Below are 102,871 nucleotides of genomic sequence, written 5' to 3'. Positions count from 1 at the left end.
CTGCTATGAACATCGATGTGGCAGTATCCCTGTAGTACGCTCTTTTAAGGTCTTCAGGGAATAGTCCGAGAAGGGCAATAGCTGGGTCAAATAGTGGTTCCATTCCCAGCTTTCCCAGGAATCTCCATACTGCTTTCCAAATTGGCCGCACCAATTTGCAGTCCCACCAGCAATGTACAAGTGTACCCCTTTCCCCACATCCTCGCCAGCACTTGTTGTTTGACTTCATAATGACTGCTAATCTTACTGGAGTGAGATGTTATCTTAGGGTGGTTTTGATTTGCATTTCTCTGACTGCTAGAGATGGTGAGCATTTTTTCATGTACTTGTTGATTGATTGTATGTCCTCCTCTGAGAAGTGTCTGTTCAGGTCTTTAGCCCATTTGTTGATTGGGTTATTTGTTTTCTTATTGTTTAATTTTTTGAGTTCGTTGTATACTCTGGATATTAGGGCTCTATCTGAAGTGTGAGGAGTAAAAATTTGTTCCCATGATGTAGGCTCCCTATTTACCTCTCTTATTGTTTCTCTTGCTGAGAAAAAAACTTTTTAGTTTGAGTAAGTCCCATTTGTTGATTCTAGTTATTAACTCTTGTGCTATGGGCATCCTATTAAGGAATTTGGAGCACGACCCCACAATATGTAGACCGGAGCCAAATTTTTCTTCTATCAGACGCAGAGTCTCTGATTTGATATCAAGCTCTTTGATCCATTTTGAGTTAAATTTTGTGCATGGCGAGAGAAAGGGATTCAGTTTCATTTTGTTGCATATGGATTTCCAGTTTTCCCAGCACCATTTGTTGAAGATGCTATCCTTCCTCCATTGCATGCTTTTAGCCCCTTTATCAAATATAAGATAGTTGTAATTTTGTGGATTGGTCTCTGTGTCCTCTATTCTGTACCATTGGTCCACCCGCCTGTTTTGGTACCAGCACCATGCTGTTTTTGTTACTATTGCTCTGTAATATAGTTTGAAATCTGGAATCGCTATACCGCCTGATTCACACTTCCTGCTTAGAATTGCTTTTGCTATTCTGGGTCTTTTGTTTTTCCATATGAATTTCATGATTGCTTTCTCTATTTCTACAAGAAATGCCGTTGGGATTTTGATTGGCATTGCATTAAACTATAGAGAACTTTGGGTAATATTGCCATTTTGATGATGTTAGTTCTTCCTCTCCATGAACAGGGTATATTTTTCCATTTTCTAAGGTCTTCTTCTATTTCTCTCTTTAGGGTTCTGTAGTTTTCATTGTATAAATCTTTCACCTCTTTTGTTAGGGTGATTCCCAAGTATTTTATTTTTTTGAGGATATTGTGAATGGGGTGGTTGTCCTCATTTCCATTTCAGAAGATTTGTCACTGATATACAGGAATGCCTTTGATTTATGCATGTTGATTTTATATCCTGCCACTTTGCTGAATTCATTTATTAGCTCTAGTAGTTTCTTTGTAGACCCTTTTGGGTCTGTTAGATATAGTATCATATCATCCACAAATAGTGATAATTTAAGTTCTTATTTTCCTATTTTTATGCCTTTAATTTCTTTCGTCTGTCTAATTGCTCTGGCCAGTGTTTCGAGAACTATGTTGAACAGAAGTGGAGAGAGAGGGCATCCCTGTCTTGTTCCAGTTTTTAAAGGGAATGCCTTCAGTTTTTCTCCATTCAGAATGATGCTAGCCTGAGGCTTAGCATATATAGCTTTTACAATGTTGAGGTAAGTTCCTGTTATCCCTATTTTTTCTAGTGCTTTGAACATAAAGGGATGCTGTACTTTGTCGAATGCTTTTTCTGCATCTATCAAGATGATCATGTGGTTCTTATCTTTAGTCTATTGATGTGGTGAATAACATTTATTGATTTCCGTATATTGAACCAGCCTTGCATCCCAGGGATGAATCCTACTTGATCATGGTGCACAATTTTTTTGATATGCTTTTGTATTCGATTCGCCAGGATTTTATTGAGGATTTTTGCATCTAAGTTCATTAGAGATATTGGTCTGTAGTTTTCTTTCTTTGAAGTGTTTTTGTCTGGTTTCGGGATCAGGGTGATGTTGGCCTCATAGAATGAATTTGGAAGAGCTCCTTCTTTTTCTATTTCTTGAAATAACTTGAAAAGTATTGGTGTTAATTCTTCTTTGAAGGTTTTGTAAAACTACGCTGTATATCCATCCGGTCCGGGGCTTTTCTTGGTTGGTAGTCTTTTGATGGCTTCTTCTATTTCCTCCTTTGTTATTGGTCTGTTTAAATTGTGTGTATCTTCCTGACTCAATCTGGGCAAATCATATGACTTAAGAAATTTATCAATATCTTCACTATCTTCTATTTTATTGGTATATAGGGTTTCAAAATAATTCCTAATTATCTTCTGTATTTCTGTAGTATCCATTGTGATATTGCCGTTTTCATCCCGTATGTTAGTAATTTGAATTCTCTCTCTTCTTCTCTTCATTAGCATGGCTAAGGGTCTGTCGATCTTATTTATTTTTTTGAAGAACCAACTTTTAGTTTTATCAATTTTTTCACTGGTTTTTGTTTTGTTTTGTTTTCATTTCATTGATTTCCGCTTTGATTTTAATTATTTCTTGCCTTCTACTACCTTTGCTGTTGTTTTGCTCTTCCTTTTCTAGGGTTTTGAGATGAAGTGTGAGTTCATTTATTTGATGGTTTTTTCTTTTTTTGAGGAATGAACTCCAGGCAATGAATTTCCCTCTTAAAACTGCTTTCATTGTGTCCCATAGATTCCGATATGTTGTGTCTGTATTTTCATTTATCTCTAAGAATTTTTTGATTTCCTCCTTTATGTCTTCTGTAACCCATTGTTCATTTAGTAACATATTGTTCATTTTCCAGGTGATGCAGGATTTTTCCTTCCTTCTTTTATCATTGATTTCCAGTTTCATTCCTTTATGATCAGATAAGATGCATGGTATTATCTCCACACCTTTATATTTACTAAGAGTTGCCCTATGGCATAATATATGGTCTATCTTTGAGAAGCATCCATGTGCTACTGAGAAGAACGTGTATCCACTTGATGATGGTTGATATATTCTATATATGTCCGTTAAGTCTAGGTTATTGATTGTGTTATTGAGTTCTATAGTTTCTTTATTCAGCTTTTGTCTGGAGAATCTGTCCAATGGAGAGAGCGGTGTGTTGAAGTCACCCATAATTATTGTGTTGTGGTCTATTTGACTCTTGAACTTGAGGAGAGTTTGTTTTATGAACGTTGCAGCACCATTGTTTGGTGCATACATATTGATAATTGTTATGTCTTGTTGGTTGATGGTTCCTTTTAACAGTATATAGTGTCCTTCTTTATCCCTTTTGATTAACTTAGGTGTGAAGTTGATTTTATTCGATATGAGTATGGCCACTCCTGCTTGCTTCATCATATGAGTCTCCTGAAGGCAGCATATTGTTGGATTTGTTTTTTTAATCCAGGTTACTAGCCTATGTCTCTTGATTGGTGAATTTAAGCCATTAACGTTTAAGGTTACTATTGATATATGGTTTGTACTTCCAGTCATGCTTATTTATTTATTATTTATTTTAATATGGCTAGTTTTTCCTTTTTGGTTATTTTTTTTTCTTCCCTTTACTGAGTTACCTCCCACTGTTAGTTTGGGGTGCTGTTTTTCAATTCCTCTTCTTGTAGTGTTTTGCTCAAAATGCCTTGCTGTGCTGGTTTTCTGGCTGCGACTTCTTTTCATTTTGTTTATCGTGAAATATTTTAATTTCATTGTCAAATCTGAAGCTTAATTTTGCTGGATACAGTATTCTTGGTTGGAATCCATTATTTTTCAGCGTTTGAAATACGTTGTTCCAGGATCTTCTCGCTTTCAACGTCTGTGATGAAAAATCAGCCGTTAACCTAATTGGTTTACCCCTGAATGTAATCTGCCTCCTTTCTCTCGTAGCTTTTAATATTCTCTCCTTGTTCTGTATGTTGGATATCTTCATAATTATGTGTCTTGGGGTTGGTCTATTACGGTTTTGAATGTTTGGGGTCCTGTAGGCTTCCAGGATTTGGCAATCCATTCCATCTTTCATATCTGGGAAGTTTTCTAAGATTATTTCATTCAATAGATTGTTCATTCCTTTGGTTTGAACCTCTACACCTTCTTCTATCCCAATGACTCTCAAGTTTGGTTTTTTTATGACATCCCATATCTCTTAGATGGATTGCTCGTGATTTCTTAGGATCCTTTCTGTTTTGACTATCTATATTCTTTTCAAGTTGATAAACTTTGTCTTCATTATCTGATGTTCTGACATCTATTTGATCTAGTCTATTTGTTATATTCTCGTTTGAGTTTTTAATTTGGTTTATGGTTTCCTGCATTTCTGGGATTACTGTTTGATTTTTTTAAAAAATCTCTATCTCCTGGTAGAGCTCATTCTTTGCCATTTGAATTTGCTTCTGTAATTCGTTTTCAAAGTATACTTTCAGTGTTTGGACTTGCTGTCTAATGTCTTCTCTAAGATTCCATTCCATCTGAGTTAGGTATGCCTTGAGTTCTTTCTCTGTCCATTTTTCTGATGCCTCTTGGTTCTCCTGTGAATTTGATTTGTCCTGCATTGTTTGTAATCCTTTTTTCCCTTGTTTTTTCATGGTGCTCACGTTACTTTCCAACTCTGTTTGACTGCTGTGTTTCTGTTTTCTCCTTTAAATTTGTTTTGGTTTTTATAGTTCCGCTATCTCTCCTTTGTGTTGGGAGACAATGTTTAGAGATGTTGGATTTAATTGTAATTTAAGGTAAATTCATTAGTTTCATTAAAGGCCTACAGATTTTGATGGCATATAGAGAATTAAGGTTTGAACTTAGGATTTTATGTTGAAGTTGGGCGATTTGATGGTATGGAGGTTAGTATATGTTAGCTTCTTTGGGGGGTTGCTCAAATGCAGGCAGATGTTAACAAGAAAATAGACAGGAGTACTTGGGGGTAGTTAAGGGCTTAGGAGGACTATAGACCAATTCATAGTATTCATCTATTTGCATTTAGTAAGTTGTACGTAATCTGGGTGGTCATGCTTAAGAGGAAAGATGGGGAAAAGGTAAGGAAGTAAACCAAGAAAGAGGGAGAGAGGAAAGAAAGAGAAAAGAATAGAAAAGAAAAAGAAATGATAAAAAATAATAAAATGCAGTAAAATAAAAATTACAATAAAAAATAATTAAAAAAATTAAAATTAAAAAAAAGAAAGGAAAAAAAAAAAGGGCACTGTTAGGCTTCTATTTTCTTTGCTTCCAGTAGGTGGTACTGTGCCTTCCAGGCCAAGATTTTGCCCTCCAGCTATAGGAAACAATCCGTGTGAAGCAGCTCTCTCCTCCCCCCCCTGGTGTCTCTCAAAACCTGTTAGCTTAGGTTTATTCCTGGTTTCTAGTCACCTCGCTTCTCCTGCCATCAGGCCTTTCCCAGTGTGATACCTCTCGGCAGTTCAAGCTACACTCTGGGCCTGCAGTTTCCTGGATGTGTAGCGCGGCTATTGGGAACCGGCCCCTATTGTTTTGATTCCCTCCGCTAGCCCCTCCTCTGAGAGCTGGCGAGACAGGTTTCGTTTTCGCCGCTGGTGGGAGAGGGGAGTTGGAGGTCAGGTGCCTTTACCTTTCCCCACACCTCTATTCACGCTCACTCTATTAATCACGCCCCCAGAAAGCCGGGGAGAGATTTTATGCGATTTCCCCGCTGTATGGGAGATGGTCTAAATGACACACACCTGTTCTATCGCTGAGCGTGCTGCAATCTGGCGATGGTGATGTCAGCTCTCCAAGATGGTGGCCGCTGGCTTCCTTGGTGGGCTGTCCAGTGTGGAGGACAGAACTTGACCGCTTCCTTCCCCTGTCTCAAACCCAGAACTCAGCCCGGAGCACAGTGAGGGCACAGCAGGTGGGACCCCACAGAATCTGCAGCACCGTTCCTCTGCGTTGCTGGCACACCGTTTCCGGTGTGCCGCAGTCTCTAGCAGCCGGGTGGGCTGCCAATCAAACAGCCTGAATCTCCGGGTACACGGTTCACTCGCAGTTGAGCCCCAGTAACCGATCCTCGGGTGATGGAAATCCTTCCTCTAGGTTTCGGTGCACCCAATTTTGCTGGAAATTCCTAACAAGATAGCTTTTGGCCGTTCTAACTCGTTATTCACCTGCGCAGTGATGCGATACACGGGGGTGATGCACTCTATTCACCACCATCTTCCTTCCTCCTGGCCTTATTTTAGAAACTGTAATTTAAAACATTATATCTGTATAAGGAATATAAGATAAAATGCTTATAGTGAAACTGGAGAAGGGGGAGTTAAGTAATTAAAGTAAATTTTTTTTAAAAAACTCATTTACTAAAGAGACATGGTTATGAGCAGTAAAGATACACACACACCCTTTCTAGAGACAGCATTTGGGAAATCCTCATTAGGCTTATTTTCTCATCCCATGGGCAGAATTAAATTCCATGCCCACTCCTAAGCCAACCTCTGTTTAAGGGGAAAGGTTAAGAGAAACCCATGACTGTGTGTGTGAAAAGGCTGTAGGCAGATATGATAAGGCAGCCAACAACTTAGTAGGCAATTAACTGACAGAATAATCTATCTTATCCTCCCTGAAACATTTGCTTTTTCAAAGAGCCAGTTTTGTTGTAATCAGTTATGTTTTAGCAGTGGATTTTCAGGCCACTTGAGTTAAATTGGTGGTTGGAAAAGAATGGAACAGAGTGCCTTTCCCAGGACACCAGAATTTTCCTAGCTATCTGATTTTCTTTCAAGTCAATGATGTATATACTACCCAGGAACACATGGGAAGTTTCAATCACAATGGATTTTTTTATGGACTTCTGGGTGGAATTGAATGCTGGCCTCTAGAATTTGTCTTGTTATATAGGATCTTTCAATACTTAAAGCTACATTGGTAATCTCTCATCATTTATTCAATAATGTTAATGATAACTGGATTAAAATACAGTATTGTTTGCAGCACATTCCCACTTATCAAGTTAACTGAAATGAACAGATATGAGTTCAGAAATCTGTTTTTCTAGCTGCTTTTAAATATCATGAGAGGAATTTTAATCTAATCCCAATTTATGATAGTCAGCTAGTCATTTAAACCTTGTGCATGGTCTGCTGATGAATCAGCTTAAGGTCAGGGAGGGTAGACCTTGTATCTTTGTGGGAGAGTTCCATATCCCTTTAGTCACCTCACCTAGCTCATGTAAAATAACATGAACAGCAAAGGGAACATCATCAAAAGCTCTCAGTTTTCCACAGTTTATAGCATGACATTTCAATTTAGCTTTTATAAACATTTTTCGCTTCTTTATGCTTCAATAAATTCATTTTAAACCAAAACATCCAAGGAGCCCCTGAAAGCAGAATCCCAGGCAGTGGAGTACTGTGCCTTTACTGTAATGCTTTTTGTAGGACAGTGCCCTTTGAGGCAAATGAGACACCCATCCTTCTCATGCTGGGCCTTCTTCCTTCATCATTTGTCTTCATCTTCATCATCTCCATAAAATGCAAAGTTGCCAGATTGTACCCATGCTGAACACTGCCCAGGAGGCATAGCCGACGGCTTGGGGAGAACTTAAGTGAAGCAATTAGATATATTAACAATGCCTGGCCAGAAATTCCTGTGGTTTTGAATCATGCTAAATTAAATGTGTCATTGATAACATTTGTTTCCTCCAGTGACCTTTCTGGAAACTTCACATTATGTATTCTTTCAATGCCACATGACCTTGGGGACAAGTTATTTGTGCCCTAAAATGCACATGTGTGTGGCCTAGAGGGAAATGAGGGCTTTGATTTAATCCTGTGCAGGTGGTGAAAGTCAGCCAGGGCCATAGGCTAGAGGCTTCTGTAATGCTGTCTCCCTGCCCCCACAATGGTATAACCACCCTCCCTACAATGTCTGCCTGCTTTCAGAACTTTAATTCCTAGCATCCCATCATTTATTCTTTAAACCACCTATAATAGCTTTCTGAAGAGATTATAGTTTTAATCCAGAAGAATTCTAGGCCTGTCAGAGGACATCTAGACTTACTGAATAGTAAGGGAGGAGACGTGTATCAGCCTTCACTCTACCCCTGAAACTTTAAGGCTAAGGAACTCCATTAGGTTTCTTCCTCATAACTAAACTGAATCTTATGCCCAGAGAGTCAGTAGGAGGCTGGGCACCTTTACCAGAGCTTCCTCTCTTTCTCTGCTTTTATTTCTCCTTATTTCCTGTCCCAAGGTCCATGTGATAGGAATTCATACACCTGGAAGTACTGCAGTCTGAGGGAAACCTCACACCTGATGCATGGGAGAAAGGGGCAGATTATGGGGGCAAAACCCAGCCATGCTCTACTTACTGGGCAACATACCCTGTTCCAGGGGCCATATTTGCTTTTTTTCCCTTCTGCACAAAGGAAATACTCCATATGTCCTGCTATGAAAGGGAAAGATTTTCCCTAATTGCGTGCTTTAGGTTAATGAATGCCTTAGGTTGGTGAAAAGGGAACTGCAGTTTGGAAAATTCATCACTTTTCTGTCTTGTGGCAGTGATGATGAAATAAACTTGGATACTGAGCAAGAAAGGAATCTTTAATCAGTCTGGCCATATTGGGAAGGCAGAGTGAGATCCAGCATTTCACCCCTGTCTTCGGAGTCCTTACAGGAGCTTTAGTTTTAAATAGAGGAAGATTGATGCAGGGAGTAATGCATAATTAACAATCCTGGTTAAACTGTCTCCTGGTTGAACATTATTTTCCAGTCTGGTGTTGCAAGGTAGCTCCAGAGAGATCGTCATTGCTCAAAGGAGCAATTTCTACCTGATGCTCGGGATGTCTGCGTCTTGGACATGTGGTCCTGGAAGGGCACGATGACTGGAGACTTCTAGGCAACACTGCAGATGTCTGATGTTATAAACGCTCACAGTCTAATGTCCTTACAAATCTGACCTCCGTTTGGAAGGGGATGAGTTGGAATAGGTACATTTAGAGCTCATAAACTTTGAACTACCAATTTTTAGTCAACATTCCTTAAATGATTAACATGCCTATATGCAGAGCTGAACAAGGTTGTGACCCAAAGTTTTAGGTAGTAAAGGAGATAGACGGAAAATGAAGGCAGAGATGCCAAACTTCATCCTGTTTTTAGCTACCCATAGGGCATCTGCAGGCCTAAGAGTCACTGCTTTAGCAAAAGCAGCCTGACATCCTGTTATAATGCCTCATTAATCCTTTACATAAACATGTCATTTGTTACAAATGCATCTAATTAATTTTCTTATAGTTGAGTTTGATTAGACTAGTGGATTTCACTAACATAAGCTTCACCTTGATATGGGGCATTGGTCTGATTATAAAATGCAGTTCTTCACAATTTTTTTAAATATATAGGGGAAGAAAAGAGTCTTTTTAGCCCTGACATTGTAGTATGACTAACATATTTCTTTTTATTTATATATGACAGTGGAATGCATTACAATGGTTATTACACATATGAAAAATAATTTTTCATATCTCTGGTTGTATACAAAGTATATTCACACCAATTTGTGTCTTTATACATGTACTTTGGATAATAATGATCATCACATTCCACCATCATTTCTTCTTTCCCTTCCCCTCCAACCCCTCTGCCCTATCTAGAGTTTCTCTATTCCTCCTATGCTATTCTCCCTTTCTCACTATGAATCATCCTCCTTATATCAAAGAAAACATTTGGCATTTGCTTATTTGGGATTGGCTAACTTCTCTTAGCATTGTCTTCTCTAACTCCATCCATTTACCTGCAAATGTCATGATTTTATTCTCTCTTATTGCTGAGTAATATTCCACTGTGTATAAATGCCACATTTTGTTTATCCATTCATCTATTGAAGGGCATCTAGGTTGGTTCCACAGTTTAGCTATTGTGAATTGTGTGCTGTGTTGATGTGGCTGTGTCCCTGTAGTATGCTGTTTTTAAGTCCTTTGAGTATAGACCAAGGAGAGGGATAGCTGGGTCAAATGGTGGTTCCATTCCCAATTTTCGAAGAAATCTCCATAATGCTTTCCATATCAGCTGCACCAGTTTGCAGTCCTACCAGCAGTGTATGAGTGTACCTTTTTCCCCACATCCTTGCCAACACTTATTGTTAGAATGGTTTTGATTTGCATTTCTCTAATTGCTAGTGATGATGAACATTTTTTCATATATTTGTTGATTGATTGTATCTCATCATCTGAGAAGTGTCTGTTCAAGTCGTTGGCCCATTTATTGATTGGGTTATTTGTTTTTTTGGTGTTTAACTTTTTGAGTTTTTATATACCCGAGAGATTAGTGCTCTCTCTGATGTGTGAGGGTTAAAAATTTGCTCTCAAGATGTAGGCACTTTAGTCACCTCACAGATTGTTTCTTTTGCTAAGAAGAAACTTTTTAGATTGAGCTCACCCCATTTATTATTCTTGATTTTAATTCTTGTGCCAAAGGACTCGTATTAAGGAAGTTGGGGCCTAATCCCACATGATGGAGATTAAAGCCTACTTTTTCTTCTATTAGACACAGCGTCTCTGGTTTTATTCCTAAATCTGATCCATTTTGAGTTGAGTTTTGTGCACGGTGAGAGATAGGGGCTTAATTTCATTTTGTTGCATATGGATTTCCAGTTTTCCCAGTACCGTTTGTTGAAGAAGCTATCTTTTCTCCAATGCATGTTTTTGGTGCCTTTGTCTTATATAAGATAATTGTAATTTTGTGGGTTATGCTCTGTGTCCTCTATTCTGTACAATTGGTCTACCAGTCTGTTTTGGTGCCAATACTATGCTGTTTTTGTTACTATTGCTCTGTATTATAGTTTAAGGTCTGGTATAGTGATGCCACCTGCTTCGCTCTTCCTGCTAAGGGTCTCTTATTTTTCCAGATGAATTTCATGATTGCTTTTTCTATTTCTATGAGGAATGTCATTGGGATTTTGATGAGAATTGCATTAAATCTGCTTTTGGAAGTATGGTCATTTTGATAATTAATTCTGCCTGTCCAAGAGCAAGGTAGGTCTTTCCATCTTCTAAAGTCTTCACTGACTTCTTTCTTTAGGGTTCTGTAATTTTCATTGTATAGATCTTTCTCCTTTTTCGTTAAGTTGATTCCAAAATTTTGTTGTTGTTGTTGTTTTCAGGCTATTGTAAATAGGGTAGTTTTCCTTGTTTCCCTTTGTGAGGATTTGTCACTGATATACTGAAATGCCTTTGATTTATGGGTGTCGATTTTATATCCTGCTACTTTGCTGAGTTCATTTACTAGTTCTAGAAGTTTTCTGGTGGAACTTTTAGGGTCTTCTAGGTATAGAATCCTATCGTCAGCAAATAGTGCCATTATGAGTTCTTATTTTCCTATGTGTATCCCTTTAATTTCTTTTGTCTGTCTCATTGCTCTGGCCAGTGTTTCAAGAACTGTGTTAATTAGAAGTAGTAAAAGATGGCATCCCTGTCTTGTTCCAGTTTTTAGAGGGAATGCCTTCAATTTTTCTCCATTTAGAATGAGGTTGGCCTGGGGCTTAGCATGGATAGCCTTTATGATGTTGAGATATGTTCCTGTTATCCCTAGTTTTTCTAGTGTTTTGAACATGAAGGGGTGCTGTATTTTGTCAAATGCTTTTTCTGCATCTATTGAGATGATCATATGATTCTTATGTTTAAGTCTATTGATGTGATGAATTACATTTATTGATTTTCGTATGTTGAACCAACCTTGCATCCCTGGGATGAATCCCACTTGATCATAATGCACGATTATTTTGATATGTTTTTGTATTCAGTTTGCCATAATTTTATTGAGAATTTTTGTATCTGTCTTCATTAGAGGTATTGGTCTGAAGTTTTCTTTTTTTGATGTGTCTTTGCCTGGTTTTGGAATCAGAGTGATATTGGCCTCATAGAATGAGTTTAGAATTGCTGCCTCTTTTTTCTATTTCATGAAATAAATTGAAGAGTATTGGTATTAGTTCTTCTTTAAAGGTCTTATAGAACTCGGCTGTGTATCCATCTGGTCCTGGATTTTTCTTGGTTGGTAGGCTTCTAATTGCATCTTCTATTTTATAGTCACTTGAAATTGATCTGTATGGGAGGCCACTCTGATTCTTATTCTCTTTCCCTGAGCAGAGAGGCTTTGACTGTCACTGCATCTCATAGTGACCTGGACATTGCCCCGGTCCCGGAAGTTTGAGGACGCGTTTTCAGATATAGGCGTGTTGCCCCATGGATTGAGCTATACTCAGATGCTCCTTTGTGATATTACCCCCTTTGCCCTGTTTGGGGTAGAATGTTCCATGGAAACACTTTGTGTGTCCCCTTCTTTTGCTCTGCCTTTGGGTGTGGCCTTCCTAGATGTCAGTCAACCTACTGGCAGCAGACATCAGGAAGCTAGACTCAACCCGCTGAAACCTGACCCCTTGCCTCATTTGAATAGATTCTACCCAATAAAAGGGTTCAGCACATGCTCTCTCTCTCTCTTTCTTTCCGTGGACCCTTAAGGTCAGAGGAGCCGTCATAAGACCCCAAAGAAAAAAAGGTATCTCTGTCTCTTTTGTGGTTATTTCGTGCAGCCCCATTTACCTGGAGGGACCCTGAGTGTTTTAGTCACAAAGAACACGACAGATCTGTTTAAATTTTGTATATCATTCTTATTCAGATTGGGCAAATTAGAAATTTGTTGATGCCTTTGATATTTTCTATTTTATTGGAATACAAGTTTTCAAAATAATTTATAATTAACTTCTGTATTTCTGCAGTGACTGTTGTGATGTTTCCTTTTTCATCATGTTAGTGATTTGAGTTTTCTCTCTCCTTCTGTTCATTAGCATGGCTAAGGGCTTGTCAATTTTATTTATTTTTTCAAAGAACCAACTTTTTTTCTGTCAATTTTTTCATTTGTTTTGTTTCAATTTCATTCATTTCAGTTCCGATTTTAATTGTTTTCTGTCTTCTGCTGCTTCTGGTGTTGATTTGTTTTTCTTTTCCTAGGGCTTTGAGGTGTAATGTTAAGTCATTTATTTGTTGACTTTTTCTTGTTTTAAGGAATGAACTCCATGCAATGAACTTTCCTCTTAGAATTGCTTTCATAGTGTCATAGAGATTTCGATATGTTGTATCTGTGTTCTCATTCACCTCTAAACACCTTTTAATCTCCTCCTTGATGTCTTCTGTAACCCATTGTTCATTCATTAGCATATTATTTAGTCTCCAGGTGTTGGAGTGGATTTTATTTCTTATTTTATCATTGATTTCTAATTTCATCCCATTATGATCTGATAGAATGTAGGATAGTATCTCTACTTTTTTATATTTGCTATTTTGTGGTGCAGTATATGGTCTATTTTAGAGAAGGTTCCATGTGCTACTGAGAAGAAAGTGTACTCTCTTGTTGAAGGATGTAATATTCTATATATGTCAGTTAAGTCTAAGTTATTCATTGTATTATTGAGTTCTATAGTTTCTTTATTTAGATTTTGTTTGGAAGGTCTGTCTAGTGATGAAAGAGGTGTGTGAAAGTCACCCACAATTATTGTGTTATGCTCTATTTGACTCTTGAACTTGAGAAGAGTTTGTTTGATGATTGTAGATGCTCCATTGTTTGGGGCATATATATTTATAATTGTTAAGTGTTGTTGGTGTATGGTTCCCTTGAGCAGTATGTAGTGTCCGTCTTTATCCTTTTTGATTGACTTTAGTTTGAAGTCTACTTTATTTGATATGAGGATGGAAACCCCTGCTTGCTTCCACAGCCAATGTGAGTGAAATGATTTTTCCCAAACCTTCACCTTCAGTCTGTGGATGTCTTTTCCTATGAGATGAGTCTCTTGGAGACTCCATATTTTTGGCTCTTTTTTTTTTTTAAATGCAATCTGCTAGTCTATGTCTTTTGATTAGTGAGTTTAGGCCATTAACATTCAGGGTTACTATTGAGACATAATTTGTATTCCCAGACATTTTTGTTTATTTTTTGTATTTAACATGACTTGGTTTCTCCTCTGATTAGATTTTCCTTTAGTGTAATATCTCCCTCTGCTGGTTTTCGTTATTGTTTTTCATTTCCTCTTCTTGGAATATTTTGCTGAGGATGTTCTGTAGTGCAGGTTTCTCGTTGTAAACTTTTTAAACTTTTGTTTATCATGGAAGGTTTTTATTTCATCATCATATATCTAAAGCTTAGTTTTTCTGGATATAAGATTCTTGGTTGGCATCATTTTCTTTCAGAGCTTGGTATATGTTGTTCCACAATTTCCTGGCTTTGAGGGTCTGGGTTGAAAACTCTGCTGAGATACGGACTGGTCTCCCCCTATGTGTGATCTGATTCCTCTCTCTTGTGGCTTTTAAGATTCTATCCTTATCTGTATGCTAGGCATTTTCATTTTAATTTGCCTTGGTATAGATCTGTTGTAATTTTGCACATTTGGTGTCCTGTAAGCCTCTTGTATTTGGTTTTCCAATTCATTCTTCATGCTTGGGAAATTTTCTGATATTATCTCATTGAAGAGATTGTGCATTTCTTTGGTTTGAAACTCTGTGCCTTCCTCTATCCCAATAACTCTTACATTTGGTCTTTTGATGCTGTCCCATAATTCTTGTATGTTCTGTTCATGGTTTCTTACTGTCTTCACTGTGTGATCAACTTTGTTTTCCAGATTGTATACTTTGTCTTCATTATCTGACATTCTTTCTTCTAAGTGATCTAGTCTGTTGGTTATGCGTTCTATTGAGTTTTTTATTTGATTTATTGTATCCTTCATTTCAAGGATTTCTGACTTTTTTTTTCAGAGTCTCTCTCTAGAAATAATCTTTTGCTACCTGTATTTGTTCTCATTATCTCTTTTTTGGAGTGATCAATTTTTGTCTGTATTTGCTCATTTAGGACATTCTTTAACTCACAGATCATTTTAATTAAGAACCTCCTGAACTCCTCTGACATTTCATAAACTTCGCTGTCCATGGGTTCTGTTATTATAGTGTCCTGGTTTGTTTGGGGTACTTTCCTCCCCGCACCTTTTTTTTTTCCCATGATGTCTATGTGTCTTCCTTTCTTGAAGTGTAGATCTGAGATACTACAGTTTCTTCTCTATATTCTTGTAGTACCATGCAGATTGTCTGTACCTCACCTTGATGTTGGGCTTCTAGACCCTGCTGGTGTCCCTCAGTGTATGCTACTGCATCTAAGGTTGATGGCGACAATAGCAGAGGTAACTCAAGATAATAGTTAAGGTGCCCCAAGATGGAAGCAATGTCTTACAGAGATGGGGCTGCAAGAGTGGGCCTCACACTGTTTTGGGGATGCCTGCTCTGAGATGCAGCTGCTTGTAGGCCCTGTTATCAAAAAGTTAGGCACTACCGAGTGGAGAAGGCTATGGCAATGACTGCCCAAGATGGAAGGGGTTAGGTTTAGGCTCCCAGGCTGGAGAGTGGGGGTGGGGGGGTTGGGACCTATCCTGGACCTGGGTCCTGCACAAGTCAGTGTGGAGAGATCTGGGCCCGGCCTGACTCCTGCAGTAGTCTGCTGGACCGAAGTGGCGATCCTGTGCCACAGGTTAGGCTCTGGCAGGTTTCTGCCTCAGCGGTGGAGGGGTGGACCAGGGCCTACTGTGAGCCTGGGTCCCTTGCGGGCTGGTGTTGGCCAACTAATAGATTTTTAACATCTTAAATATATGGATCACCAAAAGATAAATCAAATTTCCAAACCATCCTTTTTATTTGAGGTGATGTTTTCCCTCAGAATTCTTATCAACTGTGGTTTCTATAGCCTCTCATTCCAATCAGAATGTCATTTTCCAAAGTATTTTTGGTCAGTAAATAGGAATTTTAATATCAGTAACTCAAATTATGTTTGTAATAAGCCAAGAATAAATTGGCTTTATATTAAATTCCTAGAACGTTATAGGCTATATATGAAAATGAGAGAAGAGAATTCAAAAAAAATGTTTTGACTTGAAAAGCAGTTGTAAAAAGGGAGGCTTCCTTCTCTCCAATCTCCACCCATCATTCATTTATAGACCCAATACTAGACTCTTTAATTCTTGGCTTTTGTGGTCTTATTTCCCAGTTTTATGTCACCTTTAATATTCTTATTGTTCTGCTTTAATCTCCTTTCTTATTTTGCATCTGTGATGAACTCTTAAACATGGCCTGATCTCATTAAATAAACCAAATCCTTATCCCTGCTGTTGAAAGGGCCTTTCAGTCCAGCATTTAGGATCACCTCCAGTTTATCATTCTTACCTCTTGAATTTCATCACCTTTGTATTCCTGGAAGCCATTCCAAAGGGAAGACAGTTAACGTTTGCCTGCATCCTTCTTTCTGTGCCTTCAGATACCTCAAGAGTTCCCCTGACAAGGAAAGGTCTTGTAAAATATATCAGTAACCTGCCCATGTACATATGTGTACCCACTACTTCAAGGTCCAAAAATTGAAGGAGGCCTTGAATACAGAATAATACCCCATCGTTTAGAGCAAAAAATGCTGCCAAATTGCTCACTTGTAGGACATTCTCAGTCTGGGTTCTAGGTGAACACCTAGAACATCTTGGGTTTGAAGCACATTTGTGCACTCTGCATGCAACTCTAATTCAATCCTCATGATACCAAAATGAGTACTCCATAAAATATCAAGAAAAATTAAAAAGAATGAAATCAGGCTGATTAGCACAATATGATGATTTATAATTATGGAAATGTTAAATTTAACCTAGACAACAAACTTTATAATACAGTCCATTGTTGAAACTAATCTGTTTGCTGCCAAGGGTAAACACCTTTGATAAAGGGCTTTAGAACTGAGTTTGGGGGGTGAAGCTCACTAACAGTGCACTTGCCTAACATGCACAAGGTCTTGTAAAATATATCAGTAATATCAGTAAAATATATTAGATTTTGAATCCCCGTCTCTGCAACAAAAAGAAAAATTATGTTTGAAGGTTGGGCAGACACATGATCTTATTTTCTCAAATGAATGAGCAGGCCTAATACTTTTGCTGGGAATTAGGATTTAAATTTCAATGCTGGACCTTGTATTTCACTCCAGAGAGATTGTTCTTATTTAGGATTCTTTAACCTACATATAACAGGAATTCTGTTATATGATTCCAATAACAGGGAAAATTATTAATATAAATAAATCCAAAGGGATTCTCATTTCTCACTGCACATTAGAATCACTTGGGGAATTTTAAAGCAATGCAGGCAACAGAAGAACTGAATCAGAATTTCAAGATGGGGCCCAGGCATTATTAATTGTTCAGTTTCATCAGGTTATTTAAATGTGTTATTGAGATTTAAAACCGATGATTTAGAAGCTCATCAATACCTTCAAGGAACCATGTTCTTGCTGTTTTTCTGTCCTGCTCTGCACAGATCAGGCCTCTCCCCAGGTTGTATACAAGACATTTACAACAACTGTAAGCACCATATACATTCACCAACATCCAGAGGAGAAAGGTCCCTTTTCTCCCTATGTCTTCCCTGGGCATCCTCTTAAAATAGGGTTGCCAGGTAGAATACAAGATACCCAGTTACATTTCGGGTAAAAAGGTACTTTTAGTACCATGGAACATTTGAGACATACTTAACACTAAAAATTATAGTTTATCTCAAATTTAAATGTATGTCCTATGTTTTTTATTCCTAAATATAGCAACCTTATATTAAAGACAAAAGATTTTTAAGAACCATTCAAAGTCTTCCCTTTGTCTCATTGGCCAAGATTCCTAAAACTATCAATGGAAGACATAATGCTATTACCCTTAAATCCATCAAGCTCTAGCCCTTGCCCTACAGCTGTGGATTGGATGAGGTTCACCCCAAGAGGAGATGTATGGCTGCAGGGCCTCTTTGGGAAGGAAGACACAGGGAACATTACCATTACCATTAACTGCTAGAGAGCCAGAATTCATGTGGCCACTTTTGTTCAGTTAACTCTGAGAGCTACTATGGGTCTAGACTAAAGCTTGTCTGCAGTTACCTTTGTGGAAAAAATATAAATCTGGTTGTCAGGTATATAGTCATCTTGAGATGAACAGTCATCTTCAGAATAGTCAGTTTTAAGCATGGTTATAAAACCACAGGGCTCATGGGATTAACTGATGTGATTCTGCAATCTGTGTATGGGGTGAAGGTGGGAGTTCATAACCCACTTGAATCAAAGTGTGGAATATGATATGTCAAGAAATTTGTAATGTTTTGAACAACCCACAATAAAAAATTAAAAAAAAAATTAGCCAAAAAAAAAAAAACAAGGTAAGAATTTAATAATAGCTTGTGAATTACTGTGAAGTGGTGGAAAGAGTTATTCTGAATCTAGGGTATATGCCTGTAAGCATGTAGGAATTTTTTGTATTCTTGTGTTCAATTACATGCAGTTTTTTGTGGTCCCCTAGCATTTCTTAAGGATAAAATGGTACATAAAGCAAACATGAAGTTCAAATTATCTCAGTTTTTCCTAATACATCATTCTCATTGTCCACACAAGCATTGCAACAGAATTGACTATACAGAGTTGCATGCAGCTTCTGAATTTGGTATGTTGGAGGTGTGAGAATATAGAAATAGTATATGTTGTATAATTGTTTGTCCTCATTTCAGTAAACAGTAGGCTCATGTTAATTAAGAATTTTAGAGGAAACCCATTTTATAATGGCCACATCCATCCAATGCTCACTGAGTATGTCTGCCTCCATTTCTCCCTCCCCATCAGAATTCTGCAAGGTCCCTTTTCTCCCTAGAATAAACTCTTCAGTTTTGAAGTGTGGCCATAGGACCCTGGGTGATCTTTTCCTGTCAAGCCTCATTATCATCCTCCCTCTAGCTACTCCCAGCACTTCAGGAATATGCAGCTGATTAGTTGCCTCAAACCAAATGTGCTCTCATAGTTGTGTGTTGTTTTCCTCCACTGTCTGTCCTGATCCAAATGATTCTTGTGGCTACAAAACTCAAGGGTTCCTTCCAGTCTCAGCCCAACCACCTTCCCATCTCCCATCTGAAAGCTTTCAGTGCTGTCAGTAGGTAGTAGGGGCTCTAGATAGGCTGCAGATTCCAGATCCTTCCCAACCTAGAGAGACAGCATCTGGAGGTGGAGGGTGCTCTGCTTAGCCTGCAGATGCTACAGATGCTACCCCTGCTTCCTGTGGCAGAGATTTCTTGTACTCACCCATGAACCTCTTGCATGCACTAGTCTCTCTCACTGGTGTTCATTGAACATTTAGGAATAAATAAGTAACGTTTCAAGTTTATGTGTTGTACACATGTCCAGCTGTATCAGGCCTTACTCTGGTGTTCTCTAGGGCAAGTGGCATTTCCAACCATTTATAAAATCTGGAATTGTTGCTACTTAGAGATGGGGTTTCTATATATTAGTTTAAGGGATGAACTAAGAAAAGTATGATTTTTGCATGTGAATAAGCCAGATAATTCTCCTTCTCACCTGATTTTTTTTCTTTCAAGAAGTCTCAGAATTGGTATTTATGTTAAAAATAAGAAATATTAAGGCTATTTCAGCACTTGTTTCCTGTACCAAATTGTAAAGTATTTCTTAAACCTTGCTTGATTCTCCACTTGGATTTGCTGCAAGATATGGTTTTTTGTTTACCTTTATTATATTATGGGGGGATGTTATGGGGTTATTTAGTTCGGAGAACAATGGTACAAGTGTCACATGTCAACCTCACATAAATCAATTAGCTTGGCCAAGGCCCTACTATCAGAGTCTAGTATTGTGCAGACACCTACTTTTGGTGGCAGGAACAGCAAAGGAGAATTCACAAATGGTTTTGCTCAGCCAGCAACATATGAGAAACTTAACCAGAGGCCCTGGAGCTGGCTATGTGGGTTTCATCCAATGGTCTGATTATGTGTGAGTGGTGAGGAGGAAAAGGCCTAGTGAATAGAGTCACATCTGTGCTAATTGGCTTAGGGAGGATAGATACGTGGATCTACAAGCTTGATCAGGTCACCGAGTTATAAAAATACAACACAGATGACAACCTGACAGTCCAAAAAATAGGAACATTTCTCCACCATTGCCATTTAGACTCTGATATAAGGGTCTTCCTTGGAGAGCCCTTTTTTCCCAGATAAAATGTTCAAAAGACAGGAAATTGCCTTAACTGTGCTTAACATTTTCATACCTCTTAATTTTTGTAGGGCAAAGAATACCAAGATATACCATGTGCATATAATTATTTATTTTAAACCAGTTTTAGGGCTTTTACAAATAATAACATTTGTAATTATGTAAGTGAGGTGTTATTCTTTCATCATACTCATGTAAGGTTGATCCTAGTTAAAGATTTAATTTCAATTTCTAGTATGTTTATTATAGGATTGTAAGTTTATTCAGTTTACTTTTGAATTTGTAGCACATGATTCTATTTTCTGGCACTTATTTTGTCTTCTCTGTTTATTCTGTTTTTTGTTAAGCAACTTTTGTAAAGGCAAAGTTAGATTAAAATAGCTCACAATGTTGAATGGCAAGGGATATAAAAGCATATGTTTTTAAAGCTAAAAGTTCTTACACTTTTTTTTTATAAAAATATCTTCAGAATCCAGGCATGGTAGTGTACGCCTGTAATCCCGAGGCTGAGGCAGGAGGATCACAAGTTCAAAGCCAGCTTCAGCAGTTTACCAAGTCCCTGAACAACTTAGCAAGATCCTATCTCAAAATAAAATAAATAAAAGGGCTAGGGATGTAGCTCAGTGTTAAAGTGCCTAAAAATCAGGAATGAATTTACCATAAAGTATGGACATGCTGTACAATTTACTTTTCATTGCACTCATGTTTGAGAAGCGTCTTTTATTCTCTGATACTTACACACAGCCTCTGTTTATCAAAAATTACAAAAGATATTTTGTATTTCACTTGTGTTTTATAATAATTTATAAGTACTTGTGCTTACAGTAGAGTAAGTTGAGGCCTAATGATCCAAGAATTAGCTCTGAATTGTGTTCTATGAACTAGCTCTGTTGCATCCACAGAGATCTTGTTAGAAATGCAGAATCCCAGGCCTACCCAAGATCTACTAAAATAGACCCCACATTTTAACACCCAGGCAATTTTGTGCATATTAAAGATTGAAAAGAATTATTCCAAGATCAATTGACTATCAAATCAGAAATGAGATTTTCTCATATAAAGCAAGCATGTTTTTGTAGAAGACAGCTAAGTGCTGAGGGTTTATAGAGTGCTTTCCTTGTGTTCTTTTCATTCTGAGAATTTAATATGCATTGGTTTCTTTAGTCCTCCAGGGACATTGTAAGGTAAGTCTGTAATTACTGCCCATCTTACAGATGAGAGAGAACAGAGGCACAGAGAGACTATGTTAAGTTCTGTCTATAAAAAAAAAGTCATTTGTCATAATTGGGCACTAGGAAGTTTGTGCTTTATCAGGTAGAGCCAAAGAATAAAGTAAGGTAAGAAACTAGGATTTTCATTTTATTTTTTACTGTCTCAAGAAAAATTATGAGAGGCAGCTGAATAAAAAAGGAATTTTTTGTCAATTTTGTAAACCTAACATTCTATTTTTAAAATACTTAGAATCCATCTCTGTTGGGGGACTGGAGTCTATTTTCCCTCTGCTTTCATGCTACAGTCAACACAACAGACTTCTGTGTCCTCAAAAGGTGTGACAAGTCCTCCCCATTGGCAGGCAAGCCAGCAGTTCTCCAGCTCAGTTCTGATACTATTTACCTGGGGACAGCATCAGATCCCACAGGTGAGGGCTCATTCCCCAAGGCTGCCCATCCTAGATGCCAGTTTTATATAGCTCAAGTTTCCTGACCCCCTCTCCTTGGGTTTAATTAAGTTGGTCAAGCAGCCTGCAGAACTTATTTAATTTTCCTAATTTATTACAAAGGATGTTGTAAAGGACACAGATGAAGAGATGTAAAGAGCAAAGTATAGAAGAAAGGGCATGGAGCCCCTAGAGATCCTGCATGTATCCAGCTTCCTGGAAGCTCTCTGAATCCTGCCCTTTTGGGTTTGAGTGGAGATTTCATTGCATACCTAATGCTAATAGACTGGGAACCCCAGGATAACCTGCAAGTTTCAGCAGCATTCTTGTTGGCCCCTGTGCAGCAGAACTTTAGTGTTGCTGTAACCTGCACTGAAAAAGAGAAATTCTGATTTCCATGGCCTACCTTGGGGAGGGAGTTGCGAGCCATAAACCATGTATGAAAACCAAAATACATATATCAGAATATAAAAATATCCCCTATGTTCAACCCATGGCAAGCATGTGATATGCATTAATTATTTTAACCTGCCAATACCTGGCTTCAAAAAGAGATTTGGAACTCTTTCACGTGTAAACCAGTGAAGAGAATGTAGATTTGATTTATATAATTGGTCAACTCGTAAGTCAGGTTGTAGTTTGATAGACAAATTTAGAAACCTTAGAGGTTTCTCCACATACTTCTCATTGTAGACCTGCCCTGCCATTTTTGTTGCACCATAGTAGAGAGGGAGTGAGGATGGTCACCATCCTCTGTGGCCAGCTGAAGCAACAGGATCAGAGAGGTGCTGGACTGGCAAAATCCTTAACCAGGCCTTACCTAACCACCCCAGTTTCTAAGGCAGGCACTTTTAACCTTTACCTGTTGTGAGGCAATATTCTTTTTGTATGATGTACATTTTAATTATGCAAAGTAGTGAATTTCACATGGCATATTTCTACATGAAAATAACATACTTTGGTCATATGCACCCCTATAGCTCTCCCCTTGTCTCCCCTTCTTCTCTAATAGTCCCCCTCAACTTTGGGGGTTTTTTTCTTCCTAGATTCCACAAGAGGGAAAACATGTGATGCTTAATCTTTTTGAGTCTGTTTTTTTAATTTTGTTTAATATTAGATCTCTACTTCCATCTATTTTCAGGCAGATAACATAATTTCAGTCTTCTTTATGGCTGAATAATACTCCACTGTGTATATATACCATGTTTTCTTTATCTATTGATCTGTCAACAGGCACCCAGGCACCCATTCCATGACTTAGCTCTCATGAATTATGAAGGAGACAGTACTCTTCAGTAGTTTATTTTCAGTTTGCTGAAAGAAACTAAAAGAGTGAAAACTCATAAAAGATACTATTATATTTGGTTTTGGTGTCTTTGCTGTGGGCCAGCATGGGCAGGAAGGAGCAGCATGATCATTACAGCAGATCATAGGTGGAAAGAGGGCCTCAATGGCTGTCATGAAAACCCATCCTCTCCAGACAATTCCAGTGTCCCTGGTAGTGCTTGTCTCAGGGTGGACTCCACAGTGCCTCAGTGGTTGAAAAAAAAAAAAAGAAGAAGGAAGCCTACTAGAGTGAGTTCTGCTGTTTACTAGCTTCCTGACCATATATATATATATATATATATGTGTGTGTGTGTGTGTGTGTGTGTGTGTGTGTGTGTGTGTGTGTATGGGTGTACATACATACATATATGTATATGTTTTATATATATATTTTATATGCTTTCTGTATTTTCTATGCATTTGTTATTTTGTTTGAAATGGGGTCTCATTCTGTTGCCTGGGCTGGCCTTGAACTCCTAGTCTCAGTTGATCCTCCTACCTCAGCCTCCTGAACAGCTGGAACCAAAGACACTGCATCACCATACCCACTTACCTAGCCACATTAAAGTTGCTCTATTAATTAAAATAAGTTGAAATAAATGATCTCTAAAGGTATTTCCAACTTTGAAATGATGGTTTTACAGCATAAATTTCACATCTTGAGCTTAGAATTTCAGTTCTAAATTCCTAAGGCCATTTTCATTCGTATTTAACATGTTTGTTTTCATCCTTGTGAAAACGGGAACTTTTACTTGAAATTTTGGTAAGCATCTGTTTTGTAAGTACATTAAAGAATCACACTATACAGCCTATAAAGAATAATGTCCAGGCTGGGGATGAGGCTCAAGTGGTAGCGCGCTCGCCTGGCATGCGTGCGGCGTGGGTTCAATCCTCAGCACCACATACAAACAAAGATGTTGTGTCCGCCAAAAACTAAAAAATAAACATTAAAAATTAAAAAAAAAAAAAAGAATAATGTCCATTTACATCTGTGCTTCAGTTGTGTAGAAAGAATCCCTTTACCCAAAAAGTGTTACTTCAGGTTTACACATTGCACAAAACATTATAAATATTTACTTTTTTCACAAGTTACTTCACTTATGTTTTCTTGCTATTTAGTGTTGTTTAGAAAATAGAGTTGTTTAGAGTTTGACTTGGAGTTGATTTTGGTCATTTTAAAATATAAACATCTTTTTTTTTCTTATTGATTATCACCTTTTAAAGTTTTTTCTCTATTATGTTATTTGCATACTAATTTGGTTTTTTATAAAATATCCAATTTCATTGTGGAAAATCCAGGGGGAGAAAAGCAAAAAGAAAGGAAAAATACACCTGTAATCCTACCGTTTGACAAATAATCAGTAATTGATAGTTTTTGTACACTTTTTTTTTTCAAAATCAGAATACTCTTTACTACTTCTTTGCACCCTGTTTTCCCAATTAGTATATATTATTGTTAAATGTTCTACAAGAACATTTTTAAAGATTACATAGCATTCTATTTATGGATTTACCACAGTTTACCTAAGTTACTCTGATTAGACACTTAGGATTTATATGGGGTCCACATGTGTGTGTGTGTGCTACCCTTGCATGTGTGATGAATATCCTAGGAGTTATGTTTTTACATGCATCTGTAATTCATTAGATTAACTTTCTAGTATTATATTCCTAATCTGACAACAAAAAAATTAACCTTTATAAAGTTTTTACTGTGTGTAGTACTGTGCACAGCCTTTCAGCTGGAAAAGTTCATGTAATTCAATCCCCCAACAATCATATGAAGCAGAAACAATTATTATCACTATCTCATAGGCAGGCTTAAAGAGCTTTGCTGTCTGGTCTAGGTTGCAGAGATGGTAAATAGCAGGCCTGGTATACTGATTCTAGGGCATGTGATTCATGTAACAGCTTGTTCTCCAGCCCTGCTGTGCTGCTTTACACACCCATGCCACTTATTTTTATATTCCTTAAAAAGTCTTATTTGTGCTCCTCTTCCGTTTTTTCTGATGGTGCCTTCCTCTGCCGTTACCATATGCTTTTGGCTTGGGTTTCATTCACTCCGTGTGTGTTTTGCCCTTGTGTACACCACAGCTTCCTCAGAACATCCGTGGCCTTCCTCCTTCTCCTCAAGACTTTCCGTTTCCTTCACTTCCCACTTCTTGTTCACCCATCTGCTCAAGAAAGACTGGATGTCTTTCCTGTCTTCTGGCTGCTATTCTTAGCCTGCTCCTGCCGCCTGTATCAGTGTTGGTTCCCTCGTATGCTTCTCCTGTGATCTGAGGACACTCACTTAAGAAGCTGAGCAGAACTGCACTCCAAAAGAGAAATTCTGATTTCTGTGTCCCCACCCTATCCATAGAGTTAGAATTAGCCTAGAGACAGAAACATTGCTACTGCAAGAATAATCATCTGTAAGCATGGTGTATGTGTTTACACACCAACCCCCACTGCATGTCAAACCCTGACCCCTAAAATGTAATCATCTGAAGGAAAAAATGCAGTAGGGAAGGGAGGCCTTTCTGCCAAACCTCAGCTCCTGCTGATCCGTGTGTGCCAGCTCAACTCCATACTTGTCTTTGCCCACATACCACACTTTGCTGCCTATATTCTTTAATGTACCAGGCAGCTTCTTCCTACAATATCCTTTCTTATTATTTCTTCTAACATAAGTTCTCCTGTTATCAGAGTCCAAGGCCAGAGGCCTGACTCCAGGGGCCCCAACCAATAAGGTCTAGCCATTTACCCCAAAAATCAACCAGAAAGAGCATGGTGAAAAGTAGGAAAAGAACTTTAATCAGTATAGCTACTTTGGGAAGGCAAAGTGAGATCTAACATCCCATCCCTATCTTCAGGTTGCTGATTGGAGCTTTAGTTTTAAATAGAGAAAAAACTGGGGTAAATTAGCAGTCTTGGTCAAACTGTGTTCTGGTTGATCATTGCCTCAGATCTGGTTCTTCAAGGTGGCTCCAGAGAGGTTCTTATTGCTTGAGGGGGAAATTTCCAATTTCTGCTCAGAATGTTTATCTGTCAGACCAGTGGCCCTGGAAAGGGACAGTTCAGTTTCCATGAGATGGTTACTCTTCATGGGGTGGTATGTCTGCCACCTGCTCTTCCTAAAAGGTATAGAACAAGGGCTAAAGGTTTCTAGGCACCACTCCAGGTGTCTGAAACACAATGCTGCAAATCTTGCCTCAAACTTAAACGGGGACAAGATAGGCTAAGTAAATTTAGGACTAAAAACCTTGTATTCCTAGACTTCAGATGAACTCTCCTGAAATTATTAACCTGCTTATATGCAGAGCTGAGTGGAGACCTGACCCAAAGTTTAAGGTAATAAAGGAGACCGAAAGTGAAGGCAGAGATGCCAAGCTTTATCCTGCTTTCACTTATCCCTCAGACATCTGCAGACCTAACTGAAGAGTCACTGCTTTTAGCAAAGGCAACTACTCCTGTGACACTCTCCTTTAAGACCCCTCAAAAAGGTGGCCTCTTCCAGAAAAATGTGCTCTTCATTTCCACATCTAGAATTGGAAGTTGTCTTCTCTTCCCAGACTTAAGAAGGGCCTTCTCTTCATCTCTTACATAGAATGATCTTTTTTGTTTGTTTGTTTGTTCTAATTAGTATACATGTTAGTAGAATGTATTTTGACATACATATAAAGAGTATAACTTCTCATTCTTCTGGTTGTACATGATGTAGAATTGCATTGGTCATGTAATCACATATGCCTGTAGGACAGTAATGTCTGAGTCATTCAACTCTTTTTCCTCCCTTCTTCGCTTTATTTACAGACTATACCTTCCTCTAAACTTGTAGAAGTCAGAGTACCATGTCTCATTCATTATTGTATTTTCCACAAGGGCTAACACAATGCAAATGAATACATTTGTTGAATAAATTGATGAATAAGTGAACAAGTAATAAAATACAAAAACTTACTCTATTTTAACCAAAAAATAGCAGAAAGATGTTAAAGCATTTAATAAAATCAACATATACAATCTATATAATAAAGAACTGAGTTGTATAATAATTTAAGAAGTATATGGCACATCATCTGTTTGGGAGGAAATGGTAGAAACACTACTTTTTAAAAGCAAATTTGAAAAGCCATTTCTTCCAATTATTTAGTCAAAATTAAAATCATTCTATAAACAACAAAACCGTAGAGCCAATTATACTGAATGATTTTGAAGGAAAACAATTTAGTAAGCAATTTGAGGTTAGTACTCTCCATTACAATTCGTGAATCTCTGTTAAAGAAAACTGAGATATGTGGTCATTCATTGGGAGGCCCATGCTGAGATAAGAAAGAGTGTGTATACTAGGAAGTGGTGGGAGTAGTGGGCCATGTGACTTGGTTCTCAAATAGCTGTCTAAACCTTACCATGCACTTCCAGAGAATATGACGGAGAAGCAGGCCATGTTTCATGGAAGAGATAAAAAATCTACCTCATAGGTTTGTTGTGAGGATTAAATGTATTAGAACATGCAAACCCAGTGCCTGGCCATTAAAATCACTATAGCAGGGCTGGGGGCCAGCTGTTCTCTCTATGGTACAGGAGCCCTCATGCTCTGATCCTTTCATACAGGGCTTCCAAGTTGGTGATGTTGCACAGCACAGTCTGCTTGTGGCCCGACTTCCTAAGTCTCTGTCAGTTTCTTGCCTCACATGTTAATTTGCTAGTATTCAGAACCCAGACAGTACTTGCTCTTAAGCCCTTATTGATCTTCTGGACTAAACAATGTAAAAGGCTTCAAACCAGAAACCAATGTTTTCCAACAGCGAATCATAAAACTTTGTACTTAGTCATTTTACTGGTTTAACCTAACTTTAAAAAATTTTACAGAATTATTTTATAGAGTGCTTCCTCTGTGCTAGACAATGTATTCTCCTTTCACTTTCCTTCCAATCCTGCCAGATGGGAGTGAAGGGACCAAGAAACTAAGGAATTTAGCCAAAATTATGCAGCTAATAACTGGCAAAAATTAAGATTGGAGCCAAGTGTGTCTACTCAGAATTCCCTCATGCCCTACCACTCCCCTGCCTGTGATAGAAGCAGAACATGGGTGCAGAAGGAATATAATAAACATCTCTCAAGTCTCTTGTTTACTCATAAGCAAGTAAAACTAGTACAACATTAACTAGTTGATTTCATAAAACCTCAAGGCAGTTAGCCAGACATTTATTTTTGATGACAGAGGATCAGCTTAACAGAAACAAATTACTAAAGTGTCCTAAGTATTAGTTGGAAGGAGTGTGGAGCCTAAGAAGTTAAGATAGAAAGGTAAACCTGTTTCCCAAGATTTTAGAAGCTTGATTCTTGGCTCTTTCTTTTATCTGTAATCATATAATATAGTCAAGAATAAATGACAAGCCACTCTTTTGCCTACAAAGTGGTTCCATTTCTATTAATAAAGTTTGAGTGGTAGCGGAAGGACTGAGTAATGTTCTAAGATTAAGCAACGCCTAGAGGGATAACACTGGATTCCAAACTTCCAGAAGAGGTTCCTGGGTCCTCCACCTGCTTCAACCAGAGCAGCTGTATTCTCTCAGATATAATATCAGGCTTTTTGCATAAACTTTCCTTTGAAAAAGAAGATGTAAATGAATAAAAGACCTCTTTTTCTACCATATTCATATCAAGCCAAATATTTTGTCTATGTTTGAGTCATTTGGATTTTTAGGAGTGCAAGATGCTCTTCGTTTGCTGCCACCAGAGACCTAAGCAAAAATGGAAACTTGGAAATTTATGTTTCTATATCCCCACATCTTCACCCACCAAGTACCATGGGCTGCTCTGCTCTCAGGACTTCTACACACATGTGTAAATCCTGCATTGCCCAATTTAGAGGGCCCTGTTCTTGTCACAGTCTTTATTACAATAGTGTTCCTGCTCAAGCAACAAAGTATTTTTAGGAAGAGGCCCCTGGAGCTACAGACTTCCTCTAGCTAGCCAGTGCCTCTCACAGCAGGCTTGGCCCATCTCCTCTAAAATGTGTCCTCTGAAATTCTTTCCTCCCCACTATTGAGAAGAAAGCCAACAAAACAGAATCGATCCCTTCAGGTAGGAATGACTCCTGGGAATTCCAGCTCCCAAGGGCTTTCTATCTTGAAAGAAACACTTGTGAAACCAAATTAAACTAAAAACCTAGATTAAACAGAGTTCAGTCAGGAAGCACTGCATTCTTAGTGACCCTTCTCCACTCTGGGCTGTCAGCACCCAGTTGCTACTTACCAGATAAAAGGAGAAACTCAGGTTGCATCTGGGCCCTCTTTTAAAAGATTGCCAAACCCTATCCTTCATACAGTTCTAGACTCATCCAGTTGAGTTTGTATCTGTAACAAACAAAGATGACTTACTCTGTAGAAAGACAAGAGACTGGGATCAGGATTCCCAAAGTGATATTTCTTATTTCAGTGTAAGACCTTCATAGACTCTCTCTCACCCTCCAATAGTTTATATAACTTTATTTTTCCAACTACCAGTTGGTAAGATCCTTGGGAGCAAATCCCCTCTGATTTGCACATCTTCCAGAGCACTGAAATTTGGCCACAGCAAGGAGAGGGTTACTGAAGATCACATGTCTCGTTGATGGCAGGATCAGGAATAGAACTTAAATTTCTTCATGCCATGTCCCAATTTAGTCCCAATCTATTCTACCACTGTTTCGGTTATCTATTTCTGCATAATAAGCTGTTCCAAAATGTAGTACCTAAAAACAACCCTACCCTTGTTTCTCATAGACCTGTTGGTCAGGAATTTGGACCAGGTTCTGGTAGGCCAATCATCTGTTCCATGTGATATTGACTGGGGCACTCACCTGCCTGGCTTTAGCTGGGTTGACATAAAAGGCCCAAAAAAACTTCATTCACAGTCTAGAGCCTTAGTGCTTCTCTTGTAGCCCCTTTCTCTCCAAGTAATCCCTTTTCTCTTTTGTATTCTCTTCTGAACTTCTTTACAGCATGGTAGCTATCTTCTCTAGGAAAAGCAGAAGTTAGCAGTCCTCTTAAACTTGCCCAAAATTGGCACAGTTTGACTTCTTCTGCAGTCTCTTGATCAAGCAAAGTCACGAGACCAATCCCACATTCAAGGGGGAAAGGGTGTGAAGGGAGCTTCATACCACCTCCCAATGATGGAGCCTCCACACTCAGGAAAGGAATTGATGGTTACCTTCTGCCATTAGGTACAACCATAGTTAACCAGTAGACACAGCCTTCTTTTTCTAATTCTCATAGTTCCTGATAGAACAGGGAAATTCAAGCCTATACAAAAACATTTTCTCTGTATGACCCAGCTGAAGAGTTAGGAGGGTGGTACTACCCACCCCATCCACAGTCCCCTTTGGCTGATCTGCTTCTGGTGGCATTTGTCCTTATTTAAGGACAGGAGGAGAGACTGCTGCACTTTGTAGAATATATAAAAAAAACATGGTTAGTGCTTTGTTGCATAATCCTACAGTGGACAGTTCACACAAGTTTTTTTTTGAAGCTACTGTTAGGTCTGTTTTTTGTGTCAGGCATTTCAGCGCATACTCCTGAGGGCTGATTCTTCAGGCAGCAGTTGAAAACAGTACTTTTCAGTGCTGCATATGTATATTGTTAAAATGGAATACACCTACAAGTCACCTTTTCAACTATTAATTTCCATGTACAGATCATTCTACAGATCAGATTAGTTAAAAAAAATACACTGCCATGGATTTTTTCTTCCGTTCTTATTAACAACACAAAGGATTTTTATGTGAAAGGACAAGCATCCAAGACTGGAAAATCAATTTTCTAGCCTGTTCCAGCCCTGGCAACATCCTTTCTTTGTATTCTAGCTAACTTAGCTTAGAATATCCCAAATGATGAGGATTATACTCTGTTTCTGAGAAAAACTCCCATAATCTTCTAAATTTCCTTGGGAAAATTTTTGCATGTGTTATTTTTTCTTAAAAAAAAAAAAAAAAAAGACTATTCTTTTGTTACAGTTAAACTGTCCTTTACCACTTAGATAATTACTTGCCCCAGAATACTTCTTCCTAGAAACCAACAAATAAAATGCTCTTGTGTGGTGTCAAGAGAGGAAACAAGAACAGCTATTTATGGGCTTCTGGGGCAACTTTTCAAGTGCTTTGGGAAATTTCAAATTTTTAAGATTATCATTGTCTAGAAAATTATGAGATTCATCTTATAAAATGGAAATCTTGGTTTCCCAAATGTGTGTGAGGAAAAAAATGGACTGTTTCTGTACCATCTGTGTAGGAACTGTGGTTCAATGAAATCTATGTTACCCTCTTAATGTGTGTTGCTAAATATTTATTGAAGATATTTTGTGTACTTTTTTTTACACAAGTTGTATGTGTAAACATTTGCACTTGGCACAGAACTAGAATCAATTAGGGATAGCCTAGATTTTTTTATTTTTCATTATTTCATGGATGCATTATTGTTATACATATTGATGGCCTAGATTTTTTAAAATCTCCATTTTGCTGTTTCTGATTTGGTGATGGCAGTGGTGAGTTTTCATTTGCTCTTTTATTTTGTTTTATGTTTGAAAGGAGATTGGGTCTCTTTAAAATAGTCCAGATCATTTAGAAAACCTTGGAGATTTTATTTGAATGTCTTTAAATTTCCATATCTCTACTCCTTTCATTTTAGGAAGAAGAATTAGAAGCCCAGATTTCCTTCCTTCAAGGGCAGTTGAATGACCTGGATGCCATGTGCAAATACTGTGCAAAGGTGATGGACACTCATCTTGGTGAGTGAACTGTTGGCCAAGGGAACAATGACAGTTGTAACAATAGTAGCTACTTGCATTACTATGTATTAGGTACTATATTAAGTTCTTGACATTGAATTTTTTCGTTTAATCCTTATAACAGCCCATAGTAGTACTGCTACTATCTACATTATACAGAAGCACCAAAAGTAAAGACATGTCACAAGATTAAAGTGAAATGAAGATTTTGAAATGAAATCAAAATCAATATCAAGCAATATGACTGTAGATTTCAACCCTTTTTTTTCACATCTTTAGATTTCAACTCTTAACTACTATACTGACTTTGTCTATCTCAAACCAAAGTCAAATATTGAGGTTTCAAAATCAATCAGCTGTATTGCTATGGTAGTCTGTCTGCTATAATCAATAACATCGTTTTGATGATGCCTCCTTTTTTTGTTTGTTATTTTTGTGGTACTGAGAATTGAACTTGGGGCTTCAGGCATGCCAGTTCTAGCATTGAGCTACATTCCCAGACATTATTATTTTTATCTAGAAACAGGGTATCACTAAATTATCCAGGCTGGCCTTGAATTTGCCATCCTCCTGCCTCAGCCTCCTGGGTAGGCTAGGATTTTAGGTGTGTACCTCTGAAGACTCAGCTGTTTGGTTTTTTAAAGACAGGTTTTTTGACCACCTGCCATAAGAACAATAAGACCTTTTCTTCCTTCTGTCCGCTTATACTCCAAGAAATGTCCAAGTTTTAAGTTCAGTTTATGGGTTAGTCATACATATGTCACATTAGAAAGTCTTCAGGCACTGCTCTAGCTCTCTAAATGTTCTGTGTTTTGTATTAGAAATGGTCTCTGCTGAATTGTGTTTATACTGCTTTGAAAATTCCTTGCTGCTTGCAAAAACTTTTGTCATGCCCATTATTATGATTTCTCAGTACACTGTGGGCATCCTTTTTTCTTCTCCCAGTGTAATGCATTCTCTAGTGTAATGCATCTATAGTTTGACAACAAATTAGGAAGATAAGACATGTACTCTTACGAGCAGGCCATTGTGCATTTCATTTCATGGCAGTTCCAGGTACTGTAAGAAATCAAGATGCATCCCTCCTCTGAGGAGAAACTAGATAGAATCCAGCAAGACCTTTTATAGTGGTGGGATGCTGAAATTGACCTATCTTTGCTAGGGGTGAACCCTCTGTCGTCAGACTCCATCAAGTAATCTGTAAGCCCATTAAGTCATGAGTTCATTGCAAGTGACAAAAATAGCTATCATTTCGGCGTAACCTTTTAAACCATATTTGTGTTAAGCAAGTAATAAACGTACTCTTACGGGTTTGAAAAGGCGCTGCTCTAAGTGGCTGGCTGGGCCCTATTCTACCTTCAGCCTTATTTGAGCTCTATCAACCACTCCTTCAAGGATAGAGGGCCCAAGAGGTGAAAACAGGAATAACCTAGTGGACGATTAACAGAGAAGAATCTCTCATCTCAGCAAGAAGTGATTCCTCTGTCACATGTGACTCCACTCCCTTCTGAATTGTTTATATATTGCTTAATGATCATTCTAAAAATTCATACAGAGCTACATTTATATAAGTCTCATATTCTTTAGTAGGACCACATTTTAAAATGCCTAAAAAAGAGGTAATTTTAAAGAGATAGTTTACATATAAATAATATATTTTATATCATCATTTGGGCTAAATGTAATTTTAATGTTAAAGTGTGTGTGTTTTCTGCTTTTTTGGCTGTTTGAGTGACCTTTGCTTTACTTAATTTTGGTTTTGACTGAAGTAGAAAAGCAAAGAAATGATTGGGAGAAAGATTTACTGAAACTCGAGAAAATCTTGCTGTTTGGTGTACACAGCAGCTTTTAAAGCAGCTTTACTTTAGCTCAGAATTTTCAAGCAGCTTTTGCTCTGATTTTGGTCTTTCAGCACTAAAAGAGCAGGTTCTTATTGCCTGGTGAGGGGAAACACTTTAAGAAAAGGCCATACCAGCTATAAATTTTCAATTAACCTTAAAACTAGGTTTGTTTTTGTGCATACGTTTGAATCCCTTCAAATAGCTAACAATATCTTTTCCCCCATATGAATAGCATGGTTGCATTTTTAAAGTGGCATTGTGGGGTGCTAGAAAGAATTCCTGATCTTGATACCTACATATGCATTTCAGTTTATCTGTAAATGAAGTAGTGATTTATTAAAGGATGCTTCTGTGTTGTGGGCAACTTTGATTCTAAAGAAAACTTTGATGGAAACAAAAAGATTGACTCAGGTAAACTAATTTCAACAACTGAGATGTCCATCAGTAGGGATTGAATATAACAAAGTAATTCAATCTTTATAAAGATTAAAGTACTTTTTTATCATTAACGTAAGGAGCTGTTCATGATAGATTAAGTCAAAAAAGCAGGTGGCCAAATAGAATATATTTGATATGAAAATAACTGTTAATAGCAGTTGACTAGATGAAAGGAAGCTTACAGGACGTTCCTTGGAACCTAATCTTCTGTGCTTAGGAGAAATGTAAGACGTTCATGAAAATCTTTGGACAGCTTAAGTGCATGTAACCAGCACTCAGTATTTGAAGCATGCAGGAGGCAGTAGTAAAAATGGTAGAATGGTGTCTGAGGAGAGACAACCTCATGTGGGATCAGTCAGATCTAGGGTTACTCCAGGCTCTGTCAGTTAGCTCAGCCTGCTTACAAGTATGTCCTCATACATGAAATTGAGAAAAGAATATCTGTCTTGCTAGTTTATTGCCCAAATATATTTTTAGACCATAGCACAGGACATGGCCCATAGGGGATATTCCACAGGAATCAACTCTTTCCCCCAACTGACTCTTCACAGGGAAGAACCTGAGAGTCCTTCAGCCATAGAGCTGAGTAGTGATCCATCCAAGGCCTCACAACTAGTTAGTTGAAGAGCTTGGACCAGTACTACAGTTCTCAATACCCAACTGAACATTTCCTTAGGAAATGATTTTTTTTTAAATGCTGGAATTGAGATATGTTGCTCTAATATTAGGTGTGTGAGCAGTAGCTTAATCAGAACTTAATGATGCATCTGCACTTTGTCTTGAGGACTGCTGTGCTAGGCTACCAAGTTGGCTGTGAGAACTGTCTCAGAGATATTTCTCTGGATCCTTTGCTAATATTAATTAATTTTCTCTTAAGTTGTTCATCTCAAGAGAATTCCTTATCCTTTGTTTTTATCAGACATGCAATAAATATCTTAAAATGTCAAGTACTATTCAAGGCTGTTTTTGTAACTGATAGCAGAACAAATATAAAGAAAAGCCTCTCAGAAAAATTACATGATGGCATTTGTTCAAATGGCCTTCTGGCTGTTGGGGCAATACAGTTGACAGGTTAGTGGTATTTCCTCTTGGTTCTGGAACCCAAAACTGAAAGAGTTATTTGTTTTGTCAAAACTCTAATAAAATTATTTCTATATAATTGAAATAATCCAAAGATTAGAGACAGGAATTAAAAATATGAGTTTTACTAAATCTAAACTTTTCTTGTCAACTTCAGAATACTTTTTTTAATGTGTTCATTTTTCCGTTGCCATAGTTACTCCCCTTCTTGTCATCCTGACAGTTGAGTTGAAAGCCATTGACAGTATTAACCTCTGCACTGAGCTCACGCTATTTTTAGATTTGCTGAACTTCACACATAATTGCACGTGGGTGAGCAGCCTACATTAGTCTGATCCATGAGCAGCTGGGCCCAGCTACCAACTGTTTACAGTGAATATATAAGCAGCTCACCCTGCTGGGCTCCAAAGCCCACACCACCCCCTTCCCTGCTCCTGCTCCTGCTCTACATAGAGGTGTTTCCATTCAGTTGTTTGGTATTTAGACATTGGTTTCCATCAGCTTCTTTTTTCATTGTTGGTCCATACATACAATAGAAGGATTAAATGCAGTGATTTAATTAAAGGAAATTAAATTTCCCGTGCTTTCCTTGGGAGTACTGCAGCTCAGAGGACATTAGAACATCCTAGAAGCCATATCAGTTGCTCTTTATTTCACAGATGAGGAAACTAAGGCCAGGGAAAGATGACTGACCCATCTAGCTAGCAGGAAGAGTCCAACCCAAGCCCACTGATGCTTCTGCTGAGGCCACACTTGAATCAGTAATTGGATTTCAGATCCTCTCCTATTTTATTACACACATCTTTACTGATTTTGTACATGTCATAATATTGATGCAAGAATTACTAAAAGAGAGGAGGCCAGTTTTGAAAATTGGTTTATTTGCCTCTGTCAGAACTTTAAGTCTTATAGTTTTCAATGGATGTTTTTGGAAATGTTCAGTAAGGCAATTAACTAAATGACATTTGAAAAAGTGAGAAGGAAAACATGATCACCAGACAGCTCTTTGTCAATTACACTCTGATAAAAGCTTTTCATAATCATTTTAAGAATTCTAAACACTGCATTTAATTGTGGGTAGCAGAGTACTCTAGAAGAGAAAGACACACTCCTCCTGAGGATCTCATTAAACATGTTATCCTGATTCATTAGTTCTGATGTAGGGCCTGAACTTCTACATTTCTAATAGGCTCCCAGGTCACCTGATATTACTGCTCATGGTAGATGTTGAGAAGTAAGAAACCAGAGAACTTAAAATTATTTGGGCACAGTTCAGTTAACATATTCATAACTTTGTTAATATATTCATGACCCCACACTTTAGGCTTATATGCAACTAAACTCTGTAAGCAGAGGGCCCACTGCCTCCTCTGGCATTCCAATGCATGTAGCCTACCATTCTTGGAAAGTCATAAGTTCATTTTCAACCTCTCTGAACTTGTTCTATCCTAATTGAAGTTTTCCCCCAATAAGACATGAAAACAGTTGGTCAACAATTTCCTTGTACCAACCTAAAACCTACTTAGAAAAACTTGCCAAACTATACTCCTGCAGATAGATCCCTCCCTAGGTCAGGATGCCTCCACTCAATATACTGTTTTCGAAAAATGACAGAGGCATTTTTCCACATGCTTTCCCGTAGAAAGGACCCAAACTAAATATCATATACTTTCATTTAAAAAAAATAAAGTATCCAACTCATTCATTAAACTTACCTGTATTCAGAGTGTATCAGCCTTTTTGTCCCCCACTCCACCTTCCAGAAGTGGTTATTACAAGCTGTCTTACATGGTGACCACAGGGCCTCATTGTGGCTCCTTGGCATGGTAGCATTCCTACTCAGGAAGCATCCCCAACAGGGGCTGTCCTCACTGAGACTCCAGCCATTTTAGTGATGTCTTTATCCTTCCAGTTAGTTAGGAAGAGACTTCTCTGGTGGGTAGTGATCTTACTGGGTTTAATAACTAAATAGATTTTAAGAAGATATATGAAGTCTCTTTCCTTGGTTGACTTTAAGGGGGCAGCCATATCTTATATATTTGCCTAGTTTCACCACAGGATTTTCTCAAGTAATGTTCCTCTCTCAGTGCTGAGATTAGGGTCTTCAGCCATTCTAGCAGCAGGACACAAAATAGGATCCTTGATTGTATTTTCTGCACAATCTGCTTTTTACTTTTTTTTAGAAATTTCTGAATGTGAAGTGTCTGACTCTTTCTGAATGTGAAGTATTTGACTCCTATTAGACCATCAGTGAATGTTATTTCTCCTCTCTTGCCCCTACCACTTGTCAGCTCAGGGTCTGTTTAACCATATTAATATCCCTTAATTTTGATCTGGGAAACATCTCACCTACATTGTTGATCAGAAAATGAGAATGGGCCTTCATGCTAGCAGAAAAGCCCATAGCTCACATTGCTCATGCCACCAGTGTTCTATTTGATGACAAATAGATTGGGGGAAAAGTGATGAGGGAGTTTAAGCTAAACTTGAGTTCAGTATGTATGGAAGAAGGACTTCAGAGAGAGCAGGAGAGAATATATACCTTTTCAGAAATACCTGTGGTGACATACAGCTTCACATGGAGCAAACCACAGTCCGCCCCAGAGCATCAGTGATCTTAGCAAACTGGCAAAGAGAGCTGGGGCTCTTCAGAACCAGGAGACATGGGCCTAGAATTTGCCTTGTAGAACGGTGCAATTTCTAGAAACTTCCATCATCAAATTCTGAGAGAGAGAGAGAGAGAGAGAGAGAGAGATGAAGTAGGGAGAGCCCCACAACTGGGTGCTTTCAGAGGGAAGACTAATAATAAGGAACCAGTGCCTGGACATGGTGAATTTTGAGGTGGACTTTGAAAAAAAGGCAGGATGCAGTGTTATACAGAGGATGGGAGGACCTTCTAGAAAAGGGAAGGGCATTCACAGGGATGCACAGTATACATACCAAGTGTTGGAACTCTGTGATGAAATGGATGCCTACATCTTCTCCAAGTCCCAGTTTCTCCCAAAGTCTGGACAACTGTGGAATATACTCAATGCACAAAAATCCCTTTGCCAATGTGCAGTCAAAGCCAGCAGTGACCAGTGACCTTGACTGTGTGCTACCTTTCCTCCATTGTTCCCCCACCTATTTTGTAACAATCTGTATGGTTCCTCTTTAAAATCTGGGCAGTGTTATATATAGACTGTCAAAGGTCAGAGTAATTAAATTTGTATCTGAAGATGTCCTCACAAAGCAGAATCTAGTTATCTGGGTATTTAAGATAACAGGGAGGGAAAAAACATTCCAAGCAATAATAATAATTGTGAGGCAGCATGCTACAAGTAGGGCAATTTGATTATCTCGTCCAAGCCCCACAATAACTCTGTAAAAGTTATTACTTCAATCTTATTGAAAGGATTAGTGATACGCAGGTCACAGTTCAGGGTCTTCAAAGTTCAAGATGTTTGGTGCCATTGTCGGTGTTCGAAAAATGGGTCTCTAGTAAAAATGATCGTGTGGTCTGTTTTGCATGTAGGCGACTTCCTGTTGCTGGGTGGCCTCACTTAAGTCAGTTCACTTTGAAAAAATGGCACTACATCTCGGTCAGTTGAGTCAGTGCCCAAATCCTAGCTTCTGCCTCTTCATATCTTTGGTCCCAACATCAGTTCCATTGTGATAGGGCTCAGAGTTTGAAAGATCTGAAATCTAACCCTACCTCCATCATTTTTCTGTTGTGAGACTTCAAGATACAGAATTGGCACTTCTAGGTCTGTCTCCCTTTTCTGAAACGAGATGGTTCTCATCTGGAGGGTTGTTGAGATAGTCAGTGAGGCACGTAGCCATGTAGAAATGAAAGCAGCCGGACTATAAGCTTCTGCAGCAGATAGGTGCTGGGCCAGCATTCAACCTGGGCTGTCTCATTTATTCTTCACAGCCCTCATGTGAGGAGGGCACTTGTAACTAGGCAGGCATGAGGAAGCTCAGTATCTTCCCAGTTTCACCCCCATCATAGGTGGATTTAAGTTCTGTTTTTGTCCACTTTCCACTACCCCTGAATAAATGTACACAAGCCACTTAAAACATTTAGATGAAAACAAGTTTATTCTAGCATTGAAAACAGTAAAGTTTTTAAGAAATTGAAGAAGTAGTTTGTGTGCAATTTCTAAAACCCTTAGAGTTAGAAATCTATTTTTATGGTATTGACATTTCATTAAAAATAGATTGTTATGTGATAAGATTTCTGTAATTTCTACAGAAGTAGCTAGTTATGTGGCATTTTTCCCTTAGTTTCAGTGCCCCAACAATTATAAGATATAATACTTTAATATCTACTGATAATGAAGAATGTAATTTTTCTTCTCCACATTATAACATATTCTGCCTTTTGCCATGAGGAAAATTACGCATTACATTGGAAATTTTAACATTTTCACATTTCTCCTTTAATATTTTAAGGCATGAAAAGACATTGTTACAGCTTAGATCTGGAAAGTCTCCCAAGAACTCATATGTTGAAGTCTTCATCCCAATGCAGAAATGTCCAGAAGTGGGGCTTTGAGGAAATAAATTGATCATGAGGGCTTTAACCTCATTAGTGGATTAATCCATTAAGTGGATTAATAATTTGAATGAACTATTGGAGGTCATGGAAACTTTAGGCAGATGGGGCACAATTGGAGGAGGCCAGTCCCAGGGGAACATGTCCTTAGGAACTATATCTTGTCCTTGGCCCTGTCTCTCTCACCCTCTCCCCTCTCTGCTTCCTGGCTGCCATGAGCGAGCAGCTTTCCTCAGACATACCCTTCTGCCAGAATGTTCTGCCTCACCTCAGTCCCAAAGGGAGACTACCAACTATAGACTGAAACCATGAGCCAAAATAAGCTTTTCCTCCTCTAAGTTGTTCTTGTCAGGTATTTTGGTCATGGTGATGAAGAGCTGACACACACATCATGGTGCTCTTCTGTTTTTACATGCAGGTTCAACTTACTTGAAACTGAATACTTGTTTACAAGAGGTTTTATGTTAGTAGAATGTTCATAAATACTACCTTAATATATAGTAGAAATGGCTAAGGAAAAGATTTACATGGTTAGTACTCTTAGCAAAATAAAAATTCTTGTATTCAAAATATTAGCAGCCTCTATAAAGGGGCTCTACTGTTTTAATTTGGATTTCTATAACCTGGATTTCTTAAAGTAAGCCTAGACAGCTTATTTGATTCAAACAAGAGTTCATGCTTGAAACTAAATGAAGGTTTCATGTATATTTGGGTTTTCAGGGGGAAAGACAGGTCATGCTATCACTAAGATCCTAAAGGGAGATCCTTAACCTCATCAAAAAAAAAAATAAGTCTAAAGAACTTGGGAGTGATGTTTCACTACTGATAAAACTAAGGCCCTGTACCTTTCTCCCTCCCTGGTGCACCCATTCTGCATTGGATCCTGGCCAGCTACGCTGCACATTAGGACAGAGTCAGAATGATTCTTCCCTAGAATCTTCTGAGAGACCACGGCCCTCTTGCACTTCTACCCTCTAGAACTAAGAGAATACATTGCTGTTGTTTTAAGACTCCCAGTGTGAGGTACTTTGTTCCAGAGCCTTAGGAAACTAATGCAGCTGCTAATAATATAAGCCTGAAAAAGTAAATAAATCAGGTTGCTTTGTTTTTGTTTGCCCCTCAAGTAATTAAGAAGCCCAGAGATTGGCAGTCCATGCAGGTATGTCAGCTCCATGAGTTACCCTAGGATCCTCCTCAAACTGTGATCTTCAACCAAATGCTTGGAAGGCAACTTTTGGAGCTCCTACAAGCATTTCTGGCAGGCAAAGTTGGGGGGAAGTGAAAGTCCAAAAGGCCTGAGCTGAGTCATTGGCCAGGAGGAGCTTTCCCAGAAACTCCACCCAGGAACTTCTCTACATTTCATTGGCCAGAGTTGTGTCACATGACCAACCTCAGCTGAAGGACAGGTGCCCAGTGCTGCCCTTTAAAATCAGTTGTACTGGTGCAAATGGAGTGGAGGGTGGAGTTGGGCCAGCCTTCTGACAACTCTACCACCTCCTCAGGCCTCCAGGCTCCCTGGCTGCTTGTGCTCTTTCCAAGAGAGCTTTACAACAAGGAGCACTCAGACCTGCTATGAAAGACAAAAAGATTTCTATCATTTTATCTTCCCAACCTACCCCTGTAAGTGTCACTATTGCCAATCTTGAGTATATGATTTGTGGGAGGTTCACAGCAAAACAGAGCATTCAAGAGAGGCTGGCTAGGACCTCCTGATTCATAGTCCCAGGCAATATGACCAGTATGGTCAGGCAATGTAACCAATAAGATTTTAGAAGGTCTCACATAGATACTTCTATAATGAGATTGTAAATCTGTGTAAACTCAGGTGTACAAAATTTTGCCATAAAGTTCCATTCTCACCAGTGGCAGTCCAAGGGCTTAAACTTGCCAGTTGAAGACAATTCAGTCTTTTACAAGTTAGGCGTTTCATCTAAGCCAGTGCCCACTGTTCATTTTTTCTTCTCCCTGCCACGATAGTGCCAGGGTTCTGGGATGGACTCACATGTTTCTTTGGTGTTTAAGGAATGGCCTCTGAATGCCTAGAAGGTCTTTGCTGGCCTCTAAGGAGAGCTCTGTCCCTGCATATTTGGGGGCTCTATCAATCTTCTAAAATGCCTGCAGAACTGTTCTTGTCAATTTTTTGCAGTTGGTTGCTGTTAATATCTTGTGGATTGTTTTGTTTTTTTATTGAGAGAACAATTTGTCACAGGCTTTTAAGAAAACCAAAAAACATTTGCTCTCTAATTAGAGAGCAAATAATAATATGTCTATTATTTCATTCAACTTGCTTTCTTGTTGTAGAGCAAGACTTTCTATTAGCCAAGAACTACAGTCAAGTTTTCCCAATAAATAAAAGCTGCTTTTCTCTGGAGTATGTAAGAGGACTTGTCAGCATGTTATAGATTCATTCTTACTGAAGATTCTAGTAAATTGTCAGGCTGGAAGCATGTTGATGGAATCAGTTTGCTTTGCCCCTTACTGGGAATATTTTTTGGAAATATTTAGAATGCCAGTGTTTTTTTTTTTTTTTTAATGTTTCTATTAGTGCATTACAATTATACGTAATAGTGGAATTCATTGTGACGTATTCATATATGCACAAGATTTGTTCCAGTTCATTCCTTTTCCTTTTACTTCTCCTTTCCCCTGCTCCCCACTTCTTCTGTTCTTCCAGTCTTTCTTCTATTTATTTATATGTATTTTTTCCTTGGCTCATTATAAAAGTGGTACATTGTGGTACATTCATGCATGCACATAGCATAATTTGGTCTACTTCCTTTGCCCTAGTTCCTCCCCTTTCCCTCTTTTCTCCCCTTCCTCGATCCCCTATCTCTACAGCTCTCTCTCTCTCCTGTTTTCATGAGGTTATCCCCACCAGTGTTTTTTATTTTTTTTTTTCTCTCTGGCTCCTAAATATGAGGAAAAACATTCAACCCTTGAATCTGGCTTACTTCACTTAGAAGACTGTTCTAATAATCTTCTAAGAATTTATAATAATTTTCAAATAATAGTGTCTTGAAATGTATGTTCCAAGAGTGTTCATTCTCTCATCCATTCAGTGAATTCTTATTGTGTACCTGTAATGCCTCAGGCATCATTTTGTGCTTGCCCTGAGCAAGCATGTCTTGGAAGTTCTGTCCTCTTGGGGGAGAAGGCAGCACCTACAGGCAATGATGCCAGAGAGGACTAAATAGGTGGTGTGGCAGAACTAGACTTGGACTTGGGTCAACTTTGGTTTGCTCTGAGGATACAGTGCCAAAGCAGAAAGTTGAACAATAAGAGGGGGCTAGTCTGCACAGACTTGGAGGCAGAGTCTTCAGTACAAGTGTGCTGGCTCTGCCTCTGGACACTGAGCAAGCAAGGGTGATATATTAGCTATGGTGGCTGTAGGGACAGGCATGGAACCTAGGAGTTTCAGGTAGAGACTGGGACAGCGTTGTTGAATAAGAGTATATCATGTAAGACTTTGTAACTGGGGCTGTTTTTTAAGGCCACAGGAAATACAAAAGCAGTATGAATGTAAATCTTAGTGTAGCAATTTTCAAATTGGTGTCCTTATTGGTCTCTTTATTACACAGTTTTAATTGTGCCTTCCAGCCCCCACCACATTCTCCTGTGAATTCCCAGAAGGAGGGGGCTTTCACTCAACCCACTGAGCTCCCCTAAGAATCCCACCTCATTAAGCCACAGTCTGTCAAAAGGCTGTGTGCATCCTTCAGGGGTGTGGAGCACCAGGGCCACTGCATGTGTGGGTAACTGGATGTGATGCTGATTCTGAGGATCAGAAGCTGGCTAGATGTGTCCCTCAGGTCAGGTCTGGGAAAAAGTCTCTTCATGTGGCTCTGAACCTCCTAGAGGATGAAGAAACAGCTCCTGTGAAGATGCTGGCTGAAGGCGTGCTGACTTTGTAAGCATCGCCACCTAAGCACAGCCCCTAGTGCCATGAGTTTGTCCTCTTATTTTTGAAATGAAATGGCAATGAGGTTAATAAATCCTTAGAGACATTGTATTAATTTTAGTCACCTGGGGATAACTCCTCTTTAGTGAGAAAGGTAATACCAAGGAACTCCAGCAGCCTAGGAAACTAAAGCTAAAATGTTTCCTCTTAGAGACTGGATGAATGCTTCAGGCCGCTGGCCATGTAGTACATCAAGAAATGCCCTGGACTTTTAGGAAGTAAAGATAACAGCTGCCATTATCAGAGCACATTGATGGAACACTGGAGAGAAGGCTCCATACCAGGCTGTGCATGCAGGCCTAGTGCTGTCCTCTCTGCTCCCCACCTACAGTATGCAGAGCATCCCTGGTGGGAACAATTGCTCTGAAAGTTGGCAGAAAAACTCCCAGGCTTGTCTAAAGTTACAAGGTAGCAATATGTAAATTATACTCAAAGCATTAGTCATAAAATGTCATTCTTCTATTTTCAGTAAATATTCAAGATGTGATATTACAAGAAAATTTGGAAAAAGAAGATCAAATTCTGGTTTCCCTGGCAGGATTAAAACAGGTATTTGCAGTACTCTGATACTATTTGTGTCACACAGGCCACCCATTTGGTGCCTGCTCTGGGGAGGGCACCTTAGAACATGGAATGCCATGATATTAGAGCCAGTATCTCCGTAACCCTAATATCCCCCCCTTACTCCTTCTAGTGATTATGTCTGACAAGCTGGCAGCTCAGAGGTGGTTCACTGGAGCTAGGTGTGCAGGCAAATGGTGCTTCCTGCTTAGGACATGACATACATATCTGACCCTGTGAGAATCTGACCATTAACACCACAAAATTTTCCCTGGTCATTGCTAAGTTTAAAGGGTTGATAAAGTTGAATTTTTCCCCTATTTCTTTTAGTAAAATGTTAACATTCATACTATAGTAGTCACCCCTTAACCTCCAGGGCAATACTGTGATCCCAGGGGATGTCTGAAACTATAGATGTGCTGCATGTAAGGTTCAGCACTATGTTTTCCTAAATTCAGAATACCTAGAATGAGATTTAATTTATAAAATAGGATAATTTATACTATAATCCCAGTAATTTGAAAGTGTTCTCTCAAAATATTTTATTTGCCCTTCTTGTGAGAAGAGACAGCACCTATGTGAATGAGTAGGCATGCTGGATACTCCTACGTAAGGGTGACTTGAACACAGGTGCTCTAATACTGTGACAGCTGATGTGATAGGACCGTGCATGATTTTGCTGTACAGATGATTTACATTCTAGGTTGTTTGAAGGGGCAGCAAGAGACTTCACCACACTGCTCAGAACAGTCAACAATGTTTATTTTTTCTAGAATTTTCCCTTTAATATTTTCGGACTCCTGTTGACCACAGGTAACTGAAGTCACAGATGAGGGGAAACTGCTGTATAAAAAGGTCAATGACAAGTCTAAACATAGGAGATGTAACCAGCACTCTAAATACAAACTCATTCATCTTTTTTATTTTATTCTTTGAAAATAGATCAAAGACATTCTAAAAGGTTCCCTGCGTTTCAACCAGAGCCAACTGGAAGCTGAAGAAAATGAGCAGATTACCATCGCAGATGACCACTACTGCTCCAGTGGCCAGGGCCAGAACGAACAAGTTCCTGGATCCACCAAGCAGGTACAATGCTGTTATGTGAATGGGCTGACATTGAGTAGAAATTCTTCAACGTTATGAATAAGAAAAATCCTACCAAAGTGTTTCAGATTACCACATGTGAAGTTTAAATAAAACACCACACGTAGCCCCAGCCAGGGATGCTGTGTACAGGTTGTACACTCCAGAGGTGGTGCCATTAACAAGGGTAATGATGAACTAGAGTTCTGCAGTGCTCAACCTGAAAAAACCCACATGTGGCAGCAAGAGCTGCTCTTATTCTGTGAGAAGAGAAGACAGCTATCTTAATTGCCTCCATTCTGTTAGCACAGGAAGTACTATCCCTGCTTTCCTAATGCTTTCACTTGGCTAGAACTTGTTCTGCCAAAATTACTTCATCTGTCTTCATGGGGAAGAACTTCATTAAGACAGGAGTCAGCAAACTTTTTTTGGAAAGGGCCAGACAGTAAAACATTAGGATTGGCCTACCACATATTCTAACAACCCTTTAAAAATGCATTCTGTGGATGAGGCCTGGAAGCCAGACGTGACCATAGTTTGCTGCTCTTGGGTCTCAGTATTATGTAGATTTGTTCTAACCTAGAATCCAGTTAGAGAGGATCTTAGCACTTCCTTGCATGCTTTATCCCGCCTCTTCCTCTTGCAATGAGAAGGCCCCCAGCTCACCAGGTATTATTTTCAGATTCCCTGCCCGCATCAGTAAGTTTTAGCTCACTGTACTTTATTTCCCTCCTATATCTGAAATAACAGTTTAGATATCTCATCCTGAATGTAAGCAAAAGATTTATCTGAAACTGGCATCCAGAAGCTTAGGAGATATGCCTTAAGAAAGAACTCTGCATAACCTTGTAAAAGCTATTTGTCATGGAGCAGTTCTAGCTACTTAGTGCAGGTTTCAATTTGATTAGTTCCTTCCCTGCACAGCTGTTTTACTTTTCAAATAGAGCACAGACCCACCATTCTTAATAAGAAATTTGGGGATTTTTGAGACAAGGTCTCAATGAACTGGCTATGATTATGGGAATGTACCACCATGCCAAACTTAACATATTATTTTTAGGTGAATGTGTAAAAATACTACAGACCCTCACCCCCCCCCCCAAAAAAAAAACCTTTACAAACACTAATGAATTTACTAAATTTAAAATGTCTTTATTATATTAAGCCAGGAACGGTCATTCCTGGTTCTGGTATTTATAAGGACCTGTAATGGACACAATGAGTTCCCCCGTTGGTAAATGCAGAGCCCAAAAGCATAAACAGGAGATAAGGAGAGTATCAGGGGTGACACCCACAACAGAGGCTCTCCTAACAAAGGAAGCAAGGGAGTTTTATTGTGGAGATTATGCCTATTCATACCAGAGAGACTTGTAGAGGCGGGCATATTCCTGTGCATGTGCAATTAGAGATCATACTTCTTCATAGAGTCCATGTTTAAATGGCAGGCAGGAACCCCTCCAGGGATGAGAATTTAGCATTATAAGGAACAAAGTTTACTTTGGCTGGTTTAAGCCAATTCCTTGTGGAAAGCCTTATTGAGAGAGACACTCTGAAGGGTATTAGCAGTTGTCATTTTTGGACTCTCCTGCAAACACAGGTGCTGGACTTTGTGTAACAGCTAACAAAACTTCCCCACCCATACCTTTTACTCCTTGTTGATGAAGAGTTGGGAGAGGGAAATCATTTTGTGGAACACCTTCCTCCTGAGTTAGATGAGTGAACTTCACTTGATGTCAAAGGAAGGAACAAAATCAGTAAAACCATAGCTGAAGTATCCTGTGCAATTGTTTTACTGCAGCATTTTGAAGCACATCTGACATAAATAAGATCAGTAAAATGGACATTCCTAATTTGATTAGCCCAGAAAATACAGACTTAACACCCTGCAGGATCCAGGAAAGCAATTCTGAGAACCAGTCATTTATTCCTTGTGCTTCCGGGAATATTTGTTGAAGCCAGGATGCCTGTTTCACAGTGTTCTCAAGGTACGTTTCAACATCAGGAGTGTTACTATAAGAACAACAAGAAAGTACCCATGCTCGTACAAACTCCTTTCTCAGATACAGTTCAAAGCTAAGGTAGTGCCTGGTAACCAGATTACTAAGGATTCTATTCCTTTTTGCTATGTGGAGATGGCCCAGACATGATTAACACCCTGGAAAGAATACCTAATAAGTTTATGGGCTCCTACCTCCACCAGGGCAAGAAGATTCTACTGAATGTATACCAGAATCCATCTTCCTGGTTGTGTTAGTTTTCAGTACCTGAGGAGAAGAAAGATTTGTTTTGGTTCGTGATTTCAATCCAAGGTGGAGAAAAACTGCTCCCTTCAGCTATGTATATGCTCACTGGGGCTCCTTCAGATCCCCCCCCCCAAACAAGCAGGTATCCTGTCAGCATATGGGATTCCCAATCAATTGTTTAAACTGAGCTCTGAGTCCCAGGGCAAGGTCTCCAGAATTGGCTTAAACCAGGGTTATGTAACTGGTGGCCCTTGGTCAGTGTTCTGTTTGTTGGGAGCCAAGGTAAGAGTCTGGAGTTATTGAACAACCCTCTAGAGATTTATGTTAGGAGGTTGTGGACTCTGAGTGTTCCAGATATTGAGTCTCAGGTAGTCCATACAAAGGGAAAGGTTTCTGTTACTTCCTTGGCAGGCTCAATCCAGGTATTCCCAGAAAGCCAGAGCCTCATATTGTTGGCTTTCCCTTACAGATAATCTAACTGAGCTGTTATTGGGAAATATGTTAAATAATTCAGTGACTACAGCAGTATTGATGGGCTCAGGACAGTTTATAGCCTCAGGGTATATTGCAGAACTCAAACCCAAGGGAGGATATGTGGAGTTTCGGGTGGTTACCCTTACTTGGTGCATTACTTTAATGGGTCTTTCATCATAGTACACAGTTAAGTTAAGAACCATGGAAAAGTTGGTCACAGGTAAAACAGAGGAGTCAGGGTGGTCAAAAGGGTTTTGGGTAACATATCCAAGAGTCCATTAAATTCCTGCCTTATCCAGGATTGGGGAGATTGTTTTTCTGCCCTTGTGTTCACATGGAAAGAACTATACACTGAAATCATAACAGTTAGTTTGCTGGGGTTTGGCAAAATGTAGCCAAGAACAGACAATTATGTCAATAATAACATGAAGGAAATCATGTATAGAGTGTCTGCCTAACTATTTTAGAAGACAAACTCTCCAACAAGAAAAGTAGAAAGTAAAGCCTAACAACAAATGATCTTATTTGTTTGATCTTCATTTCCATGGGTCCCAGCCTATAGGAGGGGCATTTCCAGGCTCATCCAAAGTCTTCCAGTTCCAGGATGCTCTTTAGTCTTGTGTGAAGAATCCAGGGAATTACACCTTACAATTTAAGAGAAGAGTGAGTAGTGAATAAAATTAACACCCAGTACAAGTTGTGTTCACTGGGTCTTCAGGGAATCCTGACTTATATCCAACCCCCTAATTCATAGGGATGGAAGTATATTTTGGTAAGAGGAAGATTGAGGTTTATCTATCTATGAAAGGTAGCCATCACCTGCCCCAAGTTCATTGTATCTTATTGCCAATTCTGGTTCCACATCAGAACCACTGGCTCCTGGAAAGGATTTCCATTCCACATCTCAAAGAGGCTGAGCTTCCCTTTAGGAATAGCTTCCAGGAACTGTACTCGGAAACAGCTTCCAGGAACTGTACTCGTTTTGGAGTTTTGGGGGTTTTTTTTGTTGGTGGTGGTTTGGTTTTGGTACCAGGGATTGAACTCAGGGACACTCAACCACTGAGCCACATTCCTAGCCCTGTTTTGTATTTCATTTAGATACAGGGTCTCATTGAGTTGCTTAACACCTCATTGTTGCTGAGGCTGACTGTGAACTCACAATCCTCCTGCCTCCCAAGCCACTGGGATTACAGGTGTACACCTGGCTTTTACTCAGTTTTCTTGCAATTGGTCCTTTCCATGCCTATCTCCATTGTATTCCAAGCATCTGGGAAACACCAGCACTATCTTTGAAGGAAATCTATCCAGCTGTGACAGTGGACCTATTTTTGCTTCAAGGTCATTTTCTAAATTCTGCTTTTTCTGTTACACAGGGGAAGGCTTCCATCTAAAATACACCTCGGACCTCCCAGGGTGGCTGGCATTGCAGGTCCTCTCCAGGCAGCATCCCTGGCTTGTACCATCTTAGCCAATGAGAATACAGGCAGCCTTGTTTGAATGAAGTTTTTTTTTTTTTTTTTTTGGTAATATACACCTTGTTCTCATTTTACATAAGATCTCCTTTAAGTCTGGGGTCCTTGTTACTCCAGGAAGCCAGTCGTATAATCACCTACACCACCTTTGTTAGCGACCTTGCTTGCCTGTCATCCACCCTCCTAAGCAGGAGACATTTTGAAGCTTGCTTTGTTTCCTCTGTGTAGGGGGAGCACTGTCTGGCAGTACTATTGTTTTGCTTTCCCATGAGGGGATCTAGAGAGGTCAAACAACTCCTGGGTCCCAGAATCCAGCAGGATACAAAAGAAAATGTCTTTTAAGTCTAGAACGATGTCATACTTATAGTCCTGGGAACATTAGCTAATAAGGTAGAGGGACTGGGAACAACAGGGTGCATGTCTGCACAGCTTCACTAATTACCAGTCAGTCCTGAATAACCTGTGCTCTCCTTTCCTTGGTTTTTAACCAGCAGGATGGGAGAAATAGAGGGCAATCTGCAGGCTCTCTTTAAACCCTGTTTAACAAGAAGACTATCACCTGGTGGAGCCCCTTAACCTTGCCTCCACAACTGAGAGCCATGAAAAAATTCCTGCCTGAGGATTCAGCACAGGCTTGATTCTAGCCATGGCCAGAGGGGATTGTTTTACTCAGGCCAGCTGTTGGTTTGTTTAAGATAAACTTTACTGGTTTGGCTGATAGTTCTTCCCACTCATCCTTGCAGACCTAGGTTTGATTTGAGTCGGGACAGTTTTGGGTATTATTGGTGTTTTACAAAGCAGCGCTGTAAGCTCAATGCTAGGACTCTTGGGGACCTGTACTTCCATCCTATCCTGCTGAAGATGAGTTGTTGGCCCCAGTTTGGCTAACCAACCTCTTTCTCAAAGGGAAATGGGACACTCAGGAATGAGTGCTTTAAAACCTTGCAACCTCCCCCACAGGCTCAAGAAACCCTTTTTTGGTAGCCAATCAAGGAGCTCTTTGACTTCATCAATCTTCATTTTCTGTGAGGGGAGGTAATAGCAGTTGGGTTTGTCCCCTACCCTCGTGAGACAGTTTGGGTATTCCCTCTTCAATATCCCTCCAATTTGCAAAACGCACACTACTTCAGTCCCAGCTTTGCTGGTGGCCAGCATGTCTCGTGTTGGAGGAAAGGGAGACTTACCCACAGTGACTTCTTTCTTCCCTCAGGGTTACCTGGAGGGCACCTGTTAAAAGGGCTGCCTGCTTCTTCATCTTCTTCAGCCTTATTTGTTGTTGAAAACCTTGAAGGCAATATTCACAAGTTGAGGAGAGTTAGTTTCTGGACCCACATTCAATTTTGGGAGTTTTCTCCAGATATCAGGAATACCCTGAGATATGAAGTAGGTTCCAAGCACTGTCTGGCTACTGTCCCCCCTCAGAAATCCATGGGATGTGTCTCTGAAGACATTCTTTCCACCCTCCGCATGAAAGCCTTTCATCTGGCCTCTGCTGAATTTCCCTCAGTTTCTCCAATTAACTAGGCGTTGGCCAGCTTCTGGCACCCCTAGTGCTCCACTCTGACTCTCCCTGCAACTGTGTTGGGGTTAGGAGGGACTCCAGATCTGGCTGTCCAGCCCTCTAGCTTACTGGCTTGCTTTCTTGCCTCTGCTGACACAGCCAACTTTTCTTCTCCGGTTAGGTTTAAATATCCACCCATAAGGGGTATCTTCACAACCCATAACCCCTTATGAGAGTGACAAACCTTCCTGGGTCAGCCTCAGACCTTGGCCATGTGCCTTCCAGTTATAAAGGCTAGTGATGAAAGGCATTTGTACATACATTAGAGGGAAGAACTCCATTTCCTGGTTTATAATTGGTCCCATGTCTAATGTTGCCGTCAGGAAGAGGTGTTTATAGGTTTGAGGATGAGCTAGGTGCAGAGGCCCTGGGAGAGTCCTCCAGACAAGGGGGTTGAGGCTCAGGAGGGTAGAGGACTATTCTCTTCTTAGTCAAAGAAGACTGATTAATTTATATTTCTTTTGGAGTCCCCGATTGTGATATAAGACCATAAAGCACTGTCCATAGGGAACTTCATACCACTTCTCTTTCCTCTTACAGATCTAGTTGCAAAATACTATTGCAATTTAGGAACCCATCCTCAAGACCATTTCTCCTGGTCACACAGGAGAAATGTATTGTGGCCAAAGACGATGTTTCTTAGTCACTGACAAATAACCAGACATCCATCAGTGATGGAAACACCCTCACGGGCTGTCCAAAATGGTTGTTCTGAATGAAGATCCCACAAATCTTTACCTGGAATAATTTTTTAACTTAGTCCACTGTCAAAGGATTTCAGAGCATTGAAACTGTAAAATTATAGAACTGGGAGCAGGTGTTTCAGCTATCAAAAAGCCATAGCTCCCTCTGGAGCTCTAGGATTTGATTTCTTTTTGCCTTGCTGTAGATCTGCCAAGGATTCTGTACTGAAGCTTTCTGTATTCAGGCATCCCCTACCAACCTCCCCTTCAGCCTGGACTGAGCTCTAGCTGACCTTTGTGTGAGCTTGCCTGACTAAGGGTCTCCTGAACTCTGTTACTACAAATTTGTTAGCCAACTCAAGAGTCTGGCACTACTGACCAAGCTGGGGAGAACTTGCAAACAAAATGTTCAGAGATGCTGAGTCAGCCAGGATGGCAGCAGGTACAACAGGAGATCAGAGTGAAGAAAGGCTTCTCACTTGAGCAGGTAAGGAGAACACTGGGTGGATCCCAGAGCAGTGGCTCTCTAGGCAAAGGAAGCAGGGTATTTTACTGGGGAGACAGAAACCTGCACTTGTCATCACATGTGTATACACACAGACCATGCTTCTTCCTGTGTTGCACATTTAATATGGCAGGCAAGAACCCCTCAGGGCAGAGAATTTAGCAAGATTGTAATGGGCAAGGTTATATTAGGTCACCTCTAGAGAGGGACTGGGCAGTTTGGGCTAGTTCCTCACGGTCCTCTCCAAAGGGCAACAATGAATTTGGAAGATGGTGGCAGTCATCAGGGGAAGGTAGCAACTTCACCGCCATAAGCACAGGTGCTGGACCCCACATGCATCCCCAAGATGAGCCAGCTGAGATATATGAGAGGAAGTGCCCTGCACCCTCGCTCTGGCAGGGCCTCACCTGGGTGCAGCATCCAAGAGATACTTCTCGTCTGCACCTGCTGCTGAGATGGCCCTTCCTGGACCTAAAGATCCCCCAAGTGAAAGAGAAGAGCTTCTCTGCCTAGTCCCCTTGTGGCCCCTTCCCTGTGATATTTAGCAGCTTATTAAGAACTAGTGCTCCTGAAAAGATTTGACCAGAGAAAGGAGAACAGGGAAGCATTCTCCTTAGACATAATTTTGACCAAGACAACAAAGTCATTCCATCTTTGGTACAGCCCATCACCAATCTAACATGTGAATGCATCACCAGAAAATATCTCAAGACCCTAACACTGTTCCCTGGCCTCCTGTAACTGAAAACTTAGGATCAGGAAGAGAGGCAAGCAAATCAGGAAGAAAAAAAAAAAGTCCATGGGGCCTTCTGCAGCAAAGCACAAGGATCTGGAGAATACTGATCAGGGGTCTCCCAGGCAGGAAACCTTGACCCACCTTCTTCCTGCATGAGCCTGCACTGTAAGCTAAGAGTCATCTGCACTTTCCTTCTCAGGGCTTTTGAGTAGAGGCAGGGAATGCTGGCTACAGTCAGGAACATGCCATCTCAAGGGTAACAGGTAGGTACTATACAATTAGAAAAGTTCTTCAACCTGTTGGTCCTACCTAAAACTGTCCAGGACCACAACACATGGTTCCCTATTCCCTTGATCCTTTTTATTTTATAGTGTGAAATCAGGATTAGGGTAGAAGCCTATAGGATGTCTCCTAATGATGGAATGTTGTCTATCTGTGCTATACAAAATAGCAGCTCCTAGCCACATGTGGGCACTGAACACTAGAATTCCCAGTGACCCAATAACTGAACTCCAAATGTCTATAACATTAAGATAAAAACTTGGGCTTCACGAACCAGCTCCCAAGTAGGAACTTTGAAGGCTTGCTCTGCCAAGTTACTAGGTGTCCAGGGTACCTGCTGTAGTAAAGACCACTATGGAAAGCCATGAGGAATCCATCTTGGTGTCTAGATTTAAAAAAAAAAAAAAAACTGGAAGTAATGCAGTGGAGTGGAGGCCTTGAAGTTGCTTTGTGATATTGGCCAAGAGCCCAAGGCCCCTCTCTGGATCTGTAATATTAAGGGCAGAAAGAAGGATTAAAAAAAGAACACAATTAAAAGACTAGGGATCACCAAAGCCCTGTCAGACAACTTGCACTGTCTACGCCAGTCCACAACCTGTATCTGGGAAGAAACAAGCCAAATAATCAGAAGAATGGGAAGAACCATCTTTACTTCCAAGGAAGGGCTTTGAAAAGTATCCCCCCTCTTCAAAGCCTTTCCGCTGTCTCCACTGTAGGTGATCATGCTATCCCTGTAATAGCAGTACCACTTGAGAAGTAGGATGTACTGTACATGCTCTTTCATTTCCACCCTAAGACAAGCTCTACCAAATAGCATTCCAACCAGAAACCCATTTTATAAGAATTCAAGGTTCTCTTGATGTACATGCAGGACCCAGTCATACAAAGTGTCCGCTGTGAGAGTAGGGGGCTAGACCTGCAGCCTCGCACTGACTCCCGTGGCCTTGGGCGCTTAGAGTTAGATGTATGCAGGAGGAATGCCACTCTAGGGCAGCAACATTCTCCCCAATGCCCCATACACAGGATAGTAAATGGGGATGAGATTTGATGTCCTTCCCTCTAACTCAGGAAAAAGAACAGTCTTTATCAAACATTTCTATGTGAGTGTTATTTTCAATCATGTCCCTTTCTCCCAGAATATCACATGCTGCTTCTCTTTATAGGAATGGATGTGTTTGCAGAATGTCATTAGCCTGAGAGTTAGAAGTGGGGAACAGCAGGGCCTGCTGCGATTTTAAGGCAGATTGCTCAGGCTCCTGAGCTGACTGCCTCACAGGGTGATAAGTGTCAGAGATGGGAAACCCCTGGCTCATTATCTAACCACTCACCCCCTATATTACTGAGGAAGACATGAAATTTGAAAATAGACCTGACAGTAAGTGCTGCTAACTCCCTCTCCAGGCTCTGCACAACCCAGGGTTGGCCTAGGCTGCAGCAATCAGGAGGCCCTGGGGGCACCTCCAGCCAAGGGGCTCCATGTATCTCTTTAGACCCTGCACTAATTTCCACCCATGCTGTGGGTGAGTAGGCAGGCATGGGTACTGGGTCAATGTACACCACCCTAGACAAGGTAGGTGCTTTTTCTGCTAGCTGGCATTGGACAACCTTGGTCAAATTATAGCTTTGCTAACCCAAAACCTCTATCTGTGTTCATGGATTAGTTCAGCAATTATGAGTGGCTTTTTTTTATCTTAAGGAGGAAGATAATTGTAGACTAAAGTGATTCTCTCTGTACCTTTGGCATTTCACCTGGCACTTGCTTGCCATTCTTGGGTTTTCCTATTTATAGAACCTACCACCATCGCCTCAGGAGTCACTGATATGCATACCCTCAAGGAGCTACCACTGAGGAATGTATGAGGAAAGAAGCAGCAGGTGGTAGTTAAGCCACTCCAAATGTGGCAGCTCCATTAAGGAGCAGTCTTGGTAGGTTTGCATCTGCAAACATCACCTTGCTTCACTGTGACCCCATACACACACTTCGAGAAAGACAGCGTCCTTATCCGCATTTCACAGATGAGAGAATTGAAGTTTAAGGAGGACCAAGAGATTTGCACTCAGGTCCCACATGATATGGTAGGGCTGCCCTTGAACCCAGGCAGCCTATCGAGGAGAAAGTTGGGGGGGGGTTGTTTTTGAACCCAGGAAAGACAGCACTCTGCTTTGGGGGCTCTGCAACATGCTCATGACCCTGTATTGCTGCTAAGTGCCCAGGCTCCAGAGCAGAGAACCAGGCAGAGCCTGGGGCAAGGTAGCCTGGCTTTTCATGAAGGCCTGCTGCCCTGTTCTTGGCTAGTTTCTCTTTTCATCCACCTGTTCTCTATTTCACAGGCTTCTGCAGAAACTCCTGGGCTCCCAGACAGAGGGGGCTCTGATGACTTCATCCTGGTTTCAAAAGAAGATGAGGGGGGCAGTGCCAAGGGGCACTTCTCAGGTCAGGCTCAGCCTCTTCGCACCCTCAAAAGCACATCTGGGAAAAGCCGGACCCTGGCCTGCTCTCCTCTGGTGTTCTCAGATCCCCTGATGGGCCCAGCCTCAGCATCCTCCAGCAACCCCAGCTCCAGCCCTGATGACGACAGCAGCAAGGACTCTGGCTTCACCATCGTGAGCCCCCTGGACATCTGACCACAGGGACCCAGTCTCCCCTTCAGGGGCCTCCCTAGGGGAGACCCCTCTGAAACCAGTGCTGCTTCCCCAGCATGCATTTGGCATTGGTACAGCCCATTGGAACCCTTTAGAAAGAAGCAAATACACCTATGTTCACAAAAATGCAGACAGGACTTTCTGGGCCCTTACCTGACCCCACCCCAATTCTTGCTCTGAATTAGAGCCAGACTAAGTACCCAGAACCATACTCTGAGAAAAGACCAAGCCACAATATGAACCACTTTTCCCCAACTTCTCCTCCCCAACTGAGAGTGTCTGACAATGCCATCAGTTACCTTTAGGAGGAGGTGGACAGCTTCCCTCCCTCAAAGCATCAGCCACCGGGAAAGTAGTTGATATCGAGAGTGCTTTCTCTGTAGAAATCTGCCTCATATTACTTAGTTCCTACCTAGGGAAGCCATATAGCAGAGCCAAGTGCAATAGAATGAACTAGAACAAGGGATTCCAGGACATGGAAAAACCCATTACTCAATTACTGACCTCTCAAAGTTATGATTTCTAGAAACTGGGTCTAAAGTTAAATTACACCATACCTCAAAACAACTTTTAAGATTCTTTTGATTTGTTAAAGAAGACATTTAAAATCCTCAGACCTTATAGTTCCTCCTTAAACAATTACATTTTACTTTTTAGAATCTTTTACAGAAAACAAGGTCACTTTAAGCCATCTTTACTATACTGACTTCATAAGTTGCAAGAGTATTACTATCCTTGAATTAAAAAAAAAGTGACCCTGACTCTAAGGGATACACATCTTTCAGTCAAAGTGTCTCTGGTTTCAGAGCTGTATTTTACTGAGAAGTAAAGGGGGAAAGCCTTGTTTATTCCTATCTATAGTCAGAACCCCTTAGTGGCCTTATGGTAGCAGTGACAGGGAATTGGACCTGGAGTCCTTTCTCTAGGGAGCAGGGCTTCCTAGAGAACATTCCAGGTGCTGGGATGTTTCCTCCCTGGGAGGGAGGAAGGAATTGCAGGGCCTGTGCTCAGCTATGAACTCCTGTGTCCTGGGCACCACCACCAAGACCAGGTCTGACAGTATATACTGGTACTTTCCTGGGCTTCAACACAGATTGGAGACCAGCTCCCTCAGCTGGCAGTTTAGGAACACACAGCATCACCTAAGCTGTTTCTCTCTGTAAACGAAAAGGACCCAAGAAGGACACCTCTCCCCTGCACCTGAGCAGGTACTCTGCCAGGGACAAGTAGGGACTGCAGATGGACATGGGGCCTGTTTTGCTTCCCAGAGTAAAGAGCAGCCCTTGCAGGGAGGCCTGGCTCTCCTCAGCAGATGGCAGTGGCAGTCTTCATGGTAACTTTAAATGAAAAGCTAAGTCTGAAAGAAGACTCCATTTATGTCCCTCCCACTGATAACCATATATTTCTCTACAGCAAATGTAATAATGACATGATTTCCCACTCGATCTCTAAGAAAATGGTGATGACTCTCAAGTCAGCTACTGCAGAGGTGGTTCTAATTAGCTCTACAATTTGCCCTTAATTAACAGAAATCCCCTCTCACCAGCAATGTGAGGTTAATGACTGGTTTGGCCAGATGGTGGGGTGTCTGTCCTTCCATGACTGGGCAACTGCTTAACAGTTGCACCAGTTAGCTCCCTGGTACCTGAGTCTGGTCCTCTCAGCACCTCTGAGTAAACTGTTCCGGGGCACGTCCCTGTGGCGACACTTTGTAAGCTCTAGGTCTTTGTGCAGTGGGCAGCCTCACACCTGTGCAGGGGTCACTTTCTCATAAAGGACTTGGGAAGGTGTCAGAAGTTCAGTTCTAGGAAGTACAGAATTGTCCTCTGCTCACTCCCACATCTCCTTTGCCCTGGGAAATAGAGGGATAGCTGGGTGTCACTGGCCACACAAGAGCCACTGCCACCCACCAAGCCAAGAAGGTTCCCTGCAATTGGCTGGGCATTTAATCATCACCAGAAACTCTCAGCCCTGTACATATGCTAAGGGAGGGTCCTCTCCATCCTGTACTTCTGTGCTGGTGCCACAGGAGCACTCGGAGGTGCTGCCTCTGTGAGCCCACTCCCTTCTCAAAGGAAACGTAGGAGGGGAGCCTGTAATGCAGCACCAGCCTCAGACCCCACCCCACAGGTTCAGAGGTAGAGCAATGTAGGAGTAGTGTTTTTTTTCTAAGTGACTTTTTTTATTATTATTCTTTGGTGAACATTATTTGCATTTTTTATTAGTTACAGTGCTAAAGAATGTGTTCCTTTTTATTATTTTATCAGGTACTTACATTTATATATTTTTTTAATCTTGGACATATGAGACCTTTTTGTTTTTCTTTACCAATTGTGGTAATCAATGGAATTCCTCGCATGTTGTGATTATTAGCAGTTACATTTTATATACATTAAGCTTAGATTAATTCCCGCTGTCATCCACTTTTTTTATACATGTCCCCATGCATTCCTCTCTAATGAGAAATGAATTAAAATTATCTGTGCATTACAGACTAGAGGAAGAAAATCAGCTTACTTTGCCTTATATTGTATGTATGCCAAGGTCATATAACACTTTAAACATTCAGCTATACTCGATTATTCTTGCAAGGATGAACTCCCCCTTATGTTCAGTGCCAACTGCAATCTGTAAAGAAGGACAGCACTGCAGAATGAATGTGCTCTGCCCTCTCACATTTGACTGGGCTGACTCTAGAGCACTGTCCTTTGCAGCACTGAGGAAGCTGCCATGGAGCTAGGTGCCTGCCACTAGCAGGAACACTGCCTTTACTTTGTCAGAGATGCTGAGTAGACATAAAGCTCTGACAGTTATAGTTGATCCAAATTTATCAGGAGACAGCATGACAGGTTATCACTTTTGTTTTTTAAGAATCACCCGTACGGGTCATTCAGAACAAGAGAATGTATGAAGGACTTAAGTCTCCAGCTCGCTGAATGGCTATCCTGTGAGTGCAGGGCTGGTTCCATTGCTCCTCCCCAGCAGACACATGCCTGGCTCTGCCCTGTGTGTTCAGTGCAGGAGCAGCAGGGAGCCTTGGGGCAGGGAGAAGTGGCTGCAGGAACAGGGACAGCAACTGGCCAGCCAGGCTCCTTCTCACTGGCCAAATCACTTTGTCGGTGTTAACTTTCAGTAGCTTCTTCTAGTGGTAGTAGTTCATGTAAGCAGGCTGGAGACCACGTTGATATAAAAAGTTGTCATGATAACTTTTCTCTCAGTGGCATAATTCACTTGATTTATAGAATTCCCAGTAGTGCCCTCTACAGCATACATACCATGTTTCTCATCCATCTTTATGCTGTAACTCATACTGATATAAGAAACGATTTATCCTTTTGGCAAAGTGATCCCACTCAATACGGTTATAATAAAAGACTAATGTGAAACTGACAGTGTAGCTTGACTTTTTCCAGGTGGGGTGAACACACATTGAGGTCAAGTGCAGGTATGGACATGGTCCAGCCCCCAAGCAGAGGTCACACAGCCTCAGCACTGTCTTGGTCTCACCTACCCCCTGGAAAAGACCCAGGACTCACACTAGTTGCCATCCTCTCCAACTCTGGCAAGTTGCTTAACCTCCTGGGCCTCGGATTCCTTATCTACAAACTGAAAATTCTAGTAGTCACCCATTTCATGGGGTGATAAGGATCACAGGGGATAACTGATTTAAAGCATGTAGCATAGAGAAAAGCAGGACAGCTAAGGATGATTCTGGACAGGGTAGAGTCCGACCCCTTCCACTGACAGCCATCCCTCCCCCACCCCCCAGAGGCCTGGCTACTCTTGAGACAATCCTCCTGCTTTGCCTGCTGATTCAAGAGGCCATTTGGGGGCCGCCCCAAAAGCCTACCACCCCTTCCCACTCCCACAGCATCAAGTTTGTCCTACTAGCCCAACATTCAGCACAGGGCAACAACACAGGAGTGGTGCTGAAAGCATGCTTAAGGGACAGCCAGGAAAGGTGGAGGCTGGGGGAGGAACCTTTGTAGAGCCAGGAAGCCAGTGGCTCCTAAGAATGGGTGCTTGGGCCCAGCCCCAGACTGCAGGACACTTTCCCTGCCTGTGTGCCACAGCTCCCTGCAGGCTCTGTGGAGGGTCTGGTCCACCTCTCAGAGGGCTCCTGCTAGTGAGGGTTACCCCAACTTCCTCAGGCCAGTGACAACCACATATGCTCCCCTAATGGGGCCTGGGGTACCTTGCCCACGTACCTCAAGACTGATGTGCTACAGTTCATCCTGCCCTATATGCACCCCCCTCTGGAGACTTGGCTGGAGTCCCAGGAAACTGCTGCTCCTGGTGTGAAATGAGAGAACCAATCACCCCGCACAGCTCTAGACAGAAAGCTGGGGGTCAGATGTGAGTGCAGCTGCCCTAGCCCCTGGTTGGGACTGACCACCTGAGGCCAGTGCTGGTGTTTTCCCACAGCTCCCCTGCAAGGTTAAGCTCAGGTTGCTGGCTGCCTTCCCTCTGAGTCTTCTCTCAGGATCTGCTTCTGGGAAACTCAAACTAACATTCCTTCCCTCCTGAGACATGCCTGGCTCACCCCAGCAGGTTGGAGAAAACAGGAAGCGGCCAAGGTGTCAGGTTGACTGAGCTTAGAATCCTGGCAGAAGAGGGGTTGCTGAGATGCTCCTTCCCTCCACTGTGGTCAGGAGACTGCTCAAGTCCCATCTAAGGGCCAGGACAGCCCCTCTGTGTTCCAGAACCACCTAGTTGCCAACTCCCATAAATGAGCAGTACCCATGGCCAACAGTGCCCTGCTAGGAAGAGCTACTGACAGTTCCCCTTTATTTTGTAACTTATCTCTGCCACAGCCAGCATCCGTAGCCTTTTGAGGATGTATGTGTGTCATCAGAAACTTTTGCACTGAGAGCCACATCTGTTTGTGAGAAGAGATGGTAGTTCTCACAGGAAGGGAAAGGGCCCTGGACATAGTGACAGCTCCACAACCCAGAGGATCCACTCGACATCCGTTATCTCACTCCAGCAAATTCCAATGGACAACCTCAGAGTGTGAGATTACATGAGTGTTCAGACACAAAATACCCCTGAAGTTGCCAGGAAAGGGTGGAAGAGACATGTTTCTATATAAGGAAAAAGCACTGGGGGAAAAAAAAATCCCTCCCAGCCTGGAGGGAGCCCTGAGGCTTCAGGTGGAAGGGCTAGGCTAGCTCAAGTCAGCTGTTGCTCTATAGGGGTGACAGGGACTCCCACTTCAAAAAAAAAAAAAAAACAATAAATGCTACCAAGTAGTTGAAGTGTGGAATTATGACTGCCAAATAGGTTGCACTTGCCCACCAGCATCTGCTGTAATGGGGGCTGGCCCCCCATGGAGGACTTGATGAACCAAACCCCTGGTGACTCAGCAAAGTGCACTCATGGGCTGTAGTTCAGGAAGTAGCCTGGAAACCCTCCCATGTCTCTCAGACTCATAGAAATGAAGGGATATTGAACAAGGTATAACTGAACGGAGGATGATGCACACAAACTCTTTCCTCCGCCCATGTGCCCACTCACTGATCCTGTTGATACTTGGCAAGTAGCAAGCTCAGTGGCCACACTCCTCCCTAGTGAGGCTCCACCAGACACGTCCTGCCCATGGGACTGAGTTGTGGAGGTCCCAATATTATGTTTCATTTTGCCGGCACAGTAAACTATTCCATGCACTAATGCAACCATTCATTATGCTTTGGGTCAAGGTCTCAGGCAGGGAACAGGAGGATGACTGGCCCCTGGGTATCCTGCTTTGTGAGGCCTTGGAAGACTCAAAAGCTGAGATGTAGTTTATTCACTTAGATATCTAAGCTGTATATGGAGGGGGAGAAAAGAGCAGCACACACCTGAGTGCTAGGTGGAAGCAATTTGCACTTTTTATAACCTACCCCCAGAAGAAACATGGAATCAGTCCTTCCACATTCTATTCATTCAGGTAGTCCCAAGCTCACCCAGTTTCAAGGAAAGGGAGAACAAATTCCACTTCTTTATGGGGAGGGCAATGGCCCAGAAACACATACTAGACTGAAGTGCTGCTGGGGCCACTTCTGGCACTGACTGGGACTTCTCCAGGGTGGGCAGGAGGCAGCTTCAGTGGTCCTGAGATGGACTAAGGCTCCTCTAGCCACAGTGCAGAGCTTACAGACTTCATCCAAACCTGAGCGGTAACTGCCCACTCCTCACCTCCAGGAAGCCTTCTGTAATGGTTTTAAAAAATAATCTGAAAACTTTTGACACCTTCCTCCTATCAAGAACCCCTGGAATCTCAGCTCTGAGACTCCTTAATCAGTAGAATAATATGGAGGAAGAAGTGATGCAATACCAATTTCCAGTACCCTGCCTCAAGAGACTGTCAGCTTCTACTCCCTGTCTCTTGGCTCCTGGCCACCAAGCTGCAAGGAAGCCCAATGCAGCTCTGCGGGCAGGCCTACATGAAAACAGCCAACAGACTACAACAACCTAGTGTGCCATCTTGAAAGTGAATCCCTTTACCTCAACTGACACTGGGCAGAACAGAAAAAGCTGTACCCCCTGCAGCCTTCCCAAATTGCAGAATCACAAGCAAACATATGAGATGTTAAGCCATTAAGTTTTGGGTTGGATGGTTGTGCAGCAAGGTACAACTTTCCTAACTAGCAGTATTCATCTCAAAATTCTCTCATTTGGGGACCATACATCTTTCCTTGCCCTTTCCTCCCTCTCCCTTTCCCTCGCTCTCTAATAAATATATTCATATCTAAGTTCATAGTTTACATGTCCCTTCTTGAAAAGAGGTCTGAGTCTCTGTCACTCACTGTAAGGATTCTGTCCTCATAGAGTTTCAGTCCAATGGGGAAGAAAGGCAGGGCCCAGAAAATGCACATGTGCGAATTTTTAGATGGGAACTATTGTGGCGGAGGTTAGCCAGGAAGCCCAGATAAAAATTAAATTCCTAGGCAGAGAGACAGTTTCTCAGCCTCCCTCAGGTGCCGAGCTGGGACACTGTAATATGGGCAGAGGCAGGGGTAGAGAGAAGATGACCCCAGGGGCCCAGGAGGGGAAGCCCTTTTTCTCCCCAGATTTCAAAGACCAGCCTTTCCTAAGCCTCTTTGTCATCTTTGCTTCCACTCTCAAACCTCATCCTAGGGAAGAGTCAGGCCAGCTTCGATCCAATCCCAGGGCTGCTCACAAATTGAAGGGAGCCCAGAGTGACTTGGCATCTGAAGAGATGTTAGTGTCTAGACATGTGGGCCCTGCTATCCTGCCTCACCCTACAGATGCCAGAGCACTGTCCAGCCACTCTCCCAATTAAGAGGGGACACTGAGCAAGACAGTCATCTCTGGGAACCTCCATTTCCCCCATCTGTGAAATGGGGTGGGGAAAGGCTGACAGAAAACAAGATCCAACTATATTGTTGTTTGCAAGAGATGCCCCTTAAAAGCAAAGACAGCCACAGGCTGAAAGTGAAAGGGCAGAAATTAAAATACCATGCAAATGGAGCCCCAAAACAAGCAGGAGTAACTAGCCTCGTATCTAACAAAGCAGACTTCAAATCAAAATAAATCAGAAGAGACAAAGATCACTTTATATTCATAAATGGAACAATCCAACAAGATATAATAGTTATGCCCCAAAAGGCAGGTGCAACTAATTATATAAGAGACTACTCAAATTGAAGCCTCAAACAGACTCCAGTACAATAATACTGGGTGATTTCAACACACCTCTCTCACATTAGATAGGTCATCCAGACAGACTTGGTAGAGATTCTTTGGATCTGAAAATATTATAAATCAAATGGACATAACAGATATGTATAGAATATTTCCACCAACAACTGCTGAATACACTTTCTTCTCAGCCGCTCATGGAGACTTCTCAAAAATAGATCATAATTTAGGGCACAAAGCAACTCTTGGTGAAAAACAAACAAAAAAAAAAGAGTATAATTTTTTGCATCTCATCAAATAATGGAATGAAATTAGAAATCAACACAATGAAACCCTACAGAAACTATATGATCACATGGAGATTAAACAATACACTTTTGAATTGTGAATGGGTGATAGAAGAAATCAAGGAAAAAATTTGAAACTCCTTAGAATAGCGATACACTATACCAGAACCTCTGGGACACTATGAAGGCAGGTCTAAGAGAAAAGTTTATAGCTGTGAGTGCCTACATAAAATCAGAAAGATCCCAAATAAACAACCTAATTATGCATCTCAATGCCCTTGAAAAGAACAAACCATCCCAGCAGGCACCTAATGAGGTACCAAGTGGTGTCTGGAATAATGTGAGATACATGGGCATGGAGTGATTCTACTTCGAGTTGGAACAGCAAAGGACATGGGTGAATACACTAAGGAACTACACCTGGGAAGCTGAACTCAGCCAAAAAAAAAAAAAATTGTGCAGAATTGGCCACCCCGCCCTATAATGGGATTTCTTGGGAGGCACCTGAGAACCACACCCACAGAAGTGATCAGCCAAAGTCTATCTCTAAGGGCAGACCAATCTAATGTCTCCAAAGAAGGCACTTTCAACCTAGCATAACTAGACCTGAGGCCCAAATAGATCTCAGCACCACCTGCCAGATTACCCCCTCACAGAATACACTGCAGAAGTGGTACCCTGGGAGTGCACGGATCTGGTATGAAGGTCAAACCACAAACTGGCTGTACATCTTAACCTAACCCATTCCATGTTGGCAGAAAGGGAAACTGAGTCTTCTATGAAATAGCTTCAATCTTAGGCCACTCCATTGGGCAACTCTGCAATATAATAACAGAAAGATTAACATACCCTACCTCTTATTCTATCAATTTATTCAAGAATAATTGTCTACATTCAATTGTCTTTCTTATCAATGACCACCCATTCTGGTCAAATATGTTGACCACTTATATCAGCAGAGAAGGTCCCTTCAGTCTACACCAAGTTAACAGATTTTTTTTTTTTTTTTACATATTTTTTTCCTTATTCCAAGGTGGGCGGGGGTGGACATTCTTGCTGTCCCAATTTTTTCAGGGAGATATATATATATATAGAGAGAGATAAATAAATATAGATAGCATATATGTGTGCTTATTTTCCTTGTGTTCTCTCATATTTAGCATTTTTTAATGTAGTTATCTGTTTCTAGCATTGTCTTGTGAGGGTTCAGGTTCATTGAACTGTACATTTTAGTTTGAACTGTACATTTTAGTTTGATCTTGTTTTATTTTCATGTATTTCTCTTATTTCTCTTTCTTATCTTCTCTTGCTATCAGCCTAATTCTATTGTTCTTTCTCCTTCTCTCCCAATACTATGCTTCTTCTGTTTTTCCCCTCCCTCTGTATAAACATCACCTGCTACTGCACTTCTGCATTCTCTGTTCACTTTTGAAATTGCAAAGTGTTTTCTAACTTCCTAACACACCTCCTCCCCCACCCAATTAACTGTATATTTACCATCAGTTAGAACTAAATTGTTTATAAACCCTGCCCCCACCACTAATAACTAATACAGTCTTTATGGCTGTGGATGATACAGCTGACACCCGCTACTTGCTTTAAATCCAGAGCTAGCTTGTGGTTATTGTTTTCACTGTTAATAATTGCTGAACCCACCATTCCTGTTTATTGATGGCACATAATATTGAAGATGTCATAGAAGGATCTGGGTATTTACTTTAATACTGTTTAGTGTTTATTATTTGCAACAGTTGTTACAATTGTTTATTTTCCCCCATTCTATGAGGTATTGGGAACCTACTACAGGGACATGAGAAGTTCACAGGTTAGAGATTCTGCTGCAGAACTAAACATCCCTTCATATTACTCCTACCTAAAGGGAGGAGACAAAAAGCCCCAAACCATCAACAAGGAGGAACAATCAGAGAGGGAACTCAGGTCCCACCCCTCGGCATCTACTCATACATCAAAAACAGAGAGAAGTCCCAGAACAAATAAGATAACTACATACAAAAGAACATGAACCAAACAAGAGGTAGAGGAATCCACTTCAACTGATGCACAAGACTAGGATCTCTGAAAACATGAGAAAACAGGCAAACAAATCTCTGCCACCCCATCCACAATCCCCCAACAGAGGAACCCACCGATAGTGAAGCAGACAAAATCCCAGAGAAAGATCATTTTTTAAAACCCAATTATTATAATGTTCAATGAACTAAAAGAAGACCTAAGTAAGGAAATAAGAGCACAATTACAGGACATGAAAGACCATTTTAATAAAGAAATATAATTAGTGAAAAGAAACCAAACAAAACTCCCAGAAATGAAATATAATATCAATCAAATTACCAACTCACTTTAAGGCATCAATAACAGACTAGATGGTGTAGAAAAAAGAACCTCATCCCTCGAAGACAGAACTTCAGGCATTGACAACAGGCTAAATGTTTTTGAATACACAGAAGGTAGGGAAAGGAAAAATTATAGAACATGACTGAAATATATATATGAACTCTCAGATAACCTTAAAAGACCAAACCTGAGAGTCATAGGGATAGAAGAGAACACAGAGATATAAACTAAAGGCATGAAGAACAATAGACAGTTACAGAAAACTTCTCCCGTATCAGAAATGAGATAGATAGCCACATACAGGAGACTTATAGGATCCCAAGTAGACCCAGCCAGATGAAAAGATCACCAAGACATATCATAATCAAAATGCCTAACAAAGGAAACAATATTGAAAGCCACAAGAAAGAAATATCAGGTCACATGTAGAGACAAATCAATAAAGCTCACTTCTGGTTTCTCTACCCAGACCCTAAAATCAAGGAGGGCCTGGAATGATATATTCCTAACCCTAAAAGAAAGCAACTGTCAGCAAAGATTACTATGCCCAGCAGAATTCAAGTTTCAAATTTGAGGGGGAAATAAAAGTATTCCATGACAAGAATAAACTAAAAGAATTCAGGAGCACCAAACCAGCACAACAAAGAAAACTCAAACTTCACAGAAAGAAACTAAAAAATAGTTCCCAAACAGAGTAAGTTCAACAGAAGAATAATATACTAAATGAGAATCAAGACAGAATAAAATAGAGCAAAAAAATGGCAAGAAACCACAAAAAAAATCCATATTAATACAGAATGTTAATGGTATCAACTCCCCAATTAAAAGACACAGATTAGCAGAGTGGATCAAAAAGACAAAATCCAACTACATGCTCTTTACAAGAGTCCATCTTATGGGCAAAGATACCCACAGGTTGAAGGTAAAAGGATGGCAAAAAATATTCCAGGCACATGGTACAAGAAAACAAGCAGAAGTAGCTATTCTCCTATCTGACAAAGTTAATTTCAAGCCAAAGGAAAAAAAAATCCAAAGAGACAAAGAAGGTCATTACATCCTAGTAAAGGTAATAATCCAAAAAGAAGATAAAACCATAGTAAACATGCCCCAAATGTCAATGCCTCAAATTACATGAAAACAAAATACTCCATGAAATTAAATTCCACATAATAATACTGGGGGATTTCAATATACCCTTATTAGCATAGAAAGGTTATCAAAATAAAAAATTAACAAAGATATCTCCAACCTAAATACCACCATAAATCAGATGAACCTAATGGACATGTATCGAATAGCCCACCCCAAAATAGCTGAATTTACCTTCTCAGCTGTGCATGAAACTCTTTCCAAAATATACCATATTCTAGGCCACAAAGCAAATATTTTAAAAATTGGTATAAGCCCATGTATTCTATCAGATCACAATGGAATTAAGCTAAAAATCAACAGCAAGAAAAACAGTAGAAACTACATAAACTCATGGAGATTGAACAATACTCCTAAATGAAAAACAGATCAGAGAAAAAATGAGAACAGAAGTCAAATTCCTAGAAATGAACAGAATCAAAACAAAGCATATCAAAATCTCTGGGACAGTATGAAAGCAGTTCCAAGAGGCAAATTTAGAGCACTGAGTGCCTACATTAAAAAATTAGATACCAGGGGCTGGGGTTGTGGCTCAGTGGTAGAGCGCTTGCCTAGCACACATGAGGCACTGGGTTCCATCCCTAGCACCACATAAAAAATAAACAAAATAAAGGTATTATGTCCATCTACAACTAAAAATATTTTTTTAAAAAATTAGATCCCAAATAAGTTTATGCTAAATCTCAAGGCCTACAGAAAAAGAATAATTAGCCCCCAAACCAGTAGAGGACAGGAAATAAGATCAGAGCTAAAAATCAAAGAAATTGAAAATTAGAAAATACACAGGATCTATGTAATGAAGAGTTGGTTCTTCAAAGAGAAAGAAAATTGATAAATATTTACCCAAACTAACCTAAAGAAAGAGAAGAAGCAAATCAACAATATTAGGAATGAAAAAGGAGAGATTCACCCCTGTGAAATCCAAAGGATTATCAGACCCTATTTTTAAAAGTTATACTCCAATTAGCTAGAAAATCTTGAAGATTATGGACAACTCTGTAGTACAATTTCAGATCAGGTATTTTATGCCTCCTGTTTCACTTTTCTTGCTTAGTATTGCTTTGGCTATTCTGGGTCTTTTATTCTTTCAAATGAATTAAGAGTTGTTATTTCTAATTCTGTGAAGAATGTCGTTAGTATTTTGACGGGGATTGCACTGGATATGTATATTGCTTTTGGTAGTAGGGCCATTTTGACAATACTAAGTCTGCCTTTCCAAGAACATGGAATTCATCTTCTAAGGACTTCAACTTCTTTCTTCAATGTTCTATCATTTTCATGTTAGAGTTCTTTTACTTCCTTGGTTAGATTAATTCCCAAGTATTTTATTTTTTATGGTTATTGTGAATGGGATGATTTTCCTGATTTCTTCCTCAACTGAATCACTGTTGGGAGTATAGGAAAGCTATTGATTTATGGGTGTTGATATTGTATCCTGCTACTTTGCTAAATTCATTTATAAGTTCTAGAAGTTTTCTGGTGAATTTTTTTTTCATCTTCTAGGTGAAAAACAGAGAAAGTTTGACTTCTTTTCCTATTTTGTATCCCTTTGATTTCCTTTTCTTACTTGATTGCTCTGATATATGTTTCAAGCACTATATTAAATAGGAGTGGTGAGAGTGGACAGCCTGTCTTCTTCCTGAATTTAGTGGAAATGCTTTTAGCTTTTCTCCATTTAGTATGATGTTGGCTTTGGGTTTGTCATAAATGGCCTTTACAATGTTGGGGTGACTTCCTTTGATCTCTAGCTTCTCCAGCATTTTTTTTTAAACATGAATGAGTGCTGGATTTTAGCAAAGGCATTTTCTACATCTATTGAGATGATCATGTGATTTTGTTCTTAATTCTGTGTAAGTAATGAATCACATTTATTGATTTGCATATGATGAACCAAACTTCCATCCCTGGAATGAAACCCACTTGATCATTGGAATAGAAAACACAAGACAAAGCTACCAACCTATTGCCATCTGATATTTGACAAGGGTGCCAAAAATATATGTTGGAGAAAAGACAGCCACTGTTTCAAATGATGCTGAGAAAACTGAATAGCTATATGTATAAAAATAAAATTAGACCCCTATTTTTCACCCTGCACAAAACTCAAAACAAAAATGGATAAAAGACTTAGGATCTAGACCAGCAACCTTACAAGTGCTTGAAGAAAACATAGGGTCAACACTCCATCACACAAGTGACAGCACAGACTTCCTTAACAAGACCCCCAAAGCACAAGAAACAAAACCAACAGTCAGTGAGACACCATTAAACTAAAAGCCTTCTGCACAGCTAAGGAAACAATTATGCACATGAAGAGAGAGCCCATAGGAGAAAACCTTGGCCAGCTATTTGTCTGATGGGGATTAACATCCAGAACATATAAAGATCACAAAAAATTTTAACACCAGAAAACAACCCAATCAATGGGCAAAAAACCTAAAGAGAAACCTTTCAATAGAACACAAAAGGCTAATAATAAACACATGAAAAAATGTTCAAGATCTCTAGCAATTAGGGAAATGCAAATCAAAACTATACTAAGATTTCATCTCACTCCAGTCAGAATGGTAATGATCAAAAACACAAATAACAATAAATGCTGGCGAAGTTGTGAGGAGGAAGAAAAACCTATACATTGTTGGTGCGACTGCAGACTAGTACAATTACTCCAGAAAGCAATTTGGAGGTTCCTCAAAAAACTACTGATAGAACCACCATATGACCCAGCTATCCCACTCCTGGGCATTTTTCCCAAAGGACTAAAATTGGCATACTACAGCAACACAGCCACATCAGTGTTTTATAGCAGCACAATTCACAATACCTACATTATGGAATCAACCCAGATGTCAATGGATGAATAGATTAAGAAACTGTGGTCTATACACAACTCTACTCCGCCATTAAAAAGAATGAAGTTAAGGCACTTGCTGCTAATGGATGGAAATGGAGAATATCATGCAAAGTAAAATTAGCCAAACTCAGAAACACAAAGGTCAAATGTTGGTGTTTTTTTTTTCTCTTATGCAGAAGCCACGGTAAAATAAAGAAAGTGGGAGGGAAGGTTAAGATTACATAAAGAACCAATCGAATATAAATTAATGGATAAGTGAAAAGAAGTCTAGTAGGCTAGAGGAAGAAGTGGAGAGGATGAGAAGGAAAACAGGGGATCTTGAATGAAACTGATTTCCATGCATCAATGAGTGTGTTGGGATGAAGCCCAACACTATGTAAAAAAACCCTAAAGCTCTAATATTTTTCAAACTTCCAAAACTCAGTAGAAGGAAAGAAATAATTGAGAGAGCAGCCAAAAATCAATGAACATGAGAGTAAACAATACAAAGGATCAACGAAACAAAGAGTTGGTTCTTTAAAAAGAGAAACAAGATTGATAAGCCCTTAGCCAAACTTTCCAAAAAAATAAGAAAGATGAAGAAAGGAGACCAAAATTAATAAAATTAGAGATGAGAAAGCAGAGATTTCCACAGACATCAAAGAAACCCAAAGGATCATTTGGGACTATTTCAAAAACTTAAACTACAATAAACTGGAAAATCTAGAAGAAATTAATACATTGTAGACAGATCTGACCTGCAGAAACTGAATCAAGACGACACAGCAAACCTTAATAGAACAGTAACTGGCAATGAGATGGAAAGCTTTTTATTACTGCTTTTAACAAAGAAAAGCCCAGGTCAGGTGAATTTTCAGCTGAATTTTACAAAAACCTTTCAAGAAGAATGCCAATAATTCTCGGTTTTTTCCCATGAAACAGAAGGGGATGAAAGACTTCCAAAGTTATTCTATGAAACTAGTATCACCCACTCATACCAAAACCAGATGAGAACACATCAAGGAAAGAAAACTACAGACCAGTATCCTGTTGAACATAGATACAAAAATATACAATAAATATCAGCAAATCATGTTCAACAACATACTAAGAAGATTGCACATCGTGGCCAAGTTGGTTTTGTTCTAGATGCAAGGATGGCTTAACATATGCAAATCAATAAATTTAATTCATCATATAAGTAGAATTAAGGGCAAAAATCCCTTAAATCATCTCAATCAATGCAGAGAAGGCTTTTAACAAAATCCACATCCATTCATGATAAAAACACTGAAGAAACTAGATACAGATGGAACCTACCTCAATATCATAAAGACTATGAAAAACCCAAATCCAAGCTCATAGTAAATGGGGGAGAAAATTAAAGCATTTCCTTTAAAATCTGGAACAAGACAAGGATGTCCATGCTCCTACTCCTTTTTAATACAGTGCTAGAAATTCTACTCAGAGCAATTAAGCAAGAGAAGGAAATAAAAGATTAAAAATAGGAAAGAAAGAAGTCATATTATCACTGTTTGCAGATGATATGATCCTATACATAGAAGATTTAAAATAAAAGCCTCCACCAAAAGACTGTTATAGCTAATACACAAATTAGACAAAGTAGCAGGTCACAGGTCAAAAAATCAGCATACAAAAATCAATAGCTTTCCTATACACCAAAAAATGTATCTGCTGAGAAAGAAATCAGGAAAACAAAGCCATTCACAATAGCCTCAAATAAATAAATAAAATTCCTAGGAATATATCTAACCAAGGAGATGAAAGACCTCTACAATGAAAATTATAGAACACTGAAGAAAGAAACTGAAGATTTCAGAAGATGGAAAGACCTCCCATGTTCAGAGATAGACAGAATTAATATTATTAAAATACTACCAAAAGCAATATACAGATTCAGTGCAATCTCCATCAAAAGACCAATGACATTCTTCACAGAACTAGAATTTTTAAAAAGTCCTAAAATTAATTTGAAACAAAAAAAGACCTAGAATAGCCAAAGCAATTCTAAGCCATAAAAAAAAAGCAATGCTGCAGGCATCACAAAACCTGACTTCAAATTATACTACAGAGCTATAGTAATAAAACCTGCAAGGTACTGGCATAAAAACAGACACATAGGGCTAGAGCTGTGGCTTAGTGGTCAAGCACTTGCCTGGCACATGTGAGGCACTAGGTTTGATCCTCAGCACCCCATAAAGGTAAAGATAAACATATCATGTTCATTTAAACACACACACACACAAAAAAAAAAAAAAAAAACCCAGACACATAGACCAATGGTACAGAAGACATGGACAAACCCACACATCTATAGTCATCTGATCCTTGACAAAGGTTCCAAAAGCATACATTGGAGAAATGCCTTTTTAAAAAAGGAAAACTGGTTATTCATATGTAGAAGAATAAAACTAGACTCTAATCTCTCTCTCTGCACGAAAATTAACTCAAAAGGGATCAGAGACTTAGGAATTAGACCAGAGACCAACAATGTAGGGCCAACACTCTAGTATATAGGCACACAGGCAGCTACTTTCTTAATAGGATCCCTCATCTCAGGAAATAACGTCAAGAATTAATAAACAGGATGATATCAAAATGAAAAGCTTCCTCACAGCAAAGGAAACAATTAGAAATGTGAAGAGAGAACCTATAGAATGGAAGAGACTTTGATAGCTATTTTTTTGACAGAGGATTAATATACAGAATATATAGAGAGCCCAAAAAGCTTTATACCAAAAAAAAAAAATCAAATAACCCAATTAATAAGTGGGCAAGTAAATTAAACAGACACTTCTCAAAAGAAGAAATACAAATGGTTAATAAATACATGAAAAAATGTTCAACATCATTAGCAATTAGGGAAATACAAATCAAAACTACACCAAGATTATGAATTACACCATCAAGAATACGAATAATAATAAATGCTGGAGAGGATGTGGAGAAGAAGGAACTATCTGTTACAGTATTGATGGGATTGTAGATTAGTACAACCACTGTGGAAATGTATATGGAGTTTCCTCAGAAGACCAGGCATATGACCCAGATACACCACTCCTTAGCATTTAACCTAAAGAATTAAAGTCATCTCACTAGAGTGATACGTGCATACCCAATTCACAACAGCCAAACTATGGAACCACTGTAGGTGTGCATCAATGGATGAATGAATAAAGAAAATGTGGTGTATATAAACACTGGAGTCTTATTCAACCAGAAAGAAAAAGGAAATTACATCATTTGCAGGAAAATGAATGGAACTCAGAAAGTCAAAGGTCATATGTTTTCTCTCATATGTGGAAGCTAGAGAGGAAAAGGGGGGGGGAAAGGTGGGGGGTAGCAGGGATTTCATGAAAATCAAGGGAGATCAGTAGAGGAAAGAGACCAGGGGGTGAGAAGTGGAGAGGGAAGGGGAAGTGCTGGGGAGTGATGGTGGCCAAATTATACTGCTATATTGTGTGCATGTACAGACGTGTAACAACAAATCCCACCACTGTGTACAACTATAATACATCAATTTCAAAAGGGGGGGGATGGGGGGGAGGGCTGGGCAAGCTCAACCATCTGCTGCAGTGTTGCGAGTGGGTCTGGTCTGTAAATGCCAGGCATTGTGCCTGGCTGTCACCCACATTAACTCAAATGCCCAGTCAACCCAGGGAGCAGGCGATGGGGAAGGTTCAACAGTGCACTGATCTGGACAGAGTGAGAGCAGCCCAATGTCTGCCCCCTCAGGACTGCCCCCACCCACAGCAGCTGAGGAGCAGGACCCAGGTTCCTGGGAGTGGCAGGCTCTGCATGATCACAGCATCTCTGGTTTCTAGCCACTGTAGCCAGCCACAGGTCCCAGACCCACTGTGTGGCTACACATGGAGGCACCTCTTGGGACGTGCATACAGGTGACTCACCCCATGCTGTGACAGTGGTGGGTGGCAAGGCTGCTACTGGGTTTCTCAGAATCCTGAGCCTCAGAGATTCAGAGAAAGTCCACTGGTCCTGTGCAGCTAGAGATGTTAACCGCAGAACTTGTGCAGGAAGCCAGGTGAGAGCTGGTTCAGTCAGGCAGAGATGGCCCTCTCTGCTCTGGGAAGGACAGGCCACAGGCAGGGCGCAAATGTCAGACCATCCCCCCTCACGGAGGCGGCTTAGGGAGGGGAGGCACACTGCGCTGGGAGGGAGTCCAGAACCCAGGTCAGCTCTGCTGGGTTCCCTGGGAACAAACCAACCCTGGCTTCATGGCATCTCCCCTCCTGCTCACCCAGGAGCCATGGGTAGACACTCCCCACCCCAACACTGTTTCTTCATCTGAAAAATAAAGGGATTGAGAGGAGAACTGTTCTTTTTTTCAAACTTTTTTTTTTTTTAAACCACAACCCACGGTAAGAAGTAATCCCAGTGGCTTGGAAGGCTGAGGCAAGAGGATCAGGAGTTCAAAGTCAGCCCCAGCAACGTAGTAAGGCCCTAAGCAACTCAAAAAGACCCTGTTTATAAATAAAATATAAAAAAGGGGCTGGAATGTAGCTCAGTGGTTAAGCACCTCTGAGTTCAATGCCCAGCACCCCCCCCCAAAAAAAATATGATGTATACATAGGATTACTTTTGCTACTATATGATACATGAGTCCCTAAATGTCAGTGCCTTACAACAAATGCTCATTTCTCATGAATGTCCATGTGACGTTTGCTTGGTTTTCCTGGCTCCCCTCCACACAGTGATTCAGGGACCCAGCCAATGTGAGGCTCCATTATCCTCTAGGACTCAGAGGATGTCGGGCTCAAACTAACCCAGAAGCAAAATGTCAATTTCAATCATATTCTACTGGTGACAGCAAGTCCCCCAGGGGTCTGGGTATGGTCATCCTGGCAGGATGGCACCTCCCTATAGACAAAGGACCACAGATGTGGCCACTGGTCAATAGCCATACCACACCCTGAGCTCCAAACACACACACACACACCCCTGAAGTAGGTTCATGAGACTTCCTCATGCTACAGAGATGCCTTGTGATTCTGCTGCCTTCTACTGTTTTCCTCTGTTCTATCCTATTTTATTCTATTCTATTTTTGTAAGTGCTGATGTGACCCAATGAGTTCGTCTTATGACCCATCAATGCCTGTAGTTTAAAAATGCAGATGATTCTGTAAGGAAACGACCAGAATATTATACAACTGTAGAATGTACAGAGCTCAGTGGCCACACATCTTGAAGGAGAATTTCATCCAAGAAAAGAGCTGTCACTCAGAGGAAGAAGTGAACCAGTAAAGGTGAATTTTATCCTAAGAGACATCAGGATGTGCCCTAATCCAGCCAAAGAAGTGAGGTGGGGTCAGAAGTCCAGAGGCAGAAGGCATCATAGAGGCCCAAAAAGGGAATTTCTAGGACACCTCAAACTACTGACTGACAGAAATCAAAATGATTCAAATAGTAAGTTTAACAAATTGACTTGAAGAATCCCACATTCCGAAGGTCTGGGGGTATAGCTCAGTGGTAAAGATCTTGCCTGATGTACATGAAGCCCTAGGTTCAGTCCTGAGCATCATCAAAAACATTTTAAAAAAAGAAAGAAAGAAAAATTCCACATTTCCTGATGCCAGGTAAACACAGCACCATTTTTCAAATTTATTTATTTATTTTGGTGCTGAGGAGTAAACCAAGGAGCACTCAACCTCGGAGCCACATCCCCAGCCCTTTTTATATTTCATTTTGAGAGAGGGTCTTGCTAAGTTGCTTAGAGCCTCACTAAGTTGCTGAGGCTGGCCTTGAACTCAGGATCATCCTGCCTCAGCTTCCTGAGCTGCTGGGATTACAGGTATGTACCACCACACCTGGCTTCATTTTATTAATTTCAAGCAACACATCCCAGCTGCAAATGAGCCAGGGCTACTTATGTTTTATGTCTACACAGCAGGTAGAAACAAGTCTGGAATAAGACTTTTCCCAAGAGCCTGGCTCTGAAGTCACACATGCCCAGGTGTGATTCTTAGCAGAATGTCTTGGTCAAGTTTAATCTCACTGAGCCTCAGTTCCCTTATCAGCTAACAGGAGTTGCAATACATCCCTGCAGGGGTCACAGTAAGGACGGAATAGGAGGCAGGTCTGTGACACATCAGAGATTCAGTCAACTTTCATGTGAGAAACCACTTTCCCCTAAGCAGCTGCAGTTTTCCTACCCTCCTCGATGTGGGTATGTGACAGGCCAGTTCTTAGTCACTTCCTGCCTCCATGCACCCTCCGTGCCCTCCACCTGTACAAATCTCACCCCCACCACATTGCCAGCCCCAGAGTCTGGGAGTTTGATTGACCTTCTGTGCACTAGGGACAGGTCTGCTGTTGAGGACTTGGCCCAGGGCCTCTGAGACTCTCCCACCCTGGGATTCCTCACCCACCCCCTCACCATCTGCACCAGCAAACAGGCTCCTCTGGAGAGCTGAGGGCGTGGGAGCTGTATCTGTGAAGTGCAGCCTCTTTCAATGAAGTTACCTTCTATCAAGTGTCAATCTCTAAACCTCCTGTGACAATCAGGAGCTGCTCATTCTACTCCAGACAAAAACCACTTAATTAAACTCATTGGGGTCAGTGCTTGCTTTCCAAGTCTGACTCACTGCCCCAGTTTGCCCAAGCAGGAAAGTGTGGGCGCCCAGTTTGCCGTGCCTTAACACGGAGCTGGAACCCCTTGTGTCTACTGGAGAAGATGTGGTTTTTGTGAGGAGAAAGTCCTGCTAGGGCACCTCAGATCCAGCCTCAGACCCAAGGCCGTGAGGCCAGTCAGGTGAGGTCGAACCACCAGACAGGGGAGTGACGGAGGTCGAAGTCCTGCACCCCCAGTGAGCCTTCAGTTTCCTCATCTGCAAAATGGGATGACAAGCCCCTCTCCTTGGAGAGTCATAGATCCAATGAGATGGTTGAGGAAAGAACTCTCCAGGTCAGTGTCCTTGGACCAGCAGCCGTGAGGGAGGGGGTCAGGGCACATTCTCAGTGGCCATGGCAGCTTTGCCAGAGAGGGAAGCAAGCATCTCAGATCCCTGCCAGCTTCAAAACCAAAACAAGCCCTACAGCCAAGCCCAAGGCAGGGTGGGACACCAGCCCTGAGTGGGAGAACCACAGAGCTCTGATCCTGCCAGGAGCAAGGGAGGGAGCCAAAAGCAAGCCCAGGACTGCAGGTGGCCACGGACTGTGTGGAGCCGATCTGGGATGAAATGTTTCCTCTTAGGACAGAGCCCATACTGTCCCACCTCCATACTATCAACCTAAGGTGACTCAAACTGAGAGTGGGTACTCATTTTTATTCAGGGAGAGGCGTTGTTTTTTCATTAACTTCCATCTATATTTAGCATATTTCCCCAGCAGGGAGAGGCCCATTTAGCCAAGGTTTCTGGGCTGGAGCTGTGAGCGCTTTACAGGGCTGAGCTCATTTGGTCATCACAACAACTCTGTGAGGCAGGAACTATTATTCCATTTTAGGGAAGAGACAACGGAGGCATGGAGGGGTGAAGTTACTCGTCTAGGGTCTCATGGTAAGTTGGCAGAGACAGGCTGTCGACTCCGGCTGGCTCCCTCCACCTTGGGGCTTCCAGTCAGAGAGGCTGAAACAAGGGCAGCAGGAAAGGCCACCTCACTCTCTCCCCGAGAGACCGCAGTGGCCATATCTGTACAAGGGGCCCAGCTTTCCTCATGGGGAGTCCTGTTAGGGTTCTGGCATCCAAACCAGAGACCCGCCAGTTCTCCCAAATCACAGCAGAAGAATCACATGATAAATGCTCTGAAAGGAGGTTCTCTCTGAAGCCCCTCTCACAGGATCTCTAATGGCAACGCACCCACCACTCCTCATGACTGGCCCAAGATGGCTGCCTGCACTCAGCCCCACTTAGGTCGGTTATAAAATCAATATAAAATCAAATCACATCAAGACTTAGTGGTGTCTCTCAAATACATGGAAACCCCCTGCAACCCTGACATCATCTGACACTCTCCAAAGACAAAATTTTAAGGAAGGGATGGCAAACTTGCAATGAGACCTAATGTGATTTGTGAGGTTCACTTAGTTTTGAAATTTAGTTGTCAATCCTTAAAAAAATCGTTCGAAAATCAGGACTTCCAGTAGCTTAACACCTGGGAAGCTAGGTCTGTGGGGTTAAGCCAGACACCAACATGGATGAGCCAGGGGACCTCAGGCTTCACTCCCAGGCTCTCACCCCACTGATACTGCCGATTACCATTCCTGCTTCCCCACGTGTTGAAGTATAACATTAAAGAAGCACACCAAGGGCTAGGTTAGTGGCTCAGAGGTAGAGTGCTTGCCTAGCATGCATGAAGCACTGGGTTCGATCCTCAGCACCACATAAAATAAAAAATAAAGATACTGTGTCCACCTGTATCTAAAAAATAAATATTAAAAAAAAGAAGCATGCCAAGGCAAGCATATAAAGCAGAGTTTACTTAGAAGGGGTAGCAGACTTCTCCTGGGAGGGAGAAGAAGCCCATAGCTGGTATCCCGGTATCAGAAGAAGTGAGATGTTCTGCCCTTTTTATATGTCCTAGGCTTCCTTTGTTCTCCTGCTCTCTTCCCCTTATTTCTCTTCTTCCTGCAGACATGGATAGGCCCAGGAGATGCTCCTGTGGGATGGCCAAAAGCAGCGGATGGATGGAAGGAAGAAGGGGAGGATGGAGCAGCCCAGGACACATTAACATCTTTATAACTCCCTGCAGGGAGGGCAATTCCTGGGACAGGTGACTTTAGCAACAGGTCAGAACAAGGGCAAGTTATCTTACTAGGGTGCAGGAAGAGCTCTGAAGGAATTAACATTTTTTATTTTATTTATTTATTTTTATGTGGTGCTGAGGATAGAACCCAGCACCTCACACACGCTAGGCAAGTGCTCTACTGCTGAGCCACAACCCCAGCCCCTCTGCTTCTGTTTTTCTTTTTTAAAATTAATTGGCAGCCTATTTTTTTAACTGAGTAAGAAGTTAAAGATCTTGAGGACCACCCCTTCTGACCAGTGGACTACAGAGGGAGCTGAGATCCAGCCAGACCACCCACACCAGCCCACATGGGATCCAGGTTCTCAGTAAGCCCGGTCCAACCCTCCCCTGGCAGGGCAGACACCTCCAGAGCCCAGCATCTGGTGCAGGACCGCTCCTTCCAACCAGCAGACTACCCCTGGAGGTCAACCCAGATCTATCCATTCCTGCTTGTGATGGTCCCAGGCACACAGCAGGCCTGGCCTACCCCGCCCCCAGGTGGAGGCAGGTGTCAGACACCCACCAGAGCCTAGCCTCTAGTGCAGGACCACCCCTTCCCATCAGCAGGTCCAGCCCAGCGGCCCAGATCCACACTCCAACTTACACAAGAGGATGCAGTAGCATTCATTGAGAGTCACCAGCAGGGTCTGGAAACCCAACATCAAGCTGAGGTATAGACAATCTGCACATACTCAAGAATATAGGGAAGAAACTGTAATATCTCAGATCCACAACACAAGACAGGAAGACGCATAGACAACATGAAAAAACAAGGGAGGAAAGTGCCCAAATAAACCAGATCCCATGGACAGTGAATTTGATGAAATGTCAGAGAAGGAGTTCAGGAGCTTCATAATTAAAATGATCTGTGAGTTAAAGAATGAGCTAAGTGAGCAAACACAGGCAAAAAATGATCACTCCAACAATGAGATAAGAGAGCAAATACGGGTAGCAAAAGATTACTTCAAGAGATAGACTCTGAAAAAAAATTAATGAAATGAAGGATACAATAAATCAAATAAAAAACTCAATAGAAAGCATAACCAAGAGTCTAGATCACTTGGAAGAAAGAACCTCAGATAATGAAGACAAAGTATACAATCTAGAAAATAAAGCTGATCACACAATGAAAAAAGTTAGAAACCATAAACAGAAAATCCAAGAATTATGGACAGAATCAAAAGTCCAAATCTAAGAGTGATTGGTATAGAGGAAGGCACAGAGTTTCAAACCAAAGGAATGCACAGTATCTCCAATGAGATAATATCAGAAAATTTCCCAAGCATGAAGAACGAATTGGAAAACCAAATACAAGAGGCTTACAGGACACCAAATTACAATAGATCTACACCAAGGCACATTATAATGAAAATGCCTAGCATACAGAATAAGGATAGAATCTTAAAAGCCACAAGAGAGAGGAATCAGATCACATATAGGGGGAGACCAGTTCGTATCTCAGATTTTTTAACCCAGACCCTCAAAGCCAGGAGATCGTGGAACAACATATACCAAGCTCTGAAAGAAAATGGATGCCAACCAAGAATCTTATATCCAGAAAAACTAAACTTTAGATTTGATGATGAAATAAAAACCTTTTTGATAAACAAAAGTTAAAAGAATTTACAAGTAGAAAGCCTGCATTACAGAACATCCTCAGCAAAATATTCCAAGAAGAGGAAATGAAAAACAATGATGAAAATCAGCAGAGGGAGAGATTACACTAAGGAAAATCTAATCAAAGGAGAAACGAACTCACATTAAATATCAAAAATAAACAAAAATGGCTGGGAATACAAATAATGTCTCAATAGTAACCCTGAATGTTAATGGAATAAACTCACCAGTCAAAAGACACAGACTAGCAGACTAGATCAAAAAAAAAAAGGACCCAACAATATGGAGCCTCCAAGAGACTCATCTCATTGAAAAAGACATCCACAGACTGAAGGTTAAGGGTTGGGAAAAATCATTTCACTCACATGGACTGTGGAAGAAAGCAGGGATTTCCATCCTCATATCAAATAAGGTAGACTTCAAAAAAAATCAATCAAAAAGTATAAAGACGAACATTACATACTGCTCAAGGGAACCATACACCAACAACACTTAACAATTATAAATATATATGCCCCAAACAATGGAGCATCTACAATCAAACAAACTCTTCTCAAGTTCAAGAGTCAAATAGAGCATAACACAATAATTGTGGGTGACTTTAACACACATCTTTCATCACTAGATAGACCTTCCAAACAAAAGCTGAATAAAGAAACTATAGAACTCAATAATACAATGAATAACTTAGACTTAACTGACATATATAGAATATTACATCCTTCAACAAGAGAATACACTTTCTTCTCAGTAGCACATGGAACCTTCTCTAAAATAGACCATATACTATACCACAAAGAAACTCTTAGCAAATGTAAAAAAAGTGAGATACTACCCTGTATTCTAGCAGATCATAATGGAATGAAATTAGAAATCAATAATAAAATAAGAAATAAGATCCACTCCAACACCTGGAGACTAAATAAATGCTACTGAATGAACAATGGGTTACAGAAGACATCAAGGAGGAGATTAAAAGGTGTTTAGAGGTGAATGAGAACACAGATACAACATATCGAAATCTCTGGGACACTATGAAAGCAGTTTTAAGAGGACAGCTCATTGCATGGAGTTCATTCCTTAAAAGAATAAAAAGTCAACAAATAAACGACTTAACATTACATCTCAAAGCCCTAGACAAAGAACAACAAATCAACACCAAAAGCAACAGAAGACAGAAAATAATTAAAATCAGAGCTGAAATCAATGAAATTGAAGTAAACAATTGAAAAAATTGATAGAATAAAAAGTTGGTTCTTTGAAAAATTAAATAAAATTGACAAACCCTTAGCCATGCTAACAAAGAGAAGGAAAGAGAAAACTCAAATCACTAACATATGTGATGAAAAAAGAAATGTCACATCAGTCACTGCAGAAATAAAGATAATTAGAAATTATTTTGAAAACTTGTACTCCAATAAAATAGAAAATATCGAAGGCATCAACAAATTTCTAGAGTCATATAATTTGCCCAAATTGAATCAGGATGATTCAATTTAAACAGATCAATTTCAAGTGACGAAATAGAAGACACCATCAAAAGTCTACCAACCAAGAAAAGCCCAGGACTGGATGGATACACAGCTGAGTTCTACAAGATGTTTAAAGAAGAACTAATATGAATACTCTGATTTATTTCATGAAATAGAAAAAGAGGAAGCACTTCCAAACTCATGTGACGAGGCCAATATCACTCTGATTCCAAAACCAAAAAAAGAAAACTTCAGATCAATATCTCTAATGAAGACAGATGCAAAAATTCTCAATAAAATTATGGCAAATCAAATACAAAAACATATCAAAAATATCGTGCACCATGATCAAGTGGGATTCATCCCAAGGATGCAAGGTTGGTTCAACATACAAAAATATAAATATAATTCATCACATCAATAGACTTAAACATAAGAATCATATTATCATCTCAATAGATGCAGAAAAAGCATTTGACAAAATACAGCACCCCTTTATGTTCAAAACACTAGAAAAACTAGGGATAATAGGAACATATCTCAACATCATAAAGGTTATCTATGCTAAGCCCCAAGCCAACCGCATTCTAAATGGAGAAAAATTGAAGGCATTCACTCTAAAAACTGGAACAAGACAGGGATGCCCTCTTTCACCATTTCTAATTAGCATAGTTCTTGAAACACTGGCCAGAGCAATTAGACAAAAGAAATCAAAGGGATACACATAGGAAAAGAAGAACTCAAATTGGCACTGTTTGCTGATGATAGGATTCTATACCTAAAGACCCTAAAAGTTACACCAGAAAACTTCTAGAACTAGTAAGTGAATTCAGCAAAGTAGCAGGATATAAAATCGACACCCATAAATCAAAGGCATTTCGGTGTATCAGTGACAAATCCTCAGAAAGGGAAATGAGAAAAACTACCCCATTTACAATAACCTCAAAAATAATAAAATACTTGGGAATCAACTTAACGAAAGAGGTGAAAGATCTATATAATTAAAATTACAGAACCCTAAAGAAAGAAGTCAAAGAAGACCTTAGAAGATGAAAAGATCTACCTTGCTCTTAGATAGGCAGAATTAATATTATCAAAATGGCCATACTTCCAAAAGCACTATGTAGATTAATGCAATTCTCATCAAAATCTCAATGACATTCCTCACAGAAATAGAAAAAGCAATCATGAAATTCATCTGGAAAAATAAGAGACACAGAATAGCTAAAGCAATCCTTAGCAGGAAGAGTGAAGCAGGTGGCATCACTGTACCAGACCTTAAACTATACTACAGAGAAATAGTAACAAAAAGAGCCTGGTATTGGCACCCAAACAGGCGGATGGACCAATGGTACAGAATAGAGGACACAGAGACTAACCCATAAAATTACAATTATCTTTTGTTAGACAAAGTCACCAAAAACATGCACTGGAGAAAAGATAGCCTCTTCAACAAATGGTGCTGGGAAAACTGAAAATCCATATGCAACAAAATGAAACTAAACCCCTCTCTATCACCATGCACAAAACTCAACTCAAAATGGATCAAGGACTGTATATAAAATCAACACCCATAAATGTCCGTGGGTTCTGTTATTATAGTGTCCTGGTTTATTTGGGGCACTTTCCTCCCTTGTTTTCTCATGTTGTCTGTGTGTCTTCCTATCTTGTGGTGTGGAGCTGAGCTATTACAGTTTCTTCATAGGAATAAAACCAGAGACCTTGTGTCTAACAAAAGTAAAAGTAGGCCTTAATCTTCATTATGTGGGATTAGGCTCCAACTGCCTTAATGAGGCTCCTGTGGCACAAGAATTAAATTCAAGAATCAATAAGTGAGATGGACTCAAACTAAAATTTTCTCCTCAGCAAAAGAAACAATCTGTGAGGTGAATAGAGAGCCTCCATCTTGGGAGCAAATCTTTACCCCTCACACATCAGATACAGCACTAATCTCAAGGGTATATAAAGAACTCAAAAAGCTAAGCACCCAAAAAACAAATAACCCAATCAATAAATAGGCCAAGGACCTGAACAGACACTTCTCAGTAGATTATGCACAATCAATAAATATATGAAAAAAATGTTCCTCATCACTAGCAATTAGAGAAATGCAAATCAAAACCACTCTAAGATTTCATCTCACTCCAGTCAGAATGGCAGCTATTAAGACAAACAACAATAAGTGTTGGCGAGGATGTGGGGGAAAAGGTAAACTCATACACTGCTGGTGGGACTGCAAATTGGTGCAGCCAATATGGAAAGCAGTATGGAGATTTCTTCAAAAATTGGGAATGGAACCACCATTTGACCCAGCTATCCCTCTCCTTGGTCTATACTCAAAGGACTTAAAAATAGCATATACAGGGACACAGCCACATCAATGTTTATAGCAGCACAATTCACAATAGCTAAACTGTGGAACCAACCTAGATGCACTTCAATAGATGCATGGATAAAAAATGTGGCATATATACACAGTGGAATATTACTCAGCAATAAAAGAGAATAAAATCATGGCATCTGCAGGTAAATGGATGGAGTTAGAGAAGATAATGCTAAGTGAAGTTAGCCAATACCAAAAAAACAAATTCTGAATGTTTTGATATAAGGAGGCTGATTCATAGTGGGATAGGGAGAAGGAGCATGGGAGGAATAGACGAATTCTAGATAGGGCAGAGGGGTTGGAGAGGACGGGAGGGGGCACGGGGTTAGAAATGATGGTGGAATGTGATGATCATTACTATCCAAAGTACATGTATAAAGACACAAATTGGTGTGAATATACTTCATATACAACCAGAGATATGAAAAATTGGGCTCTATATGTGTAATAACAATTTTAATGCATCCTACTGACATATATAAAATTTTAAAAATAAATAAATAAATAAAGATCTTAAAAGTTTCAACTCAATGAGGTTTGACAGATATTTACATCTATGTAGCCACAGAAATAAAGAGTATTTCTATCACCCCCAAATTTCTTTCATGTCCCCAGGTCATGTCCTCCCATCAACCTCACCTGAGGCAATCACTGATCTCTGTTTTGCATCAGGAGTCCTTTGGCCTGCCCAGGATTGCCCATGAAGAGAATTTTGCAGGTGTTATTTTGCCTGTCCTCTCTCTCCATGTCCCTTCTGTGAGGCTAGCCCACCACTGCAGTCTGCAGCCCTTCCTTACAATGCTAATGGAAAGGAACTGCAAGCACCTATCTGGTTCTTCTCCATTCTCCTTTTGAGGGTACCTGGCAGGATTCACAGCTGTGGTGAATAAAGCTGAGGGGTAAACAAGCCCCTCAGGGCATTTGCTGAGCTTTCTGCAGCCTCACCTTCAGGGGTGGAAGAACCCTATCCCCTCTCCCAGCTTTCAAAGATCCAGCTGCCCTGGTGAATCCAAGATGGCTGAATAAAGGTGCCCTGTGGGTAACTCTACCAATGAAAATAACCCAGGCAACGAAGGAAAAACTATTTAGAGAAGATGGTGGAGGGAGAACACTGGAAATCAGCAAGGAAGGATGGGAACCCTAAATAATATGAAGGGCTGAGATGGAAAGCCAACCTAGAGACAAGACCAAAGCAAACTGCAACTTCGCCCAGCCTCCCTGGCAGGGAAGGGTGCAGGGATGGCATGCTGCCAGGAAAGGGTCAGCAGGAAACACCAGGAACCCCGGCACAGCAGCAGACCATCAGTCCCAACTGCAGAAGAACTCCAATCCTCACAGGCTTTAAGTCCAGTTTGATGGGACCGACTGCTTTGATCCAAAGAAGGAACACAATTTGGGCCTCCCTTAACCCCCAGAACCCAGCTGTAACCTTCATGGCTGCAGGGGCTGGCAACCAGGCCACTGAGGACATCAGAAGCCTTGGGCAAATGCACACCTCAAAGGAAGAGGACAGACTCCTCAGCATCCTGCAGCTCCAGGGAACTAGAAGATGAATTCAGTGAGATGCAAGAGAATACAGATAGACAATACAAAGAAATGAAAACAATTAAGGGCATGAGTGAGAAAACCACCAAAGAGATAGTATTAAAAAATAATAATAACCACCAATCAAGAAATCTTGGAGCTAATAACTTCAATCAATGAAATAAAATATAACTGAAAGCTTCCACAACAGACTAGAACAAACAGAATAAATAAATTATGAACTTGAGGACATGTCTTTTTAATTAAATCAGACAAAAAAAGAAGAGTTAGAAATAATGAAGAAAACCTACAAGACATGTGGCACACCATTAAGCAAACAAATTTTTTGCATAATGGAAATTTCAAAAGGAGGGAAAAAAAAGAGAAAAGCACTGAAAATATATTTCATGAAAAAAATAGCTGTAAACTTCCCACACCTTCAAAAAGATATGGACATCCACATACAAGAAGCTCAAAGGACCCCAACTAGACTCAACCAAAATAGACCTTCACCAAAGTATATTATATCAGTATGTCAAAAGTATAAAGCAAAGAGAGAATTCTACAGAGAAGGGTCCAGATACGTGTAAGGAAATACCCAGATTTCTCAGAAGAAACCCTGCAGGCCAGAAGAAAATGGAATAATATATTTAATGTCCTGGAAGGGGGAAAAATATCCTACCTGGCAAAACTGCCCTTCACGAATTAATAATAAAGCATATACCAAATAAGTAGAACTGAAGGAATTCATCAACGTCTGAACATCCCTACAAGAAATACTTAAGGAAGTCCTACACTAGAAACAAAATATTATAGCTACCATCATGAAAACACACACATATATAGAACTCACCAGGAATAACAGACATCAAACCTAGCATGACAAAAAATGACTAAATCACAAAAATAATAAAAGTAGTGGAAAGGACCAAAAAATATACACAACAGGAGAAAACAACAAAATTGCAGGAGTCAGTTCATACCTAGCAAAAATAATCATAATGCAAATGGATTAAATTCACCAATCAAAAGACATAGACTGGCTGAATGGATTAAAAAATCAAATGCAAATTATATGCTGTGTACACGAAACTCACTTCACTGGTAAAGATACACATAGATTGAAAGTAAAGGGTTGGAAAAAGATACACAATGCGAATGGAAACCAAAAGCAAGCAGAGGTAGTGATATATCAGATAAAACAGACTTTAAGTCAAAAACGGTTTTAAAAAAAAAAAAAAGACAAAAACGTCATTATATATTGCTAAAAGGGTCAATCCTGCAAGAATATAGAACAATGTAAACACGTGCACACAGCACAGCTGGGAACTTCAACACCCGCTTTTCCTCGAGGGACAGATCATCCAGACAGAAATTCAATAAAGAAATGTTTGTTTGAACCGTACTATAGAGCAAATGGACCTAACACACATTGACAGAATATTTCATCTAACACATCTGATTACACATTCTTCTCATCAGCACATGGAACATTTTCCAGGGTAGATAACATGTTGAGCAACAAATCAAGTCTCAATACATTTTTAAAAAATGAAATCATATTATATATCTTCTCACAACACAATGGAATAAAACTGCCTAAGAATAGTGGAAAATATACAAATATATGGAAATTGAATAACATGTTCCTAAATAAGCAACAGATAACTGAAGAAATTAAAAGGGAAATTAAAAATTCTTGAAACAAATGAATGGTGACAACATGTCACCAGAAACAGGATTCAGAGGGAAATTTATGCAAGAAAATGCAAACATCATAAAAATGTTTTAAATAAGCAAACTAACAATGCACTTCAAAGACTTAGAAAAGAACTAAATCTAAAATTGGCAGAATAAAAATAAGAGTAGAAATAAAATCAAAGTTTTAAAAATACAAAAGATGAATGAAGCAAAGTGTTCATTTTTCTCAAAGGAAAAGTGACAACCAAGAAAAAGAGTGAAGATTCAGTGATTTCGGTGGCTAAGGCAGGAAGATTCCAAGTTCAAGGCCATCCTCCACAACTCAGTGAGACCCTAAGCAATTTGTCAAGACCACCTGTCTCAAAATTTAAAAAATAATGATAATAAAAAGGGCTGGGGATGTGGCTCAGTGGTTAAGCACCTGTGGGTTCAATCCCTGGTCCTCAAAAATTAAAAATATAAAAATAAATAAATAAAATCAGGTGAAAATGGAGACAACTAATAAGTACAAAGGATAATAAGAAACAGTAAGTAATTATATGCTAAAAAATGGAAAACCTAGAGGAAATGGATAAATTTATGAATACATACAACCTACAAAAATTGAACAAAAAAGGAACATAAAATATGCACCTATCAATAATGAATATGATATTGAAGTAAAGACACTGAAGCAGTAATTAAAAGTCCCATCTTTAAAAAAAAGTCTGGAAATTGATAACTTTACTGCTGAATTTTACAAAACATTTAAAGAAAAACTAATTCCAATTCTTCTTAAACTAGTTCACAAATTTAAAATGGAATTTCATCAAACTCTTCTTACAAGGCCATTATTGTCCTGGTAACAAAACCAGACAAAGGTGCCAAAAAAATCCAAAACAAAAAAACAAATAGCAGACCCACATGCTGTTGAACACAGATGCAAAAATTCTCAATAAAATACTAGCAAACTGAATCCAAAGTACATCAAAAAATATCATACTCCACGATCAAGTGGGATTCATTGCAGGATGCAAGAATGATTCAACATACACAAATCAATAAATGTGGCACCAACAGAATGAAGGTTAAAACCTAACATGAGCATCTCAATAGATGCAGAACAATCAATCAGTAAAACTCAACATCCCTTATTTATAAAAAGCTCTCAGCAAATCAGATATAAAAGAAACATACCTCAAAATATTAATCATGAAAAACTCACAGCCAATATCATACTGAATGAGGAAAAACTGAAAGCATTTCCTCTTAAGATCTGGAATAAGACCAGATGTCCACTTTCAGTACTAGTATTTAATTTGGAAGTCTTGGCAAGTGAAAGAGAAGACATCCAAATTGGAAAGAAGTTAACTTATCCCATATTCATGATCATAAGAATTGTGAAAATGACCAAACTACCCAAAGATTGGATACAAAATACCAATGACTTTATTCACACACAAAAAAAGAAATCTTAAAATTCAGATGGAACCACAGAAGACCCAGAATAGCTAAAGCAATTCTAAATAAAATAAGACTGGAGGCATCATAACATCAGACCTCATAACATGCCACAAGGTATAGTAACTAAAACAGCATGGTACTGACATAAAAACAGACATAGACCAATGAAACAGAATAGAGAGCCCAGAAATTAATCCACACATGCTCAGGCAATGATTTTTGTCATGGTACCAAGAATGTCAGTCTCTTCAAGAAATGGTGGTGGCAAAATTGTACATACATATGCAGAAAAACGAAACCAGATTCCTTCCTCTAACCAGACACAGAAAACAACTTGAAATGAATCAAAGGCTTACACGGGAGACCTGAAAATTTGAAGCTACCAGAAGAAAACAGGGGAAATGCTTTGGAATATTGGTATAAACAATGATTTTATTTTTAGATCAGACCCCAAGAACACACACAGCAAAGTGAAAATGGACAGATGGGATTATATCAGACTAGGAAGGTTCTGCACAGCAAAGGAAGCAATCAACAGAGACAACCTGAAAGCCAATCACAGTGGCTCACGTCTGTAATCCCAACTACTTGAGAGGCCGATTTACAGAAATCACAAGTTCAAGGCCAACCTCCATCAAAATTAAAAGATAATTTTAAAAGCAAAAACAGCCCAATCAATAAATGGGGGGGGGGGGAGAACCAAACAGAAATTTCTCAAAAAAAAAAAAAAAAAGAAAGAAAGAAAAAAAAAAAAAAGAAACACAATGACCAAGAAATTCATGAAAAGCATTCAACATCTCCAGCACTCGGGGAAATGCAAATCAAAACTATACTAAGATTTCATTTCACTCCAGTCAGAGTGGCAATTATCAAGAACACAAATAAATGCTGGCCAGGATGTGGGGGCAAAGGTATACTTACACATTGTGGGTGGGACTGCAAATTAGTATAACCACTATGGAAATGGAGTGTGAAGACTTCTTAAAAAACTAGGAGTGGAACCACTCCTCATATTTATCCAAAAGGTCTAAAATCAGCACACTATAGTGATACAGCCACTTCAATGTTTATAGCAGCATAATCACAATAGTCAAATAATGGAATCAACTCAGATGCCCATCAACAGATGACAGGATCAAGAAAATGTGGTATATATAAACAATGGAGTTTATGGGTTCAGCCATAAAATAATAAAAAATAACAGCATTTGCCAGTAAATTAATGGAAATGGATAAAATCATGCTAAGTGAAGTATACCAGATTCAGAAAATCAAAGTTAGAATGTTTTCTCTCATATGTGAAAGCTAGAGCAAAATAAGGGAAAGAAGGCTTTGAGGGATATCATAAAAATATAGGAAAGATCAGTGGAGTAGATTTAGGAGAATAAGAGGGAGGGAAGGAAAGGAGAAGATAATTGGAATGAACTTATGAAATCGTGTTATATTCATACAAAAAGATACCAAAGGGAATTTCACTTTTAAGAAGTGAAGAAAGCAAGTTAAATAAAGCAGGGAGAACTGCGGAGGGACCATGGGAGAGGAAGAATAGGGAGGGATGGGGCTTGAAATCAAATTCCTGGCATGTGTGATTTTGTCAAAATGAACCCAATTACTATGTATAATTATGATGCTCTAATAAAAATGTAAGATAAAAAAGCTGGGGATGTAGCTCAGTAATAGAGCATCCCCGAGTTCAATACCCAGTATGCTCCCTATTCCCCCAAAAGAGACTAAAGCATGGGAGAAGATATTTACAAATCATACACCTGACAAGGGATTAATACCCACAATAAGTAAGGAACTCCAAAAGTCAAATGCCAAAAAAATCATCGTCGTCTAAGTAAAAACCAGGCTACAGATCTGACCAGACACTTCTCAAAAGATATACAAATGGCCAACCAGTATGAAAAAAATTTTCAATATCACTAATCATGAGATAAATGCCAATCAAAACCACTATGAGATATCATCTCTCCCCAGGTAGAATGGCTATCACCAGAAAGATTAAAAAAAGACAAAGTGCACATGTCTCAATTTTTTAAAAAAAATCCAGCTGTTTTATGTGCTTTCCTTTTCTGTGGGGTCTCTGGGGAAGGATTCAGAGTGGGGTTGAGAAGGGGAGCAGCTAGAGATGGGAAGATGCAGAGAAAGGGGGATTCTCCTACACTGTTGGAACAAATGTAATTAGCACAGCCATTATGGAAAACAGTATGGAGATTCCTTAAGAAACTAAAAACAGAACTATCATATGGTCCAGCAATCCCACTACTGGGCATACGCCTGAAGAAAAAAAAAACAAAACCTTTATACCCAAGAGATACCTGCACTCCCGTGTTCACTAAGGCATTATTCACAATAGCCAAGATATGGAGCCAACCTAGGTGCCCATCAAGAGATGAATGGATAAAGGAAATGTGGTGCTTACACACAATAAAATAATATTCAGTCATGTACAGGAATGAAATCCTGTCATTTGCAGAAACATGGATGGAACTGGAGGCCATGATGTGAAGTGAAATAAGCCAAACATGGAAAGACAAATAACATGTTGTCACTCATTTGTGAAACTCAAAAATGGATTTCAAAGAAGAATGGAGTGGAGCAGCAGTCACTGGAGCTTGGCAAGGGGGAATGGACACAAGTTAGAAAAGCAAACAAAACACAGGTGAAGGGGAGGGTCGTTCTGGCTTTCTATGGCACAATACCATAACCGTTGGTTGAAACCATCTATGATGTGTTCAAAATGACTAGAAGCATATGAAATTCCCAACACATAAAAATGATTAATGTTTGAAGAGATGGAAGTGCTTATCACTGCAATTTGACTTGCACATGATAGGCAGGTATTGAACTTTTTGTAACGTATCCCATATGGATGTACAAAGGTGTCTCAATTTTTAAAAATAAACCCATCCATTTGATGGGCCCATCTTTTCTAGAAGCTCTCTGAGGGAAGGACTGCAAGAAGGGGTAGGAGGGGGAGACAGCCAGAGGGGGGAGCTCAGTGGAAGATCCCCTAAGGCACAGACCAACATGCAGACACATATGCACACACACCGCCAAGTACTGGGTCACGGGGTCAGATGGCAACCTCTTAGGTATGTGCAAGCTCATGCAGGCTACAGTTCATGGTTGAGTCCGTCTTCTAGCTGCCCATCCTGCCTCTAACCACCCTGCACCCCAGGCCAGAGCTGCCAGGTTTGTTTTCCAACCTAAGGCACTATTTTGCTCCTTTCACCCACTACTCAGCACCCTTCACAGACCCTCTTAACCCCCAGTCTGAACTCTGCAGGCCAAGCTGCCACTCTACCTCACAGCCTCACTGCATGCTTTGCAAGTGCTGGGCCTTCAGCATGGAGAGCCAGGTATCCTGAAGTAACTGGTTTCCCTCTGCTTTCATTGCTTTTGTGAGTATCCCAGGCAAGGTCAGATGGCAGAAAAGTACTGGATTGGGCCCCGAGGCCAGACCTAACCCCGGCAAGGTGTTGTGAACCAGTTGAGAACAGGGTGTGGTGGAGCCTGACTGGGTCCTCAGCCTCCTTTGGCTATGCGCTGCTGGGAGCCATTAGCCAAGTAGGTATGACAATTTCCTTGCCAGCGTACCCCATGTTGCTTAGTGGAAGGACTCGTGGAAATAGGACATTTTGCAGTGACATTGCATGTAGGTGACTTTGCTCAAGGACCAGGGCGGATTAGGGTGTTCCCGGTTTAGGATAATCGGGTTTAGGGCGTTCCAGGTTTAAGATTATTCCTGCTGGGAATAGGGCGTATCCTGCTGCCCGAGTTCCCCTTGAGTTCTCACGGGATTCAGACAGTAGATTTTGGAGATAGAAGCCCAGTGGAGGTGGATTTGGGAAGAGAACGTGGATTTCCCCAGAATGTGATTGTAGACGGCTGGTGTGAGTTCGGGAATAAAGAGTTGCTGTTTAAATCTACAAGCTGTGTGGTGGCTCATGATTTTGTGCCCAGCCAGACTGCGGCATTTGTGCCCAGCCAGACTGCGGCAATGCGGGGCCCTCAGTCTCTGGGGCACCAGGGCTGCTTCCAAGTGGGCATGTCAGTCCCCGTGCCACTGAATGCATAAGTAACCGTGAATGTCTTTGACCCCTAAGTGTAGAGTTTTCCCAATAAGATCTCTCACGTTGCTTTGTGGGCACTAGTCAGGGATTGAAATAAACTAGCAAAATGCCCCATACAGTATTTTCTTTATTAACTATTTGCACATAAATCCTAAATCTCTCTTGAAACTAAAATGTCCTGTGCTCCTCTTCTTCCCCCTTAGGTCCGATCCAGCCTGACAGCACAGATGCAGTGTTGCACAAGGACAGCCCAGTAATGGGGCTGGTGGCAGGGTGGGTGGTTGGGTGGCTGGAGCTCCCCAAGGGGCCCCCTGGGGTACATGAGACAGAGGGGTCTAGGACAGAATGGATGGCCAGATTCTTCCCCTGGAAGTACAGGGATGTCTCTCATCAGAACACAACAGGCTGGCCTTCCTAAGTAGCCCTGACTCACCCATGATCCCATGCCAAGTTCTCTGGACTGGGCCAGAGAGACTGAGATAGGAAGAGAGTGAGAGAGAGAGAGACAGAAAGGAGAGAGAATAATACAGCGATTCAGACACTGAAACAGAGATAGTTAGGGACAGGGACAGAGATATGTAGAGAGATACACAGTGATGAGAAAGAAACAGAGAGTGACTCCTAAAATCCACAGAACAAAACAGAAAACTCCTTGGCAGCTAAACAGGGAGATCACCGGGCCTCCATGTCTGGCAAGCCTCTTGAACTGCTGGAAGGATTGAATGCACACAGCTCCTCGTGAGCCGATAACCTTCCCCTCAACCTCAGATCCTACCCCAGACGCCGCTCAGAAGGAGCTTTGAGAAATTAAAGGCCCTAGAGTGGAACCCGGAACAGACTCCCCAAATAAGTGCACAGAGGGGGCAGCTGCATGTCCCCAGCCTCCTCACCGGCAGCACTGGGAGGCCCCGTGAGGACACAGCACATGACTAAAAGCTGCCCACAGGCACGACGTCTCCAGAGAGGTGCCAAGATCCCACCCACTTCTCAGCACCCAGCAATCCCCACCAAGCAGCCCAGAGCCCTGGGCTCAACAGTGCAGTGGAGAAAACAGGGCAGGATGGAGGTGGAGCTCATGAATCCATCAGGGGATGACTTGAGCTTCTGTCTCAACAGATCGCCACCTTCAAGAAGCCAGGAAAAGGGTGGCGCTGCAGGTTCAGACACACAGCACCAAAGACAGCAGGCACCACTTGAGGGTTAGAAATAACCCCCAGCCCCATGCCACAGAAGTTGCACGGCCAGCACCCTGCCCTTCCCTAAGCCTGGAACGAAGTGCTTTCCTTCCTGTCCCAGGCGGGCTGCTCTGGCTGCTTGTGTGTGGACAGGCGCCCATGGCACAGGTCACTCAGGACCACGCAGGTGTATTTCCAGCTCCTTGACCAGGGAGACATGGGGGGGGGGGGCTGCCATGTAAATAGACATACCAACAGCCAAGAAAAATAAATCACAGTGTGGTGCCCTCTTCCCAAGGATAAAAATGCAAAAACTTAAAATGAGAAAATGCTGCACAATGATGTGGATGTATTTAATACCATACAACTGTATACTTCAAAATGGTTAAAATTGTACATTTTAATCCATGTATATTTCTCCACAATAAGAATTCAAATATATTTTTTTTAAATGAGCTGCTCAATCAATACCACCATAATCTTTCTGCCTGATTTCCTGAGTTGACTTCATGAAAAAGCAACCACTTCTAATAGGGTGCCAGATGGCAGGGCCACTCCCTCCAGGTGAACAGGTCGGTAAATAGGCCCTTCCCTCCCCCAAAGGAACCAGCCAAATTCCTGGTCTCCCTCAGTGACGAGCTCTAGGTCCTCTGGCTGCCCAGACTCAGGGTCACAGAACATGCTAGTTGTTCGGCTCACAGACATCACCTCTCCAGGCAGAAGGATGTTCCTTGCCCGCACTGGGATACCTCTGCCTCAAGGCTTTCCCCTGCAGGAATGAATGAATAGGGCCAGTGACATGCTGGGTTACACCCAGCCTTGCAATCCCTGCTGAGGTGACAAGAGTGTTGGACACCAGTGGCTGGAGCTCCCCAGGGGATCAACCGCAGGTGCAAAGGCTTGCAAACACATCCTTCCCTTCCCTATCTTCCCCCTTCACTCCCTCTGGAGTTTCCAGGGTGACTTTCTAAGTGAAACCTGGTCTCAGAGTCTGCTTATGGAGAAACCCAAGCCAAAGAGTCTCCAGAGGAGCTGGGACACTACTGAGGGAGGAAAGAATGGACTGCTGCAGGCAAAACCCATCTGTGGGCACGGCCCTCCTCCCCTCCCTGTCCCTATCCTGCCCTCAGATGCAATGCTCTGTGGTTCTCCTCAAGGCTGGGAAAACAGTGGCCCAAGCCAACGTGGTCCTCGCCTCCCATTCTGTGCCCCAGGGTAAAAATACCACTGAAAGAATTCCTACTTTAAAAACCAGGAAGAGGGGCTGGGATTGTGGCTCAGCGGTAGAGTGCTCACTTAGGGAGGGATAGATCCTTTGAGGCCTTGGGTTTGATCCTCAGCACCACATAAAATAAATAAAAATAAAGGTATTGTGTCCAACGACAATTAAAAAATAAACCAGGATGATGTTTCCTATGCTAAGATGTCAGCATTGCCTACAAGACAACAATAGACTTAAGTAGAATAATTAAAAAAAGATTAGAGACAGAGACCTGTACAGCAGACAGGACCCTGGAAGGGGCAGCAGCTCCGCAAGACACTTCCTTGAGGAGGGTCTGCTGCTTGAGGGCCTGAGACTCTGTCCCAAGGAACCTTCATAAGAACCCAATTCACAGGGAAAGCTAATTAAGGGATCTGTGGCTCTTGAAAAACAGAATTCCCTTTGTTTTTATGGAATTAAGGGAACTTTACCAAAAAAGGGGTTCCTGACCACTCACTCTACCCTCCTGGCTGCCTGCACCCATCCTGCAAAAGCTGCAGGCACAACTGTCCTCCTGGTGGCAGAGCCCTGCCCTACTCTGCCTCAAGGTCTAGGGCCAGTTCTGATCTTGGCCACTAGCCTGGTTAACCCCCAAGTCTATTAAATTCTTTTCACCTGATAATCAAAGGGCCTGACTTGAACTGACTCCTGGCCAGCTCTCCTCCTGCCAGTGGATGTGGCCCAAATGACCATAGCCCATGGTGTCCAATTTTACCTGAAGCTCCTCTGCTGCCCCATAAGTGGTCCATGGCATTCAGAAGACAGAGCCAGAATTTTAAGATGGAAAGAGAGTCTCTGGCAAGTATCTGCTGTGCACCAGCAAACCACGCACCAACGCCCCGGGCTCCTCACAGGTGCCCCCAATCTATGCAAGGCTCCAGGGTTGCCTGAGAGTGGAGTGTGGGTCACCTGGGTAGGGCCGATTTGGTAATATCAAAGCCAGCAACCATGACTTACTGAGGCCCCGAAGAGGGCTCTATGGGGCTCAACTCGTTTGATTCCCATAACAACCCTATGATCTCCACTACAGAGGGAAAGTTATGACATAGCAAAGTGAAGTAACCTGTTCACGACCAATCAGCTAGAGACTGAATAGAAACACCTGGGCCAGGAGCTCAGTACAGTTTGCACCCGTGTTGTGTGGGCGTGGCGAGCACCTGCCTGCCAGCCCAAGGGTGGAGGTGGGGCTGCTTAGGCCTCAGATTAAGCATGCAGGGGGATTGCAGCCCCAGGGAGCTCTTGGCTTCCAATTTAGGGGGAACTCTCTGCTTTGGCTGAGCTCAGGTATTTCTGCAGGGCCCCTCACCTTGGGACTGCCTGTTACCTCCTGACTCAAAACTTTTATATACAAACAGAGATATGAAAAATTGTGCTCTATATGTTAATAAGAATTGTAATGCATTTTGCCGTCATGTATTTAAAAAATAAAATTTAAAAAAACAAAAAAAAATATTTTCCATCCTTCCCCAGCAACAGTCCACACCACGGCCACAGCCCCTGCATTAGCAGGCTCCCTGCATCCCAGTAAAACTAGGCCACTCTGTCCTTCAGACCATAATGAGGCACTGAGGAGAGCTCTGTCAAGCACGTAACAGGAGAGATGAAGCCTGACCAGCCGGAAAATTGGGGATAAGCACAGCGGCAGAGCCAACCACCAACCGGAAGGTTTCCCCTTTTGCAGTCAGGAGACTGGCCCCAGAGCCAGGACTCAGCAGTTCTCACGCCAGTACACAGTATAAGAGGGTCCTTTGTGTCCCTCAGATGCCACCCCACTCAAAGGGCTTTGTAAATGACAGCAGTCTAAGCCCCTCCGCCCACCCACCGAAGGCCTGTATCATTTGGGGTCAAGCCCCCAGGCAGGCTCTGTAAGGCCCATTCTGGGACCTGTCCCTGATCCCAAAACAATGGCTTCTGCAAAACATCCCAAGTTCTTACTCAACAAATGCTGCACCTTTCATCTTGGTCTCCAAGATTTCATATTGAGTTAGAGGATGTCCTTGGGCATACAGTGGCAGATGCTAATATTGCCATAGACCTATACGTTATTATGGAACCTATCTCCCCCGCACCCACCCCACGGCAATTTAACTCAGTAACTCTAGCTACACACTGCAGGCCCAGGTGCCATACCTTGATCTCATCTAACCCCCCCAGCGGGGAGGTACATTAGTTAGGACTGAGTTCACGTGGGACCCGCCCGCCTCCAATGGCAGTAGCTCAAACTACTGCTACTCCAAATTCATACTGCCCAAGTTACCTATGGATCTTGATAAAATGCAGGTCGGGTGAGATTCAACGTTTTGCATTTCTAACAAATTTCCAGATGGGACCAACACTGCTGAGCAAGCACCACAGGCTTCAATGAGTACTGATTAATTTCTCTGCGTGGCAAATGAGTGCGAAGGAAAGCAGTCACAGGCTGGTGTGTGGCTCTACCGTGCTCAATAGGTAGTGACTTCCTTATAGGACAGTACATCTGCTCAAGAACCAGCCATCACATCTCTGTATTTCAGTGTGTTAGGCTCCCATCACCGTAACAAATACCTGAGATAAATCAACGGAATCAGAGGAAAGACTGATTTTGACTCACAGTTTCAGGTTATGGTCACATGGTCCTGCTGCCTTCAAACCTGTGGAGAGGTCTACATCGCGGCGGGGAGTGAGTATTGGAGGAAGCCGCTCACCTCTCAGTGGCTGGAAAGCAGAGAGGGAGGCAGGAAGGGGCAAGGGTTCTAATAACCCCTTCAGGAGCACGCCCTCGCTGACCTAACTTCCTCTCAGCAGACCAGAACTCTTAAAGGTTCCGCGACTTCCAATAGCATCAAGAGGCTGGTGACCAAGCCTTTAACACATGGGCCTTTGAGGGACATTTCAGATCAAAACCATAACATTCCAGACCTGGACCCCAAAGCCTCATGTCCATTGCACAGTGCCAAATGCACTCGTCCATCTCCAAAAGTCTTCAAAGTCTTAACAGTTCCAGCCTTGCTCAAAAGTCCAAATTCAAAGTTTCCTCTGAGACTCAAGACAAACTAAATTGTGAATCCCTGCAAAAAATAAATAAATAAATACATACATACATATTTTTAAGTTACATGTTTCCAAGATACAGAGGCACAGGGTAAACATTCCCATTCCAGAAGAATAGGAAAATAGTAAGGAGGAATCAGACCAAAGCAAGATTGAAACCCAGCAACACAAAGGTTAAATCCTACAGCTTCAAGTGCAGGCATCAGGGTACACTATGGCATGATGTGGGTGGGCTGCAAAGTGCTTGGCAGCCACATCCTTATGACCTTGCTAGCTGTAGCCCACATGGCCTCTCTCCAGCTGGCCCTCCTGCTGCTGCCTGCAGCCTCCCTGTGCAGGTGTTTTGGGTCCCTGGGACCTCTAACTTTCTGGAGTCTCCATCACAGCTTCATGCATTGCCCTTTTAGGGTTGCTCATAGGGACCCTGCCACATAGCATGGCCTCCCGGACTTTCCTTTGAAATGTTGGTAGTTGCTTCTATGACTCCATAACTTCTATTCTTTTTTTATATTCATTTTTTAGTTGTAGTTGGACATAATACCTTTATTTTATTTTATTTTTTATGTGGTGCTGAGGATTGAACCCAGGGCCTCGCACGTGCTAGGCAAGTGCTCTACCACTGAGCCACCACCCCAGCCCTCATAACTCCCATTCTGCAAACCTGCAAAACCAGCATCAAGTAGTGGAGGCCAAGATCTGACTGGAACCACAGCTGCATCTGAATGTTTCAGGCAGAAATGGGTATCTTGAGGCTCACAGTTGCCTGGGTGACCCTCTGGGAGCTTGGGGGCTCTCTTCCCAAACAAATATCTTTGAAAGGAGTTTGCATGGTTTTACACTTTTACACTTTGAGCCTGCCATGGGTAGGGTCTTGCCAATTCCTGAGATGCCCTCCAGGAATCTTTTCTATTGTCCCAGTGCAAAGTTCTTGGCTTCTCCTTCTGGAGATTGAACCCAGAGCCTCACCCACGTTAGGCAATCACACTCTACCACTGAACTATGTCCCCATCCTTTTTGTTTATTTTCAAGACAGGGTCTCACTAAATTGTTGAGCCTGGCTTCAAACTTGCAACCTTCTGATTCCTTCCATTGCTGTTGACCTTAAAGTGACACAGCCAAGGGGGCAGCCCTTGTCACAGAACCTGCATAGTTTGGGAACCTCTAGAGCTATACCCTCAACTCTCTTTGCCTCAACTTCACTGTCAAATGTCAGTCCACACCTGGGCAGCCCTGGTGTGAAGTACAGCGCTTAATGAGACCTCTTTCCTTCCATTTGACAGTGACAAAAGGGGTAAACACCACAAAACATGGTCAGAATTGACCTAGACACTGGCAGAAGTGGAGCAAGAGCTCAGAGTGATTCTGCTTGACATGGACCTGTAGAAAAATAGACCCAGGGTCATTTCACTTTACAGGCCAAGGTTATTTGTCAGCAAGATGGAGAGAAATGCATTGGTACATTCTGGAACTTCAGTATTGATGAGCAGCCATGCCTCTGTTTTAAAGTGATGTACACGAGGTGGACAATGATTAATCCTAGAGCAGAGGGCACAAGGAGAAGTGGGAGAATGACAAGGAATGGGTACAATATTTCAGGAAGATCTCCATGGAAGAGTGCAGTCACTCTCAGAGTACTGGGAAGAAATACCAGCATCAGCACGAACAGCCTCAGAGACCACCAGTCTCCACCTACCCTGGATATTTTATGATCATCTTGGTGGTCTTTATGAGCACAATCCTAATTGGCATATTCATCATGGTCCATAGGAAAACAGACACCATAGAAGAGGTTTCTCTGTACAGCTCATCCACTTCCATCATCTGTAAACTGGTCTCCCATCATTGTCAGCAGCTCTCAGCTAATTCTTCTGAACGGCACCTGTTGCTTCTTCATCAAAGCAAGTGAAAGCATTGATGATGCCATCTTCGAAATCTGTGTCATTTAACTTCTCACCAGACATGGACCCCAGAGCTCGTTCATCATGGCCTTAAAGTCTGCATCAATAGGATTATTCCCTAGGGAGACAAGCGTATCATGCAAATCTTTGTTCACAAAACCTTCTCTATTCTCATCAGTCATGTTAAAGGCCTCTTTGAACTCCTGAATCTGTGCATGGTAAAATATGGCAATGACATTTGATGCTGAACACTGAGGGACTCTTGGTGGTCTTGGTCTTCGCCCTGTTGCTCTACATGGATATGGTGACTTTGTACTTCTGGAGCCAGACACCTGAACCTAGTTGGCCCTGTGTGAGAAGACCAGAGACTGCCATGGGCAATGGGGTGTGGAGAGCAGTGGTGGCACAGCCCTTCTGGTCTGGATAAAGAATGGAAGGCACTGGGCAGGGCACGGGATGGTGCGGTGAGCACAGCTCAAAATAATGGATCCCGGGTGCGCATTGCCTCCACGCTGCCTGGGCTGAATGCCCACAGCCCGGGTTTGGGTTGTCTCTTCCTTGCCTATTCTGATCTGCAGCCCTCCTGCAGCAGACTCCTCCCTCTATGCTCCTGACAGTGCTAAAAGAAATAAATGTGAACCATGTGTAATTAAAAAATAAAAATGAAAACCTCGCAAATCCCCTTCCTTGGCCACACACTTTTCCAACCTGTCTTTGATATTCCTCCCATTAGGGACCTATCTTCTTTGAACCTGGGCTAGTCTAGTGACTTGTTCTGAACAACAGAAGGCATGGGAAATATTGATGTACCATTCCAAGTGTAGACCAGAAGAGTCCCTGTATGCTGCTCTCTGGGGCCTGCCAGTATCATGTGAACCAACTCAGTCTCGCCTCTCAGGAATGGGAGACGACAAGCACAACACTGAGTCAGCTCTTCATCCCAGACACACAGGCGAACCAGGAGAAATCAGAAGTGGCCTGCTGACCCAGCCGTTGACTGCAACTACCTAAGGGGACCATCCTAGAGCCGCTAATCCCCAGCCAATCTGCAGACTGGTGAGCTAAACAAATTCTTGGGTTTTGGAGTGATTTGTTAGGCAGCCATAGCTGAGCAGCACATCTCTCCCTTGGCTGGATCCTGAATCCCACCTTGCCGGGAAGTACAGGCAGACTCCCAACCTGCAGCAGCTCTCCCCACACAGTTCTCCTCAAGTCTTATTTCACTTTTTAAGTCTCTCAATCATTTGGGATCTCTTCAGTGATTTTTTGAGAGGTCTGGTTCTCTGTCACCTAATTTGGACTTTTTCACTCTGGAAATTCAGTCATTATATACATAAAACTTCCAACTCAACACACTGTTACATATTGAGAAATGTGTGTATTGGTTGAACTTTGCTTTTCACTGAAAGCAGGGACCATTTGCCTTACCAGTGTCAATGTCTGATGTTTCTACCCCTTACTGTCATTTCAATTTGTGGATATGGTGTGCAGAATGGCTTTAGAGAAACTAGAGTTTGAGAAGAAACTCTTTTCTCTGCTTCTGTGGGTGGGTGGGGCTTGTGCAAGCCTGCATGATAGGGTCAGCAGCCAAGGGTGCAGCCAGCAAAGCCAGATTCTTCTCCACTGCCATCAAGTGGTGTGGCAGCCTATGCCCTCCAGTGCTGCAACAGATCCCAGCACCCAGACCCCACCACCAACTTCTTTCCAGGTTCTTGTCTCCAATAGGACAATGAAAGGCAAGAGTGAAAGGAGCAGGACTTATTCAAGTGTGAAGGATGGAAACCACTCTTGAGGAGCGAGAGGGAAGCTAATGGAAGTTGCTGCCTGAGTGCGCTAGTCTAGGAGTTCATATTGCACTGGGTCAATGCTATCGGTTCAAATTTATGCTAGTCAGATGGAAAAGCACTAACACTATTGGTTAACCCTTCAGTCTGGACTTCCATTCAGGTCTGCCCCACGTCAGCCGGATGGTAGATGCTCTGGGTTCCTGGCTACAGTGCTGTGTGGAGCAGGTGTTTCCACTGGATGGGACCCTGCCTGTGGTGCTCAGGCCCTCGATGGCTTGGCAGGCTCTGCATGCTGCCTGCATTCCAGGCTCCCTGGGCCACCACTCCACAGCTTCAGGACAAGGGCTTGGCTTCATTAGGACACTGGACAAAGTCACTCATGTGATGGCAGGAGTGAGTTCTGTCCATTTTTAAAATGGTCACACTTAGTATCTCAGGAATGGGCTGCATTTGTGATGCAAGACACCTACTAAAACCCACATTTAACAGGAGAGAAATCTGGGGCATGATGAGCTGAACCAGCGTGGCTTAGGTCAGAGTGCAGCTCCCAGGGGTCCTGCCTCTTTTT

General features: G+C 41.1%; 1 protein-coding gene and 1 long non-coding RNA gene across 3 annotated transcripts; one reads left to right on the top strand and one right to left on the bottom strand.

The window, feature by feature from the left end:
* Positions 1-31,562: 31,562 nt before the first annotated feature.
* Positions 31,563-59,289, top strand: Tbc1d5 (TBC1 domain family member 5). Of its 2 annotated transcripts, XM_046452802.2 has the most exons (5): positions 31,563-31,806; positions 44,130-44,209; positions 45,164-45,307; positions 52,090-52,224; positions 55,592-59,289. In XM_046452802.2, exons 1-5 carry the CDS (start codon positions 31,767-31,769, stop codon positions 55,883-55,885), a joined length of 693 nt encoding a protein of 230 aa, XP_046308758.1. In that variant the 5' UTR covers positions 31,563-31,766; the 3' UTR covers positions 55,886-59,289. The 2 variants fall into 2 exon arrangements, with proteins under 2 accessions (XP_046308758.1, XP_046308760.1); XM_046452804.2 differs by lacking the exon at positions 52,090-52,224 and having other exon boundaries at positions 31,609-31,806.
* On the bottom strand, positions 46,431-98,285 carry LOC124098150 (uncharacterized). Its single transcript, XR_006853481.1, has 3 exons — positions 98,179-98,285; positions 50,678-50,777; positions 46,431-48,665 (listed from the first exon to the last, which is right to left on the bottom strand). It is a non-coding gene; the product is annotated as an uncharacterized LOC124098150 (long non-coding RNA).
* Positions 98,286-102,871: the final 4,586 nt, after the last annotated feature.

The sequence above is a fragment of the Marmota monax genome, unplaced genomic scaffold, assembly GCF_021218885.2.
Source record: "Marmota monax isolate L192 unplaced genomic scaffold, Marmota_monax_Labrador192_F-V1.1 WCK01_AAM20220418_F8-fsc00042, whole genome shotgun sequence".
NCBI classification, from domain to species: domain Eukaryota; kingdom Metazoa; phylum Chordata; class Mammalia; order Rodentia; family Sciuridae; genus Marmota; species Marmota monax.
Note: the sequence above shows the minus strand (reverse complement) of the source record. Positions and strands in the feature narration are given on the sequence as shown.

What these genes read in the sequence shown, in the direction of transcription:
- Tbc1d5 (XM_046452802.2), top strand. Translation starts at nt 31,767, where the DNA reads ATGTGCAAATACTGTGCAAAGGTGATGGACACTCATCTTG. An exon ending in GGTGATGGACACTCATCTTG is followed by an intron (nt 31,807 to 44,129) that starts GTGAGTGAACTG and finishes TTCTATTTTCAG; the next exon opens with TAAATATTCAAGATGTGATA. An exon ending in CCCTGGCAGGATTAAAACAG is followed by an intron (nt 44,210 to 45,163) that starts GTATTTGCAGTA and finishes CTTTGAAAATAG; the next exon opens with ATCAAAGACATTCTAAAAGG.